The 144179-nt window shown below is 41.9% G+C and overlaps 1 protein-coding gene across 6 annotated transcripts; it reads left to right on the top strand.

Moving 5' to 3' along the window:
- Nucleotides 1-31063: 31063 nt before the first annotated feature.
- Nucleotides 31064-128760, top strand: rbbp6 (retinoblastoma binding protein 6). Of its 6 annotated transcripts, none has more exons than XM_069928957.1 (19): nt 31064-31865; nt 32056-32276; nt 49673-49772; nt 61121-61157; nt 65920-66009; nt 91842-91886; nt 96882-96970; nt 97067-97163; nt 97946-98085; nt 106401-106573; nt 107806-107909; nt 108175-108560; nt 111584-111671; nt 112712-112772; nt 112853-112910; nt 115651-116010; nt 121917-122018; nt 124124-125908; nt 126855-128760. In XM_069928957.1, the coding sequence occupies exons 2-19, from the start codon at nt 32111-32113 to the stop codon at nt 128395-128397; spliced, it is 5424 nt and encodes a 1807-aa protein (XP_069785058.1). In that variant the 5' UTR covers nt 31064-31865; nt 32056-32110; the 3' UTR covers nt 128398-128760. The 6 variants fall into 6 exon arrangements, with proteins under 6 accessions (XP_069785058.1, XP_069785057.1, XP_069785059.1 ...); XM_069928958.1 differs by having other exon boundaries at nt 31128-31146; nt 124460-125908; XM_069928954.1 differs by having other exon boundaries at nt 31128-31146.
- The last annotated feature ends 15419 nt before the right edge of the window (nt 128761-144179 follow it).

The raw sequence follows: 144179 nt of genomic DNA, 5'->3' as shown, positions 1-144179 counted from the left end.
GGGAGCTGTTAGCCTTATACCTGGCAATTTGTCATTTCCATTACTTCCTGGAGGGCAGGGTTCAAAATTTACACAATCCACATACCTTTGCTGCCAGCAAGATGTCAAACCCATGATTAGCCAGACAACATCAGTACCTGTCCTACGTATCTGAATTTTCAATGGACATTGAACATATCACTGGCAAATCCAATATGGTAGCCGATGCCCTATCCCGTCTGGCCATCCTAGCAGTGCACGACCCTGCCCCGGGTATTGACTATGCGGCCCTGGCAAATGTGCAGCAAGCAGACCTTGACATACCAGTGTACCAGACAGCACTTACTGGCCTGCAAATGGAGGACATCCAAATCGCCCCAGGGTAACCGTAAGCTGCCCTGCGACACCTCGACTGGTAAACCGCGCCCCATCATTCTAGTTGCATGGAGGAGGTGAGTTTTCGATTTGGTCCACAATTTAGCTCACCCCACAATCAGGACTACAGTTAGAATGGTGGCCAACAGGCATGTCCGGCTTGGCCTCTGTAAGAGGTCACTCAGTGAGCCAAAACATGCACAGTGCCAGGCATCCAAGGTCCAGACCCACATTAAATCCCCAACATAGCCCTTCAAACCAGCACACCACCATTTCAGCCATGTGCACAGAGACATTGTGGGGCTCCTACCTGTATCCAAAGGTGCACGTTATCGATTGACCATGGTTAACTGGATGACTAGATGGCCAGAGGTGGTGCTGCTACCTGAAATCTCCATGGAGACATGTGATGGGCATTACTGAACACCTGGGTGGCACGTTTTGGGGTCCCCGAACACAACATCTGACAGTGGACCCAATTCACTTCCAGTCTATGGACTGCCTTAGCAAATGCCCTGGGGACTCAATTCCACCACACCACAGCACACCACCCGCAGGCCAACAGGCTAGTGGAGAGGTTCCTCAGGCACCTGAGGCACAGCTCTGATAGCCCAACTCACTTGACCAAACTGGGCAGACAAACTCCCTTGGGTCCTGCTAGTCATCCACACCACCTGAAAGAGGATCTCGAGGCATCCTCTGCTGAGTTGGTCTATGGCACACCCCTAGTCATCCCGGGTGAATTCGTGGCAGCTTCTGAGGACTTGGGGGAGCTCCCGGCGGCTACATTGTCTCGACTGCACGAGCGCCTGGGCTCATTGGCCCCAGTTAAGCCCAGAGCTCACGGGCAAGCCAGCACCTTTGTCCCTAAGAACTTTGCAGACTGTCACTACATTATCATCCAATGAGAGGCCCACCACACACACCTTCAATGGCCTTATGAAGGGCCACACCACGCCATCAGACACAATGGCTCCACCTGTATGATGAACATTTGCGGAAGGGAGAAGACCTTCACGTTCAACTGGCTGAAAACAGCCCTTTTAGACATTAACCAGCCAGTTTCTCACCCAATCCCACGGCGCAGGGTCGGTCACCAAAAGACAGTGTCCCTATCGCCGGTTCTATGGTGTAGGGGTGTCATATAGCAGTCCACGGCCCACTCCACGGCAAACAGTTGTCAAACATGGCGATCAGGCAGACAGCAAGAGATCCAATCCAGACCCGGATATCCGGGACAAGAAAACAGCAGCTGGCCTTGCTCAAGCCACACCCTAGTGGTGACATGGCCGGCTGCCTATAAATGGCAAAGCTACAGCCCAATAAAGTCAGTGTGGATTGCGCCCCCTTGATGTTCAAGTCTTCTTCCTACTTTGAGCTATATCCTGAGCTATAACCGTAGTGACCCTGCTACAGGTTAACTTAGATGCTGAGAAAGGTAATGATGCTCCAAGTGTTGAAATAAGATAATTTTTTTTTAGTTGAATTCATTTCTAAATTAATCCAATTTGAAGCTCTCATTCCATCTGTATAATGAATCCAAAAAATGATACATCTAATATTAGTTATCCAATCAAATTTAAAGTCTAAAATGAGGTAGGGCCAACTCACCTTTCTTTTTTAAGAGTTTGTACAAAGATGATGATGCTTAGTTTTCCAAATATATGAGGAAATAATTGAGTGAAGTACATTTTTAAAAAGTTTTAGGAACAAAAACAGGAACAACTTGGAAGATGTAGAAAAACTTAAACAAGTTTATAAAAGATTTATAAACATATAAATCTTCATCTTGACAGCATGAATTAGCCCAATGAAGGACCATTGATAGAGGAGACTATTGAGCAAAGGACTTCTTAACATAATTCAATAAAGAAAGAAAATTATCTTTAAACAGATTATTGTAATTTCAATACAAGCATCTCACTTTTCTGAAGATATATTTTATACCCTGAAAATTGACCAAATTGGTGGAGCAGTGACAAATGAGATGGGATCAAATGATCAGGATATAAAATATACAATAAAAGATCATCGGCATATAAAGAAACATTGTGAACATTTCCACCTCTTAAAATTCCAAAGATCGCCGAAAAGCCAAGGCCAATTGTTCTAATATCAAATTAAATAATAAAGGTCTAAGAGGACAACCTTGCTTAGTCCCACAGAAAAGATCAAAGGGCTTAGGTTTTAAAGAGTTAGTAAAAATTGAAGCAGTTGGTGATAAATATAACAATTGGGTCCAATTGGTAAATTTAGGGCCAAAGTTACATTTTTCTAACACTCTGAAGAGATTGTCCCATTCTATCCTATCAATGGCTTTTTCAGCATCTAGGGAGATAACACACTCTGAAGGAGAGACAAGAGGGGAGCAAAGAATGTTTAATAAATGATGGATATTAAACTGTGAGTAATATCCCTTAATAAACCCGATTTGATCTTCAGAAATAATGAGGCATAATGTTATCCAACCTACAAGCCAATAATTTAGACAGAATCTTAGCATCAACATTCAAAAGAGAAATAGGCCAAAAGTGGAACAATCAGATAAATCCTTGTTCTTTTTGGGGATAAGTGAAATTGTATCTTCCTAAAAAGTTGCAGGTAATTTCCAAACAGTAAAAGATTCAGAAAACACTGAATATAAATAGAGTACTGAAGATTGTGAAAAAGTTTTATGAAACTCAGCTGGGAGACCATTAGGACCAGAATTGTAAAGAGTTCATTGTTGCAGTGATCTCCTCAGAGGAGATAGGCTTATCCAACAATAATTGATCTTGTGAGGAAAGCAAAGGAACAGTCAGCCTACTTTTCTAAAGTTCAATTGGCTAAATTTTACTCCAACATTTCTTCGCAATGTGACAGGTGCAGGACTGGAGATGGTTCTTTGCTACACATGTTCTGCTCTTGTACTTCTCTTTCTCTTTTTTTGGGGAAGTTACTCATACTCAATGGTTGTCCAATATGATGGCATGTTTAATTTTAGGAAAAAAATCAGATGCTCTTCCAGTGTAACAGGTTTGAATTGGTTCTTTTTAATTTATGTGGTCCCTTTATCAATTATTTTCACAATTTATAATATTATTCAGATATTGTTTTGTGATTTTAGTCTGATCATTTTCTCATTCTTCATTTTGCACTGTGATACAGTTGCTACATTGGTGACCCCGACAGACCCAAACGGATTTTGCACCTAATGTGGACAAGGCAGTGGTTTCACTCAAACTGCCTGTCATTTAGACGACTCAGCTTGGAGTTTGGTTCAGGCAGGCTGAGACACAGTTTCACATTCGCAAGTACTATAATGTGAACACGGCTCTCTGAGTATTGGATTTTCTTTGGGACCCACCAGGTTTCAGCAAGTACGAAGCCCTAAAAACCCTCCTTCTCCAGATTTATGGTCTCTCAGACGCAAGCGAACTACAAAGCTCCTCCATATCGATGACCTGCGGGAATCGCACCCCTTTGGGATAATGAACGACATGTTGGTGCTGGCAGACAGCCATAAGCCTTGCTTGCTCTTTGAGCACTTGTTTTTAGAGCAGATTCTTAAAGACATCTGCCTCATGTTGGCTGATGAGGACCTTGATTGCCCTCGAATAGTGGCCACCCATGCAGACATTCCACAGCGTGTGAAACAGCAAGGTTGAAGGCCCATAGAAATTAGTGTGGCATCACACCCAAAGGCCCAGGCTCCACGAGTACCAGTGACGAGGGCGCACATTCCCCGGACAAGCATGTCTCCGTGACAACCACCTGGTGTTTTTACCATCAATGCTGGGGTCCTGCAGCTTATTGCTGCTGATCCCCTTGCACTTTTCCAAGGAAATGCCATGGCCAGTCATCGCTAATGGCAATGGCGGCTGGTCACCAAACAGCCTACTCTACGTCTAGGATGATCTCTCCCAACGTAAATTTCTAGTTGAATGGTGCAGGGGTTAGTGTCCTTCCTCCTTTGGGCTTTGACATCCATACCATGAATGCTGGTCTGATGCTCACTGCAGTGAATAACCATTCAATTTGTACGTACAGCACATGGACTGAAATTCAGCGAAAATGTTCACATACATAATATACATAACAATTACAGCACGGAAACAGGCCATTAGGCCCTTCTAGTCCGCACCGAACCAAACACCCCTTTCTAGTCCCACCTCCCTGCACAATGCCCATAACCCTCCATCTTCTTCTCATCCATATACCTGTCCAACCTTTTCTTAAATAATACAACTGACTCCGCCGCCACTATTTCTCCCGGAAGCTCATTCCACATGGCTACCACTCTCTGAGTAAAGAAGTTCCCCCTCATGTTACCTCTAAACCTCTGCCCCTTAATTCTTAACTCATGTCCTCTTGTTTTAATCTTTCCTCCTCTTAACAGAAATAGTCTATCCACATCCACTCTGTCTATCCCTTTCATAATCTTAAATACTTCTATCAAATCCCCTCTCAACCTTCTACGCTCCAAAGAATAAAGACCTAATCTGTCCAATCTCTCCCTATACTCTAGATGCTTAAACCCAGGTAACATTCTGGTAAACCTTCTCTGCACTCTCTCCACTCTGTTTATATCCTTCCTATAATTAGGCGACCAGAACTGCACACAGAACTCCAAATTAGGCCGCACCAACGTCTTATACAATCTCAACATCACCTCCCAACTCCTATATTCCATGCAATGATTGATAAAGGCCAGCATACTAAAAGCCTTCTTCACCACCCTATTCACGTGAGTTTCTACCTTCAGGGAACGATGTACCGTTACTCCTAAATCTTTCTGCTCTTCTGTATTCCTCAATGCTCTCCCATTTACCACGTATGTCCTATTCTGATTCTTCTTACCAAAATGAAGCACCTCACACTTATCAGCATTAAATTCCATCTGCCATTTTTCAGCCCACTTTTCTAAGCAGCCCAAATCCCTCTGCAATCCTTGAAAACCTTCTTCATTATCCACTATTCCACCTATCTTAGTATCGTCTGCATATTTACTAATCCAATTCACCACCCCATCATCTAGATCATTAATGTATATAACGAACAACAATGGGCCCAATACAGATCCTTGAGGCACACCATTGGTCACCGGCCTCCAACCTGACAGACAATTATCCACTATCACTCTCTGGCCTCTCCCTTTCAGCCAATGTTCAATCCATTTGACTATCTTAAAATTTATACCTAAAGACTGCACCTTCCTAACTAACCTTCCATGTGGTACCTTATCGAAGGCCTTACTGAAGTCCATATAGACAACATCCACTGCGCTACCCTCATCCACATTCCTAGTCACCTCTTCAAAAAATTCAATCAGATTGGTCAAACATGACCTTCCTCCCACAAATCCATGTTGAGTGCTCCTGATCAGACCCTGTCTATCCAGATGTTTATAAGTACTATCACTAAGAATTTTCTCCATTAATTTACCTACCACAGACGTCAAACTTATAGGCCGATAGTTGCCAGGCTTCCTCCTTGAGCCCTTTTTAAATAACGGAACCACATGCGCAATGGGCCAATCCTCCGGCACTATCCCCATATCTAATGACATTTGGAAAATTACCGCCAGAGCCTCTGCTATTTCCTCCTTCACTTCTCTCAATGTTCTGGGGAAGATGCCGTCTGGTCCCGGAGACTTATCCACCTTTATATTCTTCAAAAGCCTTAAAACTACACCTTTTGTAATCTCTATATTCCCCATATTTACCCAATTTGCTTTTTTTATCTCACATCTCCCAATATCCTTCTCCTTAGTGAATACCGAAGAAAAGAAACTGTTCAATATCTCCCCCATTTCTCTAGGTTCCACACACAGTTTTCCGCTCTGATTTTCTAAGGGACCAATTTTGTCTCTAGCTTTCCTCTTACCATTAACATATTTGTAGAACTCTTTTGGATTAGTTTTCACCCTGCTTGCCATAGTTTCCTCGTACCTTCTTTTAGCTTTCCTAATTCCTCTCTTAAGATTCCTCTTACATTCAATGTATCTTTCAAACATCTCCTTAACTCCATGCTTCTTATATCTAATGTACGCCTCCCTTTTTCTTCGAACCAAGTTTCCAATATTCCTTGAAAACCACGGCTCTCTCAAACCTTTTGCCCCTCCTTTTAACCTAACAGGAACATAAAGCTTTTGCACTCTCAAAATCTGATCTTTAAAAGACTTCCATCTCTCTACTACATCCTGCCCATAAAAAAAATTGTCCCAATGCACACCCTGCAAGTCCTTTCGCATCTCCTCAAATCTAGCTTTTCCCCAATCAAAAACCTCAACCCTTGGCCCTGACTTCTCTCTTTCCATAATGACATTGAAGCTGATGGCATTATGATCACTGGACCCGAAGTGCTCGCCAACACTAACCTCCGTCACTTGACCCATCCCATTTGCCAACAGTAGATCTAACACTGCTCCTTCTCAGGTCGGCATCTCTACATATTGTTGTAAAAAACCATCTTGCACATATTTCACAAACTCTAACCCATCCAGTCCTTTCACAGAATGTGTTTCCCAATCTATATGTGGAAAATTAAAATCTCCCATAATTACAACCCTGTGCTTATCACAAATATCTACTATCTCCCTACAGATTTGCTCCTCTAGGTCTCGGTCCCCTCCGGGTGGTCTATAATACACCCCTACAAGTGTAACCACTCCTTTCCTACTCCTCAGTTCCACCCAAATAGCCTCTGTGGATGTGCCCTCTAATCTATCCTTCCTAGGCACCGCTGTAATATTTTCCCTGACAAGCAATGCAACCCCACCTCCTCTTGCCCCTCCGACTCTATCACACCTAAAACAACGAAACCCAGGGATATTCAGTTGCCAATCCCATCCCTCCTGCAACCATGTCTCACTAATCGCTACCACATCATACTTCCAAGTATCAATCCACACCTTCAGCTCATCCACCTTTTTTACAATACTCCTGGCATTAAAATATATGAATTTCAGAGATTTCTCAATTTTTAATCCCTGTTTTCCCTCATCTTTAATAACAACATTATTTACTTTTCCTGCCAATTGCCCTTCATCTTCTTCCAGAGCATTTCCCTTCTCTATCACCTGCCCATCCATATTCAAATACTTACTACAAACTTTCTTTGTTTGCATTCTAACCTTCTCCTTACTGCTCTGTACTATTTTGTTCCCTCCCCCCAACCATTCTAGTTTAAAGGATTCTGAGTAGCCCTAGCAAATACCTCTGCCAGGATTCTGGTCCCCCTGGGATTTAAGTGTAACACATCCTTACTGTACAGGTCACATCTCCCCCAAAAAAGGTCCCAGTTATCCAGAAACTTAAAACCCTGCCCCTTACTCCACCCCTTCAGCCACGTGTTAATCCTCCACCTCATTCTATTTCTATTCACACTGTCACGTGGCACAGGGAGTAATCCAGAGATTACCCCCTTTGCGGTCCTTCTTTTTAACTCCCTACCTAACTGCCTGTACTCACTTTTTAGGACCTCTTCTCTATTTCTCCCTATGTCATTGGTACCTACATGTACCACGACCTCTGGCTCCTGTCCCTCCCACTTTAGGATATCTGGGACATGAGCAGCAATATCCCGGACCCTGGCACCAGGGAGGCAAACCACCATCCGGTTCTCCTTGCTGCGTCCGCAGAATCCCCTATCCGTCCTCTTAACTATGGAGTCTCCTACCACAATTGCCCTCCTCTTCCTTTCCCTCCCTTTCTGAGCTACAGGGGCCGACCTCGTGCCAGAGAAACATGGAAGTTTATTCTTGCTTCTATGTCCTGGCCGTTACTTGGTGCCAACTTCCTCAGAGTCCACTCACTGATGGTGGATTTAAAAGAGCATCAGTTGGTGAACACCACAATGTTCCAGACTTTCTGCCTTAGAAAAGCCAAACTACCCACCCCGCAATTCGAACAATGAATTTGCCAAACTTCTTGTGGAGTTTCTAGACATTCTGCCCAGTTCTCCGTTGCTACACAAGGTATCACACACAACATCCTCATCCAAGGACCTCCTCTACATGCCCGAGACCGACACCTGCTGCCCAAAAAGTTGTAACTTGCAAAACAAGAGTTCCACAAAATAGAGGAACTTGGAACTATATACAGATCTGATAGCCCTTTAGCTTCCCCACCACATATGGTGCCCAAGGGTTCTGGAGACTTTGTGGGGATTGCAGGCATCTTGACGATGCTACCACTGTAGACTGCTACCCTGTGCCCCGTATACAGGTCTTTACAGCTAATATTCATGGGGGCCAGGATATTTTCTAAAATTCACTTGATGGACGGTACCACCAGATCCCTGTAAACCCAGAAGATGTGTCCAAGACCACCATCATAACACCGTTCAGCCTCTTCGAATTTTTGACAATTGCTTTTGGGCTCAGAAATGCTGCACAAACATTCCAGCGACTGATGGACACACTGGGGTGTGGCATGGACTTCTTTTTTGTATACTTGGAGAACATACTCATCGCCACCCACTCCCACAAAGAGCACCTGCAGCATCTGCGTTTACTCTACCTCCACCTACTGGAGTTCAGGTTGTGAACCCTGCCAAGTACAAATTCAAGCAGTTCTCTATTGAGTTCTTGGGACATCAGATCAGCAGCCAGAATGTCATTCCATTCCCTAGCAAGGTGGAAGCCATCCTCAATTTCGTGAGGCCCGATACCATCAAAGGATTCCAGGAATTTGTGGGGATGGTGAATTTCTTTCACTGCTTTCTACCCTCTGCAGCTCATATTATGAAACCCCTCTTTAATCTCATGTTAGTGGTGCCAAAGAACTCAAGTTGACAAAGGAAATGATGGTAGGATTCCAGCAGACCAAAGACACCCTAGCGCACACATGTCAAACTCAGGCCCTCGGGCCAAATTTAGCCCGTGATATAATTATATTTGGCCCACAAGATCATATCAAATATGTATTAGAGCTGGCCCGCTGGCCGTCGCGCCAGTATAGCGCATGCACAGCTAATACTGCAAGTCCCAGAATGCTTTGCAAATGCATTGGCGCGCTAATCGCCCCCACCTTCTCTGTTTACTTCCATTAGCACCTGCGACCTGTCGCCCAACTTACATGTAATAAACCCCTTACGAAAAATGGCCAAACGAAAGACAGAAAACAGGACCTTTCAAGACAGGTGGGAGGCAAACTCTGACCCCAGAATTTGATGAACTTGCATCTAAGAAGAGATGCCAAGTATCTGGTTTAGACCCAGGTGCATCAGGGTAAATCACAGTGTAGCAAGCTAAGCTTGGATTAATATTTTCTTTGGTTAACTTTGGACTGCTCACAGTTGAAAGATTGGATTTTCATTGAAGCAAGTTGTTATTTTTTTGACTTGTTGGCTTGTGAAAAAAAAATACATTTAAAAGGAGCTTAAAGGCTATAGAGAAATATTATTTATTGAATATTTTATTTCTCATTTGTTAATGCTTCTTCTGGAAAGAGTTTAACCAAAACTATTATTAAACATTTATTTTAATAAGAAAAAGTTTAACATTACATATGTTGAAAGAAGAGAAAACATGCAGATGTTGTTGAAAATTTTCAGTAAATATTTAGTTTGGCCCATGACTTAGTCCAAGTTTTTAATTTTGGCCCTCTGTGAATTTGAGTTTGACACCCCTGCCCTAGCGGATGCACCAACCACCTTGTCGATAGACGTGTCTGATGTGGCAGTAGGTGGGTCTTAGAACACTACACCAATGGACAATGGAAGCCTCTATCATTTTTTAGTAGGCACCTCTGCCCTCTGGAAACAAAATACAGTACATTTGATAGGGAACTGCCGACGCTGCATTTAGCGGTCAGACTCTTCTGCTATTTTTTGGAAGGCAGGGACTTCAATGTTTTTACTGACCACAAACTGATAACGTTTCCCTGGTAAGCTCATCAGCAACGCCACCTATCTTATGTATCTAAGTTTTCAACCAGGATTAAACATATCTCTAGTAAGAATAATGTGGTGGCTGATGCCCCGTCCCACTCCTTTATTAAAGCAGTACATGGCCTCTGCCTGGGTGAATACTACATGGATCTCACCAAAGCTCAGTGCCAGAACGATGAACTCATGGCTTATAGAACTGCTGTCATGAGCCTGGAACTTGAGGATGTAGTCTTTGGGCCGCAGTTACCACTCTCCTGTGCAACGTTTCCACAGGTCAGCCTTACCCTTTCATCCTTGAAACATGGAGACGTGGCATTTTCAATGCCATTCATCGACTGCCCATCCCCTCCATTTGAGCAAAAGTCCGCCTTGTAAGATTAAAATCTTGTATTTTTGATTCGTAGTTAATTTAATGACTATCCCTTTAAGATAGATTGTTGTTGTAGTGTTGCCATAGTTACTATGATGTCATACGTTGTAATATCCAGGCAAATGGGGAACTTGTGTTTAGTCTTCAAAGGACCATGCTCTCAAAATACTTTCTTTGAATTTGTAGTCTGATCATTTTATTTCATTTTAATCATCTTAGTTTTGCTTTAACTGTTTAAAGAAGAATATCATTATCAGTATCCTTTATTTACTCAAGTTATGAAAATCTTGATGTGAAGTTAGGCAAAATGTTTAATCATTATCAATGAATTAAAGCTATTTACAGGTGCAAATACAGAGTTTTATTTATTGGAAATTAGATAGTAATTCGGAATATCGTCACTTACATTTCTGTGAAGATTAATGTTTTGAAATTGGGAAATTCAAGAGATTGGAAAGTGTCATCTACACTCTGGTGCACGTCTCTGCGTCACATGTGGGCAAGGTATTGCTTCCGGCGATGGGTAAAATGATCAAATATTGTGAATAAATACCACAAACCTTGGCTCATGGGGAGTGGGCCAACGACATCAGGCTCCCTGGTGAAGGACAGAAATTGCTAACCTTCAGGCTGGTGATGGAAGTCCAGTAGGCCTGGACACCCACATCCTCCGCCTGGCCTTTGGCCAGTTGAGCAACACTGAGCCCCCCTGAGATAGAGGAGATTACCAGACTAGACAGTGCATTGACCATCATGTTGGATTTGCCTGCAGCGTGGCGGATGTCCATTGTATACTCTGAAATGTTGTTGCCTCTCCATCCATGGGTCTGAATCCTTGCTGAGTATATGGGTACATGAGTGAGTGGATTTCTGGTCTGTGTAGGTGACATAAACCCTTTCTTCTAACATGTATTGGAAATGTCGTATTGCCAGGTACAGGGCCAACAGCTCATGGTCGAATGCGCAGTAGTTGAGTTCTGGTGTCTGGATATGTTTGCTGAAGAAAGCCAAGGGAGGCGCCACTGTTCAACCCACTGCTCCAGCACCATGCCAACCGCTCTTTCCAATTCATCTGTTGTAAGGGGCAGGGGAAGGAAGAGTCTTGATGAACCAAAAATATGGCTTTCACTAGTGCCATTTTGGTTGCCTGGAATGTTTCCACGGTTTCGCGTGTCCACTGGAGTGCGTTGTCGCCGAGTTTGATGAAGTTGAATAGAAGTTGCACAAGGGTGGCTGCTCCTGGGAGGAAACAATGATATAAGTTCACCATCCCAAGGAATTCCTGTAGGCCTTTGATGGTGCTCAGCCTGGGGAAATCACTGGATGGCTTCAAACTTATCCGGCAGCAGCATGGCACCCTCGCGGGTGATACAGAGTATAAGGAAATCAATTGTTTTCATGCTGAATTGGCACTTTAGCCAGGTTCGCCATGAGTCTGAATTCCTGAAACCTGTTGAAAAGGTGAGTCAGGTGTGTCCTGTACATGCTGGTGTCGGGCTGGCGACGAGGATGAAATTGCGGTCCCTGCCGACTACGTCCATTAGACGCTTAAACTTCAGGGCTGTGTTCTTCAATCCGAAAGGCATCTGAAGGAATTGAAAAGGCTGAAAGGTGTAATAATAGCTGTTTTCAGTATGTCATTAGAATGCACTGGAATCTGATGGTACCCCTGGATGAAGTCCACCTTGAAGAAAATTCAGCAACTCTGGAGCCATGTAGCAAAGTCCTGGATGTGTGGAATGAGGACAGTGACATCACTGAGTTGTCCTTAGTGCCACATGAACACCTAACGCCGGAGTTCTTCGGAAGCATGTGCAATGGGGACATCCAGGAACTGTTTGAATGGCAGACGATACCCAACTCCTCCATGGCAGCAAACTTGGAGGAGGAATTTATCCTGCAGGAGGCACCATGCCAGTGCGTACACTGGTGGTCCATTGGTCTCGATGTGGTGCTCCACGCCATGTGCTGGTTTAGCATCATGGAAATTGGTGCCAATAGTAACTAATACCTGGCTAGTGAAAGGGCATATTCATTGCAGTCTCGAGTGTGGATGCCCAATGGCAAAAAGGAACGTTACCGTAGCGTGATATTGTGGCAATTAGTGAGACCTGGCTACAAGAGGGGCAGGACTGGCAACTTAATATTCCAGGATACATTTGTTTTAGATGTGATAGAGCAGGGGGTAAAAAAGGGGGAGGAGTTGCTCTGCTTGTTAAGGAGGACATTACTGCCGTGAGGTGGCAGGATGGTCTGGAGGGATCATCCAGTGAGGCTGTTTGGGTGGAATTGAGGGGTGAAGGAGGCATGAGGGTGCTAATAGGGGTGTATTACAGACCACCAAATGGGCCAAGAAAATTAGAGGAACAAATTTGTAGGGAGATAACGTATATGTGTGAGAATCATAAGGTAGTGATCATGGGATATTTTAACTTCCCTCACATTGATTGGGATACCCATACAGTTAGAGGGCTGGATGGGCTAGAGTTCATTAAATGTGTTCAAGATTGTTTTCTAAATCAATTAGTAGAAGAACCGACTCGGGATGGTGTAATACTAGATCTTCTGTTAGGGAATGAGCTAGGTCAGGTATCGGACATTAATGTTGGAGAACAAATTGGGTCTAGTGATCAAAACTCTGTTAGTTTTCGGGTAGTTTTAGGGAAAAGCAAGGAGGGGCCTAAAGTTGAGGTTCTGGATTGGAGAAGAGCAAATTTCGAAAGAATAAGAAGGGATTTGGGGAGTATTGAGTGGGACAGGATATTTTCAGGTGAGGGTGTAAATGAAAAATGGAGGATATTCAAAAAAGAAATTTTGAGGGTACAGAGTAGATATGTCCCAGTGAGGATCAAAGGAAAGGCTGGAAGTCATAGGGAGGCTTGGTTTTCGAGGAATATTGGAAATTTGGTTAGGAGAAAAAGGGAGGTGTACAAGAGGTATAAAGAGCAGGGAGCTGAGAATTTGAAGGAGGACTACAAGGAGTGTAGAAGGAATCTTAAGAAAGAAATTAGAAAGGCCAAAAAAAGGCACGAAGAGGCTTTGCAGACAGAGTAAAAGTAAATCCAAAGGGTTTCTATAGGTACATTAAAAGTAAAAGATTAGTGAGGGATAAAATTGGACCCCTTGTATATAGCGAAGGTAGGCTGAGTGAGAAGTCAGAGGAAATGTGGGAAATTTTGAATGATTTCTTTGCCTCGGTATTCACTAGGGAAAAAAATATTGAACCAGTTGAAGTAAAGAAAAATAGTGGGGAGGTCATGAAGCATATAAGGATAACTGAGGAGGTAGTGATGGCTGTGTTGAAAAAGATAAAGGTGGATAAATCTCCAGGACCGGACAAAATATTCCCAAGGACACTCAAGGAGGCTTGTGGACAGATAGTGGGGCCATTAACAGAGATATTTAGGATGTCATTGGTCACGGGGTTAGTGCCAAAGGATTGGAGGGTGGCACATGTGGTTTCGCTGTTTAAGAAAGGGTCCAAATGTAAACCTGGGAATTATAGGCCCGTGAGTCTGATGTCTGTGGTGGGTAAGTTGATGGAAAGTGTTCTAAGGGATGGTATTTACAAATATTTGGAGGTACAGGGATTGATAGGGAGTAATCAGTATGGTTTTGTCAGGGGTAGATCATGTTTGACAAACCTGATTGAATTTTTCGAGGGGGTTACAAAAAAGGTTGATGAAGGGAAAGCTGTGGATGTTGTCTATTTAGACTTCAGTAAAGCTTTTGACAAAGTTCCCCTCAGGAGGTGAGGAAAAAAGGTGGAGGCATTAAGTATAAATAAGGAGGTAGTGAAATGGATTCAGCAATGTTTGGATGGGAGGTGTCAGAGAGTAGTGGTAGAAAATTGTTTGTCCAATTGGAGGCCGGTGACTAGTGGAGTTCCTCAGGGATCGGTCCTTGGTCCACTATTGTTTATTATATATATTAACGATCTGGAAGTAGGGGTGGAGAATTGGATAAGCAAGTTTGCGGATGATACAAAGATTGGTGGTGTTGTGGACAGTGAGGAAGATTACCGTAGATTAAAAGGTGATTTAGGAAGGCTGGAGGTGTGGGCTGAGAAATGGCTGATGGAATTTAATACAGATAAGTGTGAGGTGTTACATTTTGGAAAGGCAAATCTAAATAGGTCATATGCATTAAATGGTAGGCTATTGAGATGTGCAGAGCAACAAAGGGATTTAGGAGTGATGGTAAATTTTACCCTCAAGTCTGATACTCAGGTAGATGGTGTGGTGAAGAAGGCATTTGAAATGTTGGCCTTCATAAATCGGAGTATTGAATTCAAGAGTAGGGAGGTTATGATGAAATTGTACAAGGCATTGGTGAGGCCAAATTTGGAATACTGTGTACAGTTTTGGTCACCAAATTATAGGAAAGATATAAACAAAATAGAGAGAGTGCAGAGAAGGTTCACGGGAATGTTGACAGGATGTCAAAGTTTGAGTTACAGGGAAAGTTTGTGCAGACTGGGGCTTTTTTCTCTGGAGCGTAGAAGATTGAGGGGGGACTTGATAGAGGTGATTAAGATTTTAAAAAGGACAGACAGAGTAAATGTGGGTAGGCTTTTTCAATTAAGAGTGGGGGAGATTCAAACTAGAGGGCATGGTTTAAGATTGAAGGGGTAAAATTATAAGGGGAACATGAAGGGAAATTTCTTTACGCAAAGGTAGGGATGTGGAATGAGCTTCTGGCAAACGTAGTTCAGGCGGAATCATTGGTTACATTTATGGATAGACTAGATAGTTACATGGAGAGGAGAGGACTGGAGGGGTATGGACCGGGTGCTGGTCAGTGGGACTAGGAGGGTGGGAATTTGTTACGGCATGGACTAGTAGGGTTGAACTGGCCTGTTCTGTGCTGTAAGTGGTTATATGGTTATATGGTGAGGGGCTATGACTGGAACGTGATAGCGTTGACCAAGCGGCATCTGTTCATGTCTTTCAGGAACTCGTGTCCCCAGATGAAATCGGTTTCAAGTAGGGATTGTTCAACAGATGCAATCATACACTTTGAATGGAAAACAGTTCCCATGGCATGGATTGTGACCAGACGGGTGCCAAAGCTTGGAATGGAGGAACCATTGGCTACCTTTAGGGGGAGACCCTTGGGATGTTCTTGACCTCGAATTATGTTGGTGGGATGAGACATCTCAGCACCCATGTCAATGAGGAAATCTCTCTTCTCCGCTGGTCCCTGAGGTAGAGTAGGCCTTTATGTATGCCAAACGCCGAGGCCACTATGAGTGGCCAGTCTGTTTGTTTCCCGTCGCCACACTCAACTTGGCATTGGTTGCACCACCAGGCATTATGGGCCCATCTGTGGTGGTAGAATCAGTAATCACTCTGTCTGTCTGAGCACTCATTACGTTTTGGTTGAGCCACGGCTATTGCTGGCGGAAGGACAGGGTGCTGAGCTGGAGGCGCCGACGGCGTAGATCGGTTGTACATGTATTGAGCTCTGCTGCGGGGTGTGAAAAGGTCTGTCTTCTTCCTTGCCTACCAGGTGTGGGGTGCTAAGTCCATGTCAGATATTGCTGAGGAAACATGCACTGGTTGCTTGCAGAGGATCAGGGCCTCAAACAAGAAACTGTTTGTGTGTCCATCCGCTAAAGCTACTGTTACAAGCCCAGAGAACCCCAAAACCCAGTAGCAATAGATATTCAGCAAAGCAAATGGTTACTTAAACAAAAGTTGTTTTTAATTAACTTTATACATGAAAACAGGATCAAACTTTATCTTATCACTATTAATTTAACTAACCTAACAACCCCCTTCTAATTCTTAGCACATGTGTATGTAATGTATGTGTAAGTTTAGAAAAGTTTTTTGATTCACAGTCCAATCTCACTTCTCATTCTTCCAAGTTTACTGGTTGCAAACAATTCTTATACTGTGCACAGAATTTAACATTTATGAAGGTGCTTTGGTTCTTGAAAGGTGATGATTACTGCTCCGGAAGGTTTTTGTTGGTTTTCAGAGAGAGATTTGTTGTTCCTGTACACAAACTGATCCCTTCTAATCAGCCATGTCAGTGTCTTGCTGAAGAAACTTGCCCCATCAGGCTTTTCCAGATGATAACCTCTTTCTTTCAGGTCACCACAGAGTTCTTTTTTGTTTCACTTATTCCAAGTGAACTATTAGACAGCCAGTCCTCTCCTCTTACATGAACCACAAGGGCTTTGGCCAGGCTGAACAAAACACTCACAACCCATCTTCCAAATGGGGTTTTACACAAGCTTGCCAGTTTGTCTTGTTCCAGTCCCAGCTGCTGCAGCTGACTGTAGCACTACAGAACTGATCTCCCTCTCTCACACACAGAGAAAAAGCCTGTTTGACTCTCTCTGCTTGCAAAAACCACAAGATCCTCTTAGCAAGCTGCACTCCCAGACAGCCTGTGGCTCCGAACTACTCCTCTGATCACTTTCATCTGCTGCTTTTCAAAACAGCAATCTATTAGTGAATTCCATTGGGCACTCCATAAAGTTTTTGCAAAGGACCCCAGAGGCCAGCCTGTCTGGCTTAAGCAGAACTCCAGTATTTTAAATGAGATCTGTTTTGAAGTATTTATATGTGACCTACACTAAAAATGTTTGCCCCAATTTATCTCCCAAAAATATATCTATATACAATATAAACACAACATTCTCAGTCACACCACCATTTCATGAATGAGCTCAAATGAGTTTCTATCATCCAGGCTTTGCATATTCAGGATGTGAATGGTGCACTCGTGCTGGCTGAGTTCCAGGGAATCAAGGAGGAAACACCAGAATTGTTGAGACTTTCGCTTCATTGGAGGATTTTCCATGAAGGAACTTACTTTGGCTGTGGTGGCAGTGTCCAGGGTGCAGACAACATACCAGAACTTGGTGTCCTCCAAGACAATGCATCTGACTTGGAAATGTGACTCGGCCAATTGTAACCAGTTCTTTGGCTGTTTGGCCCAGAAGGGTAGCATTGGTTGCAGTCATGTGACTCTCACACTTGCCCCAAAACCCCCACCTTCTCCAGCAAACAATAGGAGTTAGTCTTTTGCTCCCATCTGTTGTCTTAGGTAAACAAAACTTCTCATTGACCTTTGAGTGAGCACTTTGAAGAAAGGTCAGAAGCCTTGTAAAAATCTTCAACACAGACGACCTGTCTGCAGTTGATTCATTTGATCACAGCATCTCAACTAGCACCTACTTGTGGAATGTGCATAGCATTCTCCATAGTTCCTGTAAAGTTCACTGAATAGAAATTCTTCAGTATTTCAAATAAGATGTGTTTTAAAATGTGTGTATGTATGTAACCTACTCTAATGTTACCAACATTACAGTAGCGGTAGCAGTATCCTGCATTTTGTCCCATTTGAGGTGGCTTCCAAAGATGCTAACAGCAGCACAACTGAAATGAAGCACATCCACATAACACGAGGGTGAACCAGTAAATGATTATGCCTTTAGCTGTGGGTGATAATACAGATTGTAAAATAGTTACAAAATGTAGGTGGCCTGAAGTAGGAATTAAATATTTATGTATTAAAATTGATAATGATTTGAAAAATTTATATAAATTGAATTATTTATCTTTATTTAATAGAATTGGTGCTGATTTTTAAAAGTGAAATACCTTAGCTTGTAGCTGACTGCTACAAGCTATGGCTCTGCGGAGCCTATAGCACAGAAGAGGCTATAGCTGCAGGGAGGTTAGCTCAGAAAGAACACGCTGTTCCCAGAAAGAACAACACGAACCCAGTTGAGTGGAGTTAACCAATGAGCTTTATTGGCCTCACAGCCCTGCTTTTAAAATCAAGCTGAGGGGTGTTGTCAAGACGTTCTCAGCACTGATTGGTGTGTTTGTGATCTGCTTTCCCTGATAGGCTAGTGTGCAGGCCTCGTGCAGCCTGTTGAATTGTCATGTTCGTTTTTCATTTTGTGAGTCCCTGTGGAGGAGCTGCGAAGGGCCGCCACACGACCACCCCCCCGCCCCCCCCCCCGAACCAGCGATCAGAAAGCTGTTATTCTTGGAAGGCCTTCATCTTTTGTGGGGGGGCGGGGGGAGGGTGGTTGATCGGCTGAGTAGTGTCCAAATTGGCTGGTTTCAACCTGTCAATGGTAAAGGTCTCCTCTCAGCCTCCGATGTCAAATTACATAGGTTGAACCATTGTGCCGGACGACGTGGTATGACCCCTCATAGGGTCTCTGCGATGGGGGTCTGTGCACTCCGTATTTTACGAAAATGTGTGTGAAGTTCTGAAAATCTCTGGGAACAAACATGTAAAACTAGCCATGGACTTTGGGTGGTAAAGGGGCCACGGATTTCAACTGCTCAAGAAAGCGTGCTAGCACTTCCCTGGCTGGGGAGTTCTTCAGTTCCCCTGTTAGTGGCCAGGAATTCACCCAGGATCACCAACAGAGCCCCGTATACCATTTTGGCGAATGAGACTTCCAAGTCTCCTTTTGGCACTGTTCGGATATCCAAGAGGACCCAGGGTAATTCATCAGCCCAGTTGGGCCCAGTGAGTCAGGCCATCAGGGCTGCTTTTAGGTGCCTATGGAATCTCTCCACTAGGCCGTTTGCCTGGGGATGGTAGGCTGTCATGTGGTGCAGCTGTGTGCCGAATGCTGTTGCTAAGGCCACCCAAAGACTGGAAGTGAACTGGGCTCCCCGGTCTGAGGTGAGGTGAGTGTTCAGGGACCTCGAAACATGCCACACAAATGTTGAGGAGTGCCTTGGCACATGTTTCAGTGGATATTTCGGGTAGGGGAATGGCTTCCGGCCATCTGGTAGACCTGTCTACCATAGTGAGTAGGGAGACTGGTAAGGGTCCCACTATATCAATGTGAACATGGAAGTTCAAAGATTTGGAGTTTGGCTTTAATGTGTGTCTGGACTTTTGAAGTTTGGCACTGTGCATGTTCTGGTCCAATTGGTGACCTGTTTATGAAGGCCGTGCCAGATGTAATGGTTGACCACCATCTTGACTGTGGTCTTGATAGCAGGATGGGCTAAATTGCGTATGGATTTAAATATCTGCCTCCTCCATGTGGTGTGGATAATGGGACGGAGCTTACCAGTCGAGGTGTCGCAGAGTAAAGTTGTATGCCCTGTACTGAAGTGAACGTCCTCAATGCGGAGGCCGGTTATAGCTGTTCTATAGGCTGCAACATCGGGATCGGAGTTCTATACCTCAGCCAGAGCCTTGTCATCAAAGCCTGGAGAGGTATGGAGAGCCAACACATTTGGGTGTGACAGCACATCTGCCACGACATTCACCTTGCTAGCAATATGTTCAATTTCGGTGGTAAATTCTGAGACATAAGAAAGGTGACGCTGTTGTCCGGCCGACCTAGGGTCCGAGATCTCTTTGAAAACATAAGTGAGTAGTTTGTGGTCAATAAACACTTTGAATCTCCTTCCAGGAAGCAACAAAAATGTCTTGTGGCCAGATACAGCGCCAGCAGTTCCCTGTCGAATGCACATTGTATTTCGGGTGGCTGCAGGGGTTTACTGAAGAAAGCTAGAGGTCGGTCTCCAGTGCCCATCAATGAATTGTTGTAATACTCGTCCGACTGCTGTATTGGAGGCATCAACCTTGAGGGCTGTTGGGTACCTCTGATTGTGGGTGTCCCAGGAGAGTGGCATTTGCTAAAGTATCTTTAGCCTTTTGAAAAGCCTCTGAGGCTTCTGCATTCCATCTGAAATCTTTTTGGGTGCCTGACATTAGAGAGAAAAAGGGACGCATGATGTGGGCTGCTGCCGGTATGAACCTATGATAAAAATTAATCATCCCTGTGAATTTTTGAAGGCTTTTAACTTTCGTAGGCTGTGGAAGAATATAATGGCCTCTACCTTTTCGGGTAGCGGCCTAGCACCTGTCACATTTGTGGCCCGAAATGTGAAGTTAATAACACCAATAACGCAGGTTTTACCAGTTAAACATCTCCGTGTCTTTATTCTCCAGTTTTCATTGTTCCTCCATTTCGCGCTCTTCTCTCTCTCTCATACCATGTGACTTCTGGTCAGGTGAATACATCTCATGCATATTCATTATCATGACATCCCTCCTTTTACCAGAAATAAACTTTACACCTTAATGTTGAAATGTAAACACCGTCACCTTATCAATATCCCTCGGAACCAACAAACAATGTCTAACAAACAAACAAACAAGTTCAAACTCCTTCTACACACAATGTAACATGAACATGTCATAACTAACTGTAATACAATAACTCAACTAAACAAAATGTACTTCATACAGCACTCATACGCGCACTTTATGATATAACACTGTCCCAATGTTCTTTTATCATTCCAACCGTCAAAAACTTTCCCTTTTGTGATAATGCAGGCACAATTAGAAATATGGCACAAAGTCTTCGTATCGTTTAGGCGGTTTCCTGTCTTGTTTCGGCCTTCCTGCGATACTCTCGTCGCTACTCGGTTGTTCACTCTCAGCATCGGAAACACTGCTCGCCACGGCCTCGGGTGCTTCTGGCACTCTAGTCACTTCATCAGGAATGCTGGTAACTGCCTCGGGAACATCATCTGGTCTCTCAGGTTGAGCATCTCGTATTGGACTTTCAACCATCTCGCTCGATGTCTCTCTGGACTGGTACCTTTTTACACCTGACACATTTCTTTTGTACAGGACTCCAGCCGGAGACTTGACTGTTACCATACTGCCACTTCTGGATACGACAGTGTAGGGTTGATGGTAATAAGGTGTGTCTAGCTTACCACCATTCTCATGCCTCACCAGAACATTATCTCCAGGCATGATGTCTGTGTACCTGGCTCCACGTCTCGAATCCGTGTACAGCTTTGCTGCTCCTTTCTTTTCAGCATCGTGGTCCCTCATCTCCTGGTCGTCCCAGATTTCCTTTATTTCGGGCATTTTTGTGCGGATTTTTCTCCCAAAAAATGCTTCTGCAGGACTTTTTCCTGTGGTTGCATGAGGCATTGCCCGATAGACAGCCACATAAGATAGCAATGCTTCTCGCCAATTTTGTCCTTCTGCGTGAGCAATCCGTAATCGTTTTTCAATGGACTGATTTTGTCTCTCTACTTCCCCGTTGGCTTGCGGCCATTTCGGAGTTACTTTATGATGGTGGATACCTGTGGTCCTCATGTATTCAGGAAGTTTCTGAAATGAATTGTGGACCATTGTCAGAGTATAGCGTTACAGGCAATCCATATCTTGCGAAGATCTCTGTTAATGCTTGTATTGTTTTTTCAGTTGTTGTGGACCTCATCACAACGTACTCATAGTATCTGCTGTAGTAATCTATCACTACCATGATTGATTCACCAGTCAGTAAAGGTCCAAGAAAATCAACGGCTATGTCGATCCACGGTCCTGTCAGGCGTTGCGTACTCCGGATCGGCTCTGGAGGATTACTCCTACTTGTGATTTGACATCCATGGCAAGTTTTGACGAATTTCTCTGCGACTTTATCACAACCTGGCCACCATACTTTACTCCTGAGGTTTTGCTTGGTACCAACAATACCTAGGTGTCCTTCATGAGCTAAGGATACGATCTTCGGTCTCAACCTCTGTGGTATCACCAATCTACAACCTCTCAATACACACTGTCCGATGCAACAAAGTTCGTCTCTAATGGGAATGTAAGCCTTGTGAGTATACTTGTCCCATTGTCCACTCTGGATACATTCTCTCACTTCCATGAGTTCTGGGTCATGTTCGGACTCTCTCTCGACTTCCTTCGTGGTCACAGCTTTCGGTGTCGACTGAATAGCTACGAAGCGTACAAAGCTCTCTGCTTCTGTCCCCAATTCTGACTTGGATGGTGGACATCCATCCTTCACCAATCTGGACAGCGGATCAGCAATGCTTGCTTTTCCGGCAATGTGAACTACTTTATATTTGTAGGGTTGGAGTCAGAGTACCCATCGCTCTATTCTGGCACACGGTTTGGATCTAGCGGCATAGATCACCTCTAATGGCTTATGATCTGTGATGAGTTCAAATTCAATGCCATACAAATATGCATGGAACCTCTCACAGGCCCATACAAGTCCAAGTGCTTCTTTCTCTGTCTGAGAGTATCTTCTTTCCACATCTGACAACGATCTGCTGGCGTAGGCAATGATTCTTGGTCCTACATCATGCATCTGGACCAACACGGCTCCTAAACCAACGGAACTAGCATCCGCTATGACTTTGGTTGGTGCAGCCGGATCATAATATCCAAGAGTATCAGCATCTGTCAGACTTTGCTTCAGCGTTGTGAACGCTTTCTTCTGCTCCGATCCTGGTTAGTTTCCTTAGTGGTTCTGCCACTGTAGCAAAGTTAGGGACGAACTTTGCGCAATAATTGACCAATCCCAGGAAACTCCTCACCTCTGTTGCGTTCTGGGGTGCACGTGCATCTGCAATAGCCTTCACCTTGGCCTCTGCTGGGTTTAGTCCTTCCCGTGTAAGTCTGTGTCCCATGAAGTCCATTTCTGACACACCGAACTGGCACTTGTTTCCATTCATGGTAAGGCCTGCCTCCTGTAGTCTAGATAGTACACGCCTCAACCGTCTGTCATGCTCTTCCTTTGTAGGTGCATGGAATATGATGTCGTCAGAAATGTTGGCAACTCCAGGAATGCCTTGAATCACTCGATGGATTTCATACTGGTAGATCTCAGAAGCTGCATTAATGCTGAACGATAGTCTCTTGTATCGGTACAATCCACAGTGAGTCACAAATGTTGTTACGTCTCGGGATTCTGGGTCCAGCTCTAATTGATGATGGCCCCATTTTAAATCAATTTTTGAGAACATCTTACTGGTAGTTAACTCCTGAAGTATTTCCTCCACTGTTGGTATAGGGTGTCGTTCTCGAATTATAGCTTCATTGGCCATCCTCATATCAACACACAGTCTTATGTCACCATTTGGTTTGGGCACAATCACTACTGGGCTGACCCATTGTGTCAAATGTTCCACAGGTTTAATAATGTCTTGCTCGATCAACTCCTTAATTTTGGCTTCGACTTTCCCACGAAGTCCAAACGGAGTTCTGCGCACTGGTTGCGCCTTGGGTTTGACCGTTTCGTCCAACGCTAGCTTTAGTTGTCGACCTTTCAGCTTTCCTACTCCTTGGAAGACTGCGGGGAATTCTTGCTTCATAACCTCATATGACTGAACTGAATTGACACGAGCTCCAATATGAAGTATTGCCAGGTCTTGCGCTATGCGTCTACTCAGCAATGGTTCTCCCCTCTCGTCTATGACAACAAACTCTGCTTCGGTGAACTTATCACCAGCTTCAACAGTTGCAGTAAAACATCCAATGGTCTGCAATGGCTTGGTTGCTGTGTATGGATATAGTTTCTTGGAGCACTTCTTTGAGGTACAGATGATCTTTTCCCTTTTCAATTTCTCCCATAAATGTCGATCAATTACATTACTGTCACTGCCTGAGTCTACAATGACCTGAACTGTCACACCACCAATGATCACTGGGACCTTCTCATGATGTACATTATTCAATGTAAATTGATAATATCTCTGTCCATCCTGGTTATCATCATCATCGTCACTTTCTGGGTCACCGTCTATATGGCGAATAGTGTCTTTCTTTCCAGGATACTTTCCTTTCCCCCAAGCTTTGCCTTTGGAAGCTGTGCTCTTCCCCTTCTGGTCTGCATTGGACTTGCTTTTGCACTTCTTTGCAAAGTGGTCCTTACCTCCGCACTTTCTGCAAACTTTGCCTCCAAACTTGCATTTAGCTGGATTGATAGTCAGTCCATATTCATTCAGTCCATTGCACAGTAGTTTTGAATGAGTGGCATGTCAATTAGTCGTGGCTGGCAATTAGAATATTGTCTAGGTCTATGAAAATAAAGTCGAGGTCCCTGCCCACAGCGTCCATTACTCATTGGAATATTTGGGCTGCATTTTCCAGTCCAAAAGGTATCCTTAAAAACTCAAATAAGCCAAATGGGCTGATAATGGCTGTTTTCACAATGTCCTCTGGGTGGACCAGGATTTGGTGGTAGCCTTGGATTAAATCAATTTTGAAAAAGATCTGTGCCCCTTGTAGATGTGCAGTGAAGTCCTGAATGTGGGGTATCAGGTAGTGGTCAGGCATTGTGGCCTTGTTGAAGCATCTGTAGTCCCCACAAGACCTCCACTCTCCTGTGGCTTCAGAGACTATGTGGAGTGGGAAGGCCCAGGGGCTGTCAGAGCACCGTATAATGCCCAGCTCCTCCATTTTATGGAACTCCTTCTTTGTAAGGCTGAGCTTTTCTGGTGGGAGGCGGCACGCTCTGGAACGAAGAGGTGGACCTTGGATGATGTAAATAGTGGCATCGTAATGGCGGGAATTTCACATAAGATTTGCAGAAACTCATTGTCAGCCGACGTCACCGAATCGGTGGCAGGTTCCTTCCCCTTTAGTTCGAGGGTCTGGAATGTTGTGGCATGCCTTTAATGTCCACTAGCAGTGAGTTGGCTCATAGAAAATCCGCACCCAAGAGTGGCTGTTGAACTGCTGATAGGATGAAGGTCCATCTAAAATGGTTGTTCCCAAAGCAGAGGGGGATGGTGTGAGTGCCCGTCCGAATTGTTGGCGGCCTTTAGTTGCTGGGCTGTTTTGCTGTTGTGGATATCAGTTTTGGTCAGAGGGAGCACATTTATCTCTGCCTGTGTCCACTAAAAAACAGCAGCCGGATAAGGAGTCTTGGACATGGAGGCTGTTAAGATGGCCAGCTGTCGCATTAACGACGGCTGGTTTTGGCATTTCCTGGGAATGTGCAGAGGAAAGAGACATCAATGGGCCTCTTCCCCCGACCGCTGATGATAATGACAGTATCGCTCACCGGGGGCTTCTGCTGTCCTCGTGGCTGGTCGGTCGGCTCGTAGGTGGCTGGGTCATTGCTGCCATAGCCTGCCCACATGCTCCAGCGCTTGAGTAGTGTCATGTTTGATGGGCGTGGATGTCTTGTGGAGTGCGAAAGCAGTTTCCTTTTCAGTCATCAGGGAGTCCACCCTCTCTGGTACCTTTTGTGGATCACTGAAGTCGTCTTCCTGGACCATCATTCTGACATTTTGTGGTAACCTTTCCAAGAACAGTTCCTTTAAGGTCAAGCAAGGGGTGTGGCTATCATGTAGGGTGAATATGTCACCCATTATGTCCCCCAACCCGTCCATATGCTCTCAGGCAGCCGAAAAGTGCACGTCAATATCTCTCAGATGGCTTTGTATTTGTCCTCCTGTGGCAGCTTTTTTTAAGAAACCTGTGATTTTGGCAGCTGTGGCTTGTTTGAGGGTGTCCACCACATGGTAGCAACAGGTGTTGTCAGAGGTGATTTTCCTGAGGGCGAACTGTGCCTCAATTTGTTGGAACCATACTTTGGGCTGTGCTGCCCAGAAGTTCAGCAGCTTCAATTACATGAAGTTGATTGCAGTATCTGTCTCCATTGCTTGGGCCAGAATAGCATCTGAACCTTTAGGGTCACCACTGTAGCTAGCTGCTACAAGCTATGGCTCTGCAAAGCCTAGAGCACAGAAGAAGTTATAGCTGCAGGCCAGTTAGCTCATAAAGACACACTGTTCCCAGAAAGAATGACATGAACCCCAGTTGAGTGGAGTTAACACTGAGCTTTATTGGGCTCACAGCCCTGCTTTTATTCTCAAGCTGAGGGGCGTGGTCAAAACCTGCTCAGCACTGATTGGTGTGTTTATGATCCGCTTTCCCTGATAGGCCAGTTAAGCTCTTTTAGTTGTGGCCAATTGGAGGGCAGTGCTGCAGGCCTCGTGCAGCCTGCTGGATCATCGCATTCATCCTTCATTTTGTGAGGCTCCGTGTGGGAGCTGCGAAGGGCCACCACAAGCTATTAATGAATTGATAGGGTAAATTGTGTTAAAATAAATATTTTTCCTAAAATTCACTATCTTTTTCCAATCAATCTCTATTCCAATTCCTGAAATTTCTTTTAAGGATTTAAACATGGCAGTTCAGAAATTTTTATTTGAAAGAAAAAATGCCAAGGGTCTCTATGGAAAAATTGACCTAGAAGTATGAATTGGGGGGAGGGGGGTTACATCCTCCTCATTTTAAGAATTGTTATAAAACAGCTCAATTGAGATTTATAAATGTACTGTTTAGTTTTGATAATATTCCAGCTTGGGCTTGGGCTTTTGTTTAATTTAATGCAATAGGGGATATGAATCCTCAGGACTTTATTTATAAATGAAATTCTAAATTGCTATTTGGAAGTAGTGAATCGCCCATTTTGAAACAGTTGTGGAATAATACTGATAATGAAATTGGCATGAAAGCTCTAAGATCTAGGAAAATGCCTCTTTGTCAAAATAGGCTTATTCCTTTTTCAATGGATAACCAATTTTTGAGGATCTTGAGATGAATGAAGATCATTTGAGGATGAGAGATGTTTCATCAGCGAGACTTTGAGGTGACTAATGGTGGTCCCTCAGTTGTGGAAATCCTGGAATAACAAATCTCTCTCTGCAAACCCTACAAGAACCTTCCTGAGTGGAAAACATTTACCTTTCGAGCACCAAAGCCTGGTGAACTTTATACATGTTAAATATTGTGCACAGTCTAAGAATTGCCTGCATCCAGTAAACTTGGAAGAAGGAGAAGTGAGGTTGAACTGTGAACCAAAGAACTTTTCTTAAATTTACTTCACACATTACATACACTTGCGCTTAGAATTAGAAGGGGGTTAATTTGGGTTAGTTAAGTTAAAGTTTGATTCTATTTTCATATTTAAAGTTGATTAAAAATAACTTTTGTTTTAAAAACCATTTGTCTTGGTGAATGTCTATTGCTGCTGGGTTTTGGGGTTCTTTGGGCTTGTAACATATAGAGGAGCTGGGGATCTGGGGATAGTGCAATGGTCTGGTTGCTGTAGGGCATCACTGCTGCTTCTGGTCCCAAAGAAGTCTCCGGGAGATTGGAAGCTATATGGAGACTACTATGCCCTGAATAATGCCACCATCCCAGATTGATGCATCATCCCATGTTTGTAGGGTTTCTTGGCAAACCTACATGGCAAGTGAGTGTTCACAAAGATCGACCTATTACCAAATACTAGTTGAACCTGTAGTTGCTCCATTCAGTGTGTTTGAATTTCTATGGATGCCATTACAATTATTCCAGTGATTCATGTACCACGTTCTCTCCAGCTTCAATTTTGTCTATGCACACATCGATGAGGTCTGATAAATCAACTCCCAAGAAACCATAGTCTTTACCCGAGAAAGCAGTTGAGGCCTTCAACACTGAAGAAAACTCCTGCCGATGCCATTACGTTCTCAATGCTGTGGGAGCCGTTTGGGAGCAATAAGTCAAATGGCAGGTTGAAGCCTCTGGCATTTTTTTCATCAAAATTATCACCCACTCAAATGAGGTACAGTATGTTCGGATGAGAACTTCTGTCAAGCGTTTCCACCATGTGTTGGAAATTATCACCCACTCAGATGAGGCATAGTACGTTCGGATGAGAACTTCTGTCAAGTGTTTCCACCATGTGTTGGAAGGTCGTCCTTTCACTATTTATGTGGACAATCAACCACTCAATTATACCTCTCACAAAAACGCACAGAACTATTCACCTTGGACAATCTGCTACTTGGACTTCATCTTCATCCTGCAATTCTCCAATTGTCAATTCTTGACAATCAAGGAAGAGTAAATCCTGTTGCTGATGCCCTATCAAGACCAGAAGATTCTCTTCATGCGACTACTGTGATTAATTTTAATGCGATCACTCACACATAATGCATTGATCCCCAACTCATCCAGTAGCACCAAAGTGAGACACCTGTCATACTTGTGCATTAGCGACACATGTGAGATGATAGTATGTGATACATCTACCAACAAACCAAGACCCTTTGTGCCTCTAGCGATGCATCAGGCAAGAAAGTAACAATCAAGCTGGTATCTGAACATTTCACCTGGCCACACACAAAGGTAGATGTCAGACTGTGGGCAAAGTCCAAAGTCTTGAGACACACCAGAACCCCGCTCGGAGATTTCCCTGGCCCAGGTTCCCACTTCAAGCATGTCCAGCTTGATCTGGTCAGCCCACTCCTACTTATTTACCCTTATTTGCTCACCTGTGAAGATGCCAAGATGCCATCGCAGTCATCAACATCCCTGAGGAGACAATAAGTCAGCTTTCATTGACTGATGGGCTCTGGCCTTCGGTGTCCCAGGTATGATTAGAATGGACCTAGGATAACAGTTTGAGTCAGTGCTCTACTGAGCCCTTACTGATTTTTTTGGGCACAGGACCAACTGGATTCGGACATTCTAGATTTTATTGAAGGTTATTATACCTCTCACAAAAACGCACAGAACTATTCATTTTGGTTTGACCATGTAGAACTTACAGCACTTTTTATACATAGTCCCCTGATTTCAGGGTACCATAATGTTTGGGACATTTGGTTTCACATGTGTTTGTGAGTACTCAGGTATGTTTCATTGTTTCATTGGTGCAGGTATAAGAGAGCTCGGCCTGCTTCTAAGCTTGTGATTACCTTTGGAGTCTATAGTTGCCATTTTTCAACATGAGGGCCAGAGTTGTGCCAATGAAAGAAACGATTGTGAGGCTGAAAAACAAGAAAAAAAAATCAGTAAGAGACATCATCCAAACCTTAGGATTCCCAAAATCAAGTTTGCAACATGATTAAGAAGCCACCTACTGGTGAGCTCAGTAATTGCAAAGGCATTGGTTTTCCAGGGAAGACCTCCACTGCTATGACAGAAGAATTCTCATCATAATGAAGAAAAATCCCCAAACATATGCCAGTCTTTCCCTTAGACTATTATCTAGACTATCACACACAAATCTGTCTTATATCAGTGAGTCGGTCAGTCCACCAAATTCAAATGTTTTGCTTCTGTTTCTCAATTCAGACTCATACTGATCATTACTTTCTTCCATTTTCTGTATACATGTGAAAAATTTGTGTCTCTCAAAGGTCACATTATGTTTAGGAATGCAGTTGCCTCAAACGGTTTCATTACTTTTTTTTCCAGTTTCATTTTGTTTCCTTCAGCAGCAAGTGTGAAGTTATTATACATGTCCAGGGCTTCATCAACCACGACATGTAAGTAAACTGATGCTTTCACTTTATCACTTTTTTCATCAGCTCCGACTGCCACTAAGTACAATCTAAAATGCTGTTTAAATCTGGTTCTAATTTTCATACACATTACCTGTCAGCTGAAGATTCCCTGGTGGGTGTAAACTTTCCGTTTGCTGACTTTAGACTTGACCTTTTAAAGTATTTCCTTTTAATTTCCTTCATTCCACTTCTGACACCATGTTTCATCTTGTATTCATATGTGCAAGTTCTGAGACAACACATGGATGAAGGAAAAGGTTCTTTACTTTAAAGTTGATGTAAACATCAAGTGAGGCAGGCCATGAGGCTCCAAGCCTCCATTACAGATCTGCATACTGTGTGTATCAGCTCCTGGTGGCAGCCAAGTCTAATCAAACGGTAAGGCATTGCTAACATCACGCATTCCACCTTCAACCTTTGCTGAGATAAAGTACAGCCCTTTCTCTGATAGGACTATCTACATATTTGTCAACTATTTTTGCTGCAGCTTTCTGTGATTTGCATGTGGCCTGGTAGCTTTGAGTGCTAGTTTACGCCTTATAACTTTTGAGAACCTCTGTCCATATCTATTTTCGTCATTTGTTCTGGCATTGACCAACATAGCCTGCTTATTTCACTGCTCTGTCACTAATAGCAAATGCCCAACTAATGGGAGGGGCAGGCAAAAAGGTAGGCGGCAGGTGGTGCAGGGTGGGTGTGGCAGACAGGTAGGGGGTAGGCGAGGCTGGGCAGGCAGGCAGGATGCAGTCGAGGCGGGTGCATTGGGCAGGTAGGAAGCGGGTGAGGTGGGCAGGAAGGCGGCGGGCAGGAAGGCGGTGGGCAGGATGGACGGGCAGGCAGGAAGCAGGCGAGGCGGGTAGCTGATGGATGGGATGGGCAGGCAGGAAGCGGGCGAGGCGGGCAGGTAGGCGGCGGTAGCCGACCAATGCACATGTCACGTTTCACGGACTCGTGCGCAGTCATTGCTGCAGTTCCTTGTCCCAAGCCCTCACTGCCTTCAATGCATTGGAATTATTCAATGTTTTAGTTTTAATGAAGTAAAATTCAAGTAGTACGAATAAAATCATTGAAAATCGTACTGCTGAATTTTGCGATTTATTTAAAAAAATCAATGCAGGACATTTAAGGCGCCCTGATAAGACCAATACAGGACAAAATCATTAAATACATGTCTTGCGGAGACAGGACGCCTGGCAACCCTGCGTAGATCTGGGCCTTGGAGGTCGAGAAGGGGATGGTGAGGCCGGAACCATCCACTCCGGCGGCTGACCAATCCCGAGCGGTTCCGCCGGGGAAGGCGGTGAGCGTGCAGGCGGGGAGAAGGGGCGGTCAGCGGCTCGCGTCACGGCGTTTCGCGGTGATTGTGACGTCACGGCCCCTGCGCCAGGCTGCAGGAGACCCCTGGCGTTATTGCGTTGGAGACGCCATTGTCGTGTAGGTGCCTTTGGTTGGGAGTTGTCGGTCGCAGCTGTGTGGAGCGGCCATTAACGTCTAGCTGTGCCGCTCCTTTGCTGAGCGTGGTCGGAGTGCGGTTCGCGGGCCGGGCAGCATGTGTGTGGGCGAGCGACCTTCTGCCTGTAATTGAGCCGTCCGCGACCCTACTGCCCGAGCCGCAGCGTCGTTTCCCCAACTCAACCCCCCCTCCCCACCCCACCCCCGGGCCCGACCGCGGCCCTCGCCCAGCGTCCGCTCCTCTTCACCCCTCCTCCCCTCCCCTCCCCTCGAACGTTCGCATGGAGCCGGTCGGCGCCTGACGAGGACCAGCCGAGGAGGCGCGAGCCGGCGCGCTCGCCCGGGGCTGGACGGAGGCCCCCGAGCTCTCGAGTCCCCTTCTCCCCCACGACAGTCCCCGCCGGCACCCTGAAGAGCGGCGACCCCAGCCCCGTGGGCCCACCTGTGTGTTCTGCGAGCAGCCCCGGGCAGGCGTGCGTGGATTCTCCCCAGGAACCGAAGGCCCAGGCGCTAACGTGCACCTTATTGTCTGACATTCAAACAACTGCACCCAGACCGACTGCATTGCGGCTTTGTCATAAGGAAGAAGGGAAAACTCGCAAGTTTTGAACTATTTCCCTGGGAAATAAATCCTTTGGACTTCATACAATTTCTTGGACGTTAACTCTATACCATTGACTTTTGAACTAACCGGTTTATTAGTGAGTAAAACGACTAGTATATCATTTTTGTGCAATGTGAAGTTAAAAGGAAGCCAATGGCTTATTGAGTGACTGTCCGGATTAGTGTTTTTTTTTAAATTATAAATACTACAAAGTCGAAATATTTGAATTTCAGATATGGGAATTAAGATGTGAGAAAGCGGATTTTTTTTTGTTTTGTGTTTTGCAGTGTTAAAAGGGTAATTTTTGTGGGTAAGACTTGTCCCATTCCAAAAAAAACAGAAATGTCGTGTATACATTACAAATTTTCTTCTAAACTGAACTATGACACGGTCACTTTCGATGGGCTTCATATTTCACTGAGTGATCTAAAGAAGACTATCATGGCCCGAGAGAAGTTGAAGGCAGCAGACTGCGATTTACAAATCACCAATGCACAGACTAAGGAAGGTAAATGAACCGCTGTGACCTTTTTACCTTGTTTGGAATGATCTGCCCTTTGTTTTATTTTCTCTCCCCGTGTTCTCTGGTAGACAAGATGGCGTATGTTCTCATTTTGTTAGGATATCTTGCTTAAACACATTTGAAGGTGCAACAACTTTTGGAAAGCAGGAAAATGAAAGCTTCAAATGAATGCTGCATGTCACCCTTGTAGTTTTGTCTTGATCCTTCTAATCTTCGACGTAGTTTTGAAGTCTTTGTTTTGTTCATTATATGTTTAAATGTGCGTGCCTTCATTCTCAAACTGCTCTTTCGTCCTCGAGGGGTTCTAATAAGCTTTTCAGCTCGTTCCTGTATGTCACATCAGTTCCTCGTGTCTTATCCCCCTCCCATCAAAGGTGTGTCAAGGACTGAATTCGAAAAAAAGCCAAACAAGGGAGCAGATTGGAGTTGCCAAAATTGATTTGAAACCTCATGGATTGAAATTAAATAATTCTATTGATTTCAAAATTCACAAGGCCTGTTTTTCATGTTTAAAATATTGTGTGGAGATTAATTCACTATATTTAATAGATTATTTGGCTTGATTTGTTATTGGGTTGACTTAATTGGAACATAACACAAAATCCTATAATGTGGTGGAATATTTTGGAACAAGAGTACCCATTTTCACTGTATGATTCAGAGTTCTCCAACTACATATCTTGGCACAACATAGACAATGGGAGAAGAAATGGGCTTTCGGCCCATCGAGTCTCCTTGCCATGAGCTGATCCATTTTCCCACTCAGCGCCACTGACTGTCCTTCTCCCCATAACCTTTAATGCCCTGGCTAATCAAGAACCTACTAATCTTTTAAACACAACAAATGACTGGTCCTCCGCACATTCCACAGATTCACCACTGTAGCTAAAAAAGTCGATGCCCTTCAATCCTGAAGTTGTGCTCTTTTGTCCTATCCTCTCCCACCTTTCTACATCTACTCAGTCCATGTCTTTCAATATTCAAAGTGGTTTTCCTCTCACTTCTAAATTCCAACGAGTATAGGCTAATAGCCATCAGTCGTTCCACGTTTGATAACCTTTCATTCCTTGTGAACCTCCTCTGAACTCTATCCAACTTCAGCACATCCATTATTAAATGAGGAGCCCAAAACAGTTCCCAAAACTCCCAGTGAGGTCTCATCAATATCTTATTAGCCTCATTTCTCTTGAAATGAATTCTGCTGCATTCTGGTGGCTAAATAAATAAATTAAATGATCAATATCAAGTCCATCATGATGCATATTCTTTTAAATGTTACTGTTGCCTGCACAGTCTTATCTCCGATGTTTGTGAAATTATATTCTATCCAGGTTTTATGAATTGTATATCTTATTTGATCTTGATGTGACTGACAGGCATGTAGGATTTGGATTAACAAGGTCAATTGAGGGATACTTTTTGTCATTTGGTCATTAAGTAATAGTGATGCCAAATACATTTTTCAAAAGTTTGTTTATTATTACACACTTGGTCAAAATACATATTCATCAGAATTCTTTCATCCAGATGAAAACATACTTGTAATATGACAGTTATCTCTGTGGATCCATGGGATAAGTAAGGTTTTAAACAAAGCGTCTGATTACCATAGTGGAGGGCCATGGATACTGTGGAATATGTCTAAAAACATATCCATTTTACAAGAGAGGGGATGCTGGTGGCCTTGAAGAGTGTAAAGGTAGATAAATTCCTGGCCCCTGACCAAATGCATCCTTGGATATTCTGTGAGGGAAGAAATAGCTGAGGTCCTGACAGAGATGCTTGTGTTATCATTGGGGAAAAGTGGTGCCAGCAGACAATATTCTTTTTAGAGAAGGGTTGCAAGGACAATCCAGGGAACAAGCTGGTGAGCCAAATATTAGTGCAGAGATGCATTGTATCCCAGTTAATATGTTCCAAAAAAGTTCAGTGTTTAAAGAATTATTACAATGCACTTTAATTATTTATTATTTTACCCAGAACTTGTGCAAATGTGCTTAAAATATTTAAAACTGAAAAATGACATCCTTATTGGCAATAAGTGAGCATTGTTTAAGAAAATATTTGTCTAATGTAGTTTGCCCTTTATAGGGGAGCAATTAATGGATCACCTCTCAGGCAGGATTTGGGGCGGGGAGATAAATCTGGCGGCGTATAAAGACCGTCAGCTCTGACCTCGGCTGTATGGTTGGTCTACCGCGGGGGTGGGGGGCGGTGGGTGGAGCGGCAAGGAGATGTCCATGCCGTGGAGCGTGCGGGGTTTCGCCGCGAGGAGTTACGAGGAAGAGGAGTACACCATGCAGGGCAGCGTCTTCACCTACACCAATGCCACCAGAGGTGAGTGAAGGGACACGTTAAAATTATTTTGCCACTGTTAGTAATGCAATATTAATTAAATTTAACAATTTTTTTTACTATATTAAAATTTTAAACTACATTATATCAGAACCTGTGCTGTTCAAAACCATGTTATACAAGGTATCCCTGTAATGAGAAAGTTACTGGAGGGGATTTGGAGAGCTAAGATCTACCTGCATTTGCAAAGGTAAGGACAGGTTAGGGTTTGCCAAAATGGCTTTGTAGCATACAAATTGAATTGAGTATTTTTTTTAAAAAAAGAGACCAAGAGGATTGGTGAGGTCATGGTGGTAGACGATGTCTTCATGGACATTATCTTGCTCTTTGATGTGGTCTTGCATGATAGGTTAGTCCAGAAGATCTAAGGTGGTATGTTAGCACAACACTGCCTGGGAAGGAATTGGTCTCTGTCCATTGTATGTTATTCCTGTGTGAATAAGGGTTTCCTCCCATGTTCCAAAGAGGTCACATGGGTGTTTGTGGGGGTGCTGGCTTATGGGGCAGATAAAAAATTGGATCAAAAGGAATACAAAGTTTTCTACTTTGATATAAAACTGGCTTGGTGTTGGAAGGTACAGAACAATTGTTTTTGTATTGGAGGCTTGTGATTTGGGGTTGGTGCAGGATGTTTTGTTGTTTGTCATTGTGATTTCCATGAGAAAAATGTAGTTGGCTTGAAGGTGACTGAAATTCGTGAAGGACAAATTTTTTGTCTTGGATTTATTTGTCTTGGATTACACCAGGGTCAAGATCAATTGGGAAAGTGGGCAAAAGAGTGGCAAGTGCTATTTAATTCTGACAAATAGGAGGTGTTGCATTATACAGTAAATCCCCATTATCCAGTATACAATCAACTGGAAACTCAAACATCATTCAAAAAACCCAAGGAAATACATTGAAAGATAAAAAGATTTAAATAAAACTTTAAAATTATTAAAGTAAATGTTCTCAGAAGCAACACACAACACCTTGGTGAAGATGGGAGCAAGCATCTGGCCATCGGAACGCTTGGGTCGTGCCTCACCCGCACCAGCTGTTTGAATAAAGATTTTTTAATAAAATGGCGGCGCCCAAAATGAAGAGCCGGCTGATGCTGCTCGCTGCTGGGGCGACTCTCCCAGTGTCTCCCTTTCCCTGCCTAGTAATCTTTACATGTATTGGTATATTAGCAAGGCTTTATCTGTAAACTGGGGAGTGAGGAGGATTAATTATATTGGGGGCATGTTTAGCACGGCAGCTAGTGCAGTGTTGTTAAAGCGCCATAGAGTGGGGTTTGAATTTAAAGGAAGCTGTGCCAAGGTTTTGACCGAGACACTTGCACGGAGGTGAGTTGGGTTGTCAGTGTGGGGAAAGTATACTGTGTGTCTGACTGGGAGACTGGCATGGAGGTGAGATGGGTTGTGCAGAGGCCCTGACTGAGACACATGCGTGGAGATGAGTTGGGTTGCATTGAGGAAATGCTGGTCAATGCTGCTCATTGCTGGGGCGATTGCTAAAGTGTCTCCTTTTCCCTGCTGATAAGTGTCTATTTCTTTATTAGTGTTAGGTATATTAATAAGGCTTGATTTGTAAAGTTGAGGGAGTGGGGGATTAATTATGAAGCAGCATGTTTAGCGTAGTGACTAGTGAACACTACAGAGCCAGGTACCGGGGTTCGAATTTAAATACAGTCAATTATGGGAATTACTTGAAAGTGAAATTAAAATTAAAGGCTACAATATATATTTTTAAAATTATTTTGCACTAATTTTTTTAAATGTTTTTTTTTAATGTAAGTGTATTAGGTATTGTATGAATGAGTCTTGATCACTTGGAAAATTCACATTTCTGGCATCCTCAATCCCTGCAGATGCTAGATAATGGGGATTTTTACTTTAGTAGGTTAAATCAGCGCAGAACTGCATAGTAAATGGTGGGCCCTGGGAATTGTTGTACAATTGGATCCATGGGACGAAGCTGAAAGTTCCTGAAAGAGGTGATAGCGCATTAGACATGGTAAAGAAGGTAACTAACACACTTGGCTTTGTCGGTCAAGCCATTGAGCATGAGTTCGGAAGTCTTGGTACAACTATACAAGACTTTGAAAAAAGACCACACTTGGAGTATTTTGTGCAGTTCTGATAACCTAGCTCTAGGAAAGATGTTGTCAAGCTGGTAAGGGTGCAGTAAATATTCTGTTGCCTGGAGTGGAAAGGTTGAATTATTCGAGGGACTGCTTAGGCTAGATCTTTAGTACGCTGTGGCTGACTTGCCCATTTCAGATTTATTGTCAGAGTACATACACAACATCACATACAACCCTGAGATTCCTTTTTCCTGCAAGTGTGGCAGAATTACAACTAACTAGTTGTACAAAACATAAATTGTACACAGCGTAAAACATACAAACAAATGGAAATAGATAATGAATGTAAACAAACTGCAATACAGAGAATAAAAAGAAAATCAATAAAGTGCCCAAGTAAAGGGCCTTAAATGAGTTTGTTAGGAGTCTGATGGTGGTGGAGGGGTAGCAGCTGTTCCTGAACCTGGTGGTGCAGCATGTGCTGGGTGGTGAGGGTCTTTGATTTATGTTGCTGCTCTCTGATGGGAGCGTTTCCTGTAGATGTACTCAATAATGGGGAGGGTTTTGCTTGTGATATTATGGGCTATGTCCACTACCTTTTGGAGGGTTTTACACCTCTAGCAATCTGCCACGGTTTCTGGTGTCTTACCAAATCTACCAAACTCCTGAGGAAGTAAAAAATATAGAGGCACTGGCGTACTTACTTCACTATGCCATTGGTGTGTTGGGTCCAGGAAAGATCCTCCTAGATGGTGACTCCCAAAAACTTAAATTTGCTAACCTTCTCCACCTCTGACCCCCCCAATGATCACTGGATTGTGAACCTCTGGCTTTCCTGATGTCAACAATCAGCTCCTTAGTTTTGGTGCCATTGAGTGTAAGGTGGTTGTTGGTGCACCATTCAGCCAGGTTTTCAATATCCATCCTGGATGTTATAAAATCATGGGGGAGGGGAGCTGGACATTAATTAGGTGAATGGTCAGTCCTTTTCCTAAGAAAGGAGAGTAAAACGAGAGAACATCGGTTTCAAGCATTTACTTGAAAGGTAACAAAGTTCTGGAGGAAGTGACAGAGTTGGATAAAATAGGAAAGTTTAAAAATAATGTTTGTCCAGATTTGTAGAGCTATGGATCAAATACAAGACCTGTTTCTGTGCTGTAGATAAGCCAAGTTTGGCCTGTTTTCTTGAGTTTTACTGTGCCCATGTCAAGCAAGTAGTACAAGATGAATTCTTCTTAAATTGCAGCAACATTTTCAGGTAGAATCAGTGCTTAGTGTGAAAGATGTGGGTGCGTTTAAAGTTGATCATAAAATTGCTGGATCCATCTCATTTGCTGATCACAATGTGCAAAAGAAACCCAGCAGGCTGTGCAGTGTTCAGAGGAAGTAAAGGATAACCAATTTTTTGGGCCTGTGCCCTTCATTGGGAATAATGATGGTGTTCAGGCCTGAATAGTTGGTTACACTTATGGATGTTGCATGACTTAAATTTCTCCAGCATGTGTATATTGCATTTGAAGATTTTTTTGTTTTGCTCAATCTTCATCAATCCATTTAATGTAATTCATCCAGCTCTTTCACTCAAATATTAGGAAAATACACCTGCCACTCGCCCATTCCAACCAATGTCTTCAGTTCCCGACGAAGTTGCTTTTTAACCAAATTGACCAAGCAAGCTATTTAGTTGTTATAAAGTTAAAATTGGCTGTGCAATAAATGTAGCCAAGCCATCCTAAGAATACCCCATTTTGTGGCTGACTTCTGGTTCTATACCCTTGTTAATGTCCTCCCTATATTTAGTCTATCCTGACAGAAATGCTTGGAATTTCTCCTCCCGAACTGGTAAATTTAGGCTTAGCTGACCCAATTTCTGAGTACACTAGTTCTGCAGTTCTAGAAAGGTTATGAATTCAGGCAGAAGTTCAAAATAAAACTGCGCACAACTTCAGATTGGAGCTGCAGCAAGAGAATCCTGCTCCTGTACTCTTTTTCAGTGAAGACCAACAGGTTCTATTCTGAATGCATGTTTTCAGCGATTGTTGTAAGTGTCCCAGTCACTTGAGTAGTCAGTGTTTTGTTTATAGTGGATAGCTTCAACTCCATTAAACAGTGCATTTGTCTATTCATCCAACTTTTTTTCAGATACGTTGGAAGTAATTTTTCATCATCTCACAGCTTTTTCTCTCTCTTCCTCTGCCCCCAAATTTTTCCACTTTCCAGTTGTCAAATAATTAATGTAAATAATCAGTCTACCTGAGCAGATTGCTATGGTACCCCACATGTCACTGCCTGCAGTTAAAAATGTGCTTATTCCTTCTGTTTTTGTCAACCAATTTTCCATTTATACTGAAATATTTCTAAGTTTATTGGGTTTAATTAACCTCCAATACGGAGCCTTTTCCCAAAGCCTCCATGTACATTATATCTGCTCAGATTCTCTGTTCTCCTTTTGGCAAATGTACACCTACCTGTGCATTTGTTTCAGAAGCCCAATCCTATCCATGCTTTTCCAGTATTCTGCTATTGAACAGGACCCTAAGCACAAATAGGCTATTCAGCCTATCGAGCCTGAATCATTATTCAATCATGAGCTGATCCATTTTCCCACTGTGCCCCGTTGCACAGCCTTCTCCCCATAACCTTTTATGCCCTGACTAATCAAGAACCTAACAATCTCCACATCTGGCATGGCAACATTTTCCTCAGGTTCACCACACTTTGGCTGAAGAAATTCCTACACCTTTGTTCTAAGAAGCTGCCCTTTAGTCCTTTAGATGTGCCATCTTGTCCTAGACTCTCCCCGCCATGGGAAATAGCATTTTCTGTCTATGGCTTTCAATATTCAAAATGTTTCAGTGAGATGCCCCCTCTCCTAAATTCCAATGGGTGCAGGCCATGAGCTGTCCAACTCTACTAATATGATAAAACCTTTAATTCCTGAAATTATCCTTGTGAATCTCCTTTAAACTCTCTCCAAATTCAGCGCCTCCTTAAATGAAGAGCCTAAAACTACTCAATACTCTGTGAGGTCTCATCAAGGCCTTATAAAGCTGCAGCATCAGATTCTGCTCTTGTATTTCCTCTTGAAATGAATGCATTGCATCTAATGCCTTCACCACCATCTCAACCTTCAAATTTGCCTTCATCCTATCCTGTGATGATTCCTAGAGGAAATATCTCTTGGTATTTTTCAAATTTCTCTTCATTTAAAAAAAAATACTGCCTTTTTATTTTTTCCTAAAAAAAATGCTTGACTGCACACTTTCTGACCATTTGCCACTTCTGGTTATTCTCTTTATCTGTCCAAGTCCTTCTGCAGCCTCCGTGTTTCCTCTACAGTACCTGCTTCTCTACCTCCTTTCGTATCATTTGCAAATCTGGTTACAAAGCCATTCATTCCATTATCCCTATCATAGAGCCATAGAATATTACAGCACAGAAACAGGCCCTTTGGCCTTTCTAGTCTGTGCCGATCCATGTTTCTGCCTAATCTGACTGACCAAGAAAGACCAACCTCTCCCATCCATGTACCTGTCCAAATTCTTTTCTAATTTTCAATCATATGTTGATACACAAAGAAGGATCAAAACAATGTCAAAATTCTCAAATTCTGCACTATTGTTTCTAAGTACAAAATTTCACACTGCTGACCCTATAAAAAAGTATATCTTAAATATGGATTTCATATTTTTCTTTTTTTATAACTTTATTTATTCGTTCAACAAAGTTATTACATACAATAAGAAAAATACATTATGAACGATTAAAAAAATTTTTTATATATAAAGGAAAGAAATAAGACCACCCCCTCCCCCTCTCAGCCAACAGGAGAGCCAAAGAAAGAGAAAAGAAAACTGAAATATATTTACTAAAATCTAATCAAGGTAAATCTAAATGTAAATATTCTAAATATAAAAACCACATTTAAAAAAAAGAATAATTATCATGTAAAACATATGTAATTTTTTCCATTATTAAACAAGTTTTCATCTCATTATTGCCATCTATTAATATCAATCACATTAGCATTTTTCCATGTACTTGCTATACATTTTTTTGCAACGAATAAAGCTAAATACACAAAAGCAATCTGAAATTTATCTAATCCCAAATCTTTCAAAGGATTCAACTCACCCAACAAAAATATTGTCGGATCCAGAGGTATTTTGAACTTGTACAAATGTACCAAAAACAATTGAATTGCTTTCCAAAAAGATTGTATATGTACACATGACCAAACATCATGAAAAAAAGTTCTAACCAAATTACCACACCTAAAACAAGAATCTGATTCACTAAAACCATGTTTTTAAAAACTTTTCAGGTGTAAATACAATTGATGTAAAAAAAAATTGTAAAACGAACATTTATCAATCTAGTAATACTATCATAACAAATATCTAACCAATCATCCTCAGAAAAAGTAAGGTTAATATCCTTTTCCCATTTAATCAGATCTATTCCATCCTTTTTTTCCCCATACTTTCATGGTAATATTTGGTACATCAATGAAATGTACCTCTTCTTTGGTGCAATCAAAAGAAAAGATTCAAATTCAGTCAATTCATATTTCATATTCTTTAAAACATTTTAACAATTTCTGAGGTAAGTAATCTCCAGACGAACACAACTATTCATTTCAGACTTCTAGTGGGTCAGACTTGGTTGGGAATCAGATTTCTAAGTAATGGCCATGCATTTCCTGGCTAAACTGCTAAAGCAAGTTTAACAAATTTCAGTTGATATTTTGACAGGCTCATTTTAGGTCTTGTGTCTGCTAATTTTCCCCAATTAAAAACAATTATTTTCACTTGAGGGTATTTTCTGTTCCAGGAGATATCCCAAATCTTTCTGGAAGGATCTCACCAGGTCAAATGCAAAAAGGTCCCTATAATCTTGGCCACATCAAAAACATAAATTGGATAATTCAGATTTCAATTTATTTGATTTTTGTGGTGTAAAGTACAGCTGGTATAAAAAAAGATTATAATATAAAAAAAATTATACCTTGCATTAATTGTATTATTCATGCTGTCGTGACTTATGTCAGACTAGCAAAATTGATAAATTTCTATACCAAAATCTGATTCCCATCTCGCTTGCCTTACCTTGCCCTTTCAAACTATAGTCTCTATTTTAGTACATTGTGGTAAGGCCAGTGCTTGACTTAATTTATCCCTTGAATAAGATCCCTTGAATAATAGCAGAAAGGATGTATTTAAAACTCCAAATTTATTCCTGATTTATTCAAGCGTCGTAAATTGTCCCTGCTCAAAGCAATCTTCGATATATTTGATCCCACTCTGTGACCAGGTTTCGAGAATTTTATTATCAATAGTTAACGGAATTAATTTATGTTGAGCTTGGAATGTTTTGGGTGACCCAAAACACCAATTTGACCATTGAGTTTGTTCCAAATTGTAATAATGTTTTAGTAAGGGGGCTTCCTTAGGACCGAATAGTAATTTAGAATTCCATTTATATATAAAATTTTCTATCTACTTAACATCATTATTCATTTCCATTTTTACTCCAGTAGTCAAAGAGGGAAGTGGCGAACTTCATTTGAGCTTTAATCCTCCCAGTTCATAATTCCAAATTAATTTATTGAGAGAAACTCTGGGAAGTTTGCCCTTTCTCAGAAATCTTTCTAATATATATATTTAAATTCTGAAAGAATCGTTGTGGTACTAAAACAGGTAGGCTTTGGAAAATGTAAATTAGGCAATGCATTCAGTTTTGGGAGAATTTGGACTAGGAGAGGTATTAAATGGGTTAAAGCTCTATCATGAACCTAAAGTGAAAGTAATCACTAATGGCCAATTTCTATTGTCCAGCCCTTTAGTCTTGGCTATTGAACCATTAGCGAAATCTATCTGCCAAGATCCAGACATAAAAAGTTTCAGGGTTAATCGGGAAGAATTTAAAATCAATCTATTTGTTGATGATATTCTGATATATCTGACAGATCCAACGAGTTTATTACAAAAATTACTGTCTAAATTGGAGTATTTTGGGTCTTTCTTGGGCTATAAAGTTGAATGGGATAAAAGCAATTATGCCACTTACGAATGGGAATTGTGATCATGTTAAAAGAGACTCTCAATTTAAGTGGCTGCTTAATTGGATAAAATATTTAGATATTAAGATAGATCGACTTGTATAAATTTTAAGTTATTATCTTCCCTTGCTTTGGAAAATTGGGGATGATTTAAATAAATGGACAATTCTATCAATTACTTCGATCAATTGTCGAAATTCTTATTCAATATTAAAATTGAGACCCCATTCATCACTTCATTTCACATTCTCACAGCTCTGAAGAAGATCCCCTTTATGTTCCCCAAACCTCTTCCTCTTTCATCCTTAACCCATGTCCTCTGGTTTGTATGTCACCTCTCCTCGGTAGAAAAAGCCTACCTTCATTTACTCTGTATATACTTCCATCAAATCTCCCTTCATTCTGCGTTCCGAGGAATAAAATTAATCTGTTTAATCTCGATGATGGGCTTAAGCCTGAAACTTTGGTTATGTAATTTTTATCTTTTCTATACCTGCTGAGTTTCTCCAGCTTTGTGTTTTTACTTCAACCACTGTTATCTGCAGACTTTGTGTTTTACTTTTGTTTAACCTGTAACTCAGTTCCTGAAGTCTGGGTAACATCTTTGTAAATCTTCATTCTTTTTATCTTGTTGATATCTTTCCTGTAGTTTGGTGACCAAAAACTGCACACAATACTTCAAATTTGGCATCATCAATGTCTTTTACAACTTTACAATTACATCTCAACTCCTATTCTCAGTACTTTGATTTATGAAGGTCAATATGCCAAAAGCTCTCTTTACACCCCTATTGCACTGTGATGCCACTTTCAAGGAATTGTGCATCTTTACTCCCAGTTCTACTGCCCTTCGAAAATGTAACACCTCACACTCGTCTGCATTAAATTCCATCTGCCATCTTTCAGCTAATTTCTCCACCTGGTCCAGATCCTTCTGCAAACTCTGAAATCTTTACTTGCTGCCCACAATGCGTCCAATATTAGTGTCACCTGCAAACATGCTGATCCAGTTTACCACGTCATTGATGTAGATGACTATCATCAATGGTCTCAGCACTGATTCCTGAGGCACACCTCTAGTCACAGGCCTTCAGTCTGAGAAGCAATCATCCACCACCACACTGGCTTCTCCTGTCTTGCCATTGTTGAATCCAGTTTACTATTTCACCATAAATACTGAGTGTCTGAGCCTTGTTGATTAACCGCCCATGTAGGACCTTGTCAAAAGCCTTACACGTAGACAACCTTTCCTTCGTCGATCTCCTGTAAGTTCTTAGAAAAACTAAGATTGGTTAAATATGACCTACCATCACAAAGTCACGTTAACTATTCCAAATCTGTCCCTGGCTATACAAATACTTATCCAATCACCTTCCAATTTACTTGTTTCTGGTGTCAGGCTCACTGGCCTATAATTTCCAGGGTTACTTTTGAAGCCTATTTTAAAACAACAGTTACTCTCCAATCTTCTGGAATCACACATGGCTCAGCGCATTTCAAATATTTCTGTAGGAGACCCTTCAATTTTTACTCTCTCCTTCAAGGTCTGAAGGAATAAATTATTTGCTTTAAGACAGCAAGCACCACCTCTTTAATCTTTATAGGTACCATGACCTCACTGCTTGTTTTCCTTCCCACGACTCTCTGCCCATTTCCTAAGTGAATACTGATAGGAAAAATCTCCCATCTTGTGGCTCCAATTATAGCTGCCAACTCTGATCTTCAAGTGGACCAATTTTGTCCCTTACTGTCGCTCATAATATACCTGTAAAAACACTTACGATTTTCCTTTGTGTTGTCTGCCAAAGCAACCTAATGCCTTCTTTTAGCCTTCCTGATTTGTTTCGAGGTTTTTATTGCATTTTTATACCTTAATGCCTCATTTGCTCCATGTTGCCTATACCTGCTGCACCTCTTTTTCTGAACCCCAAAAACAAATGTTCTCTGTGTCTCTTAACTTTGTCTTTAATCCTGTCGGGAACATTCGAACTTTGTACTCTCAAAATTTCACCTTTGAACATCTCATACTTCCCTCTCGCATTCTTGTCTGAAAACAACGTCCCAATCCACTCATTTTAGATCCTTTCTCATTTCCTCAATTGGCCTTTCTGCGATTTAGAATCTCAACCCAAGGCCCAGATCTATTTTTCTCCATGATTAATTTGAAACTAATGGCATTAAGATCACTGGACCCAAAATGTTCCCCTACCATTTATCAGCAATGGAATTCTAAGGATGTTGCTCCCAGTGGCAATTCCAATTTACAATTCTCTTTCCCAAGCAATTCAAGGCAAAAAACTGAATTAAATTTGCTACCAGTTTATCTCTGTTATCCAGGTCTTTCAACAGAAATTGTGAAACGTCTCTGACACTAACACAACCTATTTCATTTAAAATACCATTAATCCTTTTTACTTTTTTAACAAAACAATTATGTGCATTGATGGAAAGATTGCTGTCAAAGACCATGTTACAATTGTTGGTGTGCACTTTAAATTGAACCATACCTTTTGCTAGGTAATCACATTCAAGCAGAATGGCAAAACCAATTAGTGCATCTTAGTCAAGGCCAAATTTTGATTTTTAGTCTGACATTTTGTCGTAGTTCACATAGGGATTCTTTGTTTATTAATGTACAGCACAAAGAAATGGCTCAACGCCGACCCCCTGCGGAACACTAGAGCCAATCAGAATATGATCCTTGTATTCTGACTCTGCTTCCAGCCAGTGCTCTACCCATGCAAGTATGTTTCCTGCTGGATCATCGGCTCTTAGGTAGCCTCCTGTGTGGCACCTTATCAAACGCACACCATCCACTTATCCAGGCTGCTTGTCACTTCCTCAAAGAATTCCAACAGGTTTGTTAAACAAGATTTCAGGCCACCAATAAAGGTCTACATCCGAATCAGTTAAGAAGGGCATGTGCCTCCAAGTATTCTGTAACCTCATCCTTGACAATCAACTCAACATCTTCCCTACCACTGACATCAGGTTAACAGGCTTATAATTTCTTTCTGCCTCCCTCCCTTCTTGAATAGTGGGGTGACATTTGGGATTTTCCATTCCTCCAGAATCTTACCAATGCCTTCACAATCTCTACTGCTGCCTCTTCAGGCCCATGGGTGAAATCCATCTCTGGGAGACTTGTTCACCCTTAGATTGTTCAGCACCTTCTCCGTTGAAATAGTAACTGCACTCAGTTCCCTTCCTTGACATCTGGCTCACAGTTTTTGCTTTTCGCAGTGAAGACTGATTCAAAATGCTCATTTAGTTCCTCTGCCATCTCCTCGTCTCTCATTATTATTTCCCTGGCTTCATTTTCTAGTGTTCCTACTCTCACCTCTTATATACCTGAAGGTTTTTTGTATTCTCTTTAATATTATTTGCTAACCTACTTTCATACATTTTTCTAGCGTTTTACTTCTGTAAGTTTTTAAAAACTTCCAAATCCATCTTCCCACTAATTTTTGCTTTCACATTGGCTTTGACTTCCTGAGTCAGCCATAGTTGTGAAATTAGTGCCATTTGAATATTTCCTCTTTTTTGGTATGTATGGTATTCATCCTGCACATTCCACGTTACTTACAGAAACTCCATCCATTGCTGCTCTGCTGTCTTCACTAGTGCCTCCAAAATAATACCTTTTTTAAGATTCTCACATTTCCTTCACGAATGTTGTAGACTTACCTGAAATTCCCTTTTCTCCTTTTAAAATACTGGGGTTGCATAGTCTTGGAATTCACTGCAGCTTTTAAAATGAATTTTCAATCTTGTCAAAAGATTTTGTTAGTTTGTCATCCCTGCCCTTCTTAACTGATTCGGATGTAGACCTTTATTGGTGGCCTGAAGTCTTTCAGACTCCAGCAAATTTTTGGTGCTGCTCACATGTTTGACTGTCTAAATTGAGGGTAATTCAGAAATGTTGTGTAAACTTTGAAGCTATTTTAACCTGGTTTCATTTCTAAAATTTTTAAATTTTAATAAATTAGAAATTGAGACATAATTGAAGGTAAGTTTTATTTTCTGGTCTGCATTCCTTCAACTTCCTTTGAAGTCTGGTCATCTGTGTCCTTGGATGACTGGAAAATCACAGCATGTTATTAAATACAGAAATTATTCTTTTCAAACCTCAATGTATTTCTTCAGAAAACAAATAATTAAGCAATTTTGCAGGAATGCTAAACTCATGAGGCTTCACCCCTTAGCAGGACAGTTATAAATATCTTTTTAACATAGTGTTTTGTCATTACTTAGTTACTGTATCCCAAGATGTTTCACAAATACTCAATTCTGTGTACTTATTCGAAATGAATCAGCGTTCTACTTAGTAAGGAAGGTTACGTCACTAGGGATTAATAGAGAATTAGTAAGATGGGTTCAGAGGTGGCTGGAGGAGAGACAGCAGAGAGTCATGGTGGACAACTGTCTGTCAGGATGGAAGCCTGTGAAGAGAGGAGTACCTCAAGGATCGGAGCTAGGTCCCTTATTGTTCATAATGTATATTAATGATTTGGAAGATGGGGTGGTTAACTGGGTAAGTAAATATGCAGACGATACGAAAATAGGAGGAGTGGTGGGTAGTGAGGAAGGTTTTCAGCGATTACAGAGGGATTTACTTTGGAGAGTTGGAATGAAAGATGGCAGATGGAATTTAATGTAGAGAAGTGTGAGGTGCTTCATTTCGGTTAAAATAATCAAAATAGGACATGTAGTTAAGGAGAAGACATGGGGAATGCACAAGAACAAGGAGTTATGGTGCAGCATTCCTTGAAGGTGGATTCCCATGTTGACAGGGTGGTTAAGAAGGCATTTGGTATGCTAGCCTTCAGAAATAATAGCATAGAGTATAGGAGCTGGGAAGTGATGCTGCGACTGTTTAAAGCATTGGTTTGGCCAGGTTTGGAGTTTTGTGTTCAGTTCTGGTCTCCAAATTATAGGAAGGATAGAGATAAGGTGGAGAGGGTGCAGAGAAGATTTACAAGGATGTTGCCTGGCTTAAAATATCTAGAGTACAGAGAAAGATTAAGGAGACTGGGACTTTATTCATTGGAAAGTAGACGGTTGAGAGGGGATTTGATTGAGATGTTTAAAATTATGAAGGGAATAGAGTAGATACAAGTAGACTCTTCCCCCCTGAGAGCAGGGGAGGTTGAAACAAGAGGGTAAGGGGGCAAAATTTTAGGAGAAACATTAGAGGATTCTTCTTCACTCAGAGAGTGGTGGCTGAATGGAATAATTATTGGGAGGAAATAGTTGAGGCAGAATAAATTCTTTCATTTAAGAAGAGGCTGGATATATACATGGATAAGAGGGGGTTAGACGGTTACGGGCGGAGAATAGGTGGGGGGAGCTGGAGGAGTTGTTTGAGTGAACCAGCGTGACCTGCTTCCATGCCATAAACTGTTATATAGTTACATGGTTAAACAACTTGTGAAATGATTTGGGGCTTCTATGCAAAACCTTTTGATAAGATTTAAGTCTTTAATCCAGTGGTTCTCAATCTTTTTTGCCCAAGGCCCCACTTTAATTTTTCAAAAAACATATACCCCTCCATTAACAGAAAAAAAGTTTTAATTAAATCATTTACTCCAAGTGTATTTCAATGCAATTATGGTCAGGAATACACTGGAACAGATATCACATTCAACTACTTCAATATATCAGCCATCTCAAACACACATTCAACAATTGTAATCACTTCAGTGGGAACCTTGGCCCTGACACTGTTGCAGATTTGTTTGATTCGAGGGACTAATTTTATTAGTTTCAACCTTAAATCTCCATATTTTGCAATTTCTAGTTAGCTTCTCTTAGTTAAAGCAAATCACTAACAACACTGAAGCCACATTCTACTAAATAAGATGATAGAAAATGTATCAATAGATCCCTTGCTAAAATAGTTGAGTTTGGGTATTTATTTTTGATCTCGTTAGACAGCCACATCATAGTTCATTTCACTTTGAACATAAAATCTTTAAATCACAAAATCTATCATTTTCAAATGGTCAACGATGACACTTCAGCCAGTTTTTGTGTCAACCTATTTAAAACTTTATAAATTTATAAAGGATAGTAGAAAATTGGTAGCAGCAATAAAACACAGGCGCACAATTTATAAAGACATGGGCAAGTTGCAGAGTACAAGCGATTGTTGACCTGGCCTCCTGAAATTCTGTGCAGCAAAGAAACCTCTACATGAGTACTCCGTGCATATAGCCTTTCTCTCGACTTTCCCACAGTCTTTGTAAACTGCTTATGTGTTTCATTGCCACTATAACTTTCCCAGGGCCCTTTATAAATTTAGAAATGTCTATCTAGGTCCGCACAATGGGCTAAAGGGGTCATACTGTGCTATATGTAATGCTTAATTATGTTATAGTTAGCCATAATTAATTTTGTTTTAAACGGTGGAGGATAGAGATGGTGGTGATAGTGAAAGGTCATAGAGAACCAGTTAACAATGGTCCCCTGCGAATGATAAAAATGGCTTCTTTAACTGGTTCATTGAATAATTTACAGTGTGAAAAGGGTGAAATAAACTAACATTTGCTAAAATGACTGAGTAGAAAATGAATAAAATCAGGTATGGTTCTTTGATTGTATTTGCATTCATCATTCAAATTGCTCAATTACGCCATGCGTTGAATTCCAGTCCAGTCGCTATGCCATCCAAATACATTCGTGGCTAATTTTAATGTATAATACCCTAGAATTGACCAAAAGAACTAAGGCACCTTATCCAAAAGCTGTTGCTGGAGGAAAACAATTAATTTGTAGTTGAATTCATAAATCAACATGAATAAGATGGGTGTTCTTCAACTATATCAACTATTTTTTTTGAAGATTGAATGTTTAATTTTTATTCTAACAGTTACAGAATTTGCTAATTCTTCACAGAATATACAGATGATAATGCTCTCATACCCAAGAATTCATCTGTAATTATAAAAAGAATTCCCATTGGAGGTGTGAAATCTGCTGGCAAATCTTTTGTCATGTAAGTCTTCAATTTTGTTTTTAACAATTATTTTACTGCATGTTTATGTGGAAGCAAGTTCAAACAGGGTTACAATTGGATTCTTTTGGAGCAAAATGTTTACAATGGATTTGCTGGAAGTTTGAGATGAAATTTTATATTTTTATGACAGATTAGAGACTATGTTGATGAGTGCAAGTTAATAAAATTGTAAAATAGTCACACCATGGTCTTATTTTTTCAATTTTAGTTTTCATTTGCATAATATGGCCATGTATTATATCTAATATTTTGAATCTTGTCTCATCTGGTAGGGTTAGGATTGTATGCCAAGCTCTTCCCTAAGTTTTGAACGCACAAATGTAAAAGTAAGAGAATAAATGTAACACATTTGGGATAAATTAAATACATGGGCTATTTCAAGAAAGAGCACTGAATGATTCAGTGTAACTAATTGTTGAACTTTAATTGTCAAAGATGTTATTTTAAAAATTTAGTTGATAATTTTGTGACTATCAACAAATTAGTTGGCTGCATTAATGACTACAATGTTCTCATGGTATGGTTTGCACAATGCTATTACAGCACCAGTGACAAGTTCGATTTAGGTGCTGTCTGCAAGGAGTTTTTAATGTTCTCCTGTTGCATAGGTTTCTTTCAGGTGCTCATGTTTCATCCCTCCCTTCAAAAACGTTGGTTAATTGGTGTGGGGGGGGGGGAGGGCACAGGCTCGTGTGCCTAAAGGGCCTGTCATGGCACTGTGTCTAAATTTATATTTTTTAAAAATGCATATTGATTTTGAACTGGTACAGTTTCAATTTCTGTACAATTCAATATCATCTTGCACTTGGAATGTTATCACAATTGCAGCAAAGCCTAAGCTTGTAGAATGAATATGAATTTGGGAAATTAATTGAAAAGTATAATATTCATTTTGCCAAGTGGAATAATCCATCAACAATGAGTCTAAATGTGTAGAGGATCATAAATGAACAATGCAAATAACATAATTCTGGAGAGAAAGTAGTAAAAGAGCAAAAATATTGTTTTAACTACAATCGTGGTTACTTGATAAAGGTATAAATTTCTGAGGCGATGTCAAGACATTTTTACGTCTTGGAAATTCGAGAAATTGAAAGAAAGAGTAATAAGTTGAAACTCTTGGGGAAAATGGAAGGATCAGAGCAGTGGAAGAGCAAAAATATTGTTTTAACTACAATCGTGGTTACTTGATAAAGGTATAAATTTCTGAGGCGATGTCAAGACATTTTTACATCTTGGAAATTCGAGAAATTGAAAGAAAGAATAATAAGTTGAAACTCTTGGGGAAAATGGAAGGATCAGAGCAGTGGTTCTCAACCTTTTTTTTACCCTAGGCCCTGCTTTCATTTTAAAAAATATGCCCCCACATTTAGCAAAAAAAAGTAATATATATTGTAAGGAAGTTTTAATTAAATCATTTACTACAAGTGTATTTCAATGCAATTTGGTCAGGAATACACTGAAACACATTTCATATTCAACTACAAATTTGATATATCAACCATCTCAAACAATTCAAAATTGCTGTCACTTCAGTGGGAACCTTGACCCTGACGTTGCCTGCAGATTTTTTTGATTCGAGGGACTAATTTTGTTGTTTCAACCTTAAATTCCATGTTTTGTAATTTCCAGTCAGTTTCTCGTAGCAAATTACTAATAATACGAAGGACACATTCTACTAAATATGACGATGGAAAATCTATCAATAGTTCCCTGGCTAATGTTGAGTTTGGGTATTTCCTTTTAATCTTGCTAGACTGCCACATCATGGTTCCTTTCACTTTGAACAGAATATCATCATGTTACAACTTGTATAACTCCTCTTGGTATTGCACTGGAACTTCAGTTAAGTCCACCAGCAATGGCTGAGTTAACTAAGAGGGAAAATCCAAAATATATCATTGAAGTCGGTAACCAGCATTTTCAAATGGTCAACAACAATGTTTGTAGCAGCATTAGTTTCATCATACTTTTTCAACTAATAGAATTGATTGAATTTCTTGCAGAAATATTCCTTTGGCATAATTCTAGAAGTGTAATGAATCCAAATATCTTTGTTTTTGCATCAACGAGTGTCATATTTGCTACTTGGAGTTTTTTGTTCAATGTACTCAGTTTCTCAAAAATGTCTGTCAAGTAAATCAAACAGATCCAACACAAGCACCAGCAGAGCCGACACAAGCAACAGCAGAGCCGATAAAGCACCAGCAGAGCTGACACCATCTCCAGCAGAGTTGACACAAGCCCCAGCAAAGCTGACACAAGCACCAGCGGACCCGATAAAAGCACCTGCAGAATCTAAAGACCATCCTGTGGCAGATCAACCCTCTTAGATCTTGAACTGACATTTGGAGGTTTTAACTCTTGGAAGAGCGGGTGCCTGGCGCATGATGGAGTTGCAGTAGTAGACTGATAACGCAAGGCTGGGTGGTTGTTTTTCCTCTCTCTGAGTCGGCAGGTCAACCTCGCATTTTCTACCGTGTATAACGACATTGGAACTGAACCATTGAATCTTAATGTTTGAACCAAATTGTTAAACAATTAAACTTGGTTTTTTGTATAACTCACAAACAACTACAGTGGTGACCCCAATAATCCAAATGGCCTCTTTTGGATTGTAAAGTGCTGGAAGGAGACAATTCAGGTCTACACAACACAGTTTCTCTCAAACTGCACATCATAACTGCAAGTATGGTTTGAATAAACCGAAGCCCAATTCCACATACACCAGATAACTGCCGACACCACAAAGTAATACTACATGTTCAGTGCAGTGGTCCAGGAAACTGCTGGGCACATCATCGTTTACCTTCAACCACCAGCCAACAACATACGAAGGGATCAAATAGCTCCTCAAGCATACATTCAGTGTCTCCCACCATGACAGGCTGGCAAAACTGCTGCACATGAATGGTCTAGGCAATCACAAACTGTCCATGCTCATGAGCAAAATACTCACCTGATGGATGGACACAGGACCTGCTGCCTCTTTGAACAGGTTTTCCTTGAGCAAATGCCTGTGGACATCCACCTGCTCCTCTTGGATGATGATTTCACCGACCCATGCGGACGTACAATGGCAAGCAAAACAGCAGGGGGAAGCAACCATCAACCGAGTGGTGGCTGTGCCTCGCCAAGTGATATGAATGGCCCCAACCTCCATGGTAAGGATGACAGCAACATCAACCTTGAACAGTGCTAGAAAGGACGCAGTGCTACTACCACCAAAGATGGGGCTCCATGGCCAACCGCTGAGAGTGGCAATGGCGGCTTGCTAAAATGATTGACTCCTCTACATTTGGGTTCGTCATTTGAGGTGTTTTTTTGTTGATATGGGAGCGAAGGTCTGTGTTGCCCCCCCCCACCCCCCCCTTGAGCATTGACAGTCCTTCCAGAAAGAAGGGGCCTCCCCTGAACCCCACCTCCCCGGCCAATAACAGCAATATCAAGACATACTTTCCTGCACAACTTCAACTCCTGCCATTTCAAGTGGACCTTTGTTATCACCATCTCACAACCACTGCTGTGTGCCAACTTCATTTGGGCATACTCCCTGCTAGTCGATTTGAAAGGACAAGGTCTCATCAATTCTAAGATGTTTGAATTGGTCATCTTGTGCCATGCCAAATTGATTGCACCCCCACCTTCTCTGACAATGAGTATGCCAGGATCCTAGTTGCTTTCCAGTTCACAGCAGCCAGCCCCAAGCATGGGGTGCAGCACCATATCCCCACCACTGGGCTGCCACTTCATGCATGCGCACGCAGGCTGCTCTCTTGTCAAACTCCAACTGGCCAAAGACTATTCTGCAGGTTGGAGGCATCCCTGCTTCATCTGGTCCCCAAAACATCTAGGGCTGGAGACTCTGTGGGCGGCTACCGTCATCTTAATGAGGTTACAACAGTTGCCGGTACCCTGTCCTTCACATCCAGGTCTTCATGGCAAACCTAGACAGTGCCAAGGTATTTTCCAAGATTGACCTAGTACGTGTCTACCATCAGATTCCGGTCCACCCAGATGACATCCCCATGTCGGCTCTCATCATCCCATTCAGGCTCTTTGAGTTCCTACCTCAAGAACACTACCTGAGGTTTCCAAAGGCTCATGTACATGGTAGGCTCCAGGTTTGACTTCGTGTTTATGTACCTCTGACATCCTCATCTCCAGCTGCTGTCAACCGTGCACACCTCCCGACAGCTCTGCCAGAGGCTCTATGAGCATGGCCTGGCGATCAATCCTTCCATCTGCCAGTCTGGCCTCGCTTCCTCAGCCACCACATCAACCAGCATGGAACCGTCCCACTCCTGTCCAAAAGTTCCCAAACCCTTTACTGTGAAGGGACTCCCAAGAGTTTTGTCAGCATGGTGAACTTCCATCACTGTTTTGCAACAGCAGCAAAATGCTGGCAAAGGCAACAATGGTGGTACATCCGCAGGCCAACACACTGATCACTTTCATGGTTGACATGTCTGGCACAGCCGTGGGCAGAGTGCTGGCAGTCCCTCGCCTTTTTCAGATCTCACCTGAGATTTCCCCAAGCAGAAATAATGTTTTCGAGAGCTCCTCGCTATCAGGCATTTCCGCTACTTTCTCGAACGGATTTCATGGCTTTCACGGACCACAAACCACTCACGTTTGCCTTTGCCAAGGTGTTTTGCTCCTTGGTCAACCTGACAGCAGCGCCAAATGACCTACATTTCTGAATACACGACTTCCATCCAGCACATCACAAGCAAGAACAACCAGGTGGCATATGTTATCCTGCATGGCCATCAATACCATCCACACTCTGGCCCCAGGTGTCAACGACACAGCCGTGGTGGCTGCCCAGCAAGAGGATTGAGATGCTTGCCCTCTGCACTGCCATCTCAAGCCTAAAGTTAGAGGATGTGAGATTTCGGCCCATTGACGCCATATCTCTGCGATGTGTCTAGACGGCTAAGGTCTATCAGCCCTGCTGCCTGAAGATTCTGATCTTTGGCCTGGTTCACCCTTCCATTTGGGCAATGAAGGAAGTTATTGCAGCAAATTTATGCGACATCTGTTGCACAAACAGGTCGGCAACTGGGCCAGAACAGGCATCTCCAGTCAAACCTCCAAGGTTCAGCATCACATCAAGGCGTCACTGCCGAACTCACCCCCCACCCCCGACACAGTGTTTCAACTACGTCGACATTGTGGGACTGCTGCCCCCATCCAGAGGTGTCACCTTTTCGTGGACGGATTCCATCCCGCTCTCAGACACTCCACTGTGGCCTGTGCATGTACCTTCACTGCCCACTGAACAGTCTGTTTCGGCTTGCTGGCAGACATCTTTTCTGACAGAGGTGAGCAGTTCGCCTCTGGGTTGTGGTCAGCGATGGCCATTTGCACCTGCAAGCAAATGACATACTGGAACGTTTTCACCGGCACATGAAGGCAACCCTCAAGGCACGGCTCATAGGCCCAGACTGAATGAATGAATTGCTGTGGGTCATGTTAAGCATACGCACTGCCCCAAAGGACCTGGCAACTTCCTCGTGTTATGGTCTCGGGACTTCATCCCAGCGGCGCGTGGACATCAAGAACCGCCCACGACCATGCTGACATGCCTCCGTGAGAAGGTGGGCACACTCTTTCCAGTTCCAACGTCTCAACACAGTCTCACAACCCTGTATGTCCCACCCAACCTCCAGGACTGCTGGTGCATTTTCCTTCGCCGAGATTCCCATCGTACATCTCTGCAAAAGGCCGTTCAGGGTACTACAGAACAATGCCACAGTTTTCATCACCGACATGGGCAGCAGAGCCGAGACCGTCTCTGTGGACCATCTTAAGCTGGCACACTTGGCCATTGACCAACCAGTGCAGATGGGCACTGCATCCCGACCAAACCCAACCTCAACTTGACAACCTAACCACCTCCATTACTTTTTTTTAATGGGGGGAGGGTAATGTGGTGGATCATGCACTTAATTCTTCAACAGTCATTCAGAGGTTCGGGCCCTCGTGAGAGCGGGTGCCAGGTGTGTGATGGGGTTGAAGCAGCAGACTGTTAGTAAGAGGCTGGGTAGTTGCTTCTCCTCTCTCTGAGTCAGCAGGTCAGCTTGCATTGTTGCTCGTGATAACAACATTTGAACTGAACTGTTAAATTATTAAACTTGATGTTTGAACTGAATTAAACTTAGTGTTTGTACAACCCACAAACTACTACAACCTGCATATTGGAGGATCAACTCCCTATTTTCTGTCTGGGGTCTCTCTAGCCAGGTGGCCTTAACATCGACTTCTCTGCTTTCTGCTAACCTGCTTGCCTTTTTTCCCCTCCCCTTTCCAGTATTTCCAGTTCTTTCTCTCCACCCCCCCCCCCACTCACCCAGTCATCCCTGCTCGCTGCTGCCCCTCCCTCTTCTCCCTCCCCTATCTTTTTGTTCAGATGCCTGCCAACCTTGATGAAGGGCTTAATGCCAAAATGTTGGTTGTGTATTTTTATCTTTGCAACATAAAGGACACTGCTTGACCAGTTGAGTTTCTCCAGCATTTTGTGATTTTACTTTAACCATGGTGTTGACGTATTTTTGTGATTTACAATCTAAATTGGTGATGGAAGTTTCAAAATTTTTACATTTTTAAATGTAAATTTAGACATGTGGAACAGTAACATGCCCTTCCAGCCCATAATCCCGTGAAGTCAAAATACCCAAATTAACCTAAAACCTCTATGTATTGAAGGGTGAAAGAACCTGGAGGAAAACACGTGGGGAGAATGAACAAACTCCTTAAAGACAAACTCCGGATTCGAACCTGGATCACTGGTGCTGCAATAGTGCTGTGCTAACCACTGCTTTAAACATGTTTTTGTAATATTGTGCAAGATATAGGCTAGCCAGTGTTCTAGTTGGAGTAGTTTGTGGAGAGGAATTTGCTGAATCCAATGTTTTCATATTTCTGCTGTTTTTGTAATGGAATTTACACATTTTGGAAGTCTCATGGATTCCATGAAACTAATGTAAAAATCAGGGAGAAATTTATTTATGCATGATTGACGAGAATGTGAAACTTGTAAAGGGAAATTGAGATAAATAATTTTGAATTTTAAGAGAATCAAGTTAAAAGCAAGAATGCACAAGTAGGATTTTTGTGGAATGATGTGATGGCTAGGGAATAGAAAAAATGGTGTAGAAAGGTATGTTTAGAATTTTTTAAATTGTGCTAAGTGTGTATCCTTGCTGTGAAGTTGGAAACTCTGGAACACAGGATTTTCCCATATTTTGAAGCATTAATTTGAATGTTGTGCAATTGGCAGAATTGGTGAGGTTGCATTAGTTTGTTATCAGAATTTTGAGTTGGTCCTTTTATTGTCATAAGGCATAGAAGCATCCACACCAGATTGCACTTGGTCTGAAGCTTTGTATCCAAGTGATTCAAGTGCTTATCTAATTATTTCTTAAATGCTGTCAGTAACTGCTTCTATCATCTCACCAGCTGAATGTTCCAGGTTCCACTCTGGCTACTTCGAATCTCAGACACCCTAAATCTCTTGCCACAATATAAATCTGTCCTCCACTTTTGTACACTATATGTTGAAGGGGAGTGCATGCTTGCAGTCTACCCTCATTTATATTCTACACCTCAGAGAAACCGATTAGACTCTCCTAAATGAACTGTTTATCCTAGGTAACATCCTGCCGAATCTCCTTTGCACCCTGTCCAGCACTCGTCCTTTTGCATGATTACCAGAACTGCAAGAAAAATCTGAAAAGAAGCATGTTTGACAACCACTCTGGGAAGATGAACTGTATGTTCATGATTTCCATCATTCTGAATTAATGGCAACTCTGGAATACTCTAGATATTTTTTTCCTAAACTGGAACAAGCAGAGGGAAGTGTTAATTTTTATTTGCACATTTCCAATTCAGCAAAAAAGCTGCTCAGTCTTATTTGGATGCACATATCTTTGGACCTGGTCTCATTTGTAGAAATAGCGTTGTGAACTATAAATCAACATGGAGACTAAATGCTCTAGATGTTAGCATTGATTTGAGATTAGATTGGAGACAATAAACATGGGTTAAAATGTGTTCCTTTGGAGTGTACAACAATAAGATTTTGTGTCTGTTTTTGGCTAAAATGAAAATCTCATTCTTTCCATGTCATGAAATTGTAAAGGTTTACTTAAACCATTCAATGCTTTACTTTTAGTCTCAATTCGACACAAACAGAATTAATTTCCTAGAGTTTCCTATAGTTTCTAGAATAGTACTTTCATGTCTTAGATTTCAGTATCCTGGTTACTTTTGTATCATTGTAAATCCTCAAGATATGCTTTTAACTGGATTACCATGTAAGGTAGGGATGAGCTTCTGGATGATTAAAAACTTAAGTTTGAAAGTGAGGATTTTAGCCATGAAGAGAGCCTGCATAAAATAAATCCGACCAAGACCACAGCAATTATCAACTGACTACCCATTAGTCCTGCATTAATCCAATCGTGTTATTCTCTTCACATCAGACTCTTAAACTGCAGCACCTGGGGATCACTCCTGGGACCCGGGTGCGATTACTGGGGCAAATGTATAGGAAGCACCATTTAAACTGCAGGGGGAGTTGACCTATTAAATTGCCAATCCGGTGATTTAAGGGTGATCCCACCCCTGCAATGACACAGTAAGTGACGCGCCACGCACTCACGGGAAGTGTTGGTAGTCAGTCTCCCCCGCTCCCCCGTCGACCATCAGTCACCACCACCTTCCGTCAGTCGACGGCCTCCGCCTCCCCCCCACCCCTACCCCGCCAAGCAATGTTCGGCTGCCACAAACGTTGAGGTGTCACTGCGAACTGGAGTGGCCTTTCATTCCCCCCCTCTCCCAACACACCCCCAGCAGCAGTACACTCTCCCGACCCCCACCATGGCGGCAGTACCCTCTTCCCCCCCATGGCGGCAGTACCCTCTTCCCCCCCATGGCGGCAGTACCCTCTTCCCCCCCATGGCGGCAGTACCCTCTTCCCCCCCGTGGCGGCAGTACCCTCTTCCCCCCCGTGGCGGCAGTACCCTCTTCCCCCCCGTGGCGGCAGTACCCTCTTCCCCCCCGTGGCGGCAGTACCCTCTTCCCCCCCCGTGGCGGCAGTACCCTCTTCCCCCCCGTGGCGGCAGTACCCTCTTCCCCCCCGTGGCGGCAGTACCCTCTTCCCCCCCGTGGCGGCAGTACCCTCTTCCCCCCCGTGGCGGCAGTACCCTCTTCCCCCCCGTGGCGGCAGTACCCTCTTCCCCCCCGTGGCGGCAGTACCCTCTTCCCCCCCGTGGCGGCAGTACCCTCTTCCCCCCCGTGGCGGCAGTACCCTCTTCCCCCCCGTGGCGGCAGTACCCTCTTCCCCCCCGTGGCGGCAGTACCCTCTTCCCCCCCGTGGCGGCAGTACCCTCTTCCCCCCCCGTGGCGGCAGTACCCTCTTCCCCCCCGTGGCGGCAGTACCCTCTTCCCCCCCGTGGCGGCAGTACCCTCTTCCCCCCCGTGGCGGCAGTACCCTCTTCCCCCCCGTGGCGGCAGTACCCTCTTCCCCCCCGTGGCGGCAGTACCCTCTTCCCCCCCGTGGCGGCAGTACCCTCTTCCCCCCCGTGGCGGCAGTACCCTCTTCCCCCCCGTGGCGGCAGTACCCTCTTCCCCCCCGTGGCGGCAGTACCCTCTTCCCCCCCGTGGCGGCAGTACCCTCTTCCCCCCCGTGGCGGCAGTACCCTCTTCCCCCCCGTGGCGGCGGTACCCTCTTCCCCCCCGTGGCGGCAGTACCCTCTTCCCCCCCGTGGCGGCGGTACCCTCTTCCCCCCCGTGGCGGCAGTACCCTCTTCCCCCCCGTGGCGGCAGTACCCTCTTCCCCCCCGTGGCGGCAGTACCCTCTTCCCCCCCGTGGCGGCAGTACCCTCTTCCCCCCCGTGGCGGCAGTACCCTCTTCCCCCCCGTGGCGGCAGTACCCTCTTCCCCCCCGTGGCGGCAGTACCCTCTTCCCCCCCGTGGCGGCAGTACCCTCTTCCCCCCCGTGGCGGCAGTACCCTCTTCCCCCCCGTGGCGGCAGTACCCTCTTCCCCCCCGTGGCGGCAGTACCCTCTTCCCCCCCGTGGCGGCAGTACCCTCTTCCCCCCCGTGGCGGCAGTACCCTCTTCCCCCCCGTGGCGGCAGTACCCTCTTCCCCCCCGTGGCGGCAGTACCCTCTTCCCCCCCGTGGCGGCAGTACCCTCTTCCCCCCCGTGGCGGCAGTACCCTCTTCCCCCCCGTGGCGGCAGTACCCTCTTCCCCCCCGTGGCGGCAGTACCCTCTTCCCCCCCGTGGCGGCAGTACCCTCTTCCCCCCCGTGGCGGCAGTACCCTCTTCCCCCCCGTGGCGGCAGTACCCTCTTCCCCCCCGTGGCGGCAGTACCCTCTTCCCCCCCGTGGCGGCAGTACCCTCTTCCCCCCCGTGGCGGCAGTACCCTCTTCCCCCCCGTGGCGGCAGTACCCTCTTCCCCCCCGTGGCGGCAGTACCCTCTTCCCCCCCGTGGCGGCAGTACCCTCTTCCCCCCCGTGGCGGCAGTACCCTCTTCCCCCCCGTGGCGGCAGTACCCTCTTCCCCCCCGTGGCGGCAGTACCCTCTTCCCCCCCGTGGCGGCAGTACCCTCTTCCCCCCCGTGGCGGCAGTACCCTCTTCCCCCCCGTGGCGGCAGTACCCTCTTCCCCCCCGTGGCGGCAGTACCCTCTTCCCCCCCGTGGCGGCAGTACCCTCTTCCCCCCCGTGGCGGCGGCAGTACCCTCTTCCCCCCCCCCCCCCATGGCGGCAGTACACCCCCCTCCCCCGTGTTTTCTGCACAACTCCATGCACCCTTACCAAACTCTAGCTTTTACCACTCTTGTGTATTTACACTGGTCAGTTGCATTGTCTATCTACACCTCTGTTAAATCATCGGTGTTGACAGTTCTGTGCTTTATGATTGAACCTGAGTCTCTTGCATTGAAGCATTGGACTCTGAAATGCTACTGTGTCATCCACTCTGGTTTATCTTTTGGAGATTTATGACTTCCAGTTTTTCTATTGTCACTTGGGTAATCTCTAGTATGATGAATAAGGCTGCAAGATTGTGAGCTTTTCAGCATTTGCTTTAACCCAGAGGCACTTTGCTCAATGATGGTGATTCAGATAATTTTTTTTAATGCTAACTATTCACTGTTGCATTACTGTAATTAAGAATTTGCACAAATATAATAATTTTCTAATTTACTTCATTTGCTTTGTCGAAAAATCTTTTCCCATTTTTATTTTGTACGTGATTTTATTCATGAAATGATTGCTTGACTATAACAACTTGATCAATATTTGCTTTTCAGAGATCGTTCTGAGCCATCAAGTGGGACATCGAAAGCAGTATGTAAAACAAAAATACAATCTGAACCTTTCTATTGGTTAAATCTAAGTTGCCATTTTTAATTCATTCTAATAAGTCAGTAATGTTAAGGATTATGAATATTTTTTAAAGCATCCATGGTGCATATCTGACAAGGAGATGTTTTTGTAATGCCTACCAAAATACTTTGATCATATTTTAAAATACTGTTGGATAGTTGCCATACTGGCACATTGTGTGTGTGACTTGATAGTGCAAGATAAAGCACTGTATATTTCATATTGAAATTATTTAGGATTTGGTCTGTACAGATCAGTGTATGATTTTTAGAGTCTGTAGTTTGCTATGGTGAACATGAAAGTGTTCCTGTGATGTCTGTCTTTTAGTATTACGTGTATAGGTATTATGTGCATTTTCCTTCAAATAAAGAATGTTTGAAGTGTATTATCTTCCATTTCACATTGTATCACTCAAGTTTTTAATGCTTCAATAGGTATGATTTAATGGTGGATTGGATGGCTTTGCGGTTTACACAATGATAAGGCACATGAAAACCATACTAGGCGTCTCCAGTTAAAATTAAATGCAGAATTTGTGTAGTTTAACAATTCCTTCATAACTTATATTTATTTTGTTGATATCAAACAAAATGAAATTTGATGCCAGAACTTAATTTTTATTTACTCCCTCTGTGGGCCGCCCCCCGCCCCCCCCCCCCCCCCCCACCCATTCGAACTTCACAAATAGAGTTATTAGGCTCTTGTGTGCTGCTCTTTTAAGTTAAACTGCTTTATTTTTATGTATTTAGTGATAAGCTACTGTTTCATACATTATGTACTTGATTTATCACTGGCACACCACAGAAATTTGACTTAAAGCTTGGAATGGCTGTTTTATTCTTGATGCAAAAGTTGATTTTGTTTGAGCCACTTTATAAAATTTAAACTTAAAAAAAATCACATAAAACTTGTTTTGTGAGGGGCACATAGAATTAAACTTCTAATCTAGCCAATGAATGTTTGATTTTCATTGTCCTCACTCATGAACATAGGTTCTACTTGATTGTATTTTGAGGACTGTTTTTCAACTGGAAGCAGCTTAACTGAGACAATTGAACGAGCTATTGTCTACTGTGATTACTGCTCTGTTAAATTGGTGGTTAGTGCAGAGTAACGTTCTGATTTTAAAAAAAAAATCAATTTTCCATTACAGCTTTGATTAAATATTGCAGTAGATTTGAAAATTGAGATTAATGATTTTTTTGTATTTTTCAATTTATCAGTAAGGTAATGTATAGCAATTTCAAAGTTATTTAACACTTGAATGTAACAAGAATAAAAATATTTGTAGTTGTTTTTCATTTAGAACTAATGATTTTATGACGTCTACTTTGCTAAAGAAGAGTGGAAGTTCAATAAACGTATTGATATGTCTGAGCACTGTTTTGCCGTCAAATTTCTAAGCAATCTTGTCACATCCATAATATTCAGTGGAGAAGTTTTATTGCACATTTACTAGATATCGTGATACATGCTGATGAAACCTAAGGCATTTTTGGTGTTGTTGAGTTGAGAATAGATCAGTTTGGCCTACTCCCAGGTCAGAATAGATTTACTAGAGTATTAATTGTTATGTTTTCCAATGGGTACCCTGATAGTATTTGAAGCATTTAATACTTTTTATGAAAAGTCACAAAATCATGGCACTCCCTGCAAGAAGTGCTTCACAGGTCACTCCAACTTGTACTTTGCAGCCATTTCACGAATGACCGCCTAATAAATAGCTACCAAGACTCTTTATTTGTGGCACACAGTATTACAATGTTGTTTTCATACTTTTCATGTGTGAGAAGCTTCATAGGCACATTGTCAAACAAAATTAGCCACCAAGCTTTTGAAGGGTATGTTTCATGAACACAAAATTTGTCATTTATAAGGCACAGAGGGAGAAGAGTGGAAGAAGGGAATTGCTAGTTGATAGTTGCAAGGTTGAATGCCACAATTAGATTTCATTTGGCCAAAATTGAATTGTAAGAGATTGAAGTGCAGAGATGAGAATATTAAAACCAAGGCATTTTTTAACTGGACATTAAAAAAAAAATGCTGGAGAAGCAGCATCTGCAGAAATAGAAGTGGTCAACATTTTAGATCTGTGACCTTTGGTCAGTATGTCCTGTCCTGACACAAACTCCATAGTGTGCTAGAGGTGCAGTGTGGAAAATGGCTTTGTGGCCAACAGAGTCACACTGATCATCCACTACGTATGTACACTAATCCGCTGATTCCTTTTTTTAATTCTCCCCACATTCTCATCTCCTCTCAGATTCTATCATCATCTACTGGGATGCGAGGGTCAATTTTCATTGGTGAATTAATCTATCAATCTGCACATCTTTGCGATGTGGGAGGTAATTGAACTACCCAGAGAAAACATGTTGTCACGAGAAGAGTTGCAAAGATTGAACCCAGGTCTCTGCTGCTGAGGCATCTGTTCACTTTACTGGGCCAATTCATTATCATCCAACAGTCCTCGGGAGATAAACAATGTTGAGGAGGAATTAGAGGTTTGAGGATGAAGGCCATGAGGATAGGATGAGGACAGGATGCAGGATTTGATGGGTGAAATAGGTCAGTTTTTCAACAGGATGTGAAGGTGGTTCTCTGAGTGAAACAGCACATGAGAAATGGTCTGGTTCATTTCTCGATGATTGAGGTGAAGAATTAAGTTTGAGTCGGGTCTGAAAATGAAGACAATTTCAAGATGATTCCTTTTCAGCAAATGATTCATGGGACCAGTGGTATGAGAATTTAGTGTTGAAAATGGGTTCAAAGAAACTGGTGAAGTGGTTACTTGGAATAATTAATTGAAATGTTCAGTTTGGCAGAGCAATCCTCTTATGGATGGGGAATGTGAAATATAAAGAGAAGTTGTAAGTACATCATGGATAGCTGTTGGAATGGAACAATAAGTGATAGCTCAGCCAGGCAGAAGGTGATTGAGAGGCTTTGCTCAATAGTATCAGACTGGATATGGAGGGGGGAAAAAAGGACATTGTCATACGATGGTAATTATATTTTGGGTACTATTGACAGAGGAATCATTTAATTGGCACAATGCTGGTGAAAGTTAGAACGTAGAACCTGTAAAGGTTAAAACCTTGTGTTTTTGATTCTTAGTTAATTTTGTGCCTGTCCCTTTAAGAAACAGTATTGTTGTGTGTTACCATGATATGGAGGGGAAAAAAAGGGCATTGTCATACAAGATGGTAATTTTGATATGAGCTGTTGAGATACTTTGACTAAACCTGATTGGGCTTCAAGCATTCACCTGTCGTGATCTGCAGATTCTGAGGTTGAAGTGATCAAGGCAGAAGGTGACAGTGGAGTTTGAACTTCATGTTTGTTTGTGTGTTTATGGATGGTTGGGAATCTTTAGCAGAATCTATAATACCCACTGCATACACATTTCAATACTCACTGCATGCATGTGTAGAAAAGCATTACTTTGGTTTATACAGTAAAATCCTCAGTATCTGGCACTTATGGGGATTGTGGATGCTAGATGTACGAACTTTCCAGTTGCCTAACTCTTGCAATCACACTCTTATAATGCCTAACTAATACACTTGTATTAAGAATAAAGTTTAAAAAAAAAATTCAATATTGAGGTCCTTAATTAATGTAACGTTCATTTTAATTGGGTAATTCCCATAATTTGCAGGATTTAAATTCTAACCCCATTTGCTGGTGCTGTAACATCGATGTGCAAACTGCTACACTAATCGTGCCACCGTAATAATTAAACCACCCCCCTCCCCCAGGTTTACAGATAAAGCCTTACTAATGTACTTAATACTAATAAAGTTTCTTACTAGGCAGGGATAGGGAGACACTTTGGGAGAGTCGCCCCAGTGGCGAGTGGCATCGACTGGCTCTTCATCCTGGGTGCCACCATTTTATTCAAACACAATTTTATTGAAACTTTATTCAAACAGCTACTGTGGGTGAGGCACGACCGAGGCGCTCTGCTGGCTTAATGTTTGCTCCCATCTTCAAGAGTCTGTGTGTTACTTTAATTCATTCAATTTATTTCTTTAGTGGGTTTTTTTTTGCCACTTTTAGTTGCTTGAACTCCGGGTGACAGATTTTACTGTATTTATAAATTATGAACGCAGAACAGTTTGCAGCACGATAATTCCTCAGTGATCCCTTCAGTTCACTGGTTCTTATTCCTACATACAGCATGGAAACTGGGACTTCAGCCCATCGAGCCTGCAATGGTTAGTAAGCCACCCATAACACTAATCCCATAATAAAACAATTTTTCATTCTTCCTGTATCCTTGCCCATCCCCACCCCAGATCCTACCATTCACCTGCACAAGATGGGAAATTGATAATGTCCAAATAATCTACCAACCTGCACATCTTTGGGATGTCGGAGGATATCTGTGAACCCAGAGGAAACTTGTACAGTTGCAGGGAGAACCGGCAATGTGCTTTAACCCAGGTCATTGGTGCTACATACTCTGTGGGTTATTTGTGTCAGGCATTGTTATACTGAGTGACTCTCTGGTCACATTCATGTATAAATATGCCCTGGTTTTGTTATTTTTGTGATCGTAATGCACATTTGAAATGCTACTTTTCAGAAAATGTATGCTGCAATGTTTAACTCAATAGCTTGATATTTATACCATTGTTCTTTTCCTGATTGTCTTATTTTTTTTAAACCTTTTTTACTGCCTCACATTCATAGATTATCTTTATTTTGTTTTGTCAAGTTTTATCCTTTTGTTCGCGGAAGCAGCAGGGGAAGGCAAGAGAAAGAGGTGTCAGACCTAGTTGCAAGACTGCAGGGAAAGCTGAACGAGGTCAGTGTTGAGAAGTAGTAGAGAGATATTTAATGAATAGGATAACTATAGAAGGAACAAAAGGAAGATCAATTTATATCTGGTAAGAAACTGTATTTAAAAAAAAACATCCCTTCATAAAACTTGAAAGGCTTTAGAAAGGAATATATGGTTCGGCACAACATCCAGGGATGAAGGGCCTGTACTCTGCTGTATTGTTCTATGTTCTAAACTTGTTCTGGACACTGATGTTGGTACAAAGCTCTGTATTGTCATGGTAGTTTTTAAAAGTGACATTGAAATGAGATTCAGAAACTGGCTAAGAATTTTTAGCCATTGCTTGCCCCTAACAATGACTTGTACTTTTTAATTTACAGTTGAATGACCTGGATTATATTCCTTTAAAAGTTCAAGGGATCCATTTACATTCAGGTGGCTGGCAAGCAAGTTGATCACAAACCCCATTAATTAGCACTTGTATACAATATTGTTCTGTTAAATTTAAAAAAAAACTGATGCTGAAATTTGGAAAGTACCAGGTTTGCATTGTTCAGGAGAAACCAGATGAAACCTGTGATGGACTTTTGGGGCAGCAAGTGTGGGGAGATTGGACACCTTCAGCCTATCCCCAGGCTGGCTTTTTTAAAAATGGGCATCTGTAAGGCAATTTTGGTCCCTAAATCAAAAAAATCACTTAATGGCTCATACCTCCAGAATGACTTTAAAATAAAACTGATGGTTCTGTGGTTTGTAGGGGCGGGCAAACAAACATGCATGGAGTTTTGAATTTCAGATGAGAACTTGCTTTAAGGACACTCGTTTTTTAAAAATCACTTGGCAAATTGAAGTTTTCTTTCTGTGTTTAATTGGTTTGTAGTGGGTGGTGCAATTAGCGGAGCTTCTTCCTCCCAGTTCCAGGGACTCAGTTCAATCCTGAGATTTGAGCTGCTGACTGTTGTTTGCATGTTCTCCCTGTGACTGCATTGGTTTCCATCAATATCCTAAAGATGTGAAGGTTGGTAGATCAATTGATAACTGACAAAATTCCGCCCCCCCCCTCATGTAAATGAGTGCTAGAATCGATGCTGAGGAGGTGGGAATAGAACATAGAAACAGAGTACAGGCTCTTCGACCCACTGTGCTGAAATAATAACTTGCTCTCCCTACTCATCAGAATTTTCCTACTTTATAACCCTCTATATTTCTCTTTCATGTACCTATCCAGTAGTCTCTTAAAATAAACTATTGTATCTTCCTCCACCACCATTGCTGGCAGTGCATTCCCTTCATCCACCACTGTGAAGAACTTCCCTCCCTCTACTTAGTCCCAAATACTTAAGACTACGCCCCTTGGTGTTAGCCATTTCAGCTCTGAGAAGAAAATTCTCTGGCTATAAGCACAAATATTGGGTGTCATCATTTTGTACACCTATCAGTTCACCTCTCATCCTCTGTCAGGTGTAGGAGAAAAGACCTGCGAGTTAACACTTAAGCTTACTGAATTCTCTCCCCATTTAGAATATAGTCCATATCTTTACTCCTTGACACTTCATACACTTCACTACGATCTGCTTCTACTTTGCCCATTGTAGCAACCTGTCCCAGTCCCTCCACAGACTCCTAACTTCCACAGCACTACCTGCCCCATCATCTATCTTTGTATCATCTGCAGACTTGGTTACAAAGCCATCAATTCTACCAAAGTTAACATGTGAAAAGTAGGGGACCCAACACTAACCCCTGCTGAATGCTACTAGTCACTGGCTACCAGTCTGAAAAGGATGCCTTCACTCCCCATCTTTGCCTTCTGTTAGTCACCCAATCTTCTGTCGCTTCCTTTCTATTTCATTCTTTCAACAAATAGCAAGGTCCCTGGGTTTCTGACTGGTTTAGAGTGAAACACAAAAGTCTGCAGGCAGTGTTATTGAAGCAAAAACCAAATGCTGGAGGAACACGGTAGGTCTTGCAATGTTCATTGGAGTTAAAAGTATACAACCGACTTTTCAGGCCTAAGGCCTTCAAGGTAGGAGTGAAAAGCAGGCAGGTTCCTGAATTAAAAAGCTGGAGAGAAGGAAAATAAAGGTGGGGAGTAGGTGTAAATTGGACATGGATTGAAGGGTAGGAGCAGGCACTGTTTGGCTCTGTGAATGCAGATCTGGGGAGAGAGGGAAAAGGGAGGAGAAAAATCAACTGGAGGAAAGAGATAGATAAGGGGTGGGGCTAATTGGAACTGAAGAAGTTGATGTCAATGCCATCTGATTGGAGGGTGCCCAGATGGAATATGAGGAGTTGTTCCTCCAAATTACAAGTGGTCTAGTCTGGCAATGCATGAGACCATGGATAGAGATGTTGACAAGGAAATGGCGTTTGGAATTGAAATGGGTGGCCATTGGGAGATCCCCATTATTACGGTTGGAAGAGCGATCTCTTGGTCTGTGTACAACCTCTCCAATGTGGAGGAAATAACAACGGGAGCATGGGATGCAGTAGATGACTCCTGAAGATTCACAAGTGTGGCTTCCCTTAGAAGGAGTGTTTGGAGCCATGAATAGTGGGTGCAAGTACAGCATCTCCTGTGGTCACAGGGGTAGGTGCCAAGGGACAATTAGTACAAGGGGGGAGTGGATAAAGAAGTCATGAAGGGAGCAGTACTAGGTGTTGGATGCGGAGGCTGGTATGGTTGGAAGTGACGACAAGGGGAATCTTGTGAGGGTGGAGGGGGCCAGGGCAGATGTGTATGGGTAGTATGGGTATAGGACTAGTTGATGGTGGTAAGGAAGCTATGCTTTTTGAAGGACTTCTTTAATGATATGGCATGGAGACCTCATCCTGGGAGCAGATTTGATGATGGTGAAGGAATTGAGAGAATGGAATCCTTACAGGGGACAGGATGTGAACGTGTACAGTTAGACCTTAGAACACTACAGCACAGAAAACAGATCATTTGGCCCTTCTAGTCTATGCAGGCCATTTTGCTAGTCCCACTGACCTGCTCCCATTCCTTAACCCTCCAGACCTCTCCCATCCATGAATCTATCTAATTTATTCTTAAAACACAGATTGAGTCCGCATTCACCACTCAGATGGCAGCTCATTCCACACTCCTACCACTCTGAGTGAAGAACTTTCCCCAAATGTTCTCCCTAAACCTTTCCCCTATCAACTTAAAACTATGCCCCCTCATATTTATATACACTAATCTAAGTTGAAAAAGCCTATTCTCATCCACTCTGTTGAAACCTCTCATAATCTTGTAAACCTCTATTAAATCTTCCTCATTCTTATTCGCTCCAGGAATTTTTTTCCTGTAACTCGACTCCTGAAGACCGAATCTGCACTCTTTCAATCTAATGACACCTTTCCTGTAATTAGGCGACCAGAACTTCACACAATATTACAAATTTGGCCTCATCAACTTCAACAAGCACACCTCCTCAATACTTTGATTTATAAGGTTAAGATACCAAAAGCTTTCTTTACAACCCTGTTCACCTGCACATTCAGGAAATAATGCATCTGTATTCCCAGATTTTTTGCTCCTCTGCACTCCTCATTTACTGTGAATTTCCTATCTTGCCATTTTCAAAATGCATCACCTCACACCTGTCTGCATTAAACTCCATCTGCCATATATTTTGTCCCATTCTCCCACTTGGTTCAGATCCCACTGCAAGGTTTGAAAATCTTCCTCTCTGTCCACGACACCACTTATCTCTGTGTCATCAACAAACTTGCTGATCCAATTTACCACATTATCATCCAGATCATTGATATAGACAACAAACAACAATGGTCCCAACACAGATCCCTGAGGAACACCACTAGTCACAGGCCTCCAGTCTGAGAAGCAACCATCCACTACCTCTCTCTGTTTTCTCGCACGGTCAATTTCAAATTTACAATCTCTCCATGGGTACCTAGTGTCTTAACTTTCTGAACTAACCTCAAAAAAATACAAGATTTGTTAGACACGACCTACCACGCACAAAGCCATGCTGACTGTCCTTAATTAGTCCATGACTGTCCAAATGCCTTATATGTCCTACCTCTCAGAACTCCTTCCAATAGTTTTATCTACTACTGATGTCAGGCTCACCTGCCTGACTTTATTTTTGGATCCTTTTTTAAACAACGGAACAACATGAGCTGCCCTCCAATCCTCTGGCACCTCTGGCTAAGGGCATTTTGAATATATCTGCCAGGGCCCCTGCAATTTCTACATTAGTCTCCCTCAAGGTTGGGGGGAATATCATATCCAGCTCGGGAGATTGATCTACCTTTGTTTACTATAAGGCAGCAAGCACCTTCTCCTTAATCCACATATTTTCCATGATTCTTCTGTTTGTTTCTTTCCCTTATTCACTATGCCAGTTTCCTGAGTAAATACTGATGCAAAAAAAACCACTCTCATTACGTGAGGCGCCACACATAGTTGACCACTCTGATCCTCCAGGAGACCAATTTTGTCCCTTACTATCCTTTTAATATGCTTTGGGTTTTCTGTCATGTTATCTGCCAGAGCAACCTCATGTTGTCTTTTTGACTTCCTGATTTCTTTTTTGAGTATTTTCTGAACTCTTCAAATAACTCAGTAACTTCTTGTTGCCTATACTTTCCATACACCTCCCTCTTTTTCTTAACCAGATCACCAATATCCCTTGAAAAACAAAGGTTCCCTATGCCTGTTAACTTTTCAAATTCCAGTTATGATTGAAGGCAAACTGCACTCCCAAGATTTTGCCTTTGAAGGTCATCCACTTACTTAACACACACTTGCCAGAATCCACTCTTCCCAGATCCTTTCCCATTTCCACTAAATTTGCCTTCCTCCAATTTAGAATCCCAACATGAGGACCAGAATTGTCCTTTTCTAGAATTAACTTGAAGCTAATGATATTATGATAAAATGCTCACCCACACACACATCTGTCACCTGGCCTATCTTGTTTTCCCCTATAGGAGATTAAGTACTGCATCCTCTCTTGTTGGTACTTCTTTACAAAGTAAAGAACACATTTCACAAACTCCAACCCATCCAACCCTTTTACACCATGGGAATCCCAGCCAATATTTGGAAAAGTAAATCTATTATCACAGCTTTCTGCTTCTTGCATCAATCTATTTCTCTACAAATTTGCACCTCCAATTCTCTCTGACTATTGGTTGGTCTATCACCTTCCCGTTCTTCAGCTCCATCCATATGGCCTCTGAAGATGAGCCTCAGGGGTGTCCTGAGTTCGTACAGCTGAGATATTTTCCCTGATGAGCAATGCCATTCTCCCCCCCCCCCCCTTAATCTCTCCCCCTCTGACACGTCTGAAACAAATGAACCCCGGAACTTTTTGCAACCAAGTCTCACTGATAGCGATAATATCGTAATCCCACATGTCAATCCATGCTCTCAGAATGTCAGCTTTTCTAAATACACCTCAAAAAAATTTCTATCAGATGCAAAGCTTTGACTTCTGTCTAAACATGACCTTTATCCACCTTCTCACTAACTGCTTAACGTACTGGTTCCCCTCCTCCTGCAAATCCAGTTTAAACTCATCAGGATAAGACAAACAAACCTACCTGCAAGGATATTAATCCCCTTCCAGTTCAGATGCAATCGATCCTTTTGGTACAAATCCACCATCTCTGGAACAGATCCCAGTGATCTAGTAACTGAACTATGTCTCCAGCCATGTGGTGAGCTGCCTTATCCTCCTATTAGTAATCTCTCCAGCACGTGTCAGGGGAAGCAATCCTGAGGTTACTACCCTGGAGGTTCTCTTCAATCTAGCACCAAACTCCCTGAACTCTCCTTGTAGGACTTATTCACCATTTTTACCTATGTCATTGGCCTCCACGTGTACAATGACATCTGGCTGATCACCCTCCCTCCTAAGAATGTCATGAATTCGATCTGAGATATCCTGTACTCTGGCACTAGGCAGGCAACATACTGTCTGGTATTCACAATTTCTTCATCTGTCTTCTTATCATTACAACTCTCCTCTTTCCCTCCTTTCCTTTCTTAACCACAGAACCAGACTCCATGCAAGAGACCTTATTGACATGGCTTGTAACCAGTAGGTCATCCTTCCCCCCCCCCAACCCTTTGCTGGGCCCCTTGCCTCTCCCTTCAGAAATAAAGATGTGACATTTGCAATATTCCAGTCCAACTATTCCTGATTCCAGAAATTCTACAAGTATCATGAATATGACATGCACAATCTCTTCAGAAATCTGGGTTGGAGTTGATCCAGACCCAATGATTTATTCATCTTCAGCCCTTTCATCTTGGTAAAAGCGACGACACTCGCTTCTGCCCCCTGACTCTCAATTTCTGACATATCACGCAAAATACCTATTTGGTTAATTCATCAGCTATTTTTTTTTCCCCCCATTATTACTTCTCCAGTGATCCAATGTCCATCATTGTCTCTTTTACAATTTATTTATCTGAAATCTTTTTGTACCCTCTTTTGTATTATTGGCAACTTGCCTTCGTATTACAATTTTTCCATCACTTGGTTTTCAAAAGCTACCCAATCTTTGCTTCTGCTAATTTTTGCAATACTGTATATCATATCTTTTGCTTTTTTTAAAACTTCCTTTGTCAGCCACTGTTGCCTTGCCTCCTTAGGTATGTGCTGTTTCTTTAGGATATCTTCCGAATTCTTCCTAGAAATTCTTGTCATTGCTACTCTACTATCATCCCTACTAGGCTCCCCTGCTCTCTCATGCTTTGTAATTACCTTTATCAACTGTTTCACCATCACTTCCCTATCAAGCTACAGAATGAATGCGATCATATTGTGATCACTGCCTCTTAAGGATTCTTTTGCCTATAGATATCTAATAAAGTCTGGTTCATTGTGCAGCACAAATCCAGAATTACCTTTTCACTAGTGGGCTTCACCAAAGCTTCCCTAAAAGCCATTTACCAAAGCTTCCCTAAAAGCCATTTACCAAAGCTTCCCTAAAAGCCATTTACCAAAGCTTCCCTAAAAGCCATTTACCAAAGCTTCCCTAAAAGCCATTTACCAAAGCTTCCCTAAAAGCCATTTACCAAAGCTTCCCTAAAAGCCATTTACCAAAGCTTCCCTAAAAGCCATTTACCAAAGCTTCCCTAAAAGCCATTTACCAAAGCTTCCCTAAAAGCCATTTACCAAAGCTTCCCTAAAAGCCATTTACCAAAGCTTCCCTAAAAGCCATTTACCAAAGCTTCCCTAAAAGCCATTTACCAAAGCTTCCCTAAAAGCCATTTACCAAAGCTTCCCTAAAAGCCATTTACCAAAGCTTCCCTAAAAGCCATTTACCAAAGCTTCCCTAAAAGCCATTTACCAAAGCTTCCCTAAAAGCCATTTACCAAAGCTTCCCTAAAAGCCATTTACCAAAGCTTCCCTAAAAGCCATTTACCAAAGCTTCCCTAAAAGCCATTTACCAAAGCTTCCCTAAAAGCCATTTTACAAATTCCTTCTCTTGGGATCCCCTCGCAACCTTATTTTCCCAGTTTATGTTCATATTGAAGTCCCTGGAGACCACTGTTACATTGAATAAAGAGTCCATTCCAACCATCAAGCACCAATTTACATAAATCACATTTTCTGCAGAATCAACTGCCAAAATTATACTGTATACACACTGGGAGCAATTGACAGCAGCGATGAACTTAAAACAGCATGCCTGCATTTGGCAGGAAACTGGAGGATCCATATGCAACCCATGTCATTACAGGCAGCAGCGCAAGATGCATATAGTATCAGAGATTGGGATTGCAGGAGCTGAGGTAACATACTACCTTTGCCACTTTTAAAAATGTATATTTTCGTTTAAATTTTTAAGTTTGTGAATGTCAGAACATTCTCAGTTATTGACAGACTAATTCCAAGAAGCACACCAGGAAATGTGTGAATTTTCTGCTGTTAGCTCCAGTTTAACATCTGGCATTGAATTATTGTGGCAGCCTTGTTTGTGGGCCATCAGTATGGGACAGATGGTATGAGTGGGAAGGGAAGGTTGAGAATCACTGCTCTAGACTCAATTACTGAAATATTTTGTTTGATAATTGTCATTGGCCCATTTGTTTTGGAGTCATGAATCTGCAAATATGAGTCAATTACGTACGATTAAAACTGGTTTTCAAACTTTTTCCACCCACCTACCACCTTAAGCAATCCCTTACTAATCACAGTGCCCTGATAGCATAGGAAATACTAAAGTGGTATGTGAGTGGAAAGAACCAAGATGAGAAATACTGGTCTACTGAGTCAGTGTGGTGGAAGCCAAAAGCAGGAAGGGAGCCATCACTATTGGGAGTAGTCTCTAGGCCCCCAATAACCCTCAGGACAATGAGGAGCAGGTAAGTAGGCACATTGTGGAATGGTGCAAAAATAATAGGCTTGTTATTAAGGGAGACTTCAACTTCCCTAAAATTGACTGGGACCTCTTTATTGTAAGAGGGATATATGGGGCAAGATTTTTCAGGGGTGTCCAAGAAGGATTCTGGCACAGAATGTGGACCAGCCAACTAAAGGAGAGCCCATAAGGATGCATAAAGTTGGGGTGATAGATTGTGCAAAGGAAATAGAAAGCAGTGGGATATAGGGTGTTTTTCTCGTTGGCAGGGTAGGTAGGTGTTGGCCCACAACTGTTCATGAAATACATTAACGATCCGGAAAAGGGGAACAATGTAGTTTATCCAAGTTTGATCACACTAAATTGAGGGGAAAAACACATTTTTCAAAGGATACGGAAAGTCTACAGAGATGTAGATGGGTTAAGTGAGTGGACAAGGATTTGCAGATTGAGTACAATGTGGTTAATGTGAGGTAATCTACTTTGGAAGGAAAAAATGGAAGATTAGAGATTGCAGCATGCTTGGAAGGAATTGGGAGTGTTTGTGCATTAAGCACAAAAGGTTGTGTTATGGGCCCAGATGACCACTAAACCCAGCAAAAGAAATTCACCAAGGCACATGGTTACTTAAAACAAAAGTTCCTTTTAATTTTCTTTAAATATAAAAACAGGATCAAACTTTAACTGATTACTATTAACTTAATCCCCTTCTAATTCTAAGCACAAGTGTATGTAATGTGTACAAGTTAAGAAAAGTGATTTGATTTGCGGTCCATTCTCACTTCTCAAAGTTCACCGGTATCAGGCAATTTTTATACTGTGTACAGAATTTAACATTTATGAATCTTCATCAGGCTTTGGTGCTTGAAAGGTAAATGGTTACTGCTCTGGAAGGTTCTTGTTGGTTTTAAGAGAAATTTGCTCATTGGACACACACAACTGATTCCTTCCGATCAGCCACTTCACTGTATTACCGAAGAGACTTGCCCCATCAGGGTTTACCAGATGATAACCTTTTGTTCTGGTCACCAAATAGTTCCTTTTCTGTATCCCTTATTTCATGTGAAACATTATACATACAGCCAGCCATCTCCCGTTGTATGGATCACAAGGACTTGGACTAGGCTGAACTAAGAGCTCACAACCAGTCTTCAAAATGGCGGTTTTACAGAAGCTTGACAGCTTGTCATGTTCCAGGCCCAGCTGCTGTTGGATTTTCTCTCTCTCTCTCTCTCTCTCTCTCACTCAGAGAAAACCACATCACCCTCTTAGAACAGCCAACTGCACTCAAGACTAGCACTGGACCTAATCTTCCCAATCCTTTCATCTGTTGCTTTTTCCAGAACAATAATAACCATTACTCCACATTATGTCCAATTAACACCTACTTGTGAAGTCCTTGTATGCATTCTTCAAAGGTTTTGGAAAGGCACTCTGTCTTGAGCAGAGCTCTGGCATTTTAAATGAGATCTGTTTTGAAGTGTTTATATCTGTGTGACCTAACTAAAAGCCCCACAGTTTAAAACATATAAAATATAATATATGTCATAGTTGGTTTGTAGGTGCAGCAGGCTGTCAAGGAGACTAATGGAATGTTGGCCTTCATTGCTAGAGGTATTGAATTCAGGAGTAGGGAGGCAATGCTGCAACTGTACAGTTCTGGTCTGACTTGAGGAAAGATGTACTAACTTTAATGGTGGTGCAGAGGAGGTTCACCAGGTTGATTCCAGAGATAAGGGGGGTTAACCTTTGAGGAGAGATGGAGTCATTTGGGACTGTACTTGCTAGAATTTAGAAGAATGAGAGGGAATCTTGTATGGAAACATACAAAATTATGAAAGGCATAGATAAGATAAGGGTAGGTAGGTAAGCTGTTTTCAATGGTAGGGAAGATTCGAACTAGGAGACATAATCTTAAGATTCAATAGATTTAGAACAAAGATGAGGATGAACAGCTTTTCCAAGAGGGTTGTGAATCTGGAATTCGCTGCCCATCGAAGCAGTAGAGGCTACCTCAGTAAGTATATTTAAGACAAGGTTGCTATGATTTTTCCATAGCAGGGGAATTAAGGGATATTGGGAAAAGGCAGGTCAGTGGAGATGAGCCTCTCATCAGATTAGCTATGATCTCATTGAATTGCGGAGCAGTCTTGATGAGCTGAATAGTCAACTACTGCTCCTATTTCTTGTACTGGATCTAGTAGTGGGTAATGAACCTGCTTAGGTGACAAATCTTTTGGTAGGGGTAGCATTTCAGTCACAATGACCACAACTCCCTGACTTAGCATAGCTATGGAAAAGGATAGTAGATATAATGGTAAAGTGTTTAATTGGGGAAGGGTTAGTTACAATGGGATTATGTAGGAACTAGGGAGAGTAAATTGGGATCAGATGTTCTCGGTGGGGGGAGCAAAGAAGTAACATGGAGGATGTTGAGGGACCATTTAGGTAGGGATCTGGATCGGTTTGTCCCACTCAAATGATAGGGTAAAGGAACTGATTGACAAAAGAGGAAGAAAGAAGCACGCATAAGGCTTAGGAAGCAAAAGACACGAAGGACGTGAGTATTGTGTGGTAGCTAGGAAGGAACTGAAGAAAGGACTTGGGAGAGCTGAGAAAGCCTTGGCAGGTAGGATTAAGGAAAACTCAAAGGTGTTCCATGCTGACATAGAGTGAAAGTAGGGCCACTTAAGGATAAAGAAGGCAATGTGTGCCTGGGAGAAAGTGAGGTCCTTAATTAATATTTTGCTTCAGTGTTCACCAGAGTGAGCGACCTTGAATAATGTGAGGACATTTAGAACAAGCTTATGTTCTGGAGTAAGTTCTGGTTAGGGTGTGTACAAACTTCTTAAAAACATTAAGATTGGTAAGTCTCAAGACCATTATGCACCATCTCTGAACTCCTCACTTCCGGTCACATCCCTGGCACAGCCTCCAACCTTATTATTACCCTGCACTGTCTGGTTTTTACCTCCTACCTAAGATCCACAAACCCAATTGTCCCGGTAGACCCTTCGTGTCTGTGTGCTCCAGCCTGGTTACTTGGACTGTTTTGTTCCCCCTGGTCCAATCCCTTCCCACCTACATCTCAGACACTTCACATGCCTTCCATCTCTTCAACAAGGTCCAGTTTCCTGAACTTGATCGCCTCATATTTACCATGAATATCTAATCTCTATATACCTCTCTTCTCCATACTGAAGGCTCAAAGCCCTTTTTTTATTTCTGGACAATAGAACCAACCCAGTCCCCTTCCACCGCCACCCTCCAGCTGGCAGAACGTCCTCAATAATTCCTCCTTGGAATCATCGCACTTTCTCCAGATTAAAGGGGTAATTATGGGTACCTGCATGGGCCCCAGCTGTGCCTGCCTTTTTGTTGGCTATGTGGAGCAATCCTTGTATAAGCCTACACAGTAAAGGCCTTGTCATTTCTTCCTCCGCTACATAGATGACTACTTTGGTGCTGCCTCATAATGAGCTCGATGACTTCATCCACTTTGCTGCTAACTTCCATCCCAACTTCAAATTCACTTGGTCCATCTCTAGCAACATTCTCCCTTTCTTCAATCTCTGTCATCAGCTCAGGAGACAAACTCTTGACAGACATCTTCTATGGACCCACCAACTCCCACGGCTACCTTGACTACATCTCATCCTGTCCCCTATAAGGATTCCATTCTCTCAATTTCTCTGTCACATCTGCACCCAGGATGAGGACTTCCATGTCAGATCAACAGAGATATCTTCCTCCTTTAAACAACGTGGCTTTCCCTCTACCGCCATCAACTCTGCACTCACTCGCATATCCTTTATCTGCACATCTGCCCTGACCCCCTCCGCCCCCAAGTGCAACAAGGACAGGGTTCCTCTTGTCCTCACTACACCCTTTCTGCCACCTATATGATCCAATCACTAGACATATAATCCTCTCTCTACCTTCCACAGAAACTGCTCCCTCTGTGGCTCCCTCTGTTACTCCCTTGCCCTCGACTCCCTCCTTGCCAATCGTCTCCTCAGGACCTACCCATGTGACTGCAGGATATGCTCCACGCACCCACACCACTTCCCTCAGCACCATTTGGGGCTCTAAACAGTTCTAAGTGAAGCAACATTTTGCTTGTGAATCTGCAGGGGTCATCTACTGCATCTGGTACTCCCGCTGAGGACACAGACTGGGAGATTGCTTTCTCCACTGCAATAGCGCGGATCACCCAGTGACAACCCATTTCAATTCTCCATCCCATTGCTGACAGATCTGTCCTTGGTCTCATGTTCTGCTAGTGAGACAACCTCAAAATTGGAGGAACAACAATTGGATGGCATTAATATCGATTTCTCTGGGTCTCATTTCTCCATTGCACAGACATGATATATTCCACCTAGACCCTTATCACAACCCTTTTGTTGGTCCTGATTCCTCCCCCATTGTTTGAATTCTGTGACTTCCTGACATATCCTGCTTCTACCTTTTCCGATTTTTTTTCTTGAAGGGCTCAGGCTCAATGTCGACAATGTGTATTTGCCTCCTGGAGATGCTGAATAAACCAGCTGAGTTTCTCTAGCATTTTGATGTTTTTACTACAATCAAAGCATCTGCAGCCTATCCTGTTTCTCCCAGATGAGATACACCCCAGGTTACTACATGAAATAGGGTTTTGTTGATGAATTTTGCGTCCTTCCTAGCAACAAGAAAAATGCCACAGAATGGCAAATGTTTTGTGTGAGGTAATAGGGAGAATCCTTGAATTATAGACCAGTGAGACTTGTTTCAGAGGCTTGCAAATATTGGTGAGAATTCTTAAGGACAGAATTTGCAATCATTTAGAAAAGTATAGTCAGCATGACTTTGTCAAGAGCAGGTTGTGGCTCACAAGCCTAATTGAGATTTTTGAGGAAGTAAGTAGGTACATGTGGATTTTAGTAAGGCATTTGACACCCCCCTCCCCCCTCTAGAAAGTCGAGTAACAAGGGTGTCCATTTAATCTTGACTTTGTGGATTCAGAATTGACTTTCCTGCAGAAAGCAGAGGTTACGGTTTTTATTGTCATGAACAAGTCACGAAATTCAGTATTTTGTACCAGCATCACAGTGCAAACATTCATATAAACCACCTTACAAAAATGAATAGAAGTAGTGCACAAAAAGTCAGTGAGATAACAGTCTCATTGTTCATTGATCATTCAAGAATCTGATTGCAGTGGGGAAGAAGCTGTCCTTGTGCTGCTGAGGGCTTCCTTTAGGCCATTGTACCTTTTCCCCAATGGTAACAGAGTGAAGAGGGAATGGCCTGGGTGGTGGGGGCCTTTGAGCAAAGAGGCTGCCATTTTTTTTTTTAAAGATCTCCTCGATGGAGTGAATTCTGGTGCCTGTGATGTTGCAGGCCAAGTTTACTACCCTCTGAAGTTTATTCTTGTCCTGAGAGTTGGCACCTCCATACTAGGCAGTGATGCAACCAGCCAGAATGATCTCCATGGTCCACCTGTAGAAGTTTATGAGAGTCTTCGGTGACATACTGAATCTCCTCAAACACCTCACAAATCTGGCGAGCCTTCTTCGTGATTGCATCAACGTGGAAGCTCCAGGACCAAACCTTGGAGATGCTGACACCCAGGAATTTGAAGCTCTTGACCCTCTCCATTACTGAGCCCTTGATGGGGACTGGTTTGTGTTCTTCTGACTTCCTCCTGAAGTCCACAATCACCTCCTTGGTTTTGTTAACATTGAGTGCAATGTTGTGATGGTGTGACAACATTCAGCGATCTAATCGATCTCCTTCCTCATTGCCATTTGTGATTCTGCTGACAAATGTGGTGTCATCGGCAAATTTGTAGATAGCATTGGAATTGTGCCGGCCACATAGTGGGCTAAGTATGAATCCTTGAGGTGCATCTGTGTTGATAATCAGTGAGGAGGTGACACTTTTTTCCAAATCGTACTGTCTGGTCTTCTGATGAGAAAGTCAAAGATCCAGTTGCAGAGTGGGTGCAGAGGCCCAGGGTTTCGAGCTTGTTGACAAGCATTGAGGGAATAATGGAGTTGAAGGCTGACTTGTAGACACTGAAGAGCAGCCGTATTTATGCATTGCTGATTTCAATGTGATCCAGAGCAGGGTGCAGAGCTAGTGATATTGAATCTAGTATGGTGTGATTGTAACGATAGGTGAATTGCAGAGGGTCCAGTCCTTCACTTTAATTCTGACCATGACCAACCTCTCAAAGCATTTCATCCCAGAATATGTTGTTATAGATGAAACACATTCTGCCTGGAGGACTGTAATCTGTTCTGGGTGCCCTGCTCTTCATCTAGGTTGTGATTTTTATAAATAACCTGGATGAGGAATTAGAAGGATGGGTCAGTAATTTTGCAGATGACATGAAGGATGTCATTGTGGACAATGTAGAAGGTTGTTGTAGGTTACAACAGAATATAGACAGGATGGAGAGTTGTACAGAGAAGTGGCAGATGGATAAATGTGGAGTGGTGTCTTTTTGAGGGTCGAATTCAAAGGCAGAGTATATGGTTCATGGCAGGAATCTTAAGAGTGTGGACGAACAGAGGGACCAGATCGCTCAAGATGGCCATATGGGTTGATAGGATAGTTAAGAAGGCTTATGGTATGCTGGCATTCATTAGTAGGGTATTGAGTTCAAGAGTCGAGAGGTAATGTTTCAGCTCTATAAAACTCTGGTTAGACCACACTTGAAATACTGTGTTCAATTCTGATCGCCTCATTACAGGAAGAATGTGGAACCTTTAGAAATGGTGCAGAGGAGATTTACCAGGATATTGACTGGATTGGAGAGCATCTTATAAGGCAAGGTTAACACATCTCAGACCTTTCTCTTTGGAGAGAAGAAAGGTGAGAGGTGATGTAATAAAGGTCTATCTATAGTTTTTTTTATAGGATGACATGCCTGTGTCTCTATTTTGAATCTGGCGCTGTTTGTAACAAATTTGTATGTTTTTCATACATCTGCGTTTGTTTTCCCTAGGTGCTCCCAATTTCCACCCATGTACAGGGTAATAGTTTAATTGGGTGTATTTGGGTGGCTTGGGCTCATGGCTGGATGGGCCTGTTACCATGCTGTACTCTAAATTTAAAGTTTATAAGATAGACAGCTAACACCATTTTTCCCAGGGTGGCAGTAACAAATACTCAAGGACATTTGTAGAGGTGAGGGGAGGAAAGTTTGAGAGGCAGGATTAAGGTTTGTAAATCAGGCTTGTGTGTCTTTTTTACACAGGAGTAGGTTCGTGGAATTCATTGCCGCCAAAGGTGTGGTGGAGGCTTGTACAATAGGGACATTAAAAAGGCACATGGATGAAAGAAAAAGATAGGACTGTAGATGTGAGGTAGGGAAGGTTTAGATTGTTGAGTAGATTTACATAGGGTTTGTACTGTGCTGCTATGCTCCAAGAAATTGGTTTAAACTGAATACTACAAATGCAAGTCGGGCAGCATCCTCACACAAAATGTAAGCTCCTTTTCTTTGCACAGATGCTACTTAAACCTGTTTCTGGCATTTTCTATTTTTTATTTCAGTTTTCTAATATCTAGCAGTTTTTCTCACTAATCATTGGTGTGTGTTGATTGCACAAGAAAAATGCATATTATTGATATTTTGTTTTTAAATGCTTCAGTGACTTGTCTTTCCCTGTTCAAGCAGAGGTGAGATATTGTGACCCTTTAGTTTGGGTACTAATATGTCCTCAAATGTTTGAAGATTTTTCTTCAGTGCATAGTCACTCTGAGGCAGACCAGACAACTTATCCTGTAAGCATTAGAAACATAGAAACATAGAAGATAGGAGCAGGAGTAGGTCATTCGACCCCTCGAGCCTGCTCCGCCATTCAACGAGATCATGGCTGATCTTAAAGTTCAGTACCCCGTCCCCGCCTTCTCTCCATAACCTTTAATACACTTATACTGAAGAAATAGATCTAATTCCCTCTTAAATATATTTAATGAACCTGCCTCTACTGCCCTCTGTGGCAATGAATTCCACAGATTCACCACCCTCTGGGTATAGAAATTCCTCCTCATCTCGGTCCTAAAGGGTTTGCCTATTATCCTCAAACCATGGCCCCGGGTTCTGGAATTTCCCATCATTGGAAACATCCCATCTGCATCCATTCTGTCCAGTCCTGCCAGAATTTTATATGTCTCTATGAGATCCCCTCTCAATCTTCCAAACTCCAGCGAGTACAATCCCAATTTGCGCAATCTTTCCTCATAAGTCATTCCTGCCATCCCAGGTATCAGCCTGTTGAATCGCCTCTGCACTCCCTCCATTGCAAGAACATCCTTCCTTAGATAAGGTGACCAAAATTGCACACAATACTCCAGGTGTGGTCTCACCAAGGCCCTGTACAGCTGCAGTAAGGTATCCTTTTCCTATACTCAAACCCTCTTGATATGAAGGCCAACATACCATTTGCCTTTTTAACTGCCTGCTGTACTTGCATGCTCGCCTTCAGAGACTGGTGTACAAGTACCCCTAGGTCTCTCTGCACTTCCCCATCTCTTAATCTATTGCCATTCAAATAGTAATCTGCCCTCTGGTTTGTATTACCAAAGTGGATAACCTCACATTATAGTGCATTTGCCATGTATCTGTCCAGTCCCTCAATTTATTTCCTTCAAATCACATTGGAGCTTCCTGACCCCCTCTTCCGTGCACATAACCCCTCCTAGCTTAGTGTCATCGCAAATTTGGAGATATTACATCCAATCCCCTCATCCAGATCATTAATGTAAATTGTGAACAGTTGAGGTCCCAGTACAGATCCCTTGTGAATTGCTGTTGCAGCATTCAATGGTTTAACTCCCTTGATTTGAAAGAAACTATTCAGAGTTAATTACAAATTGATTAATATGTTTTGTAACAGAAGACTAAATTGTTATTAGGTTGAGGTTCCATGTGGCCTGTTTGACTTCATGTTCCAAATTCCGACTGGCAAAAGTATTTTTAAATAAGACAAAGCACGTACCAGTATCTGCCACAGTTTATCTCCCACAATTAACACCCAATCAACTTCCCCAGAGGTGTCAATCACCCATTATATAGATGATGTCCTGCTGCCACACATTAACAATTAAATAACAATTAAATATGTCAAAGACTGACTTCAGAATTGAACATTTAATAATCGGAGGCACTTGATAACACATATATAACATAACATAACAATTACAGCACGGAAACAGGCCATTAGGCCCTTCTAGTCCGCACCGAACCAAACACCCCTTTCTAGTCCCACCTCCCTGCACAATGCCCATAACCCTCCATCTTCTTCTCATCCATATACCTGTCCAACCTTTTCTCAAATAATACAATTAACTCCGCCGCCACTATTTCTCCCGGAAGATCATTCCACTCGGCTACCACTCTCTGAGTAAAGAAGTTCCCCCTCATGTTACCTCTAAACCTCTGCCCCTTAATTCTTAACTCATGTCCTCTTGTTTTAATCTTTCCTCCTCTTAACGGAAATAGTCTATCCACATCCACTCTGTCTATCCCTTTCATAATCTTAAATACTTCTATCAAATCCCCTCTCAACCTTCTACGCTCCAAAGAATAAAGACCTAATCTGTCCAATCTCTCCCTATACTCTAGATGCTTAAACCCAGGTAACATTCTGGTAAACCTTCTCTGCACTCTCTCCACTCTGTTTATATCCTTCCTATAATTAATTAATTAATTATAATTTATCTCCTCCCTCAGGGACAGGTCTGGGCAATTAACATTGATAAGGTGCAGTGCCCTAGCCAGAATGACCTGTTATATAGGTATACCATGGTTCCATACAGAAATATTCCCAAAATCAAAATTTTCCACATCCACTATTAATTGTGCACATTCTTTCATTGCTACTATTATATTTGCTATAATATTCCCACGCCCGCTATAAAATGCCTTTCCCACAGCCGCTATAAACTATGCCCATTCTTTTAATGCCGCTACTACATTCTCATACTCGCTATAATATTCCCATGCTTACTATAAATTGCCGACACATCTTTCCTACACCCGCTATTGTGTCCATTCTTTCAACATGTAAAAATATTCTAATATAGCGTGCACATGCATAATAATGCACAGTACGGGGTGGGGGTAATGCACGTAATACATGCATTACGTGCATAAAAATACGGTATGTCCATAAGACACGAGCAGAATGAGGCCATTTAGCCCATTGGGTTACCCTACCATTTGAATCATTGCTGATTTATTTTTTCCTCTCAACTCCCCAAAACCTTTAAAACCTATGCAATAATCTAGCCGTCTGCTTTAATTTAGCCTCCACAGGTGTCTATGGCAAAGAATCTGATTCACCACCCTGTGGCTGAAGAAATTTCTCCTCATCTCTGTTTGAAAGGGATTTCCTTTTATTCTGAGACTCACTCTCTACTTGGAAATAGCATCACAGCATCCACTCTATCCATCTCTTTCAAAGTTTGGTAGGCTTCAGTGAGATCTCCCCCTTTCCCCCCCCCCCACCTCCAAAACAAAAATCCTTCTAAGATCTAGTGATACAGTCCCAGAGCCATCAAACATTCCTCATCCCTCTCATCCCTAGAATCAATCTGTTAAAAGACTGGGCCCTATCCAAAACTCCTGCAAATGTTGGGTGACCAGCACCATGTCAATCATCAGCGTAACATCTTTGCTTGTATACTAGTCCTCTTGAAGTGAATGCTAGCATTGGATTTTCCTTCCTTACTACTGACTCAACCTCTGTTAACCCTTGGGGAATTCTACACTTGAACTTCAAAGTCCCTTTGGATTTGTGATATTTGAATTCTCTCTCCACTTAGAAAATAATTAACTTCCTTATTCCTTCAAGTCTCTGCAAACTCTGTGCTTCCTCAGCACTGCTTGCCTCTTCATCTCCTTACATATAATCTGCAAACTTGGTCACAAAGTCATTAACTCCATTATCAAAATTATTTTCTTGTAACATGAAAAGTAGTTTACCCAACACAGACTCGTGCAAAATTCTGCGAGTCACTGGCAGCCAGCTGAAAAAGACTATCATTATTCCCACTCTTTGTCTTCTGCTAGTCAGCTCATCATCTATCCATGCTAATAACTTCCCTGTAATATCACAGCCTCATATGTGGCATCTTGTCAAAGGCCTTTCTCAAAGATCTCCAACACAAGCGTCAGGCAACATTTTCCCTGAAGTAAACTATGCTAACTTTGGCCAATTTTACAAGTACACCAAAAAATCACCTTAATAATAGATTTTAGACTTTTGACAGCCACTGACATCAAGTTAACAAGCTTATCATTTCCTGCCTTTTGCCTCTCTCCCTTAGAGTGGAGTGACATTTTGCAGTCACAATCTCAACTATTTCTTTCAGAACTTGTTACCTGGACTGGACAGAGGTACAATCTACCTTCAGCCCCTTTTGTTTCCCAAACACATAGCAGCTGCACTCAACTCTGTCCTGACCTCTGGCATGTAATTGCTGTTTTCCACAGTGAAGACTTGAGAGCAAATGCCTGTCTATTCCGAGGGAAATAATAGAGCAGGAAACTCTGATGTCGACTGAAGATGTGCAGAAATTGCTTGTGGGTTGCAGTTGTTTGAACTTTTTTTTCATTCAATCATTTTCTGGTGTCGAAGACAGTGGAAGAGGGCCTATGCAGCTTCAAATCTTGGTGCCTGCTGGATCATTTTGGAAGCAATGCCACATTGCTGTGACATTTTTAAATTCATGGTATTTGTCCTTCCCTTGAACTTGGATTTGATGGCAGGGAGCCATCATTTTCGAAGGTCCCTCATAGTTTAATGGTTATCCTTCATGAAACCAACTTGTTATTCCATCTTATTTTAGTAACAGGAGAATTTAAAGTAGTGTGGAATTTGACCATTTGGGCCAGGACTGCAGGTAACATCCAGTAACCAGTTATTAATAATGATGTTTCAGAGGATGAATTATGTCATTGGTCTGGTTAACTCTCAGTTCCCAAATACAATCCAGATGTGACCGTTGTGTTTTCTGCAGCATCCATCTTTCCTCCTTTGAATAGATCTTTATATAGATCTTTATGCCTATCTTCGTGACTTTAGTTTCTGGTGCTTGGGGCAATGCAAGTGATTTACTCTTTAAAGTTTGAGTTAGCATTTTAGTGCCCATTGGGCTATTTTACAAACTATTTATACGTGATGTGTCTGAACACATTAAGTACTGTATCTGATGAAAAGAAGCTCCTTGGAAAGCTGGAGAGATGTTCTTCCAATTCATTGTAAATTTTAAGCAGGCAGCATGCAGTAGGTCACCATTCAGGTTGCTGAAGTTCTTCAAATAGCCACAGAACATCTGAGCAGTTAGTTTGGCAGTTTTTAAAAATTGTTCAAGCTCTTTACGAGCATGCTAGCCATCATACAAGAATTTTCTGTGATATTTCTCACACCCATAACATTTTTAGACTGGTTATTGAAAAAGGAATGGCAAAGAAGCACATTTTATGTCAACAGGTGCTCCTAACAAGTATTGGATATAGAAGATTAAAATTATACAAGCAAGATGTCCAAAATGCTGTTAAACAGCACCGAATAGGCCCTCTGGCCCATTTGTCAACATTTGGTCCATATCCTTCTAAATCTCTCCTGTTCATTTATCTTATGGATATCCAAATTATTCCTGCTGCTTCAGTTTTCTCTGGGAAATTATTCGAGCTATAAAACTGTTAGCTGCTGTGTTTATCCAGTAGTAACACAACCTACATTAGAGGTCACTAAACACACATTTCAGTCATGATCTTTTGCGGGACAATACAAGTCTATCTTTGCAAGACCGAAGTTCGCCAGTCTGAGGAATGTTATCTTGTGAAGCACCAAGTGGACTTGAAATGCCTGTGAGAATCCAGCAAACAGCTGTGAAGTCTGCACTATTCTGTTATTTTAAAGTTAAAAAGATTTAAAATGTCCCATCAGCACATACAAAATTGTTTCTAAATCTGTGGTGTGAATTGATCATCCTAAAGTGCTTTCAAGAAAGTTTACATCCATTTTGATAAGTGATAATTTGACGCCTTACTGCTCCTAAGCTATATTTGACTCCAGAAGTCTTCCAAAGCAGGTATTTTTTGTGGGAATTGTGTTTACCATCTTCTATTTGGCATCTATAGTTCATTAGAAGGCACAGCACAGGACCTTCAGACCACAGTGTGGTGACAACCAACATCAACCTACTCCACTGTCAGTCTAACCCAGATTGCCCAGAACCTCCACTTTTCTAAATCTTTTAAATGTCCTGATTGTATCAGCTTCAATCACCACACTCACACAATCAATGCATCCCACCTCGCTCAAAACAAAAACAAACAACCTCGACCTGAATCTTGCCTCCACTCACCTTAAACCAGATGTCTTCTGATATTGGACTGCCACCGAAGGAAAAAAGGTGCTGGCTGTCCTTTATCTATGCTTCTTAAAATCTAGTGCATCTATTAAGTTGCCCTTCATCCTCTTACTCCAAAGTGAAAAGCCTCAGTTTGCTTCATAGTAACGTTCTCCAATCCAGGTAACATCCTGGTAAATCTCCTCTGCCCCCTCTATAAAGCTTTTGCATCATTCTTTGAATGACACAACCAGAGCTAAGCACAATACTTGACTAACAAGGTTCGTAGTGTTGCAACATTACATTGTGATTCTTGAACTCTACCCTGACTAAAGGCGGCAAGCACACCATGCGCCTCCTTAACTACCTTATCAGCTTGAGGGATCTATGAGCTTATATCCCCAAGATCCCTTCGCTCCAAACTGCTAAGAATCCTGTACTCAACTTTTGGGTCTGAAGACATAAATGAGGTATTTTACAGTGTTGGAGCTGAAGATTCATTGTATCTCTTAAGCTGTCACCCTCTTGCACATTTTGCATATTTTTTTCAACAGACGAACACATTTCCTCAAACATGGACCAGTGAGAATTCCAGATCTTTCGAGCTTGAAATTTTTCTAGTTTAATGACAATACTGTCAACCTTTGTGATGCCAGGGGACAAGCTCAACATCTTGTTCATCACTCTGATCGACTTGAGAGAAAACATTTTGTCTTGATAGAAATGGGAATCTTGTGATTCTTTACTGTCCTTTATACATTTCCTAAACTAAGCCTTAAGTTGTACACACTACTTATTTTTGTTCTATTGTGCATAATATTTCCCCTCGTGTATTTTCTCTATCCAAAGGGGTAAATGGTTGTCAAGAAGTTAATCAATCTGTATTTTCTGCCATCTTCCCTTTACTGTTAACATGGTACATTTCAATCCATCATGTATTACATTTTAAGTGGCTGTGCAAAGCTCCAACAATGAAAATAGCTTTTTTAAATTGTCATTTGAGGCATTTGTCTGTGATAGAAGGCAAATAAGTCCCAGTTTACTGCTGTTTTTCAATAATTGAAACCATTTTCAATCCTTTGGCACTTTTATGCAACAAATTGAAGAAAATTACCAAATCTGATTTTTTTTTTGTGTCAGACCAGAGCCCATTTTCTGGGACAGTTAACTGTGAAACTAAATAATTTATGCAAAATTGAAAATTAAGTGGTCAATGTTGTCAGCTAACAATCTGGATGACCTATTTTGCCAGTCTCTTGTGGAAAAGGAGGTGTGCTTGCAAATATTTTATTGCCTTTATTAGTGGATTACTGGTTTAAAACTTTTGTAAACCAGTTTTGTTCCCATTTATGTTTTTATATATTTGAGCAGTAATGCTCTTGTGGTGTCCTTGTTCTAGTAAGGTGTAAAACAGTGGGTGATAGAACAAAAACTTGGTTGAATTAGATATTGATAGAAATCCTAATGCAGTAACAAAATATTGTTTCACATGATATTTTAGTCTGTTGAGGAATATTCAGGATATAAAGAAAATATTGAGCTTGACCATATGGTTTCTGCCGATGTATATTATCTGTCAACTTTTAAATTTCTTGCTTCGATAATGAAGTTCATTGTCATATGTATTGTGCAACTTACATAGGCACAGACATTGCTGCAGCCAAACAGGTACTTAATGGTAAAATAAATAATATACAATGGATTAAAAAGATAATAAATTAAAAAAATAGATAATATTCAATTATTGCAAGTAAGAAGTAGCATTATCATTCAGGAAGTCTCTGTGTCAGAGCAGTCTGTGATTAGTTTTAACAAGGGGAGGTTCAAGAGCCTAATGGCTGTTGGGGGAAAATAAACTGTTCTTGAACCTAGACATGCTGTTCTTCAGCCTTCTCTACCCAAAGTAGCAGTGAAAAGAAGTTGTGACCAGGATGATGGGGTCCTTTTTAGTGGCTGCCTTCTTGAGGCAGTGCCTTGCCTGGAACCTGTGATCGACTTGGCTGTGTTCAATATTTCTGCGGCTTTCTGTGTTTTGGACATTAGAATTACCAAACCAGACTGTGATGCAACATGTGTGTATTTTCCACTGTGTGCCTGTGGAGGCTTGATAGAGTATTCGATGGCATGCTAAATCTCCTCCAACATCTTAGGAAGTAAAGATGTTGGTGTGGTGCCTTCATATTTTTATCCATCAGTAGACTTACTGATGGATAATAAGTGTAACACTTTGTTTAGCCCTCACAGCCTCTCTGTGCTGTGTACCATCCAAATCTGCTTCCTAAATACAACTGTAAATATTGCTTAAAAGGAGATTGGAATGTGTAACTTTAAAATTCAAGTTTTCCTCAATTTCCTTACATAGAGTAAAACACCCAGTATTTGGCAGCTCTGGGAATTGATAGATGCCGGAAAAGCGAATTTTCCAGTTGAGATTCCGTGTTGCTTGATTGGTGAGAACTGACTGCTGGGACACCAATTTTAAACCTTTTTTAAAAACCTATTTATTTTGCATAATTTTTTTTTCCGGTTGCTTGAATTCCAGATAACGGAAATTTTATTCTATGCAAAATTAACCTGTGCCATTGAGTACCTGTATGCAATGCCATAGGATGTTGACTGACATGGATTAGAAATGTCATGTCAATTTGTGGTGCCCTTTTTTCCATGTCGTTTTGTCCACATTCGTGGCCAATTCCAGATGATTGTTCTTTGAGAAATGTTGTGATTACTTTTTAATAAATCTGTACATCTATGTTAATTGGTCTATTGCCTCTAGTTTTCTAAACTTGAACTGGTAATGAGCCGAATGATCGATTCCTGGAACACTTGTCCCAGAGAAATGCGTCTCTTGATGCATGTCAGGAAGGAAGTAAACTATTGCTCTTTGTGAAGAGAAAAGGATTTGAGAAATGAAACTTGTTTCTAATTTTTTCCCCATGCAGAGGAGGGTGTGAAGAGTGCCAAGGGTGCTGCTATGTCAGTTAGTCTGCATTCATCCCTATCCTATGATGGACTTTTTCTGAAGTTCTCTCCACTCCATTGACCTTCTTTGCATTTGAAAGCCATTTTTATTTATAACATCATCAATACCAACAAATAACCTGAAATATTAATTCTATTTTGCTTCACAGTTGATGCATGATTTAAGTGCTCAGCATTTTCTGACTTTATTTCAATGTTTTAACCAGTGTGCTTTGGCTTGGGCTTCACTGTAACACAGTGGGTGAATGCTGCTCATCATTAACGTGATGCACAAGGGATGGGACGGGATGCTGTTCTTTACTGTAGGCCCATCAGCTCCCATCATTTTCACCTGGGTTTGGGTCCTAAAAACTCTTGGTTTGCCAAGCCTTATCTGTTTTCTTATTTAAGCCAAAGACTTTGCATGTATAAAGCTTTTTTAAGTTAGACCTGTCATCTTATTACACTGAAACCAATTGCCGCATTTCTGAGTATAATTTCAGTTGTACTTTAGGTTAGGGTCTTAACATTAGGATGCCACCGTTAGCGTAGTGGTTAGTGCCACCACAGTTAGCGTGGTTAGCGCATCCACATTGGGACCGGGACTCGAATCCCATGCTGCTTGTAAGGAGTTTATAATGTTTCTTCCAGGTGCTCTGGTTTCCTTCCACTGTTCAAAATAGCGATTGTAGGTCAATTGGATGTAATTGGGCGGAGCAGGCTTAAGGGCCAAAAGGGCCGGTTACTGTGCTGAATGTCGCAAAATAAAATTTAGAAAATATGCATGGATTTTGTCATATCAAAAAGCTTTGCTCAAAATCTTTTGCCCTTTCCTATTGTAATTATAGAATTAGATATGGTTCATATCTTTTTGCGCTCTTTGATATTTTGTTCTTTTCAGCAAGCCATATTTAAATTTTTCAAATTCTTTTTTATGCTCAATCTATGTATGCTGCTTACAAGTTGAGCTCTTGCTGAGACAAATGTTTTTAATAATAGTAGTGTTTTTTTTTCATTTTGCATATGCGTGTTATGCACACACCCACACACAATGTACATTATTAAAAAGTAGATGCAGGTGAGTTTATAACTGGGGCATGAATAGTGACCAGGCTATCTAATTGGGTTAAAAAAATGTGCCTTATCATGGTTTAAATGTGAATGTCTGTATTTAATTCTTCCATTAACAGATTGATGACTCTGGAACCTCTATCTCACTGGCCCAGCTTACAAAGGTAGAAAATGTTTTCTTTTGTTAGTGGTGTTTTTTCCCTGCAAATTCAGTTCATTGAGTTAATTGTATTTAACCTCTAATCTGTAATTCTCACTTGCAACATCGAATTTACTTCAATGCCTTGTATTATTTTGCATTGTTACATGTTGAAATGCTTATATTTTGTTAAAGGGATTGTAATTGTGTATCAAAATGTTAATAATGGAGCATTACTATATCCTGTAAAGAATGAATAAAAAGGATGATAGAAAGGGAGTCCCTCAATAGCCTGATGTCGTTGCAATAATACTCACTCACTTTGAGAATTCAGCGAGTAAAACCATTATTGTCTTTTTTTAATTTGAAATGTGGTGAATACTAAATCGGTAATTTCACCTTTTGGCTTTCTACGCTTCACCAGTAAAGAAGGTGGTAGAAGAATGAAAAAGCCCGAATCACTGGATACAGTGATTGGTATGAAGGTTCTAACCTTTCGCACCATCAAATCCGTGTAAGGCTGTAAATAAAAGGACTGTTATCTCAGCAACACATTTAAGAATTAAAAATTTCTGTGAGTTTTGTGTAACGTTTATCTGATTTTTCTATAGCAATGTCAATGCAGTCAAATAAGTCAATTCAATAAGTGTATGGCAATCCCAGTGTTGTACTGACCCAGCTTAGTTTTGACCATGTAAATGTAAACCACTAAATTAAATAAAATTTATTTTCTCTCAAGACCAGATGTTGGAGAGGATGTATATGGGTGATCATTTGTTTGAACACAATGTATACTTGTGTGAAATTTGTTTTTGTTGCTGACTCTTGTAGCTGGTTTATAGGAAGAGACCAGCATTATTAGTAGATGCTTGTGACATCGAGTTAAAAAGGTGTGCATACCAGTTATTGTGGATTCACATAATTTTTTTGTATTGAGCTTCCTAGTGTGTAGAACACTGGATGATCAGAATTTAAACTGTGTACGTTGACCTCATTCTCATTTGTTGACCTGCAGAGCCATATGCCCATTCACCAGTGTATACTTTCTTTTAAGTAAAATTGCTCGTTGGGTTCAAACAAATCAGTTTGTATGAGCAGTACAGTAAAACCTTGATAGGATCATTTTGTGCGTCACTAAGCTAGAAATGGAAGTATTAAACGTCTGAAATGCCCAAGCAGTGAGGTTTTCTCATCTATGGGGTTCTTGGCAGGAAAGACTCGAAGCATTATGTTATTAAGGATTTCAGTGGAAATTTCCTTTTCATTCACTGTGATTTGAACGTGTTAGTTGTGAATTGTTTTATAATATGTTTACGAAATAAATTAAAATCTGTGAATTCTTTATGAAATGAAGAAGTGGATCATGAACATTACATTTGTTCGCAGCATCACAAACCAGGTGGTCCATTATGTCACATTGGTTCAAAAGCATGTAGTGTCTCTACCTTGTATTGGCATGCCAAATGAATATTTTATTTTCTCATCCTACTTCATCTGATGCACGTGTACTGCAGGGAAGAGCATGAACCTTTCCTCTGAGCTAACATTGCCTCTGAAGCCCAGGGCCTGGCTAGAAAAATCAGCAAATATCATGGAAGTTATTTTCTATTTTTGGTCAGTTCTTTGCGTATCCACTCTTGATACTGTCAAAGTTTGAGGATTTGGCATCAAAAAGTGATTTGGCTAACAGGGAATGTTCTTAAAAACTGCACAAAACATTAAGTTCAGAAATCTAAGTAACTCGTTTTCTATTTGTGCAAACTTCAAGAAGGTTTGAGTACTATTGGGAAAAGTTAGGAAAGCTTTCATGGCAGTGTTAGCACTGAAGTGCAATCATTTGATATTTGTGAGAGGCACAAAATCTCTCAAGTCCTTTTTACAGAAGAAAAAAAAATGTGCACCAGATCATGAAGGTAAGTGGTGCATCAGAATTTTGGGTCTTGTATCAAATGGAAACAGGGACCTCTGCCCACCAACTCATGCCACCCCCTGCCAAATCTCTCCCACAATCGAAGCATGCATTCCAAATCTGGTATTGTCAGATAATGCAAACTGTACTGTAGTGTATCCTTTATAATTGCATAACTTATTAACTCATTCACCATGTGAACATACCACAATATTTGAATGTTGTCTGAATGGAGCCATTATTATATTCCAAGTAGTTTGATTTTCCTTCTGCAATTACAATCATAATTTATCAAAGACCCCTTGCAACAAACTTAACAAGAAATCAGTTGACTAATACACCTGTCTTCTTCAGCACAAGTAACCAGCAAGGAAGTTGCCTTTTCTGCTCTGATATTAGCTATAGTTTAAAAAGTTAAATTACATTTGTTGTGTTTCTCATTCTTATCAATGTTTCCTACTGCAAATTACCTTTATTCCATTTTGGACGTTCTATCCTGGTTTAATTTTAGTATTGTGTACCTAGTTTTGTTTGGCGGTGTCAAATATAATTATGGCTTGGTGTAATTGCAAGATACTATAATTTTAGCTTCTAAGATCCATTGTTTATAAACAAATTCTGGAGATAACAGGGACAGCTGCTTAAAAATGAAGAATGATTTAATTTACAATCTTGAACCTGTCTGGAGTCATCGAATGATGAGTAAGTAATATTAAAACAACACCAAGAACCCGTTCTGGTCAAGTAGTACATTTACAGGCCAATTTTCTGGTTGTCTAGACTTATCAACTGAGATGGAAAATGTTTCTGTGCAAAGGAAAAAAAACAACCTAAAGTTGAAAAATCAATAGAAAGGCACTAAACTGTTTTAATTATAAAGTTTAAGCTTTGTGGTTAGTTTATTTTAATAGAAGTTATTGGAATCATGTTAGATTATCCAGTCTTAAATGATGAAAAAAAGCTTTGGATTTATCTCTTTCAGAATATAAAGTCTTGGAATACTGCAGTCAATATGGCAGAAATTCCCCACAAACAATAATGTGGCAATAATCAAGTAATCAATCTTGGTTTAAGGGAGAACCTTTGGTTTGAGCAGTAGTTTGATTAGAAATAGTGTATATGAACTTTTGCATCTAAATTAGATGGCCGGGTTATGTGTGTACATGTTGGGGGCTCATGGAATGAAATTCTGTTGGCAACTGACATGTCGTACGAACAGGAGAGGTTGACAGTGATCAAAATCACATGACCAAAATGGTGTAGAATCAAGCTCATTAGAGGTTTTAAAAGGTAACTTGATTTGAGGGAGAACTGGGAGAATGGGGATATTAGGTGGGTGGTAATTGCTGGGTTATCAGATTTTGTAGTTGGATACCATGATGTGGATGGGAAGCTTAGTAGATACTGTAATTTAATCTGGTGTGGTGTGCAGTGGGGGGGGGGGGGGGGGTGGAGGATTCTAGATTTCATTGTGAGAATCAATTTTTGAGATTGAAAAGAGCACCATGTTTCCAGGAGTATGTTATACACAAGTCATTCTTTAAAAATAAAATATTAACTTCTCTGGTCAGCATGGACTCACTTATATGCTCCAAAGTCTACACCATTCATAGATTTTAAACTGAACATTTTCAGAAGAACATTTGTGAATGCATTGGAAGTTAAAACATATGGCCTTCAATAACTTTGCAGTGTTTGATGTGAGCAGATGTTTTTGTGCTGTTTTCATTGCAATGAAATCCCACTGGAAAGTAATTGAATGATCTCTAATAACCAATGTTAATACATGTAAGATAACCTGATGTACTGCTTTTTCTTCTTATCCCATTTCAGCCCGTTTCGGTTTTTCCAGGATTCATGGCCCTACCATACAAATTAAGGGTTGATAGGCCAACCTCAGCCTGATACCATTTCTTATCTCAGTTTTCCAAAACTGGAAATTGCAGTGTTTCCCTTGTAGCACTACAAGTTTTGAGGGCTCATGATGGGAAAAATCGAGTGATAAGTCGACTGTCATTTTTTTAATTAACATGCAGTTTGTTGGCATTTGACATCGCCTGCTATCTGGCAAATAATGTGCACTGGCATTAAAAGAAAAGCATCATATAGGTCTGAATATGAAAATTTTCTCTGATCCAAAACATCCAAAGAATATTGAGGCTTAGAAATTAGGCTTAGAAATTTGAATTTGCAAGAAAGTGAATGTTAATTCCAAAGAAATGTTAGCAGAATTGATCCTACCAAGGGTTTTACTGTATAAATGTATGTTTATTGTTTGTGTCTGAGATGGTGCCTGGGGCTATGTGTGTAAATTGTGCTGAATGGAACCCAAAGAGCCAGATATGAAAGCATCAATGAATTGTTTTTTCTTTATTACAGACTTTTAGTTGTGAGTACATCACCATTTAAATTAATGTCACATAAATGGTGGAAGAACACATCCCCTCCCCTTATCAAACGATGTCTCTGCAGTTGTTGTCTGTCATTTCTCATTTTTTAGTAAATCTTAACTATTTTGAGATTTTTTTTCATTCCATTCAGCTGAGGCCCTGATCTTGAAGTAAGCAGGATATAAAAAAACACTCGGTCCAACTTCAGCCATGGGCTGAAGTTTTTTCCTTCCAATGGTTATCAGTTCTTTGAATCCTGAACCTTGTTTTTGACTGGTCAAGCACCCCAAAATAATTAACTTTAAATATTAACAAATGTATTAATGTTTTAAATGTTTGGCATGAGATTTGTTTTTTTTTTTGCTGATGACTACATGGTAAATTGCAAAGAAGCAGTGATCTCTGAAGTCTCCATCATACAAAAAGATATTCCTTGGGATTGTGTAATAGAATTGTACATGATGTCTCCACGTTAAAAGTATTATAATTAGCTGCAGATAGCAGGCTTGAGGAACTTTCATCCCAGCTTCTGCCTCTTCCACCATTTCCTGCTTCTAAGCCAACCTCCTTTTCCTAGGATCAATGGTGGTTTCTTTTCTCTGGACTTGTTGATAACATAATAGCAATAAATACAGAGCTTCCTGCTGCTCTTTACAGGATGTGGAGTGTATAGAAAATTCTGGATAACTACTTTTTTTTGTAACACACACCTGTCAAACAGACGGCCAATCTGGCTGAAGCTAATGCCTCAGAGGAAGATAAAATTAAAGCAATGATGACTCAGTCTGGTCAAGAATATGATCCAGTCAAGTGAGTTGGAAAGGCCATTTAAAATTTGAAATATTGATTTGTAATCCACTGTTAGTTAATTACATTGTGTACTAACGATGTTAATTTTTTATTTAGCTACATGAAGAAACCTTTGGGTCCTCCTCCTCCAACATACACTTGCTTTCGTTGTGGAAAACCTGGTCATTACATTAAAAATTGCCCAACAAATGGGGTGGGTAAAATAACTTCAACCTTTTAACATTGTTGTAATAGTACTGGGGGAGGAAGGGGGTGTTGGAACTAGATGCTGGATTTCCAGGGAACAAGAAAATAAATTGAGTGAGGTGCTCAGCAGGTCAGGAAGCATCTGTGGAGAATGAATATTTTCATTTGTTTGCTGCCTATTTCCAGATTTTGCTTTTAAACTGTGTGCTTCTTGAAAAGTAGCTCACTGCCTTCTGTGGATCAGTAGCAATCAGCAAGATGCCAGAATGGGCAGATTGAGTGTTGAATGTATCAAAAAATGATCTGAACTCTTGAGAGAAGAGTGATCTTGCATTAGTGTTATTTCAAAAGCAACCTCAACTCTGTTGAAGTCCTGGTTACTTCTATACAAATCTAATGGCATTATGCAATTCAGTTGCCTACTGTTTGCTGCTGAGATGAATGAATGGCCTTTTGACCTATTCTTAGAGTTGGACCTTAACAAGCAATTCATCTAAAATTTTGTTTGGGCCTGTCATCAAAGTGAACTTCTAGCTTGGCAGGCAAGGTAAAATCTGGTTTTGTAAAATACTCAGAATTAGTTTTTGATGCATTCTCAATTATCTCCATGGGAGTTACACAACTGGATTTTTTTTTACAGCTGGGCAAGTTTCCAATTCAAGGTGAAGGCTCTGGGACATGTGCTTATTGAGGACTAACGTTCTTGTAACCACAGAAAATTTGTTAACATTGCTCTGTCTGGGAAAGATTAATTTAAACACTTCGATTTATCTGTAAAAAAAAATTTAGGACAAAAACTTTGAAGCTGTTCCAAGGATTAAGAAGAGCACGGGCATTCCCCGTAGTTTTATGGTAGAAGTTGATGACCCAAATATGAAGGGTGCAATGCTTACCAACACTGGGAAATATGCGATACCTACCATTGACGCGTAAGTACTGTAACTTTTATCTCCATTATCAAGCTGCTGATTTGCTGTTGGTTAGGTCTTGGTCTTTATATGATGCAAATGCTTAATTCAAAATTTCTGTACTCTTGTGTGGCTGAGAAGCCATTTTTTCAGATTTATTGCCAGAATACATACATGGTGATTCTTTTTTTCTGCAGGTGAGGTGGAACTACCACTTATTAGTAGTGCCAAAAAAAAACTGTACACCGCAAATACACGTAAATAAATGAAGAATGGTAAACAGATAATGAAAGTAAACAAATTGCAATACTGACAGAATAAAAAAAATCAATAAAGAGCACTCCCTGATTGAGTTTGTCATTGATGGTTGAGGGTAGCAATTGTTCCTGAACCTGGTGGTGCGAGTCATGGCACTTATAACTTCTTTCCTGATGGCAGCAGAAGGAACAGAGTGTGTGCTGGGTGGTGTGGGTCATTGATGATTGCTGTATCTCTCTGAATCCAGCATTCTATGCAGATGTTCTCGATCATGGGGAGGGCTTTGCCTGTGATGTCCTGAGCTGTGTCCACTACCTTTTGGAGGACTTTATGTTCAGGGGTACTAGTGTCCCTATTCCAGACCATGATGCAGTACACTTACCTCTACACGTCTTTAGAAATTTCGCAGGGCTTCTGGTGTCGTACCATAGCTTTACTTCCTGAGGAAATAGAGCCGCTGATGTGTTTACTTTGTGATGCCATTAGAGTGTTGGATCCAGGAAAGATCCTTCAAGATGGTGACTCCCACAAACTTAAATTTGCTCACCACCTCTACCTCTGATCCCCCCAATGATCACTGGATTTCCCTTCCTGAAGTCAAAAATCAGCTCCTTAGCTTTGGTGACATTGAGTTCAAGCTTGTTGGTGCACCATTCAGCCAAGTTTTCAACCTCCCTCCTGTATGCTGATGCATCACCTCTCTTAATACAAGCTACTACCATAGTATTCTCGGCAAATTTAGTGTTATTTATGGAAATAACATAGCGAGCCACACAGTTGTAAATGTAAAGTAAATAGACTGGGGATTAAGAATGCAGCTTCTGGTGTTTTGGCACTGATGGAAATTGTGGAGGAGAGGTTCTTACCAATCCTCACTGATAGTGGTCTGGAGGTGAGGAAATCCATGATCCAATTACACAGTGGAGTGTTGAGTCCCAAGTCTTGGAATTTGCTAATCATTTTTGAGGGGATGATTATGTTAAATTCTGAACTGTAGTCAATAGAGAGCATCCTGATGATGTGTAGAGCCAGTGAGATGGCATCTGCTATAGACTTGTTGCTACAAAAGGCAAACTGGAATGTATCTACATTGCCACTCACAGGAGCTGATAAGCATCAACACCAGCCTTTCAAAGCACTTCATCACTGGAGTTTTGTATCAAGGAAATGTTCTCTGATAAACTGGGAATATAAAGTGCACAGAAAATAAGGTTATTTCATTCAGAATGACATTTATTCAGTCTTTGCAAAAGGGAATTGAACTTGCTTGGTTAGAGAAGAAGCCAGTACTTTGTAATTCCTGTGCCATATGGGAATGTCAAGACAGTGTGATCAATCCAATGGGAACTACTTCCTGATTGTTGAAATGCAGCTCAATATTTCTGATCTGGAATCATTGGAAGGTAGTTTTTGATTGTATGTTCTGGGAAGTGGAAAATCTATCTTTGCAGAGAGACAAAACCAATCTGAATGCCAAATGGGAAGACGAGGAGAACCTGTAGATGCAGGATTTACAAAAAACTTTTGAGAAGGTGCCATCTGATGCATAAGATGCTCTTGGTTTTGGGGAAGTGTTAGCATTGAAGACTGGTTGTCACAAAGATGACTGGGACTGGATGGATCTTTTCTCAGGCTGGAAGGTTCAGTTTGTCGTGCTCAAATGTTTGATTTGTCTTAATCCACTGGAGGAGAGGGCAGATTTTAAGATGTTTAGATTTATCAATTACAGAAATATAGGTGGGATAGTATATTTCAATTTAGTATATTTGAACAAATAGTTGAGAACCTGAAAAATGGAATCAAAGACAGCAATGAGGAAGTGTACTGAGTGAGATAGATTAGCTAGTTGAGTGGTGTCACAACAACAATCTTGCACTCAATGTTTGCTTGTGGACTTCAGGAAGCGGAAACCAGGAGAACACAACGCATTGGTTATTGAGGGGTCAGCAATGGAGAGGATAAGGATCTTCAAATTCCTGGGTGTCAATATCTCTGAAGACTTATCTTGGGGCCATCATGAAGAAGGCTTGCCAGTAGTTAAGAGTTTGAGGGGATTTAGTGTGTTAGCAAAGACTTGCAAATTTCTACACCTATGCTGCGGAGAGCATACTGACTGGTTGCACCAGTGTCATGGAGGTGCCAATGCATAGGACAAGAAAAAGCTACTGAAGGTTTTAAACTCGGCCAGTGCAATCATGGGCATTAGTTTTCACTCCATTAAGGACATTTACAAGAGGCTGTGTCTCAAGAAAGCAGCTTCTATCATCAGGGACCCTTACAGCCCTGGCCATGCCCTTTTCCTCATCGCTACATTCAGGAAGGAAGTATAGGAGCCTGAAGACAAACACTCAATGTTACAAAAAAAGCTTCTTCCCCTCTATCAGATTTCTGAACAGTCACTGGACACTACCTAATTTTTTTTCTCCCTTTTTTTGCACTAATTTAAAAAAAAATCTTGTATTTACAGAATTGTAATTTTTAGCAGATTTGCATAATGCTGCAGCAAATTTTGTGTCACATGTTCATGAGAATATTTCTGATTCTAAAATTGAGCTCGTGAGAGGAATCTAAAGGTAGACTGATCTGTATGGAGAAGGATTCCAGATGTATAAAAAACAAAGATCTGGGTACTTGTGCATAAATTAAAAAGCTAGTGAGCTGGTGGTTTAGAAGGTAAATGGTACGTTACCCTCGATTGCAAAGGTGTTTGAGTAAAGAAGGAAAAAATTGTTCCAGAGGATGCTGCCAAAATTGTAGCAGAGATACTGGAGCAAGTGTGAAGAAAAAAGAATGAGGTACCAGGACAATGGCTTGAAGTCACATGATCTTAAGTGGAGTGAGGAAGTGTTTGTCATTTTTTTTTCAGTCCTTCCTATAGGTCCCAAAGGACAAATGTAACCGTTCAAAAAAAGGTTTAAGGATATGCCAATAGCTGCAGGGCAGGCAATTTAATCTGCCACAGAAAATCCCCTCCGAGCAATAAGGGAGAAATGATAGCCATACAGCCTCCAAATTTGTAAAATTACAGAATATTTACCCCTTAAATTATAAGTAATTTTTTTCCTAAAGGAATACAACTTTGAATCTCTGTATGCCATCTTTCTAATGTTAATGAAAGATCCGATTTCCATGTTACAGCGATGCATTTTCTTGCTATTACTAAAGCCAACTTAATAAATTTCAATCGAAAATCTGACAAAGATAGTTTTGGAGTAATACTTTCAAAATTTCCTAACAATAATAATTCAGGAATAATGAGTCTAAAATTATAATTTTTAAATTATTTTGAATCCTCCTGGCCAGTGAACTTTTCCCTAAATGAATAATAACTTCTGCAACAATATTTTTTGGATCCTTGAGTGTCATCTGAAGCAATCCAAATTAATATATAGCTATGTTATTATGCATTTTATATTTAGATTTTAGTCTTTAGGATTAGTTTAGGTGGGTGGGGGGGTATTTAGGGTTTTTTAGTTTTAGTTATTCTTTTATATATTATCAACATATTTGTAGACATTGTAATAATTGTGATTTGTTATTGTTATAATGATCATGTATGTTGATTTCAGTAAATTATTAATGATAGCCATGTAGTGAAGTGGTTGATGGAGTCTGGATTTGATAATTTAGTCAGAATGACTGACTCACATTTTTTGAAGTCTCAGAATGTGACGCTACTGATGATATTCAGCTTTTTATTAAAGACTGGTGAACAGAACTGCGGACCATAGAATTAGAGGGTCAGCAGTATGCATTGTGGATTAGCTCCTTTTACTCCAAAGACTTATCAGTAATGGTGTTTCCCAAGACCATTAGCTGTTACATACCAGATTTGTAAAGTCAAAAGGTGGTTACTGGATCATGCAAGATTGAAAAATGCATGTTAACTTGGATTTGCTAAAAATGAAGAGTAAAATTGAATTCATGGTGAACAATGAAATTAGTTATATATTGCAGAATGGCTGATAAGTGGCAGATGGGATTTAGTACAATGAAATGATGAACTACAGAAAGAGTGAATCCTAGATTTATAAAGGCAGGGAGAACTAAAGATGGAAAGCTATCTTGAACATGTGTGAAGTATTACTTTGGCTAAACTGGACTTTAGGTCCAGTTCTGATCACCAGGCTGAAGTGAAGATCCTAAAAAAGTAAAAGTGTAATTAACATATATGTCGTTATATAGGGTGATCCTCAAAACATAAAAATTTCACCTTAAAATCGGGTCATCCTATACAAAGGGTCTAAAATTCTTGACAGTGGAATCAACACCACTGCTGTCTTCCTTCGGGCTTCAACTCAATCTCATGCTTGTCCCGCTAGTTATTTGTGAATTCTCAATACTCCTCTGCAGGGTCTATCTGACTGTTGATGGTCCTGTACATCTGTTACAGGAAACAACACTTTTTTAAATTTCCAAGTAAAATTTGTACCTTTAATTAATCATTTGTTATTAAAATATTGTGATTTTCTTTTTTATTTTAACAGCATGCACTGGGCAGCAGTGCCAGATTTTGGGGGATGGTTGCCTTTGATCTAGCCAAAGGGAATCGCTCAAAACCTACTTTTTAGGTAGAAATTCCGGAGTCGTCGTGTACATGAGTCGTCCTATGCAACAGCAGATACATTACTGAAATTAAATGAGAAATTAGGAAGCTCACTATAAAGACTAGTTTTTTTTTAACCTCAGACTAAAGAAAATTGAGAAGTGTTTTCTGTAGAGCAAAGTTACATAGGAAGGTGGGACTGGCAGTACTGGGCTCCACAGATCTGGTAAGTATTCACGTAGGCCATTTAACCACCAGTGACATGACAGTTCTGATCTTAGTTATTCTTCTAAGAATTTTGAATGCTTGAATAATGTCCTGAATATATTCTTTGCAAATAGGCAGGTTCAGACTATTCTGTCTTATTAATGGTTTAAATTCCTTGCATGGAATTAGAAATATTTACAGTGCAGCTCTGGTTACTTGCCCAACAAAAATAGAACCATATAGATTGCTGCCATTTCCCATGTGGGGCGGCATGGTTGGCGTAGTGGTTAGCACAACGCCTTTACAGTGCCAGTGATCAGGACCGTCTGCGAGGAGTTTGTACATTCTCCTGTGTCTGCATGGATTTTCCTTGGGGGCTCCGATTTCCTTCCACCATTCCAAATGTACTGGGAGTGTAGATTAATGAGGTGTAAATTGGCCGACACTGACTCGTGGGTAGAAATGGACTGGTACTGTGATTAGTCATGCTATGACTAAATTTTAAAAAATTTTTAGCAACTGCTACGCAGAATGAAACACACCTCTACCGCATTGGAGGTTTCAAACGAACTGTTTATTCAAACTTCACGCGCGCCCCTTTAAGGGCTCTGCCCCCGTGTTGGCGGTGACGTCACTACGCTCGCCCTAGGCCCGGAGTCGCGCGCCAATGGCGCCATTTTCTTGCGGCTGCCCTGCCGTTGCGGCAGTACTGGCAGGGCAGGTTCGCCACGAGGATGTGTGCCGCCACAATATATGTGTGTGTGTATATATAAATATATATATATATATATATAGCCTCAAAGCTCATAGCTTCTCAAGTCCTCATTCAGGGGATTGAGTTTGAGTCATGAGGTATTATTGAAACTCCATACTCTTGGAGCATTGTGTTTAGTGCTGGTAAGGATGTAGAAGATTTGAAGAGGGTTCAGAGGAGAGTTATCAAGATGTTGGCTGGATTCGAGAAAGTGTCTTATGAAGTGTCCTGGGTAAACTTGTACCTCTCACTTTGTTCGTTTTAGATTGGTCACAGTGTTTGAGCTACCGAAAGAAAACAGAAGCACACACCGAGAGCACTTCAGTTTATACAAATCTTTATTACTAAATCTAAAGCTGAATTCAAACTACAATATGCAAGCCTTTCCCAATTATACTTATCAATGCCTAGACTGGTCCCAACTGCCGAAGCGAGACAACGACCGCATACTTGTAGTAGGTTGTCTGGACGCCGGTAGCAGCTTCTCCACCTCCCCCAACCGGGACATTGGTTGGAGTCTAGAAGTTGTTCTTCTTGCTGAGAGATGTTGCCACCTCTCGGAGAGTCTCAAACTTCAGCAGTGGGACCATGGCTTATATTACCCAAAAATTGTGTACTCATAGCTTATCTCTTTGAATAAATGATTTAATTATCTTCAAGGACTCTTGACAGTCTGCGACCAACAAAAGACAACTGCATCTCTGGGCCTCATGGTGGAAATTAGATAATGTCTACTGATTCATATGCATCCCTTCTTGCATAAGCTGGTCTAAATCCTCCATTACATGAAGCAAGGTTGATAGCACTAGAACTTTTCTTTGGAGTGATGAAGGATGAGAGATGACAATGGAGGTATCTTAGATTATGGGAGGCATGGGTAGCATGGACAGCCAGCCCTTACCTGGACCAACAATAGCAAATAGTAGAGGGCATCTTTTAAAGTTCAGAAGAAGAAAGGTTAGGGAAGATGTCAGAGGTTAGCTTTTTTTAACTCAGTGGTTAGTGTCTGGAATACTTTGCCGGGGTGGTGATGGAGTCTGGTTCAATATGAACATTCAAAAAACTCTTAGATACACACGTGGATGCAAGAAAAAGGGTTATAGGTGTGAAGTTGGGAAGCGTTATATTGTTGTGGAGTAGATTACATGAGTCGGCACAACATTGAGGTTCTAAAAGCATGTACTGAGCTGGGATAAGTTTTTCCTTTGGGCACTGGTTTCCTTCCACCCTTCAAAACGTTCTGGGGATTGTAGGTCAATTGGGTGGAACAGGCTCGTGGGCCAGAAGGTCCTGTAACTGTGCTGTATGTCTAAATTTTAAAAAGTTGCACTTTAGAGATTTGGCATGTGGGCCTCTATAAATATAAGGAGGCACAGACAGCGTAGCAGATAGCACAATGCTGTTACAGCGCCAGCGACATGGGTTTGGATTCTGCGCTGTCTAAGGAGTATATACGACTTCCCTCTGGGTTTCCTCTGGGTGCTTCGGGTTTCTCCCCCTTTCAAAAGCATACAGGGGTTGTACGTCAATTGGGTGGCTCGTGGGCTGGAAGGACCTGTTACCATGCTATTAAAATTTAAAGCAAGAACATCCACATTTTTTGAGGGCTACTTCCAGCAAAGATAGCATTGGTGACCAAAGAGATAGCATTTGAGTGCAGGGTCACATCCAAAAGGTTAACCTATTCACTGGCACTTTTGTGTTCCCTCTTTACCTCTGACTGCGTTTCTATGTAAAGTACAAATGTAATAATCCAGTTCGCAGATTTCACCATGGTGTCACCTGATTAAACGGGATAATGAAACTTCCTATAGGGATGAGGTTCAGCTCAACACTCGGAAGACCAAGTGTTCGTGGACCAGGTGGTCCAGAAACCACATTCGCATCAATGGAGTGGAGTGTTTACCAAGCTTAAATTCCTTGGCGTCAAATCTCTGAAGATCTCACTTGGTCCTTCAGTTCTGATCAACAAGGCAGAACAGCGTCTTTATTTTTTTGAGGAGCATCCACCTCTGTCCCAGGATACTGTTGGATTTCTATTGATGCACAATGGGGGAGTGTGTTAACATATGGTATTTCGGTGTGGTGTGGGAATTGTATTGCACAAGATTGCAAGACACTCCAACGGATCGTGAAAACTGCCCAAAGGATTATTGGAATCCAATTGCTTATCATTAAAAAAATCTTTTGGGAATGATGTTTGGGCAAGGCGAGAAACATCAAAGATGCAACACACCTGAATCATGGACTATTCTTTCTTCCCCCATCAGGCAGACACTGCAGGAGCCTTTTTTTTTTAAACAAAGCCGTGACTGTCGAACACTAAATTACGGCACAGAGTGGTGTTTTTAACACTTTGTTGTAGAATGGTGTTGTTGGTTTTAATTGCACATGTTTTATCGTTATGTACACGGCATTTTTTTTAAACTTCCGGTCAATGCTGGTTGGGTTTATTGGGCTGCTTTTACGGGTACAGTGACAATAAATTGTATCATCATTATCACGTTACTAATTTTGGTAGCTTGTCTTTGTTGATCTTAGTCCCTAACTATCGTGTACTGTGTCTTCTAGAGAAGCTTACGCACAAGGCAAGAAGGAAAAACCGCCATTCTTGCCTGAGGAGCCCTCCTCGTCCTCTGAAGAGGAAGATCCAATTCCCGATGAACTGTTATGCCTGATCTGCAAAGATCTCATGATGGATGCTGTTGTTATACCATGCTGTGGGAACAGTTACTGTGATGACTGTAAGTGATCAAGCCAAGTTCAGTTTTTTGGGGTGGGGGGGTTGATCAAATACTGCTCCACGTCAGAACAAATGATGAAAGTAGATATGGACAAATGTTTTCAAGAATAATAATGCCTCGAAGGTACCAGTCTTATCATCTGAGCACTCAGTGAGCTACATGCAAGTCGTCTTTGGCTGGAATGGATTTGTGATGAATGCTTGCTTTCTTATGAATGGTTGCCGGACACAGGAGTATTTCTATTGGATGAGATTGTGGCAATAGTCAGCAAGATGAGCCCTTAATCTAAAATGGGGTGAGGGTAGAAAAAAGGAAGGCTTTGAATTATTGGGGTAAAGATAAAATGAGGCAGTTATTGATGTGTGCAGCAACACATGTGGGCCATGTTGGGAGAACAAAGAGATAAAATTTAAGGCTCAATTTAATTGAATGGCAAGACTGACCATTTAATATTCGGGAGATAGACATTTCAGGTGCATTCAAAAAGGGGTGCAAAAGAAGAATGAGAATCTAATTTCTGCTTAGAGAAAACATCACATCAGTACTTTGAGAATATATTCTGGAGAGATGGGTAGAGTTTGGAAAAGAGAGAGTAAAGGGGTCATGTTGTAGCTTTATAAAGCTTTGGCCTGCCACGCTTGGAATTCTATACGTAATTCTGGTCGCCCTGTTACAAGAAGAATGTAGACACTTTGGAAAGGGTACAGAAGAGGTTCACTGGAATCTTGCCTGGTTCAGAGTGTTTGAGTTATAAGAAGAGTTCAAACAAACTTGGGTTCTTTTCCCTGGAGTGTCAGAAGCTGAGAGAGGGCCTGATAGAGGGTGTATTGAATCATGAAAGTCATTGATAGGGTGGACCATTAGAATCTTTTCCCTAGGGCAGACGTGTCTCCCACAAGAGGACATGCATCTGAGGTGAAGGAAAGGGAGATTGGTGGGAGTAGTGGTGCAAGCAAATCGAATAGTAGCATTTAAGATGGACACATAATGGTAATGGAAGGTTATCTACCAAGTTCAAGCAGCATAGTTTTAGTTGGACTTGGACATCATATTCACACGGGCAAGTAAAATGAGATGAGTTCTCTTCAGGTCCAGGCATCGTATTTTGCATTTACCTTAATGACAGGAAAGGATCCGTAAGCTTCATCTGTTCTCATCATTTATGAATAGTAAAGTCACTCCTTTATTGTTAACAGATTGTTTTTTTTTTCCTCTCCTTATTTTGTGTTCAGGCATCAGAACATCACTGCTGGAGTCTGAGGAACACACCTGCCCTACCTGCCACCAGTCAGATGTTTCTCCTGATGCACTAATTGCAAACAAATTTTTAAGACAGGTACACTTGAGTTTTGTTCTGTATAACACTTCAATACAACCTCTATTTGCCACCATTTTAAACTTTAATAAAACAACCATAAATTTATTGTTAGTAGCTAATCCCTGTACAAATCTGATTTGACAGTGTTCTGTAAACCAATTTCATTTGTTGCCATTAAAATTAAATTTTATAATTATTTACATCAATCTTGTAATGTGCTTGGGAATTGAAGAGGATAGAATTTCTGAACAATCATGGAAGTTGAATTCTTTTCTTTTTACAGGCTGTCAACAACTTCAAAAATGAAACTGGTTACACAAAAAGAACCCGTAAACAGCAGCTGACCCAACAGCAACAACGCCTGGCTCCTCAAATGCAAAACCAACAGCCTAGTCTGAGGCCTTTACCACCCATCAATCCGCAGCCTGTTTTACCCTTGACCAGAACGGTCATAACAAAGTCGACAGATGTTCCAATTACCAATGCTCCAGCAGCAGGGCATATTTCTCTCCCGGTCTCCATTTCAAGTGCAGCTTCTGCTCCAGTACGTGCTCCTTCTCCTGTGAAATTGAATAGAGATACCTCTGCTGCCACCATCCCTGTTCCAGATGTGTCATCAGCTGTTAATGTTCATCATTTACCGTCAAAGCATGAGGAAGAAGATATTCTGTAAGTTAAATTTTTTACTGAGCATTTTTAAGGATTGTAAAAGCGTCAGATGAGAAAATTATTTAATGGGCCATAGATAAGAATAAAGATTTCTACAAAAGAGTAGCCTGCTGTTGGTGTCCCTGCCTCATTTTAAATTGTATTTCTGACTTCTCAATCTTTGAATCACCATTTCACCATTTTTCTCCTTCAAAATAGTGCCAGAAGATACAAGAATACAACAAAAATAAATAATCTTGTATACTGTCTTCATTTTGTGATTGGCTCCTGTCTTGTGCATAACTATGCAAAAGGTGTGAGCTATTTGCAAATTAAGCTAATTTGCCCATTTATCATCCATCTACTATAAACCCCAATTGCAGTTTTTAACCTTTTCTTTTCTTTGGCTTGGCTTCGCGGACGAAGATTTATGGAGGGGGTAAAAAGTCCACGTCAGCTGCAGGCTCGTTTAACCAGACTCTGAACAATTACAACATTTTTGTCTCATTATGGTTTCCAGAACTAAATCCTAAAATTTAGTCATTCATTATTAATTATAAGGCTGATTATCTGAGACAAATCTCAGTTGTTTGCTAAACCAAGACTTGGCTAACAGAGAACTCCGCAATCTGACCAGAGGGTTTTTTCATAGTTGGCATCAAAGTTTGGATTCTGGCAAAGAGATAGTGTGGGTGATTTTTAGTTAATATTGGCTGGTGTACAAACGTTGGGAGTCCTGTCAACCTCCTGCTCCTCTGCCTTAGAGCAAATCTCATTTTAAATGCAGACCATTCTAACTACCCCGAGAGTTCACATCAGTGATGATCACAAACAGCCACTTGCGGAGCTGTCTGGTCAGTATATGGTGTGTAAACAAGAGATGGCCCACCATGACACACTGCAAATCCTTTATCGGTGACTTTAACCAGGCCTGTCTCAAGAAAACCTTGCCTAATTACAACCAGCACATAACTTGCTGTGCTTGAAGTCGCAACACAATTGATTACTCCTTCACTAAGACAGGAAGACTTAGAGTTCTTCCCCGAGACTCCCATTTTGGAAAGTTATATCACCTGGTGGTTCTCATTCTGCCTGCATACAGATAGCCTAAAATGAGAGGTTCCAGAGATTGGGACAGCCAGAAGGTTGTTGCGGAGGCTAAAGAATGGTTACCGGACTACCTCGAGTCAGTGAATTGGGTGGTGCTCAAGATCTGAATGAGTTATAGACTTTATCAAAACAGCTATGGACGACTATGTCCCCTCCAATTTGTTCAGGGTTTTCCCTAACCAAAAGCCCTGGATTAACAATTAAAACCAGCACCTGCTAAGAGCCAGATCACAGGTCCAGAATGCAACACAAAGAGCAGGTATGTCCTATGAAAAGCCATCTCCTGGGCAAAGTGGAGATTTCGGGTGAGAATGGAAATAACGAAGGGCACCCAACAATTGTGGCAGGGCCAAAATGCTACAAAAGCAAATCCATGGCAGTAAGAGACAGCAAAGCTTCACTCCCAGATGAAGTTAATGCCATCTGTGCCTGATTTGACCACCATGTCCCTAATGATCTTCCACTGTCAGTATCAGAGATGACTTGTGGGCTGCTTTCAAGAATTAATCCAAGGAGAGTATCCAGTCTGGATGGCATACCCAGCCGAGTACTGAAAACCTACGCAAACCAACTTGCCAATGTGTTCATGAATATCATCAACATCTCACTCTGGGAAGGCATGGTATCCTCCTAATTCAAACAGGCCTCAAGTTCTGGTGCCCAAGCAGAGTGTGGTAACCTTGCTTAATGACCCCTGACCCGCAGTATTCGCAACTAGTGAAGCAGCTGGTGGTGAAGCATATCAGCTCCTGTCTGAGTGGCAACCTGGATCTGATCCGGTTTGTTGACCACAGCAGATGCCATCTCATTGACTTTATACAAAATCTTAGCGCATCTGGACAGCAAAGGAGCATACATCAGGATGCTCTTTATCAACTCTCCCTACTATTGAGGAAATATACATGGAATGCTGCCGTTGGAGAGCAGCAGGACAGGCTCTCTGTTCTCACTGCTGCTATCAGGAAGGAGGTATAGGTGCTAGAAGACTGGCACCATCAGGTTCAGGAACAGTTACTACCCCTCTACCATCAGACTCTTCCAACAACAAACTCAATCAGAGACTCATTTAAGGACTCTTCGCTCATTATTTATTACCAAATATTTTTTCTTCTATATTGCATAGTCAGTTTGTTTACATTTCTTTTTTAGTTTACATTTCTCTCTTTTGTATACGTATATACTGATAAAGTAGAAATTCTGCCTGGTCCACAGGATAAAGGATCTCAGGGTTGGAAATTATGTCAACTATGTACTCTTGACAGTAAATCTGAACTTTGTAATTGTATTTCAAAACCAACTCCAAGTAAAATTTGAACATGACAACACAGTCCTTCAGCTAATGATACTGTGCCAACCTGCTCAACAATCTAAACATTCCCAAATTCACACCATCTTTTTCTTGCATCCAAGTGTTTGTTTAAGATTCTTTTAAATATTCCTATTGTACCAGCCTCCTCCACCCCTGGCAATGCATTCCAAGCACCCATTACTTTCTGTGAATATAAAAAAAAAACTCCTTGATGTTGCCCTTAAACTTTCCTCCCTTCATCTTAAGCAGATATCTTCTGGTATTTACTACTGTTGCCATAGGATAAAGGTGCTGGCTGTCTATCGTATAGATGCTTCTCATAATCACCTCTAAAGAAAAGCCATATCTCGAGACTTTGCCTCATAAGGCACATTCTCCAATTCCGGCAGCATCGTGGTAAATCTGTCCACCCTCTCCAAATTTTCCTCATCCTTCCTGTAATAAGGCAACCAGAACTAAACACAATATCTTAAGTGTGGCCTAACCAGAGTTTTATAGAGCTGCAACTTTACTTCACGGTTCTTGAACTCAATCCCCAGCATGCCATAAGCTTTCTTAACTATAAGTTTGGAAGTTAAACCTTGAATGTACTTGAAAGCAGAGAACATTGTTATCTCCCTTTTAGTGAAATTGGCAAATCAAGTGTGACTGTTACCTCTGGAATAACAACTACCAATCCATCCATGTCTACAAGCAGCACTTCAGTACTGAAGGTAAGTCACTAGCCTTGTCTGTGTTATAATCGAATGCCACTGACACCTCCACATGGACCAAAGGGCCTGTTCCTGTGCTGTCTTGTTCTATATTCTTTGACTCCTAACCAATTTTGTGTCCATTTGGCTAGGTCACCCTAAATTCTGTGATCTAACCTTCTAGACCAGCCAACTACCTGGGATCCTGTCCTATGACACCTCTGTCCTATCCCTCTCTCTTAACCCTCCCCTCAATTTGAAACCAACTTGACAACACGTATGTCGAAGGGATTTGCTACAAGTGCTGCCTAAGCCACTGTTTCCAGTAATCTTTTGAAATTAACCAGATCTCCATCTGCATTTTAAAAATTATTTTAATTGTTGAAATGTCACCAGCATCATTTGATCTTCACAGTGATGGGACATTGATCGAAAATGCTTGGAGTTGGGTGCATTTTGAATGTGAGGTTTCTTCGCAGTGGACCCTCCCCTCCCACTGGTAAAAGGCAGTTTCCTGTCTTCCAAGAAGTTAATGTTTTCTTTTTGTGGATTGGTGCAAAGTTCTGGTCACATTGAAGTTGAAATTTTTTACTCTGATATGTAGAATCTGGTCTGTTGGAAGTTCATTACCTATGCTGGAATCACTAAAACTTAATTATTCACATTGAAGAGAGCATAGTTCATTGGCCTGTACTCAGTTTGAAATATGAATGCAGCCGACTAGTTGCAAGATTAGGACTGTACATCTCACCGCAGAAGTGGAATCGGAGTCTGATCTTGTGATAACTATTTAAGCCAATCCCATTTGCTGGATTATGCCTGTGTTTCTGTCCAGCTCTTCTATCTAACTACATCGTGATTGATTTCACCTCTACTAACTCTGGCAGCTTGGGGAACTTCATTAAAGAATGACACAGAGGAAGGACAGTGATAGGCAGCATAATGTGGATATGTTGGGGCATTCATTTTCAAGGAAGTTTAGGATTGACCAGTAAATGTTATCTTGGCCACATTTCTATCTGCCAGTCAGTGATGAAGCTTGATTATTGTTCTGTTTGCAGGGTTATCAGGTTCCTGTCCTCGGTCATCCTGCTTCACACGGACAATCCATACCCACGACAGGTTTGTTACTTTGGAAGTGGTTGTCAGATTGGCTTTTAATTGTAAAATCTTGTTAAACATTCTATTCATTTTATCTGTAGGTCAGCCAATGAGGACAGGTGGGGTTCGGCCACCAGGAAACAGATCAGGCTGGGAAGTGTAAGTAAGAAGTACTGCACCTGCTGTCTATGTTGGACCTTCCTGGCAAGTGTAATGTGAAAACTATTTCTAAATTGTATTCTCATGTTTTTGAGAATTTTTCCTTTTTGGTGCCACACCCTCCTAGGTAGATCTGAACAAAATAATTAGAACAGAACTCACTAGTTTCTCTGTTAAATTGACCATTGCTTCATCTTAGGAGGGATGTCTCTTCTGCACGCCCGTCAAATCTGTCTGCATTCCCCAATTTTGTTGTAGTGATGGCTTCTTTGTGCAGTTAGACCTTGAACTATCAGGCTATGGATTATACCTTCTGAAGTCTTGGATCAAGACTAAACCACGCTCCTTTTGGGAAATCATACACATGGCCGAGCTGGATCCAAAACTACAGATGCAGGAAATCAGAAATGTTAACAGAAAACGCTGGAAGAACTAAGATAGTCAGACTAGACAAGTGGGGGGAAAAAGTTAAGGACTTGGGTCTGAAGTTCTTTCAGAATGAATTTTTCCACCCTGTCCTCCTCCTGCTAGCTATATCTCCTCTGTACTGTGATTTGAGATGGGTTCTGGTCTGAAATGTTAACCATTCTTATTCTCCCACTGATGCTGCTGATGCATTTAGTTGCTCAAGCAAATTGTTTTGCCTCAGTTTCCAGCATCTGCGTTCCATCTCTGAGTTTCTGCCTAGTCAGTACCTCTCAGGAACAAACTTAATTTAAGGAGTTTACCATATTCCACAATCTATCTTCAGAATACTACCCGCAATCCTTGAACAAGCTAATAAACCTACAGTGTGTCACCTCTAAATAACTTCTCTGCATATTCATCTCTAGTTGTCAAAACACTACTATTGAATCTTCCTGCACCACTACTGGTGATCTGTTCCAGGTACATACCACTGTTTTTTAAACAAATTGTGCACTGCACATCTCCTTCAAATTCCTCACATTAAATGCATTTCCTCTTCTATGTGCAATTTTTACCTCGGAAATAAATCTTGATTTTTTTACCCTCTCATAAATTTTTATCAGGTCTCCCTTTGCATCTGCTCCAAAGAAATCTGCCCAAATTGGTCCAACCTCTCTTGCCTGCTGACATTTTTCTATACCTTGAAGGGCTCAAGCTTGAATCATTTTATTATGTATTTTTACCTTTGCAATAGTTAGGATATATTCCTTCAGACCTTGGAGGCTTATCCACCTTAATGCTCCTCAAAATACCCAGCACTACCTCTTTCTTGATCTCAGCATGCCCCAACATATCCACATTATGCTGCCTATCACTGTCCTTCCTCTGTGTCCTTCTTGGTAAATAATATAGCCATCAAGGTGCTTAAAGAACCACAAAACAGTGCTGTCATGCTACCCTTGCTTGTGACTCTTTATCCTATAAATAGTGCTCTTTACACAGCTGTATAAATGTTGACGATACCATGTTTAACCCCTGACACTGTACTTGATTATAATGTGACAAATAAACTTTAAATACTCATTTTGTATCACACACTTCCTCTGACTCCATGCATAAATTCCCTTCTTTGTCATTGAGAAGTCATATCCTCTCCCAAGTCACCCTCTTGTTTTGAATGCAAGTATAAAAGTCTTTGTATTCTCTTTAATCCTGGTTGCCATAGGACAGCATCTGGTTCTTTTGGTTTCTTAATGCCTTGCTTGAGTTATTATCCGCAGTCTTTACAATCCTCCAGTTCCTTGTCTGATTTGTAGCTTCCTTAGCCTTTCATGTGCTTCCTTTTCCTTCTTAACTAAGTTCACCACCTTTCTCATCATTCAAGCTTGTCTTGCCATCCCAATCCTTCTCTTCGCACTGGAATATGGTGGTCCTGGACTCCAAACAGCTCCCACTGGTCAGTTGTAGACTTGCTTCATAAGAGCTGGCCCAAGCTTACTCCCCCAGCTTCTGTCTAATATTGTCATAGTATGCCCTTCCACAATTTGGTGATTTTCCTACCAGGCCCAAGTTTAGCTTGGAAGTTAAGAGTGGTCATTATTCCCAAAATGGCCCCTCACTGAAAGTCCAATCACCTGGCCGGCTGAAGGTCGAGTACAACCACCTTCCTGAGTAGGTGGACAATCCATATGATGCTGATAGTAATGCAACCCCTCCCCCTCTTTTACCTGCTTCTCTATCCCATCCAAACCAACAAAAGCCTGGAACATTGAGCTGCTAATCCTGTTCCTCAATGCAGCCAGGTCTCTGGAACAGTCAAGTTGCATGTCCCGATGCAGGCTCCAAGTTCAGCTGCCATGCCCTTGATTAAAATAAACACATTTCACTCCCTCAGTGTGTTTGTTCTCCTGCCTTCCTATCCCAACATCTGCCATCCCTTCAGGTCTTCCACTTCTCTCCTGTGTCTCTGATTCCCAACCCCTGCCACTCTAGTTTAAACCCTTCCAAGTCGCACTCACAAACCTTTCTATTTTAACAAATATTTTTGCCACTTATATTACAGTGAGTGTAATTTTGAAAGCAGTTTAGGTGTAGCGTATTATTTATGGGAGAAATTGCTTCCTGTTGAGGTTTTGGATATGAGCAGTCCACAAGAATCTCAATGCTGCAGTTGATCCTGACCCATTCTATTCCATATTTTCCACAGGACATGGAAGGATTTGCATTTTCCTGGGTGCTTCTTTATCAATTGCGACTGTTAAAAATATGATTCTACACTTTGGCGTACTTTGTCTCACTACTTGTTGATTTGCTTTTTAATCTGCTTCACTAGACCATCCAACAGAGGGCATCCGAGCGATCGGGTTCCGAGAAGTCGAACACAGGGAATGGCAAACCATCCGCCAGTCTACGTGCCTCCCCCAACCTTGTACCCTCCTCCACCTCATCCAGTTCCTCTTCCTCCTGGTGTGCCTCCCCCTCAGTTTCCTCCGCAGTTTCCTCCAGGCCAACCCCCACCTGCAGGGTTTAGTGTTCCTCCCCCAGGATTCCCTCCAGCACAAGCCACAATATCTGCCCCTTGGGTCCCTCCTGCTACTCCAGCAGCTCCTGCTAGTGTCCTGCCAACAGTCACACAAGCACCTCCACTATCCAGGGAAGAGTTCTACAGGGAGCAGCGACGGCTGAAGGAAGAGTAAGTGAAATTGACTTTGACGTATGTAATCTGTTTTCTCCACATGTATTTGTTGGTGACGTCGATGTTGAATATTTTAAGGCACACATATTGGTTGACGTGAACCTCTTCGAGTTACCACGGTCAAACTGCATTATGAAATTTTTAAAAAATGCACAGGCTTCAACTCACCCCATCTGAGCCTCCAATGAGAAAACGTATAGAACACAGGAGTTGGGATGTTATGTTAAAATTGTATAAGGCATTGATGAGGCCAAATTTGGAATATTGTGTGCAGTTTTGGTCACCGAATTGCAGGAAGGATATAAACAGAACAGAGAAGAGGTTTACGAGAATGTTGCCAGGGTTTCAGGATTTGAGTTACAGGGAAAGGTTGAGCAGGCTGGGGCTTTATTCCCTGGAGCATAGAAGGTTGAGGGGTGATTTGATAGAGGTATTCAAAAGTATAAGGGGAAGAAGTGAGATCGATGGTAATATTCAAGGAAATGTTGGATAGATATATGGACAGGATAGGTGTGGAGGGTTATGGGCTAAATGCAGGTTAGTGGAACTGGGTGAGAGAAGATGTTCAGCACGGACTAGTAGGGCAGAACTGGCCTGTTTCTGTGCTGTAAATGGTTAAGTGGTTATAGATAGAACACTACAGCAACAGATCACTCAGAGGGATGCCATCAGAAAAGGTGTGGACACTGCTAAGAACAAGCTCAGAGACATCAGTCAAAAGGCACAGGAAGCTCCACAACAGAGCTTCTGCCGCTCCAGGCCTCACCTGCCAAGTAGAGCCTGTCAAGGATCAGCCTGTCAAGGACAGGCGCAAAAATAAAACCCCACAAACTGACTGAAAAGAATCATTATCATCCTATGGGATGGATAGCCAGACAGCAAAGAAACGGGCCTTTTTAATCTCTACAAAACTATCATTCTGCCTAGTTACATTGACCTGTACCTAGACCGTAACCTCTCCCATCCATATAGTTTAAAATTTTCCTTAAATGCCAATATTGAGCCTACATTTACAAATTCAGCTGGTAGCTTGTCCAGAATCCCATCGCTCTCTGTAATTCCCCCGAATGTTCCTTTAAACTTTTCTCCTTTCACTTCAAACTATATCCTCGAATTTTAATCTCTCAAAAACTCAATGGAAAAAGCCTGCTTATATTTAAAGAAGAGATATTGAGAGTACAGGATCTTTGTGTCAGTCAGATTGAAAGGCAAGGCCAAAAACTTAAGGGAACCGTGGTTTTCTTGAAAAATTAGGAAGTTGGTTCGAGATACTAAATTTAAGAAGCAAAAAAATGGGTAAGATGTATAATTATTACATAGATTGTAGAAAAAAACCTTAAAAGGGAAATTAGAAAGGCAAAAAGAAGGTATGAGCTGTCAATAGCTGATTATGTAAAAGAGAATCCTAAGGGTTTTTACAGATATGTGAATAGTAAAAGGGAGGGTTAAGGATAGAATAGGACTGCTGGAAAATGGGAGCGGTGAACTGTGTGAGGAACCGTATCAGATGGGAGAGATATTAAACAATTATTTTTCTCATCTGATTTCACAAAGGAAAAGGACATTGGACAATGAGGTAAGTGAGGCAAATGGCTTAGTTATGGAAAAGATAGGGATTAATAAAGAGAGGGTTTTGGAGCTCCTAGGGTCAGTAAAAGTGGATGTCTCCTGGTGCTGATGGGATTTTCCCCAGGACGTTAAGGGAGGTCAGGGAGCAAATAGCAGAAGCACTGTCAATAATTTTTCAACGATCACTGGAGGGTGAGGTGGCGCAGGATTTGAGGGTTGCTAATGTAGTTCCGTTGTTTAAAAATGGCATGAGGTGTCGGCCAGGTAATTATAGGCTTGTAAGCTTGACTTCGGTGATCAGGAAAGTTATGGAGGGTATTCTTATAGATGGTGTGTATAAATAAGCAGGGATTGATCAGGGGCATCCAGCATGGGTTTGTGAAGGGAAAGTCATGTTTGACGAACCTTGTTGAGTTTTTTGAAGAAGTGACGAGAAAGGTGGATGAAGGTAGGGCTGTTGATGTCGTCTATCTGCATTTTAGCAAAGCTTTTGATAAAGGTTCCACATGAAAGGTTAGTAAGGAAGGTTCAGTCACTAGGGATTAATAGAGAAATAGTAAGATGGGTTCAGAGGTGGCTGGAGGATAGACAGCCATATAACCATATACAGCACAGAACAGGCCAGTTTGGCCCTACTCGTCCATGCCAGAACAAATCCCCACCCTCCTAGTCCCACTGACCAGCACCTGGTCCATACCCCTCCAATCCTCTCCCCTCCATGTAATTATCCAGTCTTTCCTTAAATGTAAATAACGTCCTTCCTTCAACCACCTCTGCCGGAAGCTTATTCCACATCCCAACCACCCTTTGCGTGAAGTTATTTCCCCTCATGTTCCCCTTATAATTTTCCCCCTGCAATCTCAAACCATGGCCTCTGGTTTGAATATCCCACACTCTTAATTGAAAAAGCCTATCCACGTTGACTCTCTCTGTCCCTTTTAAAATCTTGAACATCTCCATCAAATTCCCCCTCAATCTTCTACGCTCCAGAGAAAAAAGACCCCAGGCTGCTCAACCTTTCTCTGTAACTCAAACCCTGACATCCTGTCAACATTCTCGTGAACCTTCTCTGCACTCTCTCTATTTTGTTTATATCCTTCCTATCATATTCAGTGACCAAAAGTGCACACAGTATTCCAAACTTGGCCTCACCAATGCTTTGGACAGAGGGTCATAGTGGACAACTGTCTGTCAGGTTGGAAGCCTGTGACAAGTGGAGTACCTCCAGGATCAGTGCTAGGTCCCCTGTTCATAATTTATATTAATGATTTGGATGATGGGAGTGGTTAACTGGGTAAGTAAATACGCAGACGATACGAAAAAAGGGGAATGGTGGATAGCGAGGATGGTTTTCAGGGATTACAGAGGGATTTGGTTTGTCTGGAAAATTGGGCTGAGAGATGGCAGATGGAATTTAATGTAGAGATGTGTGAGGTGCCTCATTTCGGAAAAAATAATCAAAATAGGACATGTGTAGTAAAGGGGAGGACATTGGGGAATGTACAAGAACAAAGATCTTGGAGTTACGGTGCATCGTTCCTTGAAGGTGGATTCCCATGTTGAGAGGGTGGTTAAGATTTGATGCTAGCCTTCATAAATCATAGCATAGAGTATAGGAGCTGGGAAGTGATGCTGTGACTGTTTAAGGCATTGGTGAGGCCAGGTTTGGAGTATTGTGTTCAGTTCTGGTCTACAAATTATAGGAAGGATAGAGATAAGGTGCAGAGAATATTTACAAGGATGTTGCCTGGCTTAAAATACCTAGAGTAAAGAGAAAGATTGAAGAGGTTAGTAATTTATTCATTGGAATGTCAACTGTTGAGAGGGGATTTGATAGAGGTGTTTAAAATTATGAAGGGCATAGATTAGATGCAAGTAGACTCTTCCCCCTGAGAGCAGGGGAGGTTGAAACAAGAGGACACAAGTTGAGGGTAAGGGGGCAAAATTTTAGGAGAAATATTAGAGGATGCTTCTTCACTCGAGAGTGGTGGCTGAATGGAATAATCTTCCGGAGGAAATAGTTGACGCAGAGTCAATTCTTTCATTTAAGAAGAGGGTCGATATATACGTGGATGTGAGGAGGTTAGAGCATTATGGGCGGAGAATAGGCGGGGGGGATCTAGTGGAGTTGTTTGAGTGAACCGGCGTGGACTTGAAGGGCCAAGATGGCCTCTTTCCATTCCATAAACTGTTATATAACCCATCATAATTTTGTACACCTTGTGTTTCAGGGAATAAAGTCCTAACTTTTTTTAATCTTTCCAGTAACTGTTGTTCAAATCCTGGCAACATCCTTGTAAATTTCCTCTGCACTCTTTCAGTCTTTTTACCATCATTCCTGTAGTTAGGTGACCATAACTGCACACAATACTCCAAATTCGGCTATAACATCCCAACTCCCACACTCAGTACCTTGATTTATGAAGCCTAAAGCTCTTATTGTGACCCTATCAATTTATTTTTTATGTGCAAAAAAAAAATAAAATACTCTCTATCTATCACCACTTTCAGGGTATTATGTATTTACATTCCCAAATCCCTCTGTTCAGGGCCCTACCCTTTACGGTGATGTCCCACCTTGGTTTACTTTCCAAAGTGCCACATCTCGCATTTGTCTGCATTAAATTCCATCTGCCATTTTGCCGTCCATTTTTCCAGCTGGTCCAGATCCCTTGCAAGTTTTGAAAGCCTTCATCGTTGTTCACTACACCTCCAGTCTTTGTGTCATCCGCAAACCTGCTGATCCAATTTACTGCCCTATCTATGCCTCTCATAATCTTGTAGATTTCTATTAAATCATCTCCTCCGCGTTAGACTTCAGATCATTGATATGAAAAACAACAATGGACCCAGCACCAATGCTTGAATTACACCACTCATTACAGCCCTCCAGTTAGAGAGGCAATTATCCACTTATGTTTTGACTTTTCCCGTAAAGCCAATGTCTAATCCAATTTACTACCTCACCATGAACATTGAGCAACTGAATTTTCCTGGCTAACCTCCCATGTGAGACCTTGTTAAAGGCCTCACTAAAGTCCATGCAGAGAGCATCGATGGACTTTCCTTTATCGATTTTCCTGGTAACTTCCTCGAAAAACTTGATAAGATTTGTTGAATGCAAAGTACCACGCACAGCCATGTTGGCTATCCACAATCAGTCTCTTTCTATGCAAATCTCTTGGAACACCTTCCATTAACTTACTCACGACTGACATCAATGGTCTATATGAACACAGATTATTTTTAGTTTTTTTTAAACAATTGAACAATTTGAGCTACCTCCAATCCTCCAGCACCTCACCCATGGTTAAATATATCTGTCAGGGCTCCTGCAATTTCTGCACAAGCCTCCAAGGTCTTCTCTTTGAAAGAGAATGTTTTGTCGGACCCTGGAGATATATTCACTCTCATTTTCCTTAAGACAGCAAGCACCTGCTTTGCTTTAATCTGTTTTGATTCCATGACCTCACTGCTTGCTTGCCTCTCCCCCTCTCCCCCTCTCCCCCTCTCCCCCTCTCCCCCCTCCCCCTCTCCCCCTCTCCCTCTCTCTCTCATTAATACCTCTATATTAGAAAATTTTCCTGAACATATTTGACAAACTCAAACCCATGCACTTCTTACCATATGGGAGTCTCAATCAGTGTAATAAGAAAATTGTACCCTATTTGATATCCTTTACCTGCATTCATCAATTTCCTTGGTAAAGTCCTCAAAATCAAGGTATTTGTGAGATATGATCTCCTAATCTGTTCCCGTTTTTCTAAGTGAACATAGAGTATCTTCTACAACTTTCCTATAACTTAGGCTCAATGGCCTGTGGCTTCCAGGCTTATCTTTACTGCCCTTTTAGAACAAGGGAACAACATTAGCTACCCTCCAGTCTTCTGGTACCTCACCTGTGGCCAACAAAGATGCACAGATGTCTGTCAGAGCCTTGGCAATTTCCTCCCTAAAAGTCCTGGGAAAGAATCCATCAAGAATATGGTGACCTTATGGATGAATTTGCCTGGAGGTGCCTTTTTCATGCTTATGGCTGTGTGATTCTCTGCCACTGATGTAGATTCCAGGCTTATCCCTGTTTCTTTGTCTGAACAAGGAAACCTCATTAGCTATCCTCCAGCCTTCTGCACACTCATCTACCAAACTCTCCATCAGAACCCCAGCAATCTTGCAGTGGAATCAGTCCCTTCAGGCCCATGGGATTTATCTACCCTCATATTTTGAGCTTTTTCCCTCTTCCCTGATACAGATAATAAATGATTGTTGAGTGAAGTATTTCAAGAGCCTCACTTTTTGTTCTTTCTCTTTCACCCACCCCCTTGATATTTTAGGGAGAAAAAGAAGTCAAAACTTGACGAGTTCACCAATGACTTTGCTAAAGAATTAATGGAATACAGAAAAATCCAGAAGGAACGCAGGCGCTCCTATTCCAGGTAATCGGGTGTACTGCAATCGGCGAGCTGTTTGGAGCTTCTACTGCAGCAGTGCATAACAATGCATTTCTGATAGTGATTTGCTTGGTCTGTAAATGAAGGCACAAACTCATCTTGCCAACTTGCTTTCTCCTCCAACCCTGCCCTGTCTTATTATGCGTCTTTTTGGGAACTGATGTCCCACGGCCTCTCCATTTATGAAATTGTAAAGTGAATGCAGTGATGTCATCCAGAAAAAAAATTCTTCCTGCAATTTCTGCAGAACCCAGGAGATTTTGGTTTTAAGGTATTGGAAGTTTGCTACTGAGCACCACACATGGCTTCAGAATATTTGGACATTTCTCAGCTGTTGGCTCTGCCTTGGTCGTGCTTTCTAATTTTTGACCAGTTGGAGTTTACTAGACAGCTTGATACTCTTGCCTCTCCTTCCCTGGGTCTACAGATGTTTCTTGTTATCTATTCCTTAATATATCCTGTGCTTCCTATTCTTCTCTTTGTGGCTACACTTGGCTTATGCCACTAGCTCATCACATTTCCATCCTTCCTCTGGGTGAGCTCAATTCTTTCCAAATGGTATTGACACTGTTGAAGCTCTGGATCTTGACAAGCTATTATTTGTTGAATCGTAAGTTCAGAGGTTTGCAGCACAGAAGCAACTTGTCCATGCTGACTAAGCTAGTCGTAATGCTCAGTGTTTGGCCCATTTCCCTCTAAATTTTTCCCATTCTGTACTGTCTCAATGCCTTTTAAGATTTACAATTTTCTCCACTTTACCATTTCCTCTGGCAGCTCGTTACATATGCCCACCAACTACAGGGTGGAAAAGGTGCCCCTTTTAAATTTTTCCCCTCACTTTCAATCAATGCCCTTGAGGTTAGTTTAGTCTTTCTCCCACGGAAGGGAATGCATAATTTTATGAACTTGTAATGTCCCATTAAGTTGAAAAATCTGAAGATAAAATGTTTAATTTCATTATTATAACTGCTGTTAATTTACATGTGGGAGAAGTGAATGTCTAGTGAAGTAACTGCAATTGGCAGTACCACAGGAAAAAATGTTTTGAGAGCTACAAGCTCAAATAATTAATTTATGTTCATTACGTACCTGAGAACATGTTGACCACTGCCAGATTTCTCAGCACATACAATTTTTAATTAGTATTAATTACTGAAACCACACTGGCTTCAATAATTATTTGAATTTTTGAAGAGTTCCAGCCTGAAATGTTGACTTGTCTCCTGAGTTCTGTATTTCCAATCCACCTGTTTGCTTTTATCTATAGTTTTATTAGAAATAAATTTAATCATTGAAATAGTCTCCATATCCACCCCACCCCCAGTGCTTCCCACTGACCCACTAAGTTCCTCCAGAGAAACACTGCTGGAGGAACTCAGCCGACTGAAGAGTATTAGTCGGAGAAAAATAATGTTCAATATTTTGTGTTCGATCCCTTCATCTAAACTCTTGAAACATTCAGTCTGGAAATTTTTACCATCTTCTCCCACTGCTATTTGACCCACCGAGTTCCTCCAATGGTAAATGAAACACAAAAGTCTGCAGACACCATGATTGAAGTATAAACAATGCTGGAGAAATTCAGCAGGTCAAACAATATACTTCATATGGCAAAGATGCAAAGCCAACGTTTCGGGCTTGAGCATACCTTAATGAAGGACTCAACCCTGAAATGTTGGTTTTGTCTTTGCTATATAAAGTACACTGTTTGACCTGCTGAATTTCTCCAGTATTGTTTTTTTTTACTTGAATTTCTCCAGCAGTTTGTTTAATGCTCCAGAATCCAGCATCTGCAGTCTCTTGTGTATCCATTTAAAAAAAAAATCTTAATCCTTTGAGCTTTAAGGCCTATTTGATACTGCCTCTTCTACCTGAATTCTTGGTTTAATGGCTTTAACTTTTCACAACTTCAGCCAAAACTAAATTCCCACATCTGAGGACAAACCTATTTACATTTCAAAAGTGGAGATCACATAGTTCATAGTTTCTACTACCTCGGAGGCTGATCTTAAAACTCCTGCCTTCTCGGTTATGTTCACTTTGAGCTGGTGCATTTAATGCTTCATCACGTATCTTCACTTCCTGCCCAGGTCCCGGTCACGTTCATACAGTGGATCTTCCTTCAGTGGCAGCTCCTACTCCTATTCCAAGTCGAGATCTCATTCCTCACGGTCTTATTCACGTTCAGTCAGTCGATCCCCAAGTCGTTCCTACTCAAGGTCACCTTCATATCGAAGAGGCGGTGGGAAGAGTAGAGGTTACCGATCGAGATCCAGATCTCGAGGATTTCATAGGTCCAAGTCTAGGTCACCATCTTATAGAGGATATCGTTCCCGTTCTCGGTCTCCAAATTACAAGCCCCATTCTCCATATAAAAGAAGTATCCCACAGGGTGAAAATGATCGTGAGTATTATGATCGTTACAGAGAGCCACCACCGCCATTTGACTACAGAGAACTCTATGATAGACCTCGTGATCCAAGAGATCCTTACGAAAGGGAGCGTTACAGAGAATGGGAGAGGCGATGCAGAGCATGGTATGAATACTATAGGGGGTACAATGGTGGTAATCAACCACGACCCCGTTCTCCCACAAATAAGGACCATTTCTCTCCTGAGCGTTTTCTCCCATCTGGAACCCGGCGTGACAATTCACCTCATGCTCGGGCCCGCAGGGATGAATATCCAGTGGAACAGTTGTCTCGGACACGTAATGTGGGAGGTGCTACTAATTATCCAGAGAAGTACCCTTACAGAGAGAGTCATGCTGTCAAAGAACTAAGAGGGTCAAAAGAAAAAGAAGCAGGAAGTCTTCGGCCTGATTCGAAAGGTGCAAAGCACAAAAAACACAGGAAGAAGAAAAAGGATGAGTCCGAACACGCTGGTAATCTGGAGTCTTCTCGGGATGGGAAAAAGGCAGCAGGGACTGGTGGTGATGACAGCAAAGCATCCTCCTTGTTTCTGCCTCCCAGCAGAGACGATGCCACGCCTGTGAGGGACGAGCCCATGGAGGGAGACTCGGTCACTTATAAAGCCACATCTGACAGAGACAAAAAAGAAAAATCTAAATCAAAATTGGAGAAAGGGAAGCGGAAAGCAGAGAGTGGCACGCTGAAGAAGGAATCTTCGGGGAAAACCACCAAGGCATCCCAAGAGAAGCCTCTGGAAAGAGAGCGGGATAAATCACCTCACACTGAGCCCAGCATTAAGAAAAGCAGGGAGGAGTGTCCTCTCAAAGTCGAGGGAATCAAAATTCATCCCCTGCCAAAAAGTGAAAAGTTTTTCCTGCCAAGGAAGTTGCAGCTGAAAATGGGACGAGAACACAAAGAGACAAAAACTGCAAAGGAGGACAAGCAAAGAAAAGATTATCCTCGGGAAGAGATGAAGCATGAGAAGCGTGAGAAAATGGTCAGCAGGGAGGAAAAATTGAAAAGGACAGTCAAAGCAGATGATAAGCCAAGTAAGACAGATGCAAAAGTGGACAAGCGTAAGAGGAAAAGTGATGAGAGACTGACGGATAGAGAGGTTGGAACACCTCCGATTAAATCAACAAAAGTAGAAATACCAGAGGCAGCAAAATCATCAGTAAAACCCAAGTCCACACCTGGTACTGAGAAAGTAGCGGAAAATCTTGTGGAATTATCATGTGAAAATGAGGTGGTTTCTCCAGCAAATCTTCCTGTGAGGAAGATCAAACTAAACAGGGAGAGTGGCAAAAAGATTGTGAGTGGGGAATCCCCAGCAGCTCAGGAGGAGGCTTCAGAGTTATCGGAAGTAAATGGTGGAAAATCAAAGTCGGACAAGATGAAAAGCAAGGGAAAGAGAAAAGTGACCGGTAGTGAGACAGCTGGTACAGTCCTGGTGGATTACACAAGGTCAGTGTTTTTGCATTTAATGCCAGGTGATCTGGTTTCTAGAGCTAAGCAAGACCCTTTTTATTTGTAGATTTGGTTATCACAACCACATTTTGCAAAGCCTGCAAGATTCCACAACTTTCGTGATTTTTTTTAAATTACCCGCACAATAATTGGGTGTTGAATGGTAACATTGCAGGTGGGAAGAGCATTCATCTTCTCCCTATGAAGTGGAATCTGTGCTTAATGTTGAGCGGGTTGTTTAAGTGAAATCAGATAGAGTGCTACACTCTCTATCACCCCACATTGACTGTGATCTTGTTTATTATCACTGCCCCCCTCTGTACAGGCCTGTTAGAGTCAACCACCTCAGGGGATTAAGTTAATTAGAGATTGAACAACTTACATTGTTCAAGAAAGTGATGGTTTGTCATGTCAAATTCAAGATGTTTTGAAGGATATGTTGGCGAAATGAAGGTTGTAAATACATTAAGCCTGACCTGAAGAGCATGGTAATTTCTTTGGTCCTGTGGCTTCCTGTGTTTTGACATGATCAAATTTGGTTCCATATACATCCCCACAAACTCTACCCCTACAACTAGGGGTGGCACAGTTAGCGTGGTGGTTAGCGTGATGCTGTTATGACGCCAGCAGCTGGGGTTCAAATTCTGCATTCTCCCTGTGCCTGCATGGGTTTTCCCCTGAAGCTCTGGTTTCCTCCCACCATTCAAAATGTATGGGGGATTGTAGATTAATTGGGTATAATTGGGCGTTACGGACTTGTGGGCCAAACTGGCCTGTTAAATTTATAACCGAATGCGAACATTCCCTCTTTCTGTGCTGTTTCCCCAAGGAACGGAGACAGTTAGGTTCCATTAAATAAGCCTTTGTAGAATTCTAACTATGGATGTCACTGTAAGTAGTGCTGACAATAGAGGTGTAATTGTACTCTTATTTTTCACTCCAGCACCAGTTCTGCTGGAGGGAGTCCCATTAGGAGAGCAGAAGAGAAGCTGGATGCAAAGAAGACGGTGATCAAAACCATGGAGGAGTACAACAGTGATACCAGACCCCCTGCTGAAGATGAAATTATCATTGTCCAAGTCCCTCGATCAAAGTGGGAGAAGGAAGACTATGAGACGGATGAAGATGAAGGAAGGTCAGCAGCAGCTGCATTAAATGCTGGCAAACCCATCAGTTCTGGGCAATGTGTGAAGCCTGCAAACCCAACAAAGCAAACAGAGAAGGATACAGCTCTTCCCGAGAGAGCTCCAAAGACTGCTAAAGAGCTCACTGTGGAGGAAGGTCAGCAGGAGGCCAGGGCACCAGGTAGAAGTGCAGTGCTGAATGAGAAAGCCAAGACCAAAGACAAAGATCAGTGTGTGTCTGACAGAGAGAGTGTGGACAGGAAGAAAGCAACTGTTCAACTGGAGAAGCTGACAGTCGCAGAGCGGGACACTGAGGCAGCAAGTGGACGGAATCCTGCTCCGCCCACAAAGGAGCGACAGGCTGAGAAATTGGAGGCCAGTGTTCGAGGTGCCTTAAGCAAAGACTTGCACCCTAATGTTGAGAGCAAGGGAGAAGGCGCTGACAGACATGTGCCACCCAGCAATCCAAGAGAGGAGCGAAGCCGAGACACCAGGAGGAGAGATTCCCCCAGTAAAGGTGAAGACCTGATACACAATCAGAAGGCAAGAGAGCAGCACAACGAGGGCAGGAGGGGCAGTACTGAAGCCCGCAAAACTGATCACAACCCTGAGAAAGACAGGAAGTCACAGCTTGGAACTGAAGAAGTAAAATCAGTGACTTCTAGCCGAGGCAAGGAGAAACACCTGCTAGAAATTAGGATCATCAAGGACAGACCAGTCAGTGGAAATAAGGTGTCTCATCAGGCTGAAGTATCAGATGAAAGGAGTGAGCAGGAGCCTTGTGTTGGGCGGGGCGACAAAGAGCACAGTCGTCCCAGGGCCCCCGGCGCCCTCAGCCGCTCAGCCCGCCTCTCTCGCCACTCTTTGGATCTGGCCAGGGAGACTGACGAGGCTGCCTTTGAACCAGATTACAGTGAGAGTGACACTGACACTGAAGCTCAGCATTCACTAAAGGATGAAAAAGACACAAAGGAGGTCATTGATGAAGCAAGAGAGGTGAAGAGTGTGTCCGTGGCCTCCAGGAACAGTGGTACAAAATGTCACATCCAGAGCAGCCCAAGCTGTAGTCGTAGCCACAGCCCAAGTGAGAGTCAGACACGCAGTCACAGCAGTAGTGGCAGCTCGGAGGACACACAGGACAGCAAGAAGAAAAAGAAGAAAAAGGAGAAGAAGAAGCACAAGAAACACAAAAAGCACAAGAAGCACAAGAAGCACCTGGGTGTTGAATCCGAGCTTGAGAAAGCACACAGACATAAACATAAAAAGAAAAAGTCCAAAAAGAATAAAGACAAAGAGAAGGACAAGGACGGTGACCAGAAGGTTCGATCGTCTGTCATTGTACGGACAGCAGAAATGGATTAGACAGATGACTGGATTGCGACAAGGAATTGGAGCCTTTGTAAATATTCACTCAAGACATTGCTGTTCTGCGCTGTCTACCAGGGCTGCAATTCTGGAGACTTGGTTTTCTGTAATATGGAGGGTTTATAAATTAGCAATTTTTGTACAGAATTATGTTTGACCAGGAGTATGGTCAGATTATGCTGCAACATTTTTAAGTGAACGATCAGACTACACTGGGAACTACTGTGAAATTTTCACTGAACTTTTTTTTTATGGCTGTGTAAACCGGCTGACAGTGTAATTAATGTAAATGTTTTGCTTGACTATTTGCAGTACAAAGCCTCACTGTGTAATCCTTTGAATAAATTTTCATTGAATTCATTAGGGTTTTATGATTGTATTTTTTCCCATTTCCAAATAAGGAAACCAACAAAAATACTCAAAGGAGTTGGTTCATGTAACAAATTAGTGGTTCTTCATACCCTATATATGTGGATTTCTGAGATCTAGGTTGGCAGTGAATACCTAAATCATCCAGATTCTCTACCACTTGTTTTTTGCTGCATCTTCAAATTTTTTTTAGTAAGGAACATATGGGTTGGCATAGCATCAAGGGCAGAAGGGGTTGTACTGTGCTGCATTGTTCTATGTTCACTATACCTTAGTGACGGAACCATTGATCCATTTTCAAGATGACATGCCTTTCATAGAAGTGAATCTGCTGGTGGAGTGGTTCACATGCACCTTCAGAGCAGGCCCTTCAGCTCAGCTATTGTGCTGAACACGAAGTTCAATTCAAACAAACAATTGCTAGTTACCCCTCCAACCCCTTAAGATTAAACTCGTCTGGAAGGGGTTGGGATCCAACATGGAGAGAGGGACTGGAAAGGTTAAGGGAGGAAGTTCCTGGAATTCCTTGCTAGGGGTGGTGGTGGAGGATGGAATAATGGGGGGGATTTAAGAGTCTCTTTGGCACATGGATGAAAGAAAAATAGAGGGTTACAGGGTCGGAAGGGTTTAGTACTTTTTAAAAGGAATATATGGGTCAGCTTAACATTGCGGGCCAAAAGGCCTGTACTATGCTATAGTGTTTAAAAGTGTGATAAGGTCCAGGATGAACATGTTCCCAGTCAGATAAAGGGCAGAACTGGCGAGAAAAATGAACCCTGTTTAATGTGAAATGTAGAGGCACAAATCAGAAAGAAAAAGGAGGCATCGATCAGATACAGGAAGACAGTTTCAATTGAATTTCTTGAAGATTAAAGTAATGTAGGAACAGTGAAAGGAAACATAAGGAGGGCTTTACAAAGTTTTGAGATGGCTTTATCAGTGCAAGGGAGAATCCAAATTTATTTTGTATGAGGGAGGTTACTAAAGAAAGCCCAGCATGTCTGCATTAGTAATGGAGGTGTTTTCAATCTTAAGAATGAACTGCATCTGCCATTCAAGGTGGATAAATCTCTTGGTCCAGATCAATGTATCCCGGAACATTGTGGGAAGGCAGATGGGGAACTGGGCTGAGGAATGGCAGATGCAGTGTAAGATGCTGCATTTGGGTAAATTGAACCAGGGCAGGACACTCAGCACTGTTGATAGCAGTGCCCTAAAGATTGTTATGGAGCTGAGGGACCAAGGGGTCCAGGTACCTTTAAAGATGCAATGACTCTTTCAAGATGGCAGCCCAGGTAGAGATAGTAAAGAGAGTTTTGGTGCATTGAATATGAGCGATATGTTCAAATTTAATATCATCCAATTGTACAAGTACAATCTGATGAAATAGCATTCTCTTGGTGCAAAATAGCCAGGCACACAACCACAAAAAATAAATATTGTTTAGTGACTATTTCGTGTCTCAGATTAGTGTGAGCAGTTCCTTTGGTCGTTCAGAATTCTCATTGCCTGTAGGAAGTCCCTGTTCCTCAGCCTGATGGTGATGGCTCTGATACTCCTGTACCTCTTTCCCAACTGCAGTAGTTGAAAGATGCTGCGGTGGGAGTCCTCAAAGATTTAGCACACCCTCTTCGGACGATGTCCTGATTGATGTGAAGGTGGCCATTAACCTTGCCCACTTCAGTCTTCTCAGTAAGTGCAGTCACTGTTGTACCTTCCTGACAAGTGAGGACATGTGTATCCTTGATAGGCCACTTGTTAAGTGAACTCCAAGGAACTTGATTCTCTCCACTACCAAGACATTGATGTGTAGTGAAAGGTGGTCATTCTTGGTCCTCCTAAAGACCATGATCATTCTCATCTTGTCTATGTTGAGACTCAGGCTGTTACTCTTGCATCATACCATAAGATTTTCCCCTCTTTGTAATGTGACTCTTCCCTGTTGGGTCATCTGCAACTTGATGACTCAGTTTGAGCTGGATCTGGCGATGCAGTCAGGGGTTAGTTGCTTGAATACGTGCGGGCTGAGCACACAGCCCTGTTGAATTTAAACAAGATGTAAGGCCACACTTTGAATATTGTGTGTAATTTTGGTTGACAAACTATAGAAAGTTAGCAAAGGTATCAAAGAGGTTTACCAAGTTGGTGCCAGGATTAGGGAAGTTGAGTTATCGTGAGAGACTGGGAAAAACTAGGCCTGTTTTCCTAAGGGTGTAGGAAATCTTATGGGGGAAATGTAAATCAGGAGGATCTTTAAGGTGAATAGTTATGGTCTGTTTCCTCGAGTGGGAGAAGCCTAAATCAAGAGGGCATAACTGGAAGGTGAAGGGATTTAGAAGGGAGGGACAGTTCTTCAATCAGAGGGTTGTGGGCACAGGGAACAAGCTGTTAGAGAAGGTGGTGGAGGCAGGAACATTGCCTTCCTTTGGATAACTCACATGGATTGAGGGATTTGGGCAGCTCAATTGGTGTAGTAGTTAGTGCAATGCTATTACAGTGCCAGTGACTCAGGTTAGAATCTGGCACTGTCTGTCAGGTGTTCTGGTCTGCGTGGGTTTCATCCCATCCTTCAAAACATAGGAGGTTGTAGGTTAATTGGGAGCTGCAGGCTTGTGGGCCAGAAAGGCCTCTTAAGCATGCTGTACATCTAAATTTTAAAAAATAATGCGGGTGTGGGACGAAAGCAATAGGGCAAGGACCTACGTGCCTGTTTCCATGATGTGGGACCAGGCTCTGCCACTTTCTAAAATGTTTGCCGCACCTGTTCCCCTAAATGTCCTCAACTGAAATATGTATTCCAGTATGTGACATTGAGAAGATTCTGAATATCCACCCTATTAATTTTATACTCCTCTCTTGGGATGCTTCCTGGAAGTCTCATGTGGGCAGGACCTGCAGAATGAATGGTATGGATAGATAGTGTAGAGCAGAGAAATCTAGTACAGGTACATTGTACCTTGAAAGTGGTGAACAAAAAGGCTTTTGGCATATTGGCCTTCATCTGAATATTGAGTATTAGAAGTTGGGAGTCTCATTTGGAGTATTATGTTTAGTTTTGGTCACTGCTGCAGGAAATATCAAGCTGGAGAAAGTGCAGAGAAGTTTTACAAGGATTTTGCCAGGTTTCAGAGCTGAGCTATAGGGAGGGCTTGAGAAGTCTTTGTTCCCTGGAGCGCAGGAGCATGTGGGGTGATCTCATGGAGGTGTACAAAATTGAGGAATAGATCGAGGAAACACAGTCCAACCTGGAGCAGGGGAAATCAGTAAATATTGGACATTGGTTTAAAATAACCCATGATATGCTGACCAAACTAAACCTTTTCAACCTTGCCCTCAATTTTTCTTGTATCTATGTGCCTTGCCTAAGAATCTTAAAATTTCCTATTGTATCAGCTTCGACCACCACCCCTGGCAAGTGCCCACTAGTCTTTGTGTGTGTATATATATGAAAAAAAATCCATGACTTTTACAGAGGTCTTCTGGTGTTTGCTACTTTTGCCCTGGTGAAGAAGGTGCTCGCTGTCCACCTTATCAATGTCTCTCATGATCTTGTAGACTCCATTAAGTCTTGTTCCAAAGAGAAAATTCCTAGCTCTGTTAACCTTGCTTCATGTTCTCCAATCCAGATATCATCTTGGTAAATCTCTGAACCCTCTCCATTAGTTTACACGTCCTTTCTGTAATGAGGTGACCAGAGTGAACACTATTCCAGGAGTTTTATAGAGTTGCAAAATTGCCTCAAGACTCTTGAACAAAATCCCTTGACTAAAGAAGGCCAGTATACCATGTCTTTTTAACTACCCTTATCAATCTGTGCAGCCATGATGAGAGCTAGGGATTTCTTTTCCACACTAAGAATCTTTTGACCTACTAAAATACATCACCACACTTATCCAGATTGAACTCCACCTTCCACTTATGTGCCCAGCTCTGAATCCTCTCTATATCTGGTTGTAACCTATGACAACCTTCAACACTAGCCATATATCTCCAACCTTTGTGTCATCTGCAAACTTGCTGACCCATCCCTCTACTTCCTCCAGATTATTTCTGAAAATCACAAAGGGTAGGGTTCCCAGATCAGATCCTTGCAGAACTCCACTAGTTGCTGACCTAAGGTAGATGTTAATCTTCCATCCATTTCTATCCTCTGCTTTCTGCAGGCAAGCCAGTTTTGAATCCATACAACCAAGGTTCCATGCTTCATGATTTTTTTTTGAATAATTTAAGTTTTCCAAGACTCAGAACATTATTATATACATCATTTAAATAGTATTTTAAAAGTAGTCTCATAAGTTAGCCCAAATTTCACCCCCCCCCCCCCCCCACTGCTAACATTAAAAAAAAGTGTTTGAGCTGCCTTCATTAATGAGTCCATACCGTGATCTTCAGGAATTCAGTACTATTAACCTAACTAGATTATTTAAACTTTTTGGAAAGTTGTGATTCAAATATGGTTCCTATATTTTAACAAACAGATCATATTTCTTTCTAAGATTTTGTTATCTTTTCCGGGGACACAACTTTGGATTTCCATATTCCAGTGAGTAATAAGTAGGGAGGAGTTGGGCAGTGATATATCTGGCTACCGCTAATGCAATCCTCACAAACTGTATTTGATATTTTGATAGTTTTGTGCTAATAACCATAAGATGCTCAATAAATATAGTTCTTATTCTAATGGAAAATCCACTTCTATAATTTTTGTCAAAATTTCTTCCAAGTCATACCAAAAGGATCTTATTTTCACACAAAACTAAGTTGAATGTATAAATGTTCCAACCTCTGTAGCACAATTCAAGCACGAGTCTGGGATTTCAGATTTTAAACTGTAATTTTTGCAGTGCAAAGTATAATTGGTGCATAAAATTGTATGGTACCAATCTATATCTGACATGAATAAATGATGTCATATCAGAGCACAATGTTCACCAATATAGTTCTTGAATCCTTTTCCTCAATTCCGTCTCCCACATTTCCCTTGCTTTGTTCAAGCCCAATTTTGGGCTATTGCTCTGCAATAGGAAATAGCCTCATGAATCTTTGAATGAAACCAAGATGGGGGACCTTCTCAAATGCCTTAAACACCATACCTATTACCCAGCCTTCATCAATTCCTTTGGTTACTTACTCAAAAAACTTAATTAGGTTGTGAGACATGGCCTGCCCTTCACAAAGCTATGTTGACTATCCATGAGAAGACTGTACTTCTCCAAATCTTCGTAATTCTTGTCCCTAAGAATCCTCTCCAATAATTGCCCACCACAGACAAGACCCTGGTTCCCAGACATCTCCCTTTTTTAAACAAGGGGACTACATTTACCATTCTGCAATCCTCCAGTACCACACCTGTGGTCAGGAAGGATGTAAAGAACGTTCCCAAAGACCCAGCAATCTCTTTCCTTGATTCCTCTAGTAACCTTAGGCACATTTTGTCCAGTCCTAGGAATTTATCAATCCTAATGTTTTTAAGATCCACGATGTCCTCTTCCTTAACCTCAACACAAGCTTGTTCTATACTGAGTTCACATTTACCAACATCCCTTTCTCTGGTGAACATTAAAGCAAACTTCAGTCAGGATCTTCTCTGCCTCTAGGCGCATGTTGCCTCCTTTATCCTTCAGTGACCCCACCTTCATTCTAATCATCCTTCTGTTCATTGTGTGTGTATAGAATTCCTTGGGGTTCTCCTTAATCCAACATGCTATGGCCTTCTCAAGCCCCCTTTGAGTATTCCTAGATCCTTTCTTAAGCTCCTTCCTGGTTGCCATATACTTCTCGAGTCCTTTTTTGCTTCCTAAACTTTATGCCGCCTTCATCTTAACAAACTGTCTCACCTCTTTAGTCAACCACGGTTCCCTTATCCTATCATCTTCTCTGTCAGTGGAACAAACCTATCCAAAACCTCATGCAAGTGGTCCCCAAAACATACTCCACATTACTTGGATGCTCTTACCTGAGAACATTTATTCCCAATTTTCTCTCCCGAGTTCCTGCCTAATCCCATCGTAATTAGCACTTCTCCAATTAAGCACTTTAACATTTGGTCTACTAACCTCGCCCATAGCTATGCTGAAGTTACAACACTTTCACTAAAATGATCCTCCACTGAGAGGTCTGTTACCTGACTAGGTTCATTACCCAGTACTAGATCCTGTACGGCCTCTCTCGTCAGCTGGTCCACATACAGTGTCAGGAATCCTGACAAATTCTGCCCCATCTTTCAGAAGGGAGGTGCCAGTCAATATACAATAAATTAGTCTCCCACAAAAACACTCGTTTCTACAGCAGTTCAAAATCTGCCGACTTATCTGCTCCTCAGTATCCCAAGGGCTATTGGAGTCCCTATAGTCTACTCCCGATAGTGATTATAACCATATAATAGTTTTCAGCGCGGAAACGGGCCATATCGGCCCTTCGAGTTCATTGCCGTTAACTTGAACAACTCCACTAGTCCCGTCCCCCTTCTCCCCCCACTCTGTCCATATCCCTCCAACCCCCTCATATCCATGTACACATCTAACCTTTTCTTAAATGACAGAAAAGACCCTGCTGTAACTATCTCCTCTGGAAGATCATTCCATTCTGCCTCCACTCTGAAGAAGCATCCTCAAACATTTCTCCTAAAGTCTTGCCCCCTTACTCTTAACTTATACCCTCTTGTTCCAACCTCCCCTGCCCTCAGAGAAAAGAGTCTACTCACATCTAGTCTATCTATTCTCTTCATAATTTTAAACACCTCTATCAAATCCCCTCTCAACTGTCTACCTTCCAAGGAATAAAGTCCCAGTCTCCTTAATCTTTCTCTATACTCTAGATGTTGTGAGCCAGGCAACATCCTTATAAATCTTTTCAGCACACTCTCCACCTTATCTATATCCTTCCTATAATTTGGAAACCTGAACTGAACACAAAACTCCAAACCTGGCCTCACCAATGCCTTAAACAGTCGCAGCATCCCTTCCCAGCTCCTACACTCTATACTATGATTTATGAAGGCCAGCATACCATATGCTTTCTTAACTACCCTGTCTACATGGGAATCCACCTTCAAGGAATCTACCATAACTCCAAGATACCTCTGTTCCTCTGCATTCCTCAGTACCCTCCTCTTAACTGTATATGTCCTATTTTGGTTATTTTTTTTGAAATACAGCACCTCATCTACATTAAATTCCATTTGCCATTTTTCAGCCCACTCTTCCAAACCAAATCCTTCTGTAATCCAAGAAAACTTACCTCACTGTTCACCACTCCCCCTATTTTCGTATCGTCTGCATAATTGCTTACCCAGTTAACCACCCATTTCTTCAAATCATTAATATAAATGATAAATAACGGGACCCAGCACCAATCCTTGAGGCGTACCGCTCGTCACAAGCTTCCATCCTGACAGAGTTGTCCACCATGACTCTCTGCTGTCTCTTCCAGCCACCTTGGAACCCATTTCACTATCTCTCTGTTAATCCCTAGTGACTGAACCTTCCTTACTAACCTTTCATGTGGAACCTTATCAAATGCTTTGCTAAAATCCAGATAGACTACATCAACTGCCCTACCTTCACTCACTTTTCTTGTCACCTCTTCAAAAAACTCAAGATTCATCAAACATGACTTTCCCTTCACAAACCCATGCTGGATGCCCCTGATCAATCCCTGCCTATCCAGATATTTGTACATACTATCTCGAAGAATACCCTCCATAACTTTCCCCACCACTTAAGTCAAACTTACTGGCCAATAATTACTTGGCCTGCACGTTGTGCCTTTTTTAAACAATGGAACAACATTTGCAACCCTCCAATCCCGCGGCACCACACCTTCCTCCAGTGATCGTGGAAAAATCACTGTCGGAGCACCTGCTATTTGCTCCCTGACCTCCTTTAACATCCTGGGAAAAATCCCATCAGGACCAGGAGACTTGTCCACCTTTATTGATCCTAGAAGCTCCAAAACCCTCGCTATTAATCGCTATCCTTTCCATAACTAAGCCATTTTCCTCACTTATCTCACATAGTCCAATGTCCCTTTCCCTCGTGAATACAGACGAGAAAAAAATAATTCAGTATCTTCCCCCATCTCATGTGGTTCCTCACATAGTCCACTGTCCCATCATCCAGTGGACCTACTCTTTGTAAAAACTCTTAGGATTCACTCACCTTATTAGCTATGGACACCTCATACCTTCTTTTTGCCTTACTATTTTCCCTCTTGAGGTTCTTTCTGCTATCTAAGTAACGATCATAAATCTCATCAATTTTTTTTTTCTTGTATTTAGCATAGGCCTTCCTCTTATCCCGAACCAACATAATTTTTCTAGAAAACCATTGCTCCCTTGAACTTTTGGTCTTGTCTTTCGACCTGACTGGAACATAAAGATCCTGTACTCTCAAAATCTCACCTTTAAATACTCTCCAATTTTCCTCTACATCCTTTCCAGCAAAAAAAATCAGTAAATCCCTTCTCATTTCTTCAAATTTGGTCTTCCCCCACTCGAAGACCTTCGACTTCGGACCCGACCTATCCCTTTTCATAATTAAGCTGAAGCTAATGGATCCATGATCACTGGATCTCCAATGCTCACCTCTGTCACCTGCCTGCCCTATTTCATTCCCTAACAGATCTAGCACTGCTCCCCCTCTAGTGGGCACTTCCACATATTGCTGCAAAAAGCAGTCCTGAACACATTGTATAAACTCTAAGCCATCCTGCCCTCTCACTGACTGTGTTTCCCAATCTATGTTGGGAAAATTGAAATCCCCATCCAACACTGCATATCTCAGCTATTTCCTTGCACATTTGCTCTTCTAGTTCCCTCTCCCCATTTGGCGGCCTATAATATACACCTATAATAGTAACCTCACCCTTCTTATTTTTTAGTTCTACCCACATTGCCCCCCTCAATGAGCCCTCCAGTCTATCTTGCCTCAGCACTGTAATATTTTCCCTGACAAGTAATGCCACACCCCCCCCCCCCTCCCCCTTACTCCTCCAATTCTGTTGCATTTAAAGCAGTGAAATTCTGGAATATTTAACTGCCAGTCACAACCCCCTGGAATATTTAACTGCCAGTCACAACCCTCCTTCAACCACATCTCACTAATGGCCATAACATCATAACGCCACGTGTCAATTCACACTTTTAGCTCATCCACCTTGCTTACAATACTCCTTGCATTGAAATAAATACATCTCAGAGATCTCCCGCATCCTACCTTCTGCCTGTCACCCTCTCTACCGTTCTCTCAATGGTCATTATAGCATCTATTCTTCCTGTCGTTCCACCCCCAAATTATGTGAATATGCCTTTTTATTTACCTACAAACCCTCTCTCTGCTATCCTCCCTTACTTGAATCCCTGGTCCCATCCATACTAGTTTAAAGCTCCCCTGGCAGCCCTAGCAAATGCAGGAGACTGGTCCCTCTGGGATTCAGATGTAACCTATTGTTACACCATAGGTCCCTTCCTGTTTCTGACCTACCCACACTGATTCAGTAGGAGATCCCACCACAACGTCTTACCTATCTGCAGCTGTGAAACTATCCCTGATTAATAATGCCACTCTCCTGTCCCTCTTTTACCTCCTACCCTATCCCTTTTAAAACATCTACACCCCAGTACCTGCATCAGCCAACCTTACCTTTGCATTATAGAACCATAGACAGCTCTTCTTTGGCTTGGCTTCGCGGACGAAGATTTATGGAGGGGGTAAAAAGTCCACGTCAGCTGCAGGCTCGTTTGTGGCTGACCAGTCCGATGCGGGACAGGCAGACACGATTGCAGCGGTTGCAAGGGAAAATTGGTTGGTTGGGGTTGGGTGTTGGGTTTTTCCTCCTTTGCCTTTTGTCAGTGAGGTGGGCTCTGCGGTCTTCTTCAAAGGAGGCTGCTGCCCGCCAAACTGTGAGGCGCCAAGATGCACGGTTTGAGGCGTTATCAGCCCACTGGCGGTGGTCAATGTGGCAGGCACCAAGAGATTTCTTTAGGCAGTCCTTGTACCTTTTCTTTGGTGCACCTCTGTCACGGTGGCCAGTGGAGAGCTCGCCATATAATACGACATATAATAGACAGCTACAGCACAGAAAACAGGCCATTCAGTCCTTCTGGTCTGTTCTGACCACTTTTGCTAGTCCCAATGACCTGCTCCCACTCCACAACCCTCCAGGCCTCTCCCATCCATGTATCTATCCCATCTATTTTTAAAACTCAAGATTGAGCCCATATTCGCCACATTAGATGGCGGCTCATTCCATCCTCCCATCACTCTCAGTGAAGAATTTCACCTAATGTTCTCCCTAAACCTTTCCCCTTTCAGTTTCAAACTATGGCCCCTCATATTTATCTCCCCCAATTCTGTGGAAAAGCCTATTCACATCCACTCTGTCTATACTTCTCATAATCTTGTAAACCTCTATCAAATCTCCCCTCATTCTTCGCTCCAATGAATAAAGTTTTTACCTGTTTAATCTTTTCCTGTGACTCAACTCCTGAAGACCCAGCAACATCCTAGAGAATCTTTGCACTTTCAATCTTATTGATGTCCTTCCTATAGTTAGGTGACCAGAACTGCACAAAATATTCCGAATTTGGCCTCAAGTTGAACAACATGATCTTAAAACAACTTCAACATAACATTCCAACTCCTATATTCAGTACTTTGATTTATAAAGGTTAAGATGCTAAAAACTTTCTTTACAACCTTCTCCACCTGCGACACCACCTTCAGGGAACTATGTGCTTTATCATTTACTGTGCATGTCCTACCTTGATTTACCCTTCCATCTGCCATTTTTTTTGGCCCATTCTCCCAATTGGTCCCGCTCCCTCTGCAAACTTGGAAAATCTTCCTCACTGTCCACAACACCACCTATCTTTGTGTCATCAACAATCTGGATGATAATGTGGTCAATTGGATCAGTAAGTTTGATGATGTAGACAACAATCATTGATATCAGCCAAGTCTGTAACAGCCATGACATTATAATTCCATCCTCAAAGTTCATCTTCTTTATTCCTGATACTTCCATTGAATTAAATACATTTCAAATCCTGTAACTGACGACAGGATTGTTTCACCCCAACCCCTCCCTGCATATTGTATCAACCTTTCCACCTAGTCTCTGCCTTCTTCTGGTTCCCATCCCCCGCAAATCTAGTTTAAACCCGCAAAGCAGCACTAGAAAACCTTCCCACAAGGATATTAGTACCCCTCCAATTCGGATACAAACTGTCCTGTCAGAACATGTCCTAACTTTTCTGGAAGAGAGCCCAATGATCTAGAAACCTGAAGCCTTTCCTCCTTCATGGTCTTAGGCCATGTGTAAAGCTGCATTATTTTCCTATTTCTAACCTCACAAGCACTTGGCGCAGGTAGCAATACTGAGATCACAGCCCTTAAGATCATGTTCAACTTGACACCTATTTCCCTGAATATCTGTAGGACTGCATTGTGGTTCCTACCTACGTCATTAATCCTTCCTTGGACCACACCATTTAGCTGCTCACCCTCCCTCTCGAGAAAGGCGTGAACTCAATCCAATATCCTAACCCTGGCACCTGGGAGTAACATACCATTTGGGATTCCCAATCTCTTCAACAGAATCTCTTATCTGCTCCCCTTACAATAGAATCCCTTATCACAACACCTTTCCTCTTCTTGTCCTTTCCCATCTTAGTGACAAGGCCAGAATCTATGCAAAGACCTGACTGCTGTGGCTTGTCGCTAGTAGGTCATCCCTCTCAACATCGATGATATTCTACATGTTATTCAGGGGAAAGCCAAAGGGGTGCCCTACACTGCCTGGCTATTTTCTTTCCCTCTCCTGACTGCCACCCTTACTCCTTCCTGCCTACTAGGTGTGATAGTGTTCTGTTACGAGCCCAGAGGACCCCAAAACCCAGCAGCAATAGAAATTCACCAAGACAAAATGGTTACTTTAACAAAAGTTGCTATTAATTATCTTTAAACATGTAAACATGATCAAACTTTAACTTATTACTTTTAACTTAACCTAATTTAACCCCCTTCTAATTCTAAACACATGTGTATGTAATATGTGTGTGTAAGTTCAGAAAAATTCTTGATCCAATCTCACTCACCTCATTCCTTCAAGTTCACTGGTTGCAGGTAATTCTTATACTGGGCACAGATTTTAACATTATGAATTTCACCAGGCTTTTGTCCTTGAAAGGTAAATGGTCACCGCTTAGTAAGGTTCTTTTCGATTTTTCAGAGAAAGAATTTGTTGCTTGTTGGTCACCCATAACTGTTCACTGGAAAGGAACTGTTCCAAAGGAACCTGAGGAGGAATGTTTTTACACAGATGATGGTGGGTGTATGGAGGATGTGGTTGAGTCAATGGATTGGATGAATCCATGGATAGGATGGTTTCGAGGGATATGGGCCAAACTCAAGCAGCCAGGACTAGTGCAGGTGGGGCATTTTAGACATAGGAAACAGGAAGGGCTCATGAGTAGTATATGGTAGCCAGTAAGGAGCTGAAAAAAGGACATGAGAACTCAAAGGGGGCATGAGAAAGCCTTGGCATGTAGGATTAAGGAGAACCTCAAGTGTTCTATGCATATGAGAAGAATAGAAGGATGACGAGAATAAAGGTGAAGCTGATAAAGGAGGCAACATGTGCCTGGAGGTGGAGGAGGATAGGGAGGTCCTAAATGAATATTTTGTTTCAGTATTCACAAGAGAAAAGGGCCTTGATCAGGGTGAGGTCAAAATAGAACAGGCCTGTGTGTGGACAATGTGGAGATATTCTTAAAAACATTAAGATCGATAAGTCCCCGGGGCCGGATGGGATATACTCCAGGTTACAGTAGGAAGTGAGGGGGGAGATAGCTGGGGCATTGCCTATGATCTTTGCATCCTCAATGGCCACAGGGGAGGTGCCAGAGGATCAGAGAATGGCAAATGTGGTCCCCTTGTTTATAAAAGGTAATAGAGAGAATCCTGGGAATTATAGACTGGTGAATCTTACGTCAGTGGTGTGAAAATTCAAGGAAGATTCTTATGGATAGGATCTATCAGCATTTGGAAAAGTACTGTCGACTCAGGAATAGTCAGCATGGTTTTGTGAAGGGAGTCTAATCGAGTTTTTTGAGGAGGTAGAGGAAATCGATGAAGGTAGGGCAGTAGATGTCTATATGGATTTTAGTAAGGCCTTTGACAAGGTCCTATCATGAGAGACTTGTTCAGAAAGTCGTGAGCGGCATGTATAAAAATAAATAGGCTTGCTAGCAGAAAGCAGAGAGTAGTAGTGGAAGGAAAGTATTCTGCCTGGAGTTCAGGGACTAGTTTCTCAAGGATCTGTTCTGGGACTCCTGATCTTTATAAATTACATTGATGAAGAGGCAGAAGAATGAGTCATTAATAAGAGTGGTCGATTGTGCTGAAGGTTGTCATAGTTTACAAAAATATATAGACAGGATGCAGAGTTGGGTGGATACATAATTCCCTGAAGGTGGCATCACAGGTGGACAGGATTGTAAAGAAGGCTTTTGTCATCTTAGCCTTTATATATTAAAGAATTGAGTATAAAAGTTGGGATGAAGTTATAATGAAGTTGTTTAAGACATTGGTGAGCCCAAATGTGGAATATTGTGTTCAGTTCTGGTCGCTTAACTACAGGAAGAATATCAATAAGATTGAGAGAGTGCAGAGAAGATTTACTTGGATGTTGCTGGGTCTTCAGGAGTATAGGATTTTATTCTTTGATGCAAAGAAGAATGAGGGGAGATTTGATAGATTATGAGAGGTATAGCAGAGTGGATTTGATTAGGTTTTTTCCACTTAGATTGGGGGGAGATAAATACGAGGGGTCATAGTTTTAAGCTGAAAGGGGAAAGGATTAGGGGGAACATTAGGAAAAAGTTCTTCACTCAGAGAGTGGTGTGAGTGTGGAATGAGCTTCCATCTGACCTGGTGAATGTGGGTTTGATCTTTAGTTTTAAGAATAAATTAGATAGATACATGGATGGAAGAGGTCTGGAGGGTTATGGAATGGGAGCAAGTCAATGAGACTAGCAAAATAATGGCACAGACTAGAGGGGCTGAATGGCCTATTTTCTATGGTTCTAAGAGTAGATCGGTCATGTTGCAACTCTTCAAATCTCTGGTGAGATCACACTTGAAATATTATGTTCATTTCTCGTCACCTCATTATAGAAAGGATGTGGAAGCTCTAGAGAAGGTCCAGAGTAAGTCTTATGAGGTAAGGTTAGCAGAGCTTGGAGATTTCTCTTTGGAGCATAGAAGGATGAGAGGTGACTTAATAGAGGTCTACAAAATTATGAGTGGAAATCCAGCGCCTTTTCCCAGGTCAGGAATAGCAAGCACTAGAGTAGAGGTGTGCAAAGTCAAGGGAGGGAAGTTTAGGGGAAACATCAGGGATGAGTTTATTTTTACACAGAGAGTTGTGTGGGCCGGGAATGCCTTGCCAGGAATGGTAGTGGAGGCTGAAATATTAGGGACATTTAAGAGACTCTTAGACACATGGATGGAGGAAAATTAGAGGGTTACGGGGTAGAAAAGGTTTAGTATTTTTGTTAAGGAATAGATGCATCAAGGGCTGAAGGGCCTGTACTGTCCTGTAGTGTTCCATGTTCTATTTAACAGGGTCCCCCATATGGTCTCGTTTGGAAAGTCATGAGATCCATGGATCCTTAGCTGTGTGGATTATGGAAAGCAGAATGCAGTAATGGGAAAAAAAGTATTCTGTCTGGAGTTCAATAAGTAGTGGAGTTTCGCAGGGATCTGTTTTGCAACTCCTGCTTTGTCATTTTTATAAATGACCTAGAAGAAGAGATGCAAGGATGGGTTGGTAAATTTTCAGATGCACGAAGGTTGGAGGATTTGTGGATGGTGCTGAAGATTGTCATAGGTTACAAAAGGATACAGGCAGCATGCAAAGTTGGGTACAAAACTGGCAGATGGTGTTCAATCCAGATCAGTGTGAGGTGATACATTTTAAAAGGTCATACCTGAAGGCTGAGTACAGGGTTATTGGTCAGTTACTTAGGAGTGTAGATGAACAGAGGGACATTTCTCAAGGTCACCATGCAGGTTGATAGGATAGTTAAGGTCTATGGGATGCTGTGCTTCATTTATAGGGGGAATGAATTCAAGAGAGGTAATGTTACAACTCTTCAAATCTTTGGTAAGACCACACTTGAAGTATTGTTTTCAATTCTAGTCACCTCATTGTAGGAATGATGTGGAAGCTATGGAGAGGGTGCAGAGGAGATTTACCAGGATATTGCCTGGTTTGGAAAATATATTTTGTGGGGCAAGGTAAGCAGAGCTAGGGCTTTTCTCTTTGGAGCGAAAGATGAGAGGAGACAACATATTCTGAGAGGGAGAGATTGGGTTGCCCTGTTTCCCAGGGCAGGAGTAGCGAAC

Source organism: Narcine bancroftii, chromosome 3, assembly GCF_036971445.1.
Source record: "Narcine bancroftii isolate sNarBan1 chromosome 3, sNarBan1.hap1, whole genome shotgun sequence".
Classification (NCBI taxonomy): Eukaryota; Metazoa; Chordata; class Chondrichthyes; order Torpediniformes; family Narcinidae; genus Narcine; species Narcine bancroftii.
The sequence above is the reverse complement of the archived record's forward strand: the minus strand, read 5'-3'. Positions and strand labels throughout refer to the sequence as shown.

Coding starts and splice junctions, on each gene's coding strand:
- rbbp6 (XM_069928957.1), top strand. CDS start 32,111: ATGTCGTGTATACATTACAAATTTTCTTCTAAACTGAACTATGACACG. Junction 91,887..96,881: donor CACTGGCCCAGCTTACAAAG/GTAGAAAATGTT, acceptor CCTGTCAAACAG/ACGGCCAATCTGGCTGAAGC. Junction 112,911..115,650: donor AACAGATCAGGCTGGGAAGT/GTAAGTAAGAAG, acceptor CTGCTTCACTAG/ACCATCCAACAGAGGGCATC.